Genomic DNA, 144,179 nt, shown 5'->3' with positions numbered 1-144,179 from the left:
CATTCTTGTCCATAAGTTTCTCGACGATGACGCCGGTCCTCTTCAACAAGGCAGTGGTCTGCTCCTGCTGCTCCGCACTTTCGACGATCTTCGCCCTCAGCAGGTCGCGCTCGGCCCGAAGCTTCGCATTGCTCTCATTTAGTTGTCGGATGACATCGGTAGACTGTTCAAACGAGGCTTTCAGGTCATCCTACAACCTCGCCCATCTGGAGATCTGATCCATTTGCCTAAGGACGAGGGCACGCATGCGCCTGTAAGAGTTGTCGCCTGCCCGCGAGACAGTTTCCCAAGCCGTCGTGGTGCGGGAGGACATCTTTGCTACTGAAAGTGCTAGTTATCGACTAGAGGGGGGTGAATAGGCGATTTTTATGAAAGTCTTCAAAACATGGGAGTTTCGAACACAAACGATAGAAATGAACCTATAACCATGCAGCGGAAGGTAGACTACACTAGACAAGCCATAGCCAAGTATTCAATGAAGTGAGAGCATGAAGACTAATAGCAGCTGGGCAGTACGGATCAGGATGGAAGAGAGTATGAAACCAATCTGAACAAATAGTCACACAGTGAAGACAAATGGACAATGCAAACATGCAATGACTTCACAAGGACCAACTATAAATAAAGAGATGGGAAGGATAGAACTAGTGGCTTGTTGAAGACAATGATTTGTTGGACCAGTTCCAGTTGTTGTGACAACTGTACGTCTGGTTAGGGAGGCTGAGATTTAACTCAGAAGACCGTGTCTTCACCTTATTCCCCTTGAGCTAAGGACACCAAGTCCTCGCCCAATCACTCTAGTAAATCTTCAAGGTAGACTTCCAAACCTTCACAGACTTCGTTCACCGGCGATCCACAATGACTCTTGGATGCTCAGAATGCAACGCCTAGCCGGCTGGAGGATTCACAGTCCTCAAGTGTAACAAGTCTTCAGATCACATAGACAGGAAGACTTCAGTGATTCCTAACACTCTTTGGCTCTGGGTGTTTAGGGCTTTGTCCTCGCAAGGATTTCTCTCTCAAAGGCTTCGAGGTGGGTTGCACTCAAACGACAAAAGCCGTGCACTAACTTCGAGTAGCCACCAATTAATGGTGTAGGGGTGGGCTATTTATAGCCACTAGGCAACCCGACCTGATTTGTCCGAAATGACCATGGGTCACTAAGGAATTGACATGTGTTCCAACGGTCAGATTTCAAACACACGCGGCAACTTTACTTGGGCTACAAGTAAAGCTGACTCATCCAGCTCTGGATAAGATTTGCTCTCATTGTCTTCGCTCGAAGACATAGGATTGTGGTTAAGCATGACTTCAACCACTCTAACTTTGTTCACTTGGACCCCACTTAACAGTACGGTGGTTCCTATGACTCAACAAAGAAGAAAAGGAAACAACAAAACAACTAAGTCTTCGCGCTCCATAGTCTTCACGCGATGTCTTCTCTTGTCATAGTCTTCAATGTGAATATCTTCACATACCACCTTTGTCTTCAATGTCTTCATACATTTTTGGGGGTCATCTCCGGTAGGTATACCGAATCAATGAGGGACTACTACCTGTGTTATCCTGCAATTCTCACAAACACATTAGTCCCTCAACCAGGTTTGTCGTCAATACTCCAAAACCAACTAGGGGTGGCACTAGATGCACTTACAATCTCCCCCTTTTTGGTGATTGATGACAAACTGGTTGAAGTTTTCAACGGGGATAAAAGTATGTGAAATTGTAAAGGATTTAGGTATTGTCTTCGTAAGTAGCAGAAAGGCTCCCCCTGAAGATGTGCATATAAGTATTTTGCTTTTGAATGCAGATGCACATGGCAGGTTGTACTTGCGGAGCTCCTCTTCTACTTATGAAGACAATTTATCATGCATGAAAGGATATAACGAAGATAATGACATGCATGATGAAAAATGGACGTCTGCAAAATGACTTCATGCGGAATTTATCGCCGCACATGCGGAATTTATCATCGCATCACATAGTGTCGAAAAGGTAGCAGACGACCATCAAGTTTAAGTGTTACAACTCAAAATGAACCAAATGTATCAAAAGCGAGAGTTGTAAGCACTTGGCAAATGTAGCAAAAGTATAGCAACCACCCAGATGGACCCGCTTGAAGACTATCAACTCATATGCTTCTCTCCCTTTTGTTAGTAATGACCAAAAAGGTTTGAAGACATAGAGCTTGCTACTCGTTCCCATGTGGAGTAGGCGATGAAGCAGGGTCGTCATTGAGGTTTGGTGGTGCAGACGAACTTGGTGCAGTGTCGATACGCGCCGAAGTTGGAGGTGGTGAGGTAGCATCATCTTGATCATCTATGACTCTGGCATTAACTGTTGCAGCTGAGGAAGAATAATCAGAGTCTTCAAGTGAGGGAGTCTGACGCAAGTGAGCATTCCTCGGAGGAGTTGAGTCAAACTTGAATCTTTCTATGAGGCCATCGTCTTGAAGATCAGCTTCAGCACTGAGTAACGTCAAGCTCTTCCAAGACCTCCAACAGGTTTCATGTGTAACAAAGGCATTCTTGGTGGCAAGATTTCGAATGTGATTTACGTCCACCAAGAGGCTTTGCATCTGACGCTTAAGCCAGTCATGATGCTTATCCTGTTTCTGATGTAGTGCAACGAGAAGCTCTTGGTCATTGAGAACAGGAGATTGCTTTCGAGGCCTTTGGGCGATGGTACTTGCAGTGGCTTTAGTTTGGGTGCGAGGGGAATGTGTATTGCCAGCCAAGGGATAAACACGAGAAACGGCCTGAACTCCTTCAATGGGCTGGGTGAAGCTTTGATGATCGACATTGTGAAGATAAATTGGCTCCTTTGCAGGCTCTGGGTAAATGGCTTCGATAGACAGATCAACCTATGGCAAGAATATAAGGTGATTGCGCGCAGACGGCTGATAGTTGATAGCAGAGTGAAGCTTGATGAGGCGCATTACCCATGGAGCATAGAACTTCAGACCAAAGATATAGGAGCCAGATGCAGCCAATTGCCTGATGAAGAAGTCTTGAGCATTGAAGTTGATGCCATTGAAGATATAGAAAACCAATATCTTCATGGCTCCTTCAAGCTTCGCTGCAGGAGAATGTCCTTTGACCGGCCAGAGAGTTCGCCTGATAATATGATAGATAGTGCGGGGCAGATACTCTAGGTCTTCAACAAAGAACTCCTTAGGATAGTCAGCGTCTTGTGGCAGTGGCTTCATCATGCTCAGCATTTGGCTCATATTTGGCTATGGCTTCTAGAAGATGCTTTCCAACGCATTCTGGTGTAGCTGACAACCTGGTTCATAGTGTTCACCAGGAGTGGGCAGGGCAGTAAGCTCAGTGATGTCTTGGGCTTTAGCTTCATGGTGCACATCACCTATCATTCACTCAAGGATCCAAGTCTTCGAATCCCTGTTGTAGCCGCGAATGTGGAGGGTAGCATAAAATTGTAGCAGAAGCTCTTCATTCCAATGTTCTTTGGCAGTCACAAAGTTCAGAAGACCAACATCATGGAAACACTCAAGTGCCTCTTCCAAGCAGGGCAGTCCAGCAATGGCTTCACTATCGAGACACATATGGGGAAAGATGCACCCTTGATCATAGAGTACACATGAATAGTAACTGCGCTGTTGGTAGCTCCAGAATCGATGAGATGAAATTCTTGGCTTTGAGTAGGGGTTCTTGGCACTATCAAATAAGGTGTTGTCTGCTATGAAGCCATTGGCATTAAAAGATCCTGGTGAAGTTGAAGTACCTGGAAACCTTGGCAGCCTTGGCTTTGGCTTCTGGACCTGAGGCATGTGCTCCACATGATAGTCAAATTGAGGTCCGGGAGCAGGCAGAGGAACCAGAATTGGCCAGCGGATGGTAACAAGCTGACCACGATCATATGCTTGCTCGATGGTGTGTGGCCTTGGAGGTAGTACAGGAGCAGAGGCATTGGCTTCAGGCTGCAGATTGTCTTCGGGTGCAATCACTCCTGGCACCACATTAGCTTCAGGCACCACATTAGCTTCAGGCGCCACAATAGCTTCAGCCATGACAATGTCATTGGTGTTAGTGTTGGTGTTAGTGGCCGCCTCAGAGTTTTCAACCTCCACGCGAGTAGCTGGAGGGTCGGACACGTTCTCCTCGAGAACAACTTCAGGGTTGGACGGGGGTGTAGCAACACGTTCTTCTTCTCTTGGTTCTTCTTGTTCATCGGCTGATGCAGCCGAAATATCTTCAGCCGCTTTGGCTTCAGACTCGGGGATGTTTGCAGTAGGAGAGGTTTCAGGAAAGACTTGGCGTGAAACTGATTGGTGCTCTTCTCCTTTTGGAACACTTGACAAAGTGACCTGTGGCCTTGGTCCTTTGCGAAGCCTGCGGAGTGCGGGCGACGCCTGTTGAGAGGGAGTTGGCTGGGCCACAAAGTCATCATCTTCACGCACCGAAGTGGTGACTTGAGGTGGGGGAGTACTTGGGGTTTCTTCTTGACATGGGAGTCTTGTGGGTGATCAGCCCATGAGTCATCCTGAGCGATTGGTGTCAATGGACGACCAATGCTGATGAGTTCACTGTTCGTGAGAACAGGCGATGATACCACATTGTGTTTGATCTGAGGAAGGACTTCATCATCTTTAACATTGTCTTGATGACCAATGTCTTCAGCTGTGGTGGGGTCAACAGTTGGAATGTCTTCAACTACTGGAGCCTCTAAGGAAGCAGGCTCACGAACGATCAACTGGCACTCATGATGTTCAGATGCAAGACGAGCCACTGAGATTGGCTCGACAACAAGGGGCTTTGTGGGAGCAGCCCGGTCTTTCTTCTTTGTCTTTCTCTTCTTGGTTGGTGGAGCGTCATCAGTGGTGTGCTTGGTCTTGCACTTGCGGGCTTCGGCTTCACCTGCCCTTGTTTTCTTAAGTTCCGAATCCACTGTGGGGACCTTAGGCTTCGAGCCTGTCATACTGGCCGGGAAGACAATGTGAGGTTCTTCCTGCCTTGATGCTTCTGGTTGGGCCACAGCAGGCTTCTTCTTCTTCTTGGCAGCCATTCTGGGGTCGATGCCTAGTCGCCCCAAAGCCTTGCGCTTTTCAGCTTCATTGTAGCCTTGAACACATTTGGCAGCAAGATTCTTCATGCGCTCACGAGAACCTTTTGCTTCTTCTCGTTTCTTGTGGAACGCCTCCTTGAGCTCATGCATCATGACCTTGAAGTTCTGGATGTCTTCCACATTGAGCTTGGCCATGTGCTTCTTGAAATGAGCCTTCTCATAATCAATCTTGTTCTTCAGCTCAACAATTTTCTGTGCAAGAGCCAGCTCAGGAGCAGTTGCTCCACGGAAAGAGACACTGAGGCCAATTGCGAGCTGAGGATCATCAAAACTGAGGTCTGGGCTGTCAAACCACTCATCAATGAATTTGTACAGGATCTCCACATCAAAGAGGGGAAGATCATTGAAGATTTCTGCCTCTTGCTTGCTTTTTATGAGTAGCTCAAGAGCATCATCGCCAAGGCCGTCGTCGCTAGACAGATCAATGGCTTCGTTCTCGTTCCGTAGAATGACAGCAGGGGTCAATGCTTGAATAGTTGGTTGCATGGGCTTCTTCAACTTGTTAGACTTGGAGATGCGAGAAAGATCTTCAGACAGGACACTGGCTCCAGGAGGTGCAGTGGCCAGAGGCTTCACCTGCAAGACCTTTGGTGCAGAGGAGGGCTTTGAAGCCTTTGGTTTCTTTTGCTTCACTGGCTTCGGTGATGCAGGCGCTTCGTCAGATTCAGCGTCATCTGTAGAGTGATCCACAACTGCCCCTTGAACCTGAATGTGAGTGATAAGACCTTCAAGGTTGTAGAAGGGCCCAACAATATTGGGTTCAGCATCGCGTGTGCCGTCGGCACGAGGAGCAGAGGGACCGGGGTTGAAGTCTAATCCTAGTGACTTCTTGTTCTCTTTGGCAGAAGTTTTGGCAAACTGAAAGTTGCGCTTAAAGAGATTGTCTTCACGATACCATAACAGAGAGGATGGGTCGGCATTAGCAGGCTGAGGTCCATGAATCATGCTGGGGTAGAAGCCTTGAGCAATAGCTTTGGACTTCGACTTGGGCTGAAGACCTTTGTATATGATATCTCCCCAGGGGCCCTTGATGGCATTCTTTTCAGCATATTCGTCAGTGACAAATCTGTACTTGAACCATTCATCTGCCCAATGTCTTTGAATCCATTGGATTCGGTTCTTGTGTTCTCCATAGGTCTCTTCTGGATCTGACTTCTATAACTCATAGAGATCCGATGGCAGGTCCTTAGCAGTGTTTTCATGGAGCTGTCTGCCGCCCTTCCTGACTGATTTTTCTGTTGCCATGAAGTTCAGACTGAAAGGCTTCAGAATATGCAAAGGCTTCCTTCTGCTGGTCAGACAAGAATTAGCTTTGGGAGAATTGATGTGATTTTGTAAGAACTCTGCAAATGAATGCAGACTATGAGAACCAAGGGATTCTCCCATGGACATGTACCTGTGACAGCATTAGAGATGCGAGGGAAGGGGAAGAGGTCATATGCATTCTCAGAAGATTTTGAAGATAAATTAGTTTAGAAGACATTGACCTCATAGTGCGAAGACATTCACTCATATGTAGAGAGTTGGTTCCAGATTTGTACGAATCCATGAATAAGTACAAGTGAGGAATCTAACTACTTTGTGAAGCATAAGTGAACATATTAGGCATGTTATGAGATGCAGAACCAGATAGATCCAACTTTGTAGGGACAGAAACCACTTGTGGTTGAAAAAGATGAATCTATCGGATCAAAAAGGACTGTAAAAAGAGTTTTTATTTACCACTCAAGGAACTGCTAGACGGAGTAGGAGATGAGGCCGAGCAGTTCGATCTTCCGTGCCCTAACTTGGCGACGGAGGACACCTACGGCGACGGCGGAGAAGATGATGTCTGCGGCCGGCGTGAGGACGGCTTTGGTGAGGTCACGGCAGCTAAGCGCTTCGTCGCCGGCGTCATCGAGGGCTAGCGGTGGCGCTAGGGTTTGTGCGAGAGAGAGAAGTGGAAGAAGAGATAATTACTAGGGTGTGGCGAGTATTTATAAGGACAGGGACGGCGCAACGTTATTACGCAGGTGCCCCTGGCGGTTCACATCTGAAGGACACGTGGCGATCACGCAACACATTGGAGGTTGTTCCACGTTCCCACGCATGCCTAGATTGTCGGGTGGTCGTTCCCGCTTCTCCGGGGTTCAGGCAAAAAGGATTGAGCATTTAAAACAGATTTAATGCTTGTCTCTGTATCTTCTGCTGACAAGGACGCAACAAAGACATTTGACAGTTTCAATAGAATGCATATGATTTGGGATAGATTTGAGATAGGAGCATAGAAAGGTTAGGGTCCGATCACATTCACTTAGTTCAAAAGATTCAAACGAGAAGACATAGCTATAAGTGAATGCTATAGAGGATAGAACACAAATATATGAATATATCCAAATAAGACCAAATCAATATAGTGAAGATAAACATGAAGTCATGTTAATATTGAAGACAGACAAAAAGTGAAGACTTTGCAAATGTAACGCCAACAAAAAACACTCCAAAAAAAGTTTGGTGGTGGCGTTACCCACCGTATAGGAAGTATTAGACCCAGACACGGCGCACAATTATCGTGGCGCTCTGAACTCAAATTCCGCATTAATGTATTGACACTTAGAGTGTAAGTCTTCATTACTTGAATATATATGTTACTTCGTGTGTTGCACATCTAAGTCATCAACATGCATAAGTGTTAGGATGTGTGCATGATCACAGGACATTTGAGGATTCCAAGATATTTAGCTCACACCGCAACTTGCAAAACCTTTTCTCATCCAAGGGCTTTGTGAAGATATCTGCCAGTTGCTCTTCGGTGTTGACGTGAATGATATCAGTATCTTCCTTCATGACATGATCTCTAAGAAAGTGATGACGGATCTGAATGTGCTTTGTATTCGAGTGTTGAACTGGGTTGTTGGCAATCTTGATGGCGCTTTCATTGTCGCAGTAGAGTGGAACTTCCTTTAGATGAATGCCATAGTCTTTGAGTGTTTGCTTCATCCATAGAAGCTGAGCGCAGCAAGATCCAACAGCAATGTATTCAGATTCAGCTGTGGAGAGAGATACACAGTTCCGCTTCTTTGAAGACCAACACACAAGTGATTGTCCCAGAAAGTGACATGTGCCTGATGTAGACTTGCGATCCACCTTGTCACCAGCATAATCAGCATCCGAGAATCCAACTAGATCAAACTCTGAGTCCTTTGGATACCATAATCCTAACGTTGGGGTGTAAGCCAAATATCGAAGAATTCACTTCACAACTAAGTGATGTGATTCCTTTGGTGCCACTTGGAATCGGGCACACATGCAAACACTAAGCATGATATCTGGCCTAGATGCACATAAATAAAGCAAAGAACCAATCATGGAGCGATATACCTTTTGATCGAACTCTTTACCATTGTCGTCAGGACCCAGATGACTTTTGGTTGGCATTGGCGTTGTATAACCTTTGCAGTCTTGCATTACAAACTTCTTTAGGCAATCTTTGAGGTATTTCTCTTGAGATATGAAGATGCCATTGCGTTGCTGCCGTATTTGAAGACCAAGGAAGAACTTCAGCTCACCCATCATGGACATCTGATATTGCTCTTGCATCATGTGTGCAAACTCATCACTGTATTTCTGATTAGTGCAGCCGAAGATAATGTCATCCACATATATTTGGCACAGAAACAGTTCACCATCATATGTCTTCGTGAAGAGTGTGGGGTCCAGGGAACCAGGTTTGATGCCTTTGCTCTTCATGAAGTCTTTGAGTGTGTCATACCAAGCACGAGGGGCTTGTTTGAGGCCATACAGTGCCCTGTTGAGCTTGTAAACCATGTCAGGATGTTTTGGGTCTTCAAAACCAGGCGGTTGTGCAACATACACTTCTTCTTCAATCTTGCCATTGAGAAAGGCACTCTTCCCATCCACTTGATATAGAAGGATGTGATGATGATTTTCATAGGCTAGCAGTATGCGTATAGCTTCAAGCCTAGCCACAGGAGCAAATGATTCATCGAAGTCAATTCCTTCAACTTGAGTGTATCCTTGAGCAACGAGACGAGCCTTGTTTCTGACAACTTGACCATGCTCATCTTGCTTGTTGCGATATATCCATTTAGTGCATATGATATGCTTCTTCTTCGCAAGAGTATGCAAGTTCCTCATGCCAGCATGCCCTAGCCTCCGATGCCAGAGCCAGCACTCTGAAGCTTTTGCAAGAAGACATACGGCAAGCTGTGGTCCTGCTGATAAATCTACCATGTACAAATCATCTTTCTGATACCCTTCAAAGACTAGAGACTTGTCAGATTCCATTAGAACAAGGCAACGATATTTTCCAAATATCACAATCATGTTCAAATCGCAAAAGCATTGAGACAGACATTAAGTTGAAACCAAGGGATTCAACAAGCATCACTTTATCCATGTGCTGATCCTTTGAGATTGCAACTCTACCTAGACCCAATACCTTGCTTTTACCAGTATCAGCAAATGTGATGTGACTTCTATCAGATGGACGTAAGGTTGAGTCCATGAGAATACTTCGTTCGTTAGTCATGTGATTAGTACATCCACTGTCAATAATCCATTCTGAAGCAGCTGGTGTCATACCCTACAGTGTAGTTAGGGGATAGGCTTCACGAAGAGCATTGTGAAGCATAAATATTTGACGAGCAAGTGGATTATGAAAGCTTAGGTCGAGGTTAGGACTGATAGGACAAATAGCAAGCGACTCAGGAACAAAATACATAATAAGACCATTTGGGCATTTGATCTTGCACCCTACAAGATGTTTAAGGTCCCTAGCAATAGCTTCAGATGCATTTGATTTTCGGCTGGAGACCTTTCCCTACAAAAGAGAGTTAAGCTTTCTTAACCACCCACATCTTCAAGGGTGGCTTCGAAGCAATAAGTCTAAGTGCAGCATCTGAGAACTTTGGCTTTGAAGCCCTGGCAAATAGCTTTGCAGGAGGTGAATAATACTCATAGGAATAAGCAGAGTAGTTCTTGGTCTTATGAACATGGCGGTTTGATGAAACACGCTCATATTCATAGGCATGGGTATGATTTCCCTGCAAAACATTTGTGTTAGTGTGATTCAGGTGAGTCCTCTGTCTGTATAAAGCCTTTGGACCATATGAAGCCTGTGGTCTGGGGTTTGTCTTCTTCCCTTGTGGTGTCATGATGACATTCACAGGAAGATTCTCCAGACACCTTTTGGGCACCCAGAATTTCTTCATATGTGGCCCATTCCTACAGTTAGTACCAATATACCTGGCAAACGCTTCACCTTTCTGATTCTTAAACAGTTTATAGTTTGCATCAAAGGATTCATCAATGACAATAGGATTAGCACAAGTGAAGCCAGATAGGGTGGATGGATCCACTGAAGGTTCCTTTTTAGCAACCCATGTGGTTTTGGGGTACTGCTCGGCCTTCCAGTAAGGGCCATCAGCATTCATTTTCCTTTCGAACCCAACACCCTCTTTCCTAGGGTTTCGGTTCAGAATCTGCCTTTTGAGGACATCACATAGTGTCTGATGCCCCTTGAGACTTTTGTACATCCCTGTTTCAAGCAATGTCTTCAACCTAGCATTTTCATCAGCAATAGCAGTGGCATCCTCGGCAGAGGGGTTAGTTACCACATCAATAGTTGAAGATATTGCAACAGTAGCAGCAGTAGAACATTCAGCAACAGAAGTAGCGTTATCATGCTTAAGGCATTTAAGACATGGTGGTTCAAATCCTTCCTGAGCGGGACTGATCTGTTGAGCACGAAGTGACTTGTTTTCCTTTTGAAGATCTTCATGAGCCGCTCTCAATTTCTCAAGTTCTTGCTTCCTTTGAAGATAATCATAGGAAAGCTTTTCATGAGATGTTGAGAGCGTTTCATGACGACTTTCAAGTTCCTCATACTTAATATGAAGATTTTTTATGTCTTCACTTAAGGACTGAGATCGAGTCATTTCAGCATCCAATAGGTCATCGCTTTTGTCTAACAATTTTTGAATATGTTCCATAGCTTTCTATTGTTCAGTTGCAATTTTAGCAAGTGTTTTGTAGCTGGGTTTGGAACCACAATAAGAGTCATCTTCACTGGATGTTTGATGGTGAGCATTGTGTGAGTTTACCTTAGCACCGCGTGCCATGAGGCAATAGGTGGGGCGGAGTTGTCCTTGTCATTAGCATCGGCGTCAGTGACGAAGTCATTGTCTTCAGTGTTGAAGATGGACTTGGCAACGTAGGCTACAGCCAGACTTGCAACACCAGAATCGGACTCCTCCTCAGACTCCACCTCCGCCTCCTCAGAAGCAGACTCCTCCCCTGAATCCATTTCTTTGCCAACAAACGCATGAGCCTTGCCAAATGAGCTCTTCTTGTGTGATGAAGACTTTGAGGAAGACTTGGAAGAAGACTTTGAGTATTTCTTCTTCTTCTTGTTGTCAGAATCATATTCCTTGCTCTTCTTCTACTTCTTGTTCTCATTGTCCCACTGCGGACACTCAGAGATGTAGTGACCAGGTTTCTTGCACTTGTGGCATGTTCTCTTCTTGTAGTCATGAGTAGAAGCTTCATCATTCCTTGAGCTGGATCGTGAAGACTTTCTGAAGCCTTTCTTCTTGGTGAATTTCTGGAACTTCTTCACAAGCATAGCAAGCTCCTTTCCAATGTCTTCAGGATCATCAGAACTGCAGTCAGATTCTTCTTCAGATAAGGAAACAACTTTTGCCTTCAAGGCGTGAGTTCAGCCATAGTTGGGACCGTAGATGTCTCTTTTCTCAGAAAGATGAAACTCATGTGTGTTGAGCCTTTCAAGTATGTCAGACGGATCGAGTTTCTTGAAGTCAGGGCATTCTTGAATCATCAGGGCTAGGGTGTCAAATGAGCTGTCAAGTGATCTCAGGAGTGTCTTGACGATTTCATGCTTGGTGATCTCAGTAGCGCCGAGAGCTTGAAGCTCATTTGTGATGTCAGTGAGGCGATCAAATGTGAGTTGAACATTCTCATTGTCGTTTCTCTTGAAGCGGTTGAAGAGGTTGCGAAGGACACTGATCCTTTGATCTCTCTGGGTTGAGACGCCTTCGTTGACCTTGGAGAGCCAGTCCCAGACTAGCTTCGATGTTTCCAGAGCACTCACACGGCCATACTGCCCTTTGGTCAGATGACCACAGATGATGTTCTTGGCAGTGGAATCCAGTTGAACGAACTTCTTGACATCAGCAGCGGTGATACCTTCACCAGCCTTGGGAACGCCATTCTTGACAACATACCAGAGGTCGAGATCAATGGCTTCAAGATGCATGCGCATCTTATTCTTCTAGTAGGGATATTCAGTTCCATCGAAGATGGGGCATGCAGCGGAGACTTTGATTATCCCTGCAGTCGACATAGCTAAAACTCCAGGTGGTTAAACCGAATCGCACAGAACAAGAGAGTACCTTGCTCTGATACCAATTGAAAGTGCTAGTTATCGACTAGAGGAGGGTGAATAGGCGATTTTTATGAAAGTTTTCAAAACATGGGAGTTTTGAAGACAAACGATAGAAATGAACCTATAACCATGCAGCTGAAGGTAGACTACACTAGACAAGCCATAGTCAAGTATTCAATAAAGTGAGAGCATGAAGACTAATAGCAGCTAGGCAGTATCGGATCAGGATGGAAGATAGTATGAAACCAATTTGGACGAACAGTCACACAATGAAGACAAATGGACAATGCAAACATGCAATGACTTCACAAGGACCAACTGTAAATAAAGAGATGGGAAGGATAGAACCAGTGGCTTGTTGAAGACAATGATTTGTTGGACCAGTTCCAGTTGTTGTGACAACTGTATGTCTGGTTAGGGAGGCTGAGATTTAACTCAGAAGACCGTGTCTTCACCTTATTCCCCTTGAGCTAAGGACACCCAATCCTCGCCCAATAACTCTGGTAAGTCTTCAAGGTAGACTTCCAAACCTTCACAGACTTTGTTCACCAGCGATCCACAATGACTCTTGGATTCTCAGAACGCGACGCCTAAACGGCTGGAGGATTCATAGTCCTCAAGTGTAACAAGTTTTCAGATCACACAGACATGAAGACTTCAGTGGTGCCTAACACTCTTTGGCTCTGGGTGTTTAGGGCTTTGTCCTCGCAAGGATTTCTCTCTCAAAGGCTTCGAGGTGGGTTGCACTCAAACGACAAAAGACGTGCACTAACTTTGAGCAGCCACCAATTTATGGTGTAGGGGTGGGCTATTTATAGCCACTAGGCAACCCGACCTGATTTGTCCGAAATGACCCTAGGTCACTAAGGAACTGACACATGTTCCAACGGTCAGATTTCAAACACACGCGGCAACTTTACTTGGGCTACAAGTAAAGCTGACTCATCCAGCTTTGGATAAGATTTGCTCTCATTGTCTTCGCTCGAAGACATAGGATTATGGTTAAGCATCACTTCAATCACTCTGACTTTATTCACTGGGACCCCACTTAACAGTACGGCGGTTCCTATGACTCAACAAAGAAGAAAAGGAAACAACTAAACAACTAAGTCTTCGCTCCATAGTCTTCACGCGATGTCTTCTCTTGTCATAGTCTTCAATGTGAATATCTTCACATACCACCTTTCTCTTCAATGTCTTCATACATTTTTAGGGGTCATCTCCGGTAGGTAAACTGAATCAATGAGGGACTACTACCTGTGTTATCTTGCAATTCTCACAAACACATTAGTCCCTCAACCAGGTTTGTCGTCAATACTCCCAAACCAACTAGGGGTGGCACTAGATGCACTTACAGCTACATTCGCGGCGCGACGAGACATCTCTTCTGCTTCCGCGGTGCGACCGGACCAGTCTACTCCATCGACGGCACGGCGGGTCCTCCGTGCTGCTTCGGCGGCGTGGCGGGACCTCTCTATTGCTACGGCCGTGTGACGGGACATGTTGGCTGCTTTCACGGCGAGGCGGGACATCTCTCGTGCTTCAGCTTCCAGGCTCGCCACTCCCTGGTGGCAACCTCTTGACCCAGAACTCACGCTAGCCATGGCGGGCGCAAAGGAACGATGATGAATGACTTGTTTGTTTTTGACGTTTTGTGGATGAGGAGTTGAGGAGGAATGTGCAGTCATCTTGGAGTAGTAGTATTTATAACCGCGTAGTAATACGCTCCTAAGTGGGAAACCGTTTAGGTTTTGATTGGTGTGAACAGGTTTGTAATTCGGAATGTGACGGGACGCGACCTTCCTGTTCTTCTAAAAGAAAATTGTGATGGGACGCATGCTCAAAATTTACTGACGGTTATAAGTGCGACACTATTCCCGGAAGGCGTAACGTGGGCACGTACGCCTTCTCGGCCGCGTACGTGGCATTTGCACCATAGGGTGCACCGCAATAGGCAATGTCAGCACACGTCTTATTCCAACAACCGTGCGCTCGTTATTACCATCGCGCATGCTTCTTTTAATTAGAATGGTTGTGCCCGTCTAGCGCACACACGTTGATATATCTAACCGTTTCAGTTTGTTATGGCTAATTGCAAACAGTTCATCCATGTGAAGTGTATGCCATCAATCGTAGACACTTTGATTTGGCTTACCCGTTTCTGTTCTGTTGCCTAGTCGCAAACAGTTAATCTTTCTGAAGCATATGCCATCCATCACACACACCTTGATCTAGCTGACCATTTTTTCTGTGTTACCTAATCACAAATAGTTCATCCGAGTGAACCGTATGTTGCATACCGCACACACCTTCATCTGGCTGCCCGTTTCTTTTGTGTTGCCTAATCACAAACAGTTCATCCGAGTGAACCGTATGTTGTACATCGCACACACCTTCATCTGGCTGCCGGTTTCTTTTGTTCCTCCTCATCGAAAACGGTTAATTGAAATGAACCATATGCCCTGAATCAGACACGCAACTAAAATCTGAATCGTGTTTGATGCATCCTCCATCGCAAACGTTTTGCACCTTTTTGACGGTTTTTTACACCGCCGTTTGCGATTATGGCATAGCACATAGTTTTGTCGAAGGGTCTCTGATCGTAGTGTCGTGTTAGCAGCATCCTGCAGTAGTGAGGTCACCGGGAAGAAGTACAGAAGGATCGCGGAAAGATTCGCTGGAAACAGTTCTCTCCCGAGGGGGCTGTTTACGGGCAAGGGCAAAGTGGTCATTTTCACTATGTGAAAGCATTATGAAAATGATACCAACATGACGGGCTCAACGAGACAAAGAAATGGGCTTTGGAATCACCTCATTTGGAGTTACGGGTGAAAAGATATAGCCAGACGAATTCCAGGGACCAATCTGTAAAAAGAACTTCTACGAACAGGCCCCTGGCTGGAAAAATAAAAAACACATTCAGATAACTCGTCTTCGGAGTAGAGGAAACATATTCCTCTCTGAAGAAGCACGTGAATACGCTTTCCGAACGGAAAACGTACTTCGAATTGTACGTTTCCCCTTACCACGTCATCCGGGGAGACAGAGTCAACGCCTGAGGCTGACGGGTGGGGTCGCGCGGGCGGTGGGGCCCGCCTGGCCGGTCGTCTCCTTCTTCCAGCTCTTGCCCGCGCGCAGCCGAGGGAGCAGCAGGCTCCGACGAGGTTTGCCGGTGGCTCCGGCCACCAGTTGCCACGCTTCGAACACCGGTGAACTCAGGAAGGAGGCCCGCATCCACCCAAGGGATCCGCGCACGCCGGGGAAGCCCGGAGCTGCGGTGGCGCAGGCGTCCGCGACGGAGGCCGTTGGCCAGCTGTGGCAAGCGCGCTCCTGAGCAATCCAGGGAGGAACTGACGGTATGGACAGGCTCGCCGTGCCTAGAGGAGGTCGATGGTGGTGGCAGGATGGAGAGGGAGAGCTTGGCTTGAGCGAATTTAGGAGGAGGATGCCGGCGACCGTGGTGGCAATGGTCGGGCTATGGAGCTCCTAGCGCTCGAGTGAGAGGCTAGGGAGGGGTAAGGGAGAGTGGAGAGGAGCTAGGTGAGGTCGAGAGGCCTCAGGGTGGGCTTATATAGCCGAGGCGCAGGTGCCGTGGCCGAGTGCTGCCGCTCGGGTCCGGCCAGAGTTCCTGGCGAGCACAGGGTCACGGGAGGAGCTTGGAGACGACGAGCGAGCACAGTGGGTTCACGGGGCAGAGGAGACCAAGGGGGAACAGGGAGGAAGAGGCCAGGGGTGAATAGAGCTGAAGCGGGCATATTGGCGACGAGCTCCGACGAGCGAGCTACAGGTGGGGGAGAGCGGTCCAGGGGGACGGATGCGTCACGGGGGAGCTGTTGGACACGGTTGGGCTCGCGAGAACGACGAGCAGAGGAGGGGCCCAAAGCAAACGACACGCAGCTCGCGTTCATGGCATGCCAAAGCGGCGGTCACCGCGCGCACTGGTGCACACAGTGCACGGTGGTTGGCCAATTTATGTCTAGGAGACAAGGGAGGTAGATCTAGTTTCCAAATAATAAGAAACTAAGCATATTTGGCACTAGTGTGATCACAAGGAGCAAGAAATCAAATGCACAACAAGGTGTTTGTTGCTTGCTGTGGCTCACGGGCTTAGAGATGGACTCGGGGCTTTGGCAGGGTGTGATTAATCACTAAGATGAGCATCGCTGCAAATTGTAAGCTCATTAGGATGAAGATAAGTGGCACTTTCTGTACAAACCACCATTCTGTACAGAAATGCAAACAATGAAGTAGCACTCACATATCAAGTTGTATTGAGATCAATTTTATAGGAGATGAGTTATTTGATTATATGAAACTGATGTATAAGTTTCATGCCATTTGGAAATACCAAAATGGTACTTGCTTCACAATGCAGCTCTCTGGACAGAATTTAGAAAAAATAGCTGAGGAAATTTGGCTAGATAAAAGGAGCCAAAAATTTGTGGAGATATTTGATATAGATAGGATAATGTCCTGTTAAAGTTTCAGCAAAAATTAAGCAATATAATATATAGTTGCTTCACAACCTTAAAATCTGACCAGAAACCAAGATTTGATGCTGAGCTCACATAGAGTGATGACATGAGCCCAAATCTTGAGGAGAGTTCTGATTTGATCATATGAAGGACCTTGAAAATTTTCAACTCATTTGGATTAACCTAGCTAGTACTTCCTTCACAAAGAATTCCCTCAGATAGGAACTTTGAAAAATTGCTCAGGAATATTCACTTGGAAAATTGAGTTGAATTTTGACAGAAGGCAATGATATGGACATGTAAAGGTGTCCAAAAAGTTTGGGACCAATCAAGAAAAGATAAATGACATTTCCTTCTTAAAAAGCCACTTAGGGCAGAATGAGAAAAACAATATTTGTGAATTATCTTTGATGATGCCAAGGAAGGGTTTTGACATGTTTGTGGAAGATATGATCAAAAAAAATTATGAGAATTATTTGGGAATTTTGGGAGTGATAGAACTATAGGTTGTTTCACAACCTAGAGCAAAAAGGATTATTCATTTAATAGAAAAAAGGAATATTCGCAATAAGAGAATATTGGGATTGGGCTAAGATGAAAATGACAAGGTCATGAGATGGTTTTTAGGATGACAAGCCACTTGGGAGCCTGAGAAGAGATGATCTTCCCAGGTTTCAGGACCTCGGAGCCATGAAAAAGCAATTCAAATTAAAAAGTCCAAAGAAAAACAAAAGAAAAAGAAAGGGCCAAAATCCAGGGTGTCACAAACACTTCCTCTAAGCCTACCTTAGTTCTCTTCCACATACATGATCTAGAGCTTTGCTAGGCACATCTTCAAAGACTGTAGCCACTCTTAATCAATCCACTCCAGGTAAGAACACTTCTGCTCATGCTATAATATTTAAAACTAGATCAGTAACAATTGTAGGGGAAATTGGTTTATAGCAACATAGAAAATCACCAATACTTATTTTGAAAAACTGAATAACAGGTTAATTATGACATATCTTCTCAAAAAGATCAATGTGCAAATGAATTAATTCCTACTGAGACAACAACCAAATTCTGAAACATCAAAAGCTACAATTAACTACAACAACGTTACAAGTTCTTACTCATGTACTATAAATAACAAATTGAACATTTTATGAGGAAGTTAAATATAACTCCAACAACATAGCGATAGTGTTTGGATGACAGCAAATTGATACTAACAGGTGTGTGCATGCATAGATTTAGTAACATAGAACTAATATCACTAAGGCCGTCCACTATGTATGCCAAAACCGGTGTAAAGACAAGTGTTGCTGCATTTCGCATCGGTGCCCTGCACTGGCGAGCCGATGCAGCGGAAAAAGATTAGGGACCCGGACTCCGGAGCACCTAGTTGCTCCAATTCCCAGTTCCTTCGTGCCATAAAGATTTAGTATTTTACTACTTGGCTGCTCAGATGTGTGGACCAAAGTTGACTCCACAAACTGCTGAAGCGGTGCCAAAATTTTTTCTAATGGTACCGCTGATGAGATGGCAACATTTTTAGATACTAGGTATAATCTGTGACACTGTCTTAACATCCAGAATAACATAGCACAGTGATAGTGTCTGAATCACATATAACAAATGATTTGTAATAACGAAAGTGGGGCTAACCTTCTTTGCACATGCCAGAAATTTCCTCCCACTGTCCAGAGATTCAAACGCAACTAGCTTCATGCATGGAGATTGATGGTGACAACGAGTAGGTAGATCTTCAGCCACATCGCTCCAATCGTCGCAACTGATGGTCCTAGGGAGCTACAAGATGAAGAAATGACTCAAATCGTCTGCCGGGTTAAAATCCTTCATTCCAAGTCATAGCCCGACAGAGAAGAGAGGCATACCTGGTTGGTGAAGGAGTCATCGTCGGAGGAGGAACCACTGGAGAGGTCATTGAAGAAGACCATGGCGACCCCGACGGTAGGATGTGAAACGGCGAGAGGGAGGAAGCGGCTATAGCTTAGGAAGAACGAAATGAGGAAATAGGGGAAATGTGACTTGTGGTTGGGGAGAAAAGGGGGTGGGGAAGGGGTGGTAGATATTTTGGCGGTAGGCCAGAAATTTCGAAATGTGGAGGGAAACTTTGCGCGCGGTGCCACTGGACACCATTCACTTTGAACAATTGTGTGCATCGCAAATGATTCTTATGCTTTACGCGCATGGGATGAGTTTGATAATTCAAATTTTGGTGAAAATTTCCCTGGGTACTGTCCCCATCCACGTGATTCCATAATTTTAACATCGCTTGCTAATTTGGGCTCATAAAAGAGCGTACAACATATAGACCACACTTACTGAATCGAGCAATTTTAGTAATTAAACAGAGCCAGTTGACCTAAACATTGCTCTAACAAAAGACCAACATTAAAAACAAAGCCTAAGTACGCATAACTTTAACAAAGCCGCCGCTGCGCCGGCCTTTGCATCGCCGGTGTGAGATGAGACGTCGATGACCTATCCTGGTGACATGCCACCATTGGTGGACTTCGCGTCACCCTGCTGAAGTCGACCATGTCCTCATCCTTGGCGCCGCCCTCAAGGTTGTAGTACTCGTAGTAGTGGCTGTGCCAGAGCTCACGTTGGTACTCCACCGCCAATTCCTCAACGGACAGACTCTTCTCTACCTCGACCTCAGCCACGCGCAACTCCTCCTCCTGGCACTCCTTGATCTCCACCGCCTCCTGCATCTCCAGCTCCCACTCGGTGATCTCATGAGGAAGCAGGTGCTCCATGGCCACTGCCGCCTTTTCGGACATGGGTTGCATGCTGGATTCATAGGTGGCCTGGAATATCCTGGCATGCGCGTCCTTGATCTTGGTATGGTTGGCCTCGACCTAGGCCAGGGCGACATGGGCGGCACAGACGGTAGCTTGAGCGCTCTCGGCGTTTGCAGCCGCCGTTGCAGTAGCAGCTGCAGCCGTCTCAACTGCTGCAGCTGCCGTAGATGCCCTCTCGGCGGATGCGGTCACGCTCAATGCGGATGTGGCGGCACTCTCGACACAGGCGGCGGCGCTCGGGGAGGACGCAACCACCATACGGGCCTTCACGAAGCGTTTCCACGGTGTAATCTTTGCAAGAAGGCGTTGCAGGAATGGGGATCGGGATTCGTGGATTCAGGGGTTGCCGGCACTGGAGCAGACGAGCCGGCGAAGCTTAAGGAGGAAGACTTAAATAGACCCACAAATTTTCATCGCAAACAGTTCCTACAAAAAACTGTGTGTGATGTTGTTGATATTTTTTATTTGCTGTGAAAGACGAATTTGGAGTAAAGTGGCAACGGATGGTGCTTTAAATGTACGAGAAAATTTGTAGTACCAATACAACTATCATGTCAAATTTTCGAAAATTTCAGGGGTCATTTGACCTTTTAAGACATTTAAGTGATTTTCTAGCCATTTAATGACCATCATTCAATACATGTACACAACAACTAACCATAACGGTTTGAAAAGTCCTATTTTGTGTACTTGTGTGCGAGTTAATCCCATGTGCAGTAAATTGGAATGAATTTTCAAACATATTGGTCTCACGGCTATGACACAATTAAGTATGGAGTGCCATGGCACTTAAATTCCAAAAAAATAAAAAAAGATTAGAAACACATGAAACCTTAGTTGATGTAATCTCATGCCACCAAGATGGTGTGTTAAAAAATTGGCATGTTTGACGAAAGTTTGGACACCCCCCTCCCCATAAACCGAAGAAACTCACTAGAAGGCTCGTGGTTCCGAGAGGGAACAATGCATGTTTGATGACGAACGGTCGATAGCTTCCTCTTACGAGCTTAAAAAGATCTACATTTAACGTGCACTAATACAATTGTCGTGTCAAAATTTGGAAAAATTTCAGGGGTCATTTGACCTTTCTAAGACATTTAAGTGATTTTCTAGCCATTTAATGACCGTAATCCAAATTTGAACTACATCTACATGAAACGGCTAACCATAACAGTTTGAAAAATCATATTTGTGTACTTGTGTGTGAGTTAATTCCATGTGCAGTAAATTGGAAGGAATTCTCAAACATATTGGTCATGGCTTGGACACATGCATGGAGTGCCATGGCATTTAAATTCCAAAAAATTAAAAAATGATCAGAAAAACATGAAACCTTGCTTGATGTAATGTCATGCCACCAAGATGATGTGGTAAAAAAATTGGCCTGTTTGATGAAAGTTTGGACACACACCCCTCACAAACCGGAGCAACTCACTAGAAGGCTCGTGGTTCCGAGAGGGAACAATGCATGTTTGATGACGAACGTGATATAACTTCCTCTTATGACCTTCAATTTTTTTCTACATTTAACGTGCACTAATACAACTATCATGTGAAAATTTAGAAAATTCTAGGGGTCATTTTACCTTTTAAAGATATTTAAGTGATTTTCTAGTCATTTAATGATCGTAATTCAAATTTGAACTATATCTACATGCAACGGATGACCATGACAGTTTGAAAAATCATATTTCTATGTACTTGTATGTGAGTTAATTCCATGTGCAATAAATTGGAAGGAATTTTTAAACATATTGGTGTCACGACCTGGACACACATGCATGGAGCGCCATGCCATTCAAATTCCAAAAATTTAAAAAAATGATGAGAAACACATGAAACCTTGCTTGACATAATGTCATGCCACCAAGATGATGTGGTACAAAAATTGGCCTCTTTGACGAAAGTTTGGACACACCCCTCACAAACCGGAGCAACTCACTAGAAGGCTCGTGGTTTCGAGAGGGAACAATGCATGTTTGATGACGAACGGGCAATAGCTTCCTCTTATGGGCTTTGAAAATTTGTACAGTTAACATGCACTAATACAACTGTCATGTCAAAATTTGGAAAATTTCAGGGGTCATTTGACCTTTTTAAGAGATTTAGGTGATTTTCTAGCCATTTAATGACCGTAATCTAAATTTGAACTACATCTACATGCATCAGCTAACCATAACGGTTTGAAAAAAAATATTTATGTACTTGTGTGTGAGTTAATTCCACATGCAGTAAATTGGAACAAATTTTCAAACATATTGGTGTCACGGCTTGGACACATGCATGGAGTGCCATGCATTTAAATTCCAAAAAAACTTTAAAAATCATCAGTCGATGTAAATATCTGGTGTTCAAGAAAGAAAATGTAAAGATCTGGCAAGACAACCGGCCCCCACACAATTGACACTCTATTTCGCGCCTCAGGTTTGGAAGGTGAGTGGCGCTGGTTATTAATCAAACACGGTTCTGTATTGGAAACCGTCAGCTACTAAGTTCACACACGGATTTTGCTGCGGTAATCGTGTGTAATTCAAACTACAGTACTCGTAAATTCCGGCGAGCGGCGTGTGTACTGTTCCCGTCGATCTAGATTCCAACCGCCAATAAATACTCCTTGCTCACGTCGTCCCGCCTGTATTCTCATCTACATCCTTCCCTCGCTCGCCCTCGCCCTCTCTCTCTCTCTCATCTCGGCCATGGCGCCGCCAATATTCCCATGCACCAACGAGGAGGCGCCGTCCCCCGAGGACGCTCAATCAAAGAGCAGCGAAGAGGAGGACCCCTACGTGCTGCCGGACGAGTTTGCATCGGACCCCCAACTTTGGAGTGGTTTTGGGGCCAGTACAATCATTGCCTATGGAAGTCGTTGCCACCGGCTGAGAAAGCCATGCAAGTGGCGTTCAAGAAGGAGATGGCGGAGGAGCAAGCCAGGTACCAGGCGGCCCATGAAGCCTGTGATGCCACCTGGAAAAAAGAGGCGGTGGAGCTTTGGGGGCGGGCGCGTCGTCATGCGGAGGAGGTGTATGAAGACGGGTACTTCGCGAGGAAGGTCAAAGGTGCTTGGCGCCTCATCGCTACATGGAGGTGGGCCGATAAGCTCCAGCGTGCCATCGACGAGGAGCTCCGGTGGGCGCCCAACGAAATGGCAAGATCGTTCACGCTCGTCCGCCAGCAAGAGGCAGATCGGTACGTCAAGCGCTATGACGCGGAGGAGGTCGAGTACTGCCTCTACGCTGGGAAGACGCCGCACACCAGGGAGCTACTCGCGAGGGGCTGCCGGGATACTGTCCCTAGGAGGGATTATTAGTTTTAGTATTGTTCGTTTTCAATTTTATGCATTGTACCTATTAGTTAAGTATCATCACGTATATGTGATGATATTATATATATTCTGTGATGAACTAATGAATACTTAATATATATTATGAATTCCATTTTTATCTATTTTTGTATACTAATTTGTATCTAGCTGTTATCATCCACATATACAAAATGGAAAGCATATACACACACATTGAAATAGAACATATAAGAACGGAAAACAGAGTACACACATTGAAACAGAGCAATATTATGATTGTTGTGAATACATAGCGATCCATGTCGAAACGACTCAACAAAATAAAATGCGTCCATGAGACCATGACCAACAATCCTTGCCCATGGTAGCTCTTGGCTCTGCCTGAACTCATGCAGGCATTCGTCCAAGCGGTCGACACGCCCGCGGTACATCTGGAGCGCGATCTCGAGCTCCAAGTTGGCTATTTCATCGGAGATCACCAGCTCGAGGATGCAACAACCATGTTCCTCTACCGTGCCCAGGTGGACACCTGGGCCAAGGAGGCAGTTGAGCCTAGCGACCAGCGTGTTGGCATCGAGCAGGCTGCGGATAAGGCAAACGACGCAGGCGTCCGGTGCAAGTACGGCGTGGCTGGCCTCTGGTGCAAGTATGATGCAGAGGGCCTCTACCCACTCCTAGCGAGGAATGGGGGTACTGATGGGACGTGTACCCAGCTGCGACACCGTGTCGATAGCAGGCAAGCGCTGATGGATCCACTCTTGTTGTGCGGCGCGCCGCGCCTCTCGCTCTGCAGGGCACCAATGGTCTCGCCGTGCGGCGAGCCGCAACCTATCGGCATGGTTGCGCCTAGCTTGCTCTGCAGTGCGCCATCGATCATGCTGTGCGGCGAGCTGCAACCTCTCGGCGCTGACATGCCTATCTTGATCCACGGCGCAGAAGCGCCATGCGCGAAGGGTCTTCTCAACCCTGGAGATGACGTGCATCACGGCGTCGTCCATCACATTGCCGGGGAGCGCCTCGGCCTCGACGGGCATTGCGCCCTCTCTGTTTCCTCGTCAACGAGGTTGATGGCAGAGGCGGTGCTTTGTGGGTTGGGATGCTTGGAAAAGGTGGATGTGCTACAGGCTGCGCTTGTTGCCTCTGTGCGTCGTGCGCTGATACATCCATTTTGCATCATGCTTTAATATTGATATTTATTGCATTATGGGCTATTATTACACATTATATCACAATACTTATGCCTTTTCTCTCTTATTTTATAAGGTTTACATGAAGAGGGAGAATGCCGGCAGCTGGAATTCTGGACTAGAAAAGGATCAAATATTAGAGACCTATTCTGCACAACTCCAAAAGTTTTGAAACTTCAAGAAGAATTGTTTTGGAATATATAAAAAATATTGGGCGAAGAAAGCACCATAGGGGGGCCACTAGCCATCCAAAAGGGTGGGGGGTGCGCCCTGCCCCTGGGCACGCCCCCTGCCTTGTGGGCCACCTGGCAGGCCCCCGATGACCATCTTCTGCTATATGGTGTGTTTTGAACTGGAAAAAAATCGGAAAGAAGCTTTCGGGATGAAGCGCCGCCATCTCGAGGTGGAACTTGGGCAGAACAAATATAGGGCTCCGGCGGAGCTATTCTACCAGGGAAACTTTCCTTCGGGAGGGGGAAATCGAAGCCATCGTCATCACCAATGATCCTCTCACCAAGAGAGGGTTAATCTCCATCAACATCTTCACTAGCACCATCTCCTCTGAAACCCTAGTTCATCTCTTGTATCCGATCTTTGTCTCAAAACCTCAGATTGGTACCTTCGGGTTGCTAGTAGTGTTGATTACTCCTTGTAGTTGATGCTAGTTGGTTTATTTAGTGGAAGATCATATGTTCAGATCCTTAATAATAATTAATTCTCCTCTGATTATGAACATGAATATGCTTTGTGAGTAGTTATGTTTGTTCTTGAGGACATGGGAGAAGTCTTGTTATAAGTAATCATGTGAATTTGGTATTCGTTCGATATTTTGATGAGATGTATGTTGTCTTTCCTCTAGTGGTGTTATGTGAACGTCGACTACATAACATTTCACCATGATTTGGGCCTAGGGGAAGGCATTGGGAAGTAATAAGTAGATGATGGGTTGCTAGAGTGACAGAAGCTTAAACCCTAGTTTATGTGTTGCTTCGTAAGGGACTGATTTGGATTTGTATGTTTCATGCTATGGTTAGATTTATCTTAATTCTTCTTTCGTAGTTGTGGATGCTTGTGAGAGGGGTTAATCATAAGTGGGAGACTTGTCCAAGGAAGGGCATCACCCAAGCACCAGTCCATCCACATATCAAATTATCAAACTAACGAACGCGAATCATATGAGCATGATGAAATCTAGCTTGACAGTAATTCGCATGTGTCCTCGGGAGCGCTTTGCTTTATATAAGAGTTCGTCCAGGCTTGTCCTTTGCTACAAAAAGGATTGGGCCACCTTGCTGAACCTTATTTACTTTTGTTACTTGTTACCCGTTACGAATTATCTTATCATAGAACTATTTGTTACCGATAATTTCAATGCTTGCACAAAATACCTTGCTGAAAACCGTTTGTCATTTCCTTCTGCTCCTCGTTGGGTTCGACACTATTAGTTATCGAAAGGACCATGATAGATCCCCTATACTTGTGGGTCATCAAGACTCTTTTCTAGCACCGTTGCCGGGGAGTGAAGCGCCTTTGGTAAGTGGAATTTGGTAAGGAAACATTTATATAGTGTGCTAAAATTTACTGTCGCTTGTTATTATGGAAAATAATCCTTTGAGGGGCTTGTTCAGGGTATCTTCACCTTGACCAGAAGAGCAAAGATTTTCTCTCAACCTGCTGCACCTACTAAAAATATTTATTATAAAATTCCTTCGGGTATGATAGAGAAACCGCTAGCTAATCCTTGTGCAGGAGATGAAACATTACATCCTGATATGCACCTAATCTATGTGGATAAAGTTTGTGAATTATCTTAGCTTGCAGGTTTGCCTGAGGATGTTGTCAAGCAGAAGGTCTTCCCTTTATCTTTGAAGGGAAAGGCATTGACATGGTATAGGCTATGTGATGATATTGGATCTTGGAACTACAACCGATTGAAATTGGAATTTCATCACAAGTTTTATCCTATGCATCTAGTTCATCATGATCGGAATTATATATATATATATATATATATTTTGGCCTCATGAAGGAGAAAGTATCGCTCAAGCTTGGGGAGGCTTAAGTCAATGTTATATTCATGCCCCAATCATGCGCTCTGAAGAGAAATTATTATTTAGAATTTTTATGCTCGGCTTTCTCGTAATGATCAATCCATGCTCGATACTTCTTGTACTGGTTCTTTTATGAAGAAAGATATTGAATCCAAATGGGATTTATTGGAAAGAATTAAATGCAACTTTGAAGATTGGGAACTCAACAAAGGTAAGGAGTCAGGTATAATCCTTAAGTTTGATTGTGTTAAATATTTCATGGATATCGATGCTTTTCATGATTTTAGCACTAAATATGAACTTGACTCTGAGATAGTAGCTTCTTTCTGTGAATCTTTTGCTACTCATTTTGATATCCCTAAGGAGAAGTAGTTTAAATATCATCCTCCCATTAAAGTGAAAGTAGTAGAACATATTAAAGTTGAAGAAGAAACTATTACTTATAATGTTGATCCTATTGTTCCTACTGCTTATATTGAGAAACCACCTTTTCCTGTTAGAATAAAGGATCATGCTAAAGCTTCAACTATGGTTCATAAGAGTTATAGTAGAACACCTACACCCCCTGAACAAATTAAAGTTGAACCTAGTATTGCTATGGTTAAAGATATTCTGGTTAATAATATTGATGGGGGTGTTATTTATTTCTATGATGAAGCTGCTAGGATTGCTAAACCCAATATTAAAGATAAACATAGACCTGTTGTTGGTATGCCTGTTTTTTCTATTAAAATAGGATATCATTGTTATCATGTCTTATGTGATGTGGGTGCTAGTGTGAGTGCAATTCCTTATACCTTATACCAAGAAATTATGAATGATATTGCACCTGCTGAGATAGAAGATATTGATGTTACTATTAAGCTTGCCAATAGAGATTGACGGTGTCCTGGACTAGGGGGTACTCACCACGCCGTCTCCCGGTCAGTTAGATTGGGTCGAGGACCCTCATGGTCGTATACTCATGGGCCAGTTCGGACAGCTGCCGCATACAAGGAAGATTCCACAAGACTTGGTGGTCAAGACAAGGACTCCTCCCCCACCGGCATATTCGGCTAGGACTATTGTTATCCTAGGCCTCTGGTGCATTATATAAACCAGGGTCAGGCTAGTCGATAGATATACATACAATCATACCATAGGCTAGCTTCTAGGGTTTAGCCTCTACGATCTCGTGGTAGATCAACTCTTGTAATACTCATATCATCAAGATCAATCAAGTAGGAAGTAGGGTATTACCTCCATCGAGAGGGCCCGAACCTAGGCAAACATCGTGTCCCCCGCCTCTTGTTACCATCCGCCTTAGATGCATAGTTCGGGACCCCCTACCCGAGATCCGCCGGTTTTGACACCGACATTGGATCTGTTTCCTGCGCGAATACGGATCCGACCCGAATTCATGTTTCTTTATGAACGTGATATTTGATAACCTTTTTAAAAGGAATTTTCTTCTAAGGTATTGTGTGTTGTTTTTAACACGCACCCATAAAAATTTAATCCTCCTCTGAGGTAAGCTTCGCCATCACGCTGGTGTCAAACCAGTCCAACAATATAGCTCCACGACTGCCGACCTGCGCTAGACATGTCGTCTCTTTTTAAGCCGAGCTCAACTTCTTCGGATCCTCACCTCGGCGAGCTGAATAAGAGTTCGGAATCGCCAAGGATAAATTATCACAAACATCGCCACCCCACGGATTACATGGAGAAGGCACACCAACATCGCCGCATGGTCACTTCATCAAACCAGCATTGGTCGCGTCACAAGTTACGACCTGGGTCGGCATGGGCACACTGTTGCTTTTTCGAGCCAATGTCCATCATGCCGAACTACTTCAACACCTCGGCTGACATGGAAGCTACAACAACTCCTCACCAGCCTGCTCCGTCACCTTGGCTAGACCGGGGACTTGGCTATTTCTTCATTAACATACTCCGGTGACTTCGGCGTCACCAGCCGACCAACTTCATCACGTTAGCTGGACCGAGGGCTTCGCCTCGGCAAGCCAACCTTTGCTAGCATCACCAGACCATCGCTTTATCGCCCATCAGGCAATGGGTGTGCGGATCGATTCCCGATTTTGGGAGTCACTTTTCTTCGGAATGCTACAACAAATAAACTAGGTGCTATTAATCCTAACATTTTTTGCTTGTTGGGTTTATTCTTCTTAAGGAATTATTACTCTGGTTTGTTCCATCATCTATACATAGGTCTATCAAATGGCGGCCACATTAAAAACGGTCACGTGGTGGTTCGGTCAGTTTTCGTACATAGTTCGGCGAACGCCACATCCGGAGCCCGGACCACCCTGCAAATTCAAGCTTTGTCAGGCCTTCACCGCGTCACGCTGACGCCCTACGTCGACATTGCCTTCGGTGCCAGGCCACATTTCTTTAAATAAATTATTTTTGCATAAAGCAATTATGTAAGGATTATATATTATTATTATTATTATTATTTCCTGGACCACACTGTTTTATGTGTGCAGGTAATCGATTTTGACTGCGTTAGGTGGTCATTACTCCGGAGTGTCGAACTCCTTGCTCGGACACCTCGGGCCTGGGGGCTGGGACCCGGGCCATGCCGAGGACTGCGAACCTTGTCGGATCTGTCACAGATCAATGGGCGTCTTCGCCCCGCCACAACTCCGAATCGCGTCATCAACATCGAGCACATTAACCAGCTAAGTTGCTTTCATGCTCAAAAACATTCAGTTTTAAATTTTGTTTGGTTCGACCAAGCATTATACTTTTCGGCACAAAGTTTTTTGTGACAAAGTTCCTTCTCAAAACTTTGTTTGTGACGCGCATATTCAAATACCCCGTTTATTTGGGGGCTCCCTTGATGGAGCTTTTCCTCTTGCATATGATTATACTTGTACGGCTTCGTTCCTTGTTCGTGTATTACGCCACAATATGCACCATATTGACCTAAGAGATTTGCAAGCTGGGTTGCCTCACTCCTGTGTTTACCCCTACGTTCCCGATTGTTTGGCCAGGGAGTAAAGGGAGCACCTCTGTGATTTTCACGACCGGGTCATCCGAGCTCTGACCTCAGACTGGGTGAAGCCGAAAGCTAGCGCTCTTATTGTTTTCAATCATGGTCGGCACACAACGGAACTCATGAGTACAAAAAATCTGTTGCACAAGTCTCATAGTAATAATGAGCACCGAAGAAAGGTATCGGTGGGGGTACTATTTTCTTCGAAGATGCTTCTTACACTTCGTCTGTAATATATCATAAGTTCCCTGAGCACGCTTTTTCTGTTACAGCCTTATGGCCTGGTTGCCTGGTTATCAGAAACACTGCCGATATACTCGACAAGGGGAGTACATAACACTCTTCAGCCCTTGACCGAAGAGGGAGAAGCCGACGGTCGGTTAAGATGCGTTTAAAGTTCAGGCGAACACAGATATAATATAAGTACTTCGGTACATACAATCATTATACAAAAAATAAACATATATCACCAATACTTGTATTCAGTATACAAGCGATGCCTTCTGTAATTATCGTTATAAAGCCATAAATATGCATAAATTTGACTTAAGATTTTGGCCAAGCTGGGTTGCCTGGCTCCCGTGCTTACCCCTACGTTCCTGATTGTTCGGCTAGGTGGTAAAGGGAGCACCTCTGCGATTGTTACTACCAGGTTATCCGAGTAAGTACCTCAGACTGGGTGAAGCCGAAAGCTAGCAATCTTAAAGGATCACATTGGTCAGCAACGACGGAAGTGAAAATTTTGGTTTATTAATACCATAGAGTTCGGGAACTTTCCTCGAACTAAATCCTCAATATTTTCCTCCTTCATTGATCGGAGGTGAGGTTTCATTATCATGGTCGGCATGACAACCCAAAGAAAGGAATCGATAGCGGGACAATTTTCTTTGGAAGATGTTTCTTACGTTAAAAAGTAATATAACGTATCTCTCCGCGTACCTTTGTTTATAAAACTGTATGGCCGGATTGCCTTGTTTGCCGTAAATCTTTGCCCTAATAAAGGCTTTGTAAAGTAGGACAAACACTCCCCGACTGCTAGTCAAGGAGGTGGAAGCCGATGGTCGGTCAACAAAGTTTTTACAATGCAGATCTGAGCATTAATGATGTAAAGTACTTGGATACATAGAATCATTACACATAATTTGTGATTTTATTACGGATATCGATCCTTAATTCGGCCACCCGTGCCCGCATTAAGGCTTGGGGGCTACTGGGCTTCGGGCTTATCATTTACTAATAGTAAAGGGGCGTATCGATCCCCTGATCTGGTGTTGCCACCCGACCAGTGTCTCGGGGGCTACTGCATTGGCAATCCAGTGCAGAAAATTTAAGTGCAATATAGTTTTCGAGAATATTATGATCCTCGGGTTGGTCGGCCGCACCCAACCTAAGTCTCGAGGAATCTGCACACCGCTTTTTGTGTCCTGAAGTATTCTGCCGAGCTAGGAGTTGATCCTCAGACCGATTTTGCAAATCAACCTGGGATCAACGGTCTTATGTCATCCTTCAGGTGCATCTCGGGTTTTAGACCGATACACACCTTGAGGGCTATTGGCTATATATCTCGGCAGAGAATAAATTGCACCAATAAAAAATATTGATAAAAAATCGGCCCACGGTCGGGGTGGTGCACCACCTTGGAAGCAGTCCGGCTTAAAGCTCGGATGCTAGTGGCTGGCTCCATAGAGGGCATTTCTGACATTAAGCTCGGCTAAACTCCTTCAACTTGTTTGAACCAAGGTGATTTATGACACCTCGGATATAGTCCGGCGTTGGAGCTCGGATACAGTCCGGCATTGGAGCTTGGACATAGTCCGGCATTGGAGCTCGGATACATTCCAGCGTCGGAGCTTGGAAGCGGTCCGACGTTGGTGCTTGTCTGCAAAAGATACCTCGAATGCAGTCCGGTGTTGGAGCTCAGACGCATGAGGGTGCTGCCGCCCGGGAACAACTTCAAACCCGATGCGTGGCATAAAAATAACAAGGCATTGACAAAGGCCGAAAACATAAAGGGGCTCCTTGGATACCCGACGTATAAACTCTTCGGATGCATGTTGGTGATCCTCAAGATCAAAGAAGATTTGTTGAACCAGTTTTCAAGACCGACGATCGAAGATGAAGAACAGTTCAGAAGAATCGAGGAGGTGCTGCGACACCCTCAAGCCATTGATATGCATGAGGGGGTGCTGCACATCCGCGATGTTGAGGGGCCGAAGAAGACCGGAAGCATGGAGACAAGACTTGAAGTAATGGAGAAGCATGTTTTCAAGTGCCAAGGGATGGTGGAACATGGACTCAACACCAATCACATGATGATCGTAGAGTTCACCAACAATGACAAGCTGGATGCCAAGAACATCGGGGAGGCCATCTTCAAGCTTCATGAGAAAATTGAGTATCTCCAAGCCCAGATATATGACCTGAAAAACTAAAACTGTGAGTATGAATACAGATTTAAGAGGATGAGTTTGGCTGCAGATTTGAGAATCCCGGAGACTCGTTCATGTTTCTATGATGGTGAGCCTATGCCTTGGAAGATGGATGACAAACCTACTACATCAACAACTCCATCATGACCACCTCCGAAGAAAGAGACATAAATACATGGGTATGGGCACTCCCCTTGGCATCTGCCAAGCTTGGGGGAGATGCCCCGGTATCGTATCACCATCCCACCTTTATCTTTATCATTTTTCTTAGTTTGATCCTTTTGGTTATATCTTGATCTAGTAGAATAAAGTTTTTAGTATGATCTAGCTTTGAGTTTTGTTTTGATCTCTATCTATGTAATCGAGTCTGTGAGTTATATATGTTGAGGGCTTTACTTTCTTTCTATGATCTTGAGGGAATAAAATAAAAGAAAGAAGGAAATAAAAAGATCATATGTTGATCTTATGGAGAGTAATAAGTTCACATATAAATAATATGATGAATAAAATTTGTTGAGAGTTTACAAACATAGTTTTAGTCATTGTTGCAATTGATAGGAAGTAATAAAGAAAGAGAGGCTTCACATATAAATATATTATCTTGGACATCTTTTGTAATTGTGAGCACTCATTAAAATATGACATGCTAAAAAGTTGATGTTGGACAAGGAAGACAACATAATGGGTTATGTTTTCTTATATCCGAATAGAAGTTATATTGTCATGGATCCTCTCATGCTAGCCAAATTCTTTGCACCAACTAGAGATACTACTTGTGCTCCAACATCCCTTAATCCAGTTTTGCCATGAGAGTCCACCATACCTACCTATGGATTGAGTAGGATCCTTCAAGTAAGTTGTCATCGGTGCAAGCAATAAAAATTGCTCTCTAAATATGGATGATCTATTAGTGTGAAGAAAATAAGCCTTATACAAACTTGTGATATGGAAGAAATAAAAGCGACAGACTGCATAATAAAGTTCCTTATCACAGGCGGCAATACAAAGTGACGTTCTTTTGCATTAAGATTTTGTGCATCCAACCATAAAAGCACATGACAACCTCTGCTTCCCTCTGCGAAGGGCCTATCTTTTACTTTTATCTTCTACCCTTATACAAGAGTCATGGTGATCTTCACCTTTCCTTTTTAAATTTTTTCCTTTGGCAAGCACTATGTGTTGGAGAGATCCGGATATATATATCCACTCGAATGTAGGTTATCATAAAGTATTATTGTTGACATTACCCTTGAGGTAAAAGGTTGGGAGGCGAAACTATAAGCCCCTATCTTTCTCTGTGTCCGATTGAAACTTTGAACCCATAAGTATCATGTGAGTGTTAGCAATTGTGAAAGACTAAATGATAGTTGAGTATGTGGACTTGCTGAAAAGCTCTTATATTGACTCTTTCTGATGTTATGATAAATTACAATTGCTTCAATGACCGAGATCATAGTTTGTTAGTTTTCAATGAATTATCTGATTCATACTTTACCTAGTGAATGAATTTTTTTGACAAAAAGACTGTAAGGGAACCCCCTATAGTACAATTGGTGCAACAAACCCAAATTTCAAGTACCATGCCTTGAACCTAGGTGGGTGGGTGTAACACCCCCAGTGTCATGCTACAGTAATACCCTGTTGATGGTGCCATGTCATCACCCTACTGTTGCTAATACTCACTTGATCCAAATCACTGTTCATGTTCTAACTCAAATTTAAAGTCAAAAATTCAAATTTGCCAAACATGAAAACTAAAATGTTCAAAGTGTGGCAAATAATCACTGAGTAATTGTCATGTTGGAACCAACCTCTTCTGAATTCCCAAAATGCCAATGGGAATTAATTCAGTGCTCCAGCAGCATTTAAATTGGCCTTTTCAATTTCTAAAATTAATTAGGCAACTCCTTTTGCCCCCAAACTTTTTGTTACATCTCAAGGTATTGTGTTAGTTTTATGTGCCAAGTTTTGTTCAAAACAAAACTCATTTGGTACTAAAAGAAATGCAAAATAGAGCAAATAAAAAAACAAAAAGAAAAGAAAAGGAAAAGGGAAAAGTGAGAGGGAGCGAGAGAAAGCCCCTGCCCCACTGGGCCAAACGGCCCAGCTGGCCGTCGGCCCACGCCAGTCGGCCCACGCCAGCCGGCCCACTCCCCCTCCCCTGTCTTCTTCCCCTCCATCCTGTTCCTCCGACCGGGCTCCCGCCTGAGCCGTCTCCGCCACACCAGCTCGCCGGCGCCGTCTCGAGGATAAGGTCGACCCCCCCTCGACGCCTTGGCCTCCTCCCCACCTACCTCCACTCCCCTCTCTCGCCTCCTAGATCCACGCGCTCCTTCCCCTCTCTGTCTTGCTTGCCCGCCTCACCCGAGCGCCATTGCCGCCGTCCCACCTCGCATCACCGCGGCGACCGCCTCCCTCGTGCTCCTCCGACATAACCAACCACTGCGCCGCGCTCCTCTACGTCGACTACGACCACGAACGCAAGCTGGCAAGCCCCGCAACATCGGATCCCCGTCTCCTTCCTCCCCGGGTCGCCGGACGCCGCTGTCGTCGATTCAGCCTTCCCTTACGCTCCTAACCTGTCGAGGGCCTTTCTTGCACCACGCGGTGAGCCCCTCATTCTCTCCCCTCGCTCCCCTGGCCTCTTGCGCTCCCATAGCCACCGCGTCTGCCATGGCCGAGCTCGGCTCCGCCGTGCAGCTAGTCGCTGTCGTTGTAGTCGTTGCCAAGGCCGGGCAAGCACGACAACATGCTCAGGGCGTCTCCCTGGTGCCGCCCGAGCCTCTAGCTCGTCTCCCTGCGCCCTCTAGCTCCATTTCCATCGCTGCCCGATCTCCGGCGTCCGCTCCGCTGCTCGCCAGCGTCGTCTCCGGCCGTTTCCGGCCAAACTATTGCCACAGAACGACGCGGCGTTGAGAGGCCGTTCGAATGGACCCAACCGCACGCCTAATGGTGCCTCGTAGCGCCGAAACCACCTTCGCCGGAAGTCCGGCACCGCCCGCGGTGGTCGCCGTCGACGTTTCCGGTCGTTTCAGCCACTCCGACCACCGCCAGTCGACGCGCCGTCGACTCACCGTTCCAATGCCCCCAACCGCGACAAAAACGGTGGCCTGTGCGTGGTTTCCGACCAGTGCTCGTACTCGCGCCGCCGCGAACGCGCTCGCCGGCGTGATTACGGCGGCTCGCCGGCCCCCGCTGACCTGGACTGACTACTGGGGCCCACCGTGCCACTGACTAGTGGGTCCAGTTGACCTGTTGACCGAGTCAACTGCTGACTGGGCTGCCCAGTGAGACTGACGTGCGGGTCCCACCTCTTAATCCTCTAATTAAAACATTTTAATAATTAAAACTAATTAGTTTAGTTAATTAGACACTGACAGATGGGCCAGTAGCTTTACTAACTAAATTTAGATTAGTTTGAACTCTGTTTAACCCACTGTCTATGACAGGTGGGTCCCCCATGTCAGTTTGACCAGTCAACCAGACTGTTGACTGCTGACGTCACTCATAAGTCATGCTGACGTCATTTTCCTTTTCTATTAAATTAAGTAATTCCATAAAATTGTTTAATCTTTGAAAATTCATAGAAAATAAACCGTAGCTCGGATGAAAATGTTTTCTATATGAAAGTTGCTCAGAAAAATCCCACGAATCCGAGTGCGCGGTCCATTCACCTGTCACATGCCCCTTGCATGCTGAACATGGAACCGTCCCCTCTCTTTCATCTGTCTAGAATTCGTCTAACGCCGGGGATTCATCCTCGGATGTTTATCCCCTCTGTCTGCAACGTGTAGTACTACGTTAGGGCAAACCTAGCTCTGCCTATCGTCATGTTATGCCTTGTGATGCATTGTTTGCTCTGTATTTACTGTTTCTTCCCCCTCTTCTCTGGTAGACCCCGAGACCGATGTTGCCCCTATGATCAACTACATCGACGACGACCCCTCCTTGCCAGAGCAACCAGGCAAGCAACCCCCCCTTGAGCATTCTGATATCGCCTATTTCTTTCCCTCTCATGCTTGCATTAGAACTGCTACTGCTTCTATATGATCCTACTCTGATGCATAGCCTGTTGTTGTTACCTGCTTTTGTACCTTACCTGCTTATCCTAAACTGCTTAGTATAAGTTGGTTAGAGATCCATCAGTGACCCCACCTTGTCCCAGTAGCCTTGCTTTATGTTCGATGACTCGATCCACGTGATCGACGTCCAGGCCCCGACACCGCACATCACCCCCCTAGTTGTACGACTCTGTAGAGTTACCATCGAGTGCCGAGGGTGGAACCTCTTACATCACTCCTGATGAGATCTCTGTAGTGTAGCTATACGGTCGAGGTCATCGAGGGTAATTTCCTCCTTAACCACTTCCATTACGGCTCTGTCGTGCAACCCATCAAATGTGAACCTCGAGGGTGGATCCTCTTACGTTCACCTTGATGACAACATCGAGTGGAATTCACCGGGGGTGATTCCTCGGGTTTTCCCTTTGTTGTTAGACACACAGTTAGTATGGTTACTATGACTTTACACTGAACCATGTTACTAAAGACGGGTCGACCCTGAGGGGTACCCGCGCGAGCTTAATAGCGAGTGATGTGGAGTCGGGTTGAACTGGAAGGTGCCCGCGAGATGCTTACAAGGCGTGGCCGGGCATTCTTAGCCCTTGCCGCAAGTACTCGAGACGAGGCGACGGGGTCACATCGATCGTGAGTCTCTGCTCGTTACCGCGCATTCCTAATCCACTATGATTTGGATATTTGATCCGAGGGGCCTCTGGCCTGATAGCACTAACCATCACGTGGGCATAGTATGGGCGTTCTGCATTGTATACATCAGCCGAAGCTTAATAGACGTCAGCGACTGAGCGGCGCGCGCCAGTTGGACTGGTAAGCACCTACCTTGTTGAAGGAGGTAGTTAGGTCTGCTCACCGGCCGCGTACGCAATGTGCAGGAGTTCCCGGGGAGATGGCCCATGACCCCTGGGGGCATAGGTTTAGTCCGGCGTGCTGGCCTCTCTATTAAGCCTAGGTCGGGTTGTGGCGTATTGTTTGGCCGAGGCCGGGCATGACCCAGGAAAGTGTGTTCAGCCGGAGTTAATCGAGCGTGGTGGGTAAGTTGGTGCACCCCTACAGGGAACTCTATCGAGAGCCTGTCCTACGGTAATGGACACTTGGAGTTGTATCCCGATCGATACAACTAGAACTGAATACTTGTGATGAGAACTGGATGGTGATGAGAATTGGATTGTGATGATAACTGGATAGTATGGCTCTGGGATTGCTTTCTCGCAGGGTGTCGAGAAAGGATCTCTGGCCGAGGTTGATAACACTTCTACTACTTTACCTTATGCTACTCTACTCCCTCCTGTTGCTGCAAGAGGGTGGTTTCCAGAAGATGCTAGTCTTTGATAGGACTAGGCCTTCTCTCTATTCTAGCATTCTGTAGTTTAGTCCACAGATACAACCCATTCGTTTGATACAGATGCATACTTAGTTTAGATCTGAAGTAAGTCTTGCGAGTACTTTGGATGAGTACTCACGGTTGCTTTGCTACTTCTTTTTCCCCCATACCTGATTGTTGCGACCAGATGACGGATCCCAGGAGCCAGACGACGCCACTGATGACTACTACTACCCAGAGGGTGCCTACTACTACGTGAAGACCGCCGACGACTAGGAGTAGTTAGGAGGCTCCCAGGCAGGAGGCCTTGCCTTTTCGATCATTGTTGCTTTTGTGCTAGCCTTCTTAAGGCAAACTTGTCTAACCTATGTCTGTACTCAGATATTGTTGCTTCCGCGGACTCTTGTGTTTTCGAGATTATGTATTCGAGCCCTCGAGGCCCCTGGCTTGTAATATAAAGCTTGTATTATTTTAATTTGTGTCTAGAGTTGTGTTGTGATATCTTCCTGTGAGTCCTTGATCTTGATTGTACACATTTGCATGTATGATTAGTGTAAGATTGAATCGAGGGTGTCACAAGTTGGTATCAGAGCCGACTGCCTATAGGAATCTCCCTTCCAAACTCCTTCGCCGAAGTTGAGTCTAGTCACTGAAAAACTTTTACTAACATGGTTGTGTGCCATATGGGCCCACATTGCCATTTGGGTGGTATTAGGATCTTTTATTCCTCGTCTATACTCTGGGACTCTAATCTCTCTTCCATTCGGGTTAAACGATTTTGCTAACTCTAAAATTAGGATCTCATAACTACTTTCTCCCAAAGATCCCCTTATTTCAGATGATCGCTTGCTGCATCAGAAGATTCCGGAGATACTCTATGATATTCTCTCGAGACTTTGTGCCTGTTGCCTTTGCAATTCCCTACCACCGAAATATCCTTATGGATAACTACACACACTTGACAATCTTGCATTCTATTCCATTGATCTTGTTATTACAAGATGCCCTGAACTGCTCTCCTTTTCCCGAGAATCCTTTGAGCTTACTGCCTTGCAGTTCCTTGTCATCTGAATACCCCTACGGATAACTTTGTGCACCTATCGAGTATCCGCTCATCCTCAGTTGACTCATGTACTTCACAAAAGTCTTCGTAATACCATTCGTTCTTGTGAAAATCCTCAACAGCCTATTGTTCTTGAATTTCTTTCTTGCTTGCATTATGGTTAATACCATAAGTCTAATAATCTTATTGTCATCCTTTGTCTTTATCATTTTGAGTCTGTTGGTACAATATGTTGCGAATGCTCGCAATCCTCAATCAAATCCTAGAATTCATCCTTCCAGCTCAGACGTCATTCTAACATGTGCTGGATCTCGATCAATCTAATCTCCATCGATTGTACCCCTAAGGCTATTCTACCTATCCATCCCTAATCAGAGCATTGCTTCTGATCCCTTGTCTTGGAATTATCCTTTGCAATTGAGCTCTGAGTTAGTCAGTTGTCTCTATAATCTGATCTCCTTGCATTCTTTCTTCCTCTGATTGAGTACTGATGCTCACATCAGATCCTTTGTGGACCATCATATCTTTTTTTTCGGATTTTTCTGACAACGTCCTTCATATTCAATAAGCTTGTGAGATTTTCCTCAGGTACATGATGCTTTTGGTAAATTGTATCCTCCGCTTTCTCAAGCGTGCTCTACTAACGAGCTTGTGTTATTATTCTCGAAATTTATGGTATATGTTCCTAAGATGCCCCGATGGGTTGAACCTATACCTTCCCTAATCTGTGTGAACTCGAGAGTTACGCAGGTTATACTCTACTGGCTTTTCGTCAGATAAAATTTCAATACTACAACTTCATCAAGAGCGAGAAGTAAAATGAAAGGTTATGCATTGTAGAAGTCGGAGTCGACCCTGAACCTTGTGTTCATGCCCACGGACATGGTGTGGAACTTATCATGAAAGTTTCTTGCAAGGATATTTAATCATTTGAATATTCTTTCGGTATCGTAAATTGGATCCCTTGCAGTTATGGTCCCGACCATATTTCCTCCTTGATCCCATTTACTGGGTAAGTTACAATTACTTAACCTCTGCAAATCATTTCCCCTGTCCAACCTCTACTTCGATTTACCTTCTGGCATTACACCTAGTACTTGATACTGGGAAGCTTTATACCCCATCACATCATTCCTAGCCTGATCGACTATATTTTTATCGTGTCAACTTTTAACTGTGCTACCTGGTCCTTATGCCCGGAGCAACTTCCGACGATGAGCCAAGATTACGTCGATATTCCTCATCTTATCATTTCGCCTTGAACAACAAGCTTAATTTCGAGTTTGTGTCGTATCCATGGTTCCAATAACCTTTCGCTTAATCTTTCCTTTGACTGGATGTCATCGCCGATTGATTACATCTTCATGAAACCTCTCGACAAATGTGTCGTGATCATCATCAACATTATGAGCTTTTCCAAGATATCAATCGAATTCATGGTGAGAAATACAATTCTCCCCCTCGATGATTTATATTATCATCGACAACATTCTTGCCTTCCCCAACACCAACTTGTTCATATAATTTTGGAAATACATCCTTTTTGGCATGTCGATGGATTGTGGTTGTGCCCGTCTGCCACACTCTTATCTTTTCCCTACTAAAATTGTATGCCTTATATTCTAAGTTGTTTCCGATGGATCCTTGGTGTATCCAAAGTCTGACCTTTGCTTGGAACCATGTCAATGCTATCTTGAAGCATGTCTGTGGTACTCCGATCTTCAATAAGAACATTTGAAGCACGATACTAAATTATTCTTTATCAATTATCCAAACACCGTTGTATGGCTAATGTCATGAAATTTCTTTCCCCTTACCTAAATGGTTTTATACTTCTATCCTGTCATGGATATCATGCTCTTCTTGTCCTTGGGAAGGACATACCCCTGAAATATGTGTTTAAACACATTTTCCTTTCCATTGTTCTATTTAATCTGACAATTACATTTTCCTTTCCATTGGTTTGTTTAAACCTTATTATGATCTATATTATATAAGCAGTAATATTTCCCTGCTTATGTAAACACCTCGTTGTATCACTCTGTCAGTAAGACCCTTTTACAATTGTTCATGACATTCCGGTAGCCATCGATGGACGAGAACTTTTCCTAACGGCCCGCCTCGTTCAACGAGCAGAAAAATGGTTCTCTTCATCCCTCGCCCTTGGTATCGACGTTATTGCCTACATAACTGACAGGCTACCCTCTGACATGCCTTGCTATCATGACCGTGCAAAATGCTAGCGCCCTTTTCTACTTTTAACCCATATGGTGGGCCCATAACCCACAGTTCCACAGGATCGAAACCTGACTCTCCTGTACCCCCTGTTTCTAAGGTTATTCCTCCCACTTGGCTTCGTATCATGCCACGATCCACCTTCCGAGATATGATCTATTCCTCACGCTCTGAACCCTTTTCTCACACTCGGTTCAGGTATCAATCGTTTGTCCATCCGCTTGAAACTTCCTATTGTACCTTCATACTTTGCTCTCGATGTTTTATTAAGTTTCAACTCGAGAGATACTTCTGCCCCATTCCCTGATTTGTTCATCAGATAATTAACCCTATAAGAGTCATTTCTCCCGAAGTTACTCTTTAATTCCCCACTTAAATCTCAGGACAAGATTTCTGGTAGTGGAGGAGATTTGTAACACCCCTAGTGTCATGCTACAGTAATCCCCTATTGATGGTGCCATGTCATCACCCTACTGTTGCTAATACTCGCTTGATCCAAATCACTGTTCATGTTCTAACTCAAATTCAAAGTCAAAAATTCAAATTTGCCAAACACGAAAACTAAAATGTTCAACGTGTGGCAAATAATCACTGAGTAATTGTCATGTTGGAACCAACCTCTTCTGAATTCCCAAAATGCCCATGGGAATTAATTCAGTGCTCCAGCAACATTTAAATTGGCCTTTTCAATTTCTAAAATTAATTAGGCAACTCCTTTTGCCCGCAAACTTTTTGTTCCATCTCAAGGTATTGTGTTAGTTTTATGTGCCAAGTTTTGTTCAAAACAAAACTCATTTGGTACTAAAAGAAATGCAAAACAGAGCAAATAAAAAAACAAAAAGGAAAGAAAAGGAAAAGGGAAAAGTTAGAGGGAGAGAGAGAAAGCCCCTGCCCCACTGGGCCACTGGGCCAAACGGCCCAGTTGGCCGTCGGCCCACGCCAACCGGCCCACTCCCCCTCCCCTGTCTTCTTCCCCTCAATCCCGTTCCTCCGACCGGGCTCCCGCCCAAGCCGTCCCCGCCACACCAGCTCGCCGGTGCCGTCTCGAGGATAAGGTCGACCCCCCCTCGACGCCCCGGCCTCCTCCCCACCTACCTCCACTCCCCTCTCTCGCCTCCCAGATCCACGCGCTCCTTCCCCTCTCTGTCTCGCTCGCCCGCCTCACCCGAGTGCCATCGCCGCCGTCCCACCTCGCATCACCGCGGCGACCACCTCCCTCGTGCTCCTCCGATGTAACCAGCCGCTGCGCCGCACTCCTCTACGTCGACTACGACCACGAACGCGAGCTGGCAAGCCCCGCAACACCGGATCCCCGTCTTCTTCCTCCCCGGGTCACCGGATGCCGCCGTCGTCAATTCGGCCTTCCCCTACGCTCATAACCTGTCGAGGGCCTTTCTTGCACCGTGCGGTGAGCCCCTCATTCTCTCCTCTCGCTCCCCTGGCCTCTTGCGCTCCCGTAGCCACTGCATCCGCCATGGCCGAGCTCGGCTCCGCCATGCAGCTAGTTGTTGTAGTCATTGCCAAGGCCGGGCAAGCACGACAACGTGCTCAGGGCGTCTCCCTGGTGCCACCCGAGCCTCTAGCTCGTCCCCCTGCGCCCTCTAGCTCCGTTTCCATCCCTGCCCGATCTCCGGCGTCTGCTCTGCCGCTCGCCACCATCGTCTTCGTCCATTTCCGGCCAAACTATCACCATAGAATGACGCGGCATCGAGAGGCCGTTCGAATGGACTCAACCGCATGCCTAATGGTGCCCCGTAGCGCCGAAACCACCTTCGCCCGAAGTCTGGTGCCGCCCGCGGTGGTCGCCGTCAATGTTTCCGGTCGTTTCAGCCACTCCGACCACCGCCAGTCGACGCGTCGTTGACTCACCGTTCCAACGCCCCCAACCGCGACCAAAACGGTGGCCTGTGCGCGGTTTCTGACCGGTGCCCATAGTCGCGCCGCCGCGAACGCGCTCGCCGGCGTGATTCCGGCGGGTCGCCGGCCCCCGCTGACCTGGACTGACTACTAGGCCCGCCGTGCCACTGACCAGTGGGTCCAGTTGACCTGTTGACCGGGTCAACTGCTGACTGGGCTGCCCAGCGAGACTGACGTGCAGGTCCCACCTCTTAATCATCTAATTAAAACATTTTAATAATTAAAACTAATTAGTTTAATTAATTAGACACTGGCAGGTGAGCCAGTAGTTTTACTAACTTAATTTACATTAGTTTGAACTCTGTTTAACCCACTGTCTATGACAGGTGGGTCCCCCATGTCAGTTTGACCAGTCAACCAGACTGTTGACTGCTGATGTCACTCATACATCATGCTGACGTCATTTTCCTTTTCTATTAAATTAAGTAATTCCAAAAAATTGTTTAATCTTTGAAAATTCATAGAAAATAAACCGTAGCTCGGATGAAAATGTTTTTTATATGAAAGTTGCTCAGAAATATCCCACGAATCCTAATGCGCGGTCCATTCACATGTCACATTCCCCTAGCATGTTGAACATGGAACCGTCCCCTCTCTTTCATCTGTCTGTAATTCGTCTAATGCCGGGGATTCATCCTCGGATGTTTATCCCCTCCTTCTGCAACGTGTAGTACTACGTTAGGGCAACCCTAGCTCTGCCTATCGTCATGTTATGCCTTGTGATGCATTGTTTGCTTTGTATTTAATGTTTCTTCCCCCTCTTCTCTCTGGTAGACCCCGAGACTGATGTTGCTCCTGTGATCGACTACGTCGACGACGACCCCTCCTTGCCTGAGCAACCAGGCAAGCAAACCCCCCCTTGAGCATTCTGATATCGCCTATTTCTTTCCCTCTCATGCTTGCATTAGAACTGCTACTACTTTCTGTATGATCCTACTCTGACGCATAGCCTGTTGTTGTTACCTGCTTTTGTACCTTACCTGCTTATCCTAAACTGTTTAGTATAAGTTGGTTAGAGATCCATCAGTGACCCCACCTTGTCCCAGTTGCCTCGCTTTATGTTCAATGACTCGATCAACGTGATCGACGTCCAGGCCCCGACACCGCACATCACCCCCTAGTTGTACGACTCTGCAGAGTTACCATCGAGTGTTGAGGGTGGAACTTCTTACCTCACTCCTGATGAGATCTTCGTAGTGTAGCTATACGGTCGAGGTCATCGAGGGAGATTTCCTCCTTAACCACTTCCGTTACGGCTCTGTCATGCAACCCTTCAAACGTGAACCTCGAGGCTGGATCCTCTTACGTTCACCTTGATGACAACATCGAGTGGAATTCACCGGGGGTGATTCCTCGGGTTTTCCCTTTGGTGTTAGACACACAGTTACTATGGTTACTATGACTTTACACTAAACCATGTTACCAAAGACGGGTCGACCCTGAGGGGTACCCGCGCGAGCTTAATAGCGAGTGATGTGGAGTCGGGTTGACCTGGAAGGTGCCCGCGAGATGCTTATGAGGTGTGGATGAGCATTCTTAGCCCTTGCCTCAAGTACTCGAGATTGGGCGACGGGGTCACATCGATCGTGAGTCTCTGCTCGTTACCGCGCGTTCCTAATCCACTACGATTTGGATATTTGATCCGAGGGGCCTCTGGCCTGATAGCACTAACCATCACGTGGGCATAGTATGGGCGTTCTGCGTCATATACATCAGCCGAAGCTTAATAGACATCAGCGACTGAGCGGCGCGCGCCGGGTTGGACTGGTAAGCACCTACCTTGTTGAAGGAGGTAGCTAGGTATGCTCACCGGCCGCGTACGCAACGTGCAGGAGTTCCCGGGGAGATGGCCCATGACCCCTGGGGGCATAGGTTTAGTCCGGCGTGCTGGCCTCTCTATTAAGCCTAGGTCGGGTTGCGGCGTATTGTTTAGCCGAGGCCAGGCATGACCCAAGAAAGTGTGTCCGGCCGGAGTTAATCGAGCGTGGTGGGTAAGTTGGTGCACCCCTGCAGGGAATAAAACATCTATCGAGAGCCTGTCCTACGGTAACAGACACTTGGAGTTGTATCCCGATCGATACAACTAGAACTGAATACTTGTGATGAGAACTGGATGGTGATGAGAATTGGATTGTGATGATAACTGGATAGTATGGCTCTGGGATTGCTTTCTCGCAGGGAGTCGAGAAAGGATCTCTGGCCGAGGTTGATAACACTTCTACTACTTTACCTTATGCTACTTTACTCCCTCATGTTGCTGCAAGATGGTGGTTTCCAGAAGATGCTAGTCTTCGATAGGACTAGGCCTTCTCTCTATTCTGGCATTCTGCAGTTTAGTCCATAGATACAACCCATTCGTTTGATACAGATGCATACTTAGTTTAGATCTGAAGTAAGTCTTGCGAGTACTTTGGATGAGTACTCACGGTTTCTTTGCTACTTCTTTTTCCCCCATACCCGATTGTTGTGACCAGATGACGTATCCTAGGAGCCAGACGACGCCACTGATGACTACTACTACTCAGAGGATGCCTACTACTACATGAAGACCGCTGATGACTAGGAGTAGTTAGGAGGCTCCCAGGTAGGAGGCCTTGCCTTTTCGATCATTGTTGCTTTTGTGCTAGCCTTCTTAAGGCAAACTTGTCTAACCTATGTCTGTACTCAGATATTGTTGCTTCTGCTGACTCTTGTGTTTTCGAGCTTATGTATTCGAGCCCTTGAGGCCCCTGGCTTGTAATATAAAGCTTGTATTATTTTAATTTGTGTCTAGAGTTGTGTTGTGATATCTTCCTGTGAGTCCTTGATCTTGATCGTACACATTTGCGTGTATGATTAGTGTACGATTGAATCGAGGGTGTCACAGTGGGAAGGCATCAACCCCTTCCCACCACTAGGCTATGCCTTAGTCTACACCTTGTGAATGAATTGTTACTTTAGCATAACAAATTATATGACATTATATGTTGTTGTTCTAAAGATGATCATGATGCCCTCATGTCCATATTCTATTTTATCGACACCTCTATCTCCAAACATGTGGACATATTTTTCGATTTCAGCTTTCGCTTGAGGACAAGTGAGGTCTAAGCTTGGGGAAGTTGATACGTCCATTTTGCATCATGCTTTTATATTGGTATTTATTGCATTATGGGATGTTATTACACATTATATCACAATACTTACGCCTTTTCTCTCTTATTTTATGAGGTTTGCATGAAGAGGGAGAATGCCGGCAGTTGGAATTCTGGACTGGAAAAGGAGCTAATATTAGAGACCTATTCCGCACAACTCCGAAAGTCCTGAAACTTCATAGAGAATTGTTGTGGAATATATAAAAATATTGGGCGAAGAAAGCACCATAGGGGGGGGGCACTAGCCATCCACAAGGGTGGGGCCGTGCCCTACCCCCCTAGGCGCGCCTCTGCCTTGTGGGCCACCTAGCAGGCCCCCCATGCCCATCTTCTGCTATATAGTGTGTTTTGACCTGAAAAATCAGAAAGAACCTTTCGGGACGAAGCGTCGCTATCTCGAGGCAGAACTTGGGTAGAACCAATCTAGGGCTCCGTCGGAGCTGTTCTACCGGGGAAAATTTCCTCCAAGAGGGGGAGATCGAAGCCATCGCCATCACCAATGATCCTCTCATTGAGAGGGGGTCAATCTCCATCAACATCTTCACCAGCACCATCTCCTCTCAAACCCTACTTCATCCATTGTATCCGATCTTCGTATCAAAACCTTAGATTGGTATTTGTGGTTGCTAGTAGTGTTAATTATTCCTTGTAGTTGATGCTAGTTGCTTTATTTGGTGGAAGATCATATGTTCAGATCCTTAATGGTAATCAATACCCCTTTGATTATGAACATGAATATGCTTTGTGAGTAGTTACGTTTGTTCGCAAGGACATGGGAGAATTCTTGTTATAAGTAATCATGTGAATTTGGTATTCGTTCGATATTTTGATGAGATGTATGTTGTCTTCACTCTAGTGGTGTTATGTGAACGTCGACTACATGATACTTCACAATGATTTGGGCCTAGGGGAAGGCATTGGGAAGTAATAAGTAGATGATGGGTTGCTAGAGTGACAGAATCTTAAACCCTAGTTTATGCATTGCTTCGTAAGGGACTGATATGGATCCATATGTTTCATGCTATGGTTAGATTTATCTCAATTCTTCTTTCATAGTTGTGGATGCTTGCGAGAGGGGTTAATCATAAGTGGGAGGCTTGTACTAGGAAGGGCAGCACCCAAGCACCGGCCCACCCACATATCAAATTATCAAAGTAACGAACGCGAATCATGTGAGCATGATGAAAACTAGCTTGACAGTAATTCCCATGTGTCCTCGGGAGCGCTTCGCTTTATATAAGAGTTCGTCTAGGCTTGTCCTTTGCTACAAAAAGGATTAGGCCACCTTGCTACACCTTATTTACTTTTGTTACTTGTTACCCGTTACGAATTATCTTATCACACAACTATCTGTTATCGATAATTTCAGTGCTTGCAGAGAATACCTTGCTGAAAACCGCTTGTCATTTCCTTCTGCTCCTCGTTGGGTTCAACACTCTTACTTATCAAAAGGACTACAATATATACCCTATTCTTGCGGGTCATAACGTGCCGCCTAGGTTTATGCGCAATATCGCTGGGTGGAAGGAAACTGGTGAGGAAATGGCAGGAAACGGTGGCATGTTCATAAAACGCACTACAAAAAAATACACTTCCGTGATGATACGTGTTTGTCACAGTAGGTCGCATTTTCTGTCATGCATGTACATGCATGACAAATTTATGACAGAATAAGATAGTCATACCTCTGCTGTCGTACAAGTGTTCCATGACATTGCCAAAATTGTCATCACGGAAGTGTCCACTTCCATGACGATAAATCGCGCATCACAGAAGTGCTTTCGTCAAGGGTGACCGACACATGGCATCCACCGTAACGGAACACCGTTAAGCTATCGGGTCGGATTTTGGATCCGATAACTCATTAACAGTCACGACCAATGCTGATTGTCCACGTGTAAAATTCTCATTGGCTGACGGATCCACGCGTCAGCTCCGCGTTGGCATATGTGTCACTCATCCAACGATCGAGATGGGCCTATGATATGTTAACACGTGGACCGGCCCAAAAGTGGCCCACAAAGATTAAATGGGCCGGCCCAACCGAAGGCCCATAAGATTTAGCGGACCATAATTGGCCGGCCCAGCTAAAGCCCACAAAACTTAGCGGACCAAAATGGGCCGGCCCAGCTAAAGGCCCACACGATTTTGCAGACCATAATGGGCCGGCCCAGCTAAAGGCCCACAAGATTTTGCGGACCACAATGGGCCGGCCCAGCTAAAGGCCCACAAGATTCTGCCGACCATAATGGGCCGGCCCAGCTAAAGGCCCAACATTCTCTGTCGAATCGGCCCGTCAATGACCTGTCCTAAACTTGTCACCAACGCGGCCCATGGTCACTTCTGGCCCGTTAACAGTCCGCTAAGTAATTGGGCCGAATTACGGCCCGGTGTATTTCCGGCCTGTTAAAGGTCCGGCTTCATTTGGGCCCATTTACAGGCCATCAAAACTTTCGACCCATAAACGACTGTGAAGGATTTGGGTCATATTCGGCCATGTTTGACATTCGGCCTGTTAGAGGCCCACTATAGCTTTGGGCCACTTTTGGTCTGTTGTCATTTTCGGCCTGTTAACGTCGGACGTAAACCATGGGCCATATGTGGCCCAACGTCATATCGGGCCCATTAACGGCCCATATAAAATGACGATAATCTAGCCCGACCGAAGTTCCGGCCTGTTAAAGGCCCGTGTATTAGGTCGGCACATTTACGGCCCGTCCGAATTTCGGCCTGTTAAAGTCCAGTGGGTTATTTGGCACAATCAGGGCCCAATCTCATTTTCGGTCTATTAAAGGCCCATGTATTTTATGGGCTCGAGATATTTACACCTGTAAACGGCCTTTGTTTACTGAGGGCCCAAATTATGTTTAGGCCTGTTAAAGGCCCACTATGGGCAGAAGCCTACCAGAAAAATATGAAAGCTTATGTTGATTTAGGCCCAGATATTTTTAGTTGGCTACATGCCAATTTCGGCCTGTAACCGTTTTTAGCCCAATTGGAATGGGCCCAACGAATGTTGGCATGTTGGGCTCCTATGAAGCTTTCGGCCGAATACATTACTAATATAAACCTACACTATACAAAAATAGCGTCGTAATTACTACAGCCTGAGGCAGCATCATAAATGTTGTATCACAACAAAATAAATTCCAACCATACACCAAAAGGTCTATTGGCATAAAGTTTACAGTCCGTCCAGATAAAAGCACCATCAGATGTATAGAAGCACATATCATTTGACCTGAGTGCTAATGTTTCAGGCTGTAGAATCTGATGGAGCGGCACGATCTCCACCTTTTTTCCGCCATTGCTCTTGAACAACGAAGCGAATGTCTGATAGTCTGGTTTCAAAACCATTCATATCTTGACGACATTTCTCAACCACTATTCTTGTTTCCGAAACAACATCCATTAGGGATTGGACTTGTGTCTGGAGCACAGATATATCACTCTGTCTAGCAGGAAGATTTTGTTCAGTAGGAGATTTGGACGAGGTTACCTTTACAACCAACCCAAAATTATGCAGGAAGGTGCTTTTTGCACTGTTAGTGGAGAGATACTGACGCAATGCAGCAAGAGGTGACATTGTGCATGTAGTAGCCTCGTCACCTTCAGGTGGTTGTGGCTGTTCAATCATTTGTTCCATAGCTTCCTGAAAGTTTGAACTTGTAGATTAGTGTACCAGATAAGTTACTAATGAGACAAAAACAAACAAAGTAGGTTAAACGTTTATACATAACTTATTTTGGTGAACTACTGTAATACATTAGCATGTATTGTAGTGCCAACTACATAATAAAATCACTTTCGGAACATATGTCCATGTAGCATGCCTACTGTATTGTCTATTTCCTCACATTCGTTGACATCTAAGGATAAAGAGACATGGTTTAAAGTAGGATGAACATAGTATGACATCATTCATATCATGGGAACACAGATATAAAAAAACAAGCTATTTTATCATTGTGTGCGCATGTGAACATAACAACTAGATTACAGATCAAGACCAAAAGAATATCCTTCATCTCTTTTAAACCATGTAAGGTGAAATGATACGTTAAGACAACTGTGAATAAAAGTGAACGGAGTAACTGACATTGGCTGTAAACCAAGTAGTTAAATGAACACATCACAATAACAATCAGTTCAAGGCAGGAGGAGTAAGGACTTACAACAGCGGCTTGAACTGGTGTGCTCATGCCCTTCATCTTGCTGGTGTGGCAATCCTTGAAGATTTGCACTACAATCGGTTCAGGTTCTTTTTGGTTCACATGAGATTTCCTCTGTATTTGGAACAAGTCAATATAGATACGATAATATGGCACAAAAAAAGAAGGAAGTAGCAGCTATTTACAAGAGCCTCGCAGTGTGCAATATAGCTACGAGATCCTGTGGTCTGTTGGAATTTCACTTTAGAATGGTTGGTTTTGTTCTTCAAACAGTTAGCCTAGAAGAAGATACACTTGTAAGGCACATACATAAATACAAGTTCAATATGTGGTCTGATCAAATACATATAGCCTACCTGATACTTTGGATCAGACCAGTGTTTAATGAGGGCTATCCAGTCTTCATCTGTAATATATTCCACTGGAGATGTTTGGGCGATTTCGTTGTTAGCCTTGCCTTCAAAGTGAGATTTTGTAAGGTGGTACCGATACTGTCGCAGAGCAGACTGAAAAACACGAGTGCATGCTTGTCTAGTTGCATCATCTTTCGGATCCAACTTGAACCACATCTATTGAAAAAAGAATGTGACTCTTATTAGGAGGAAGCTAGAAAGTATGGGACGGAGCAAGAAAATATTACTAATTGCGATGAATGACATTACTTACAGATAAATGGTCAAGGAAGGTGTTAAACTGGGTATTGTCTTTCTCATTCCTGTACTGGATCCACGTTGGGAGGATACGTGCATGACACCTAACGGTAATGGCTGCCTCTGATACTAACTTGGCTGACTCTGTAGCATCACGTGGCCTTTTTAAACCTGCCTCAAAATGGATCTCCATTCTTCCTCCTTTAGATTTTGTTAATCTGTCAAGCATTATCCCTGATGTCTGTTTCCGCTTGCGCCGTGGTGCTAGTTCAACAACGAATATGGAAAGTGTTAGTGTACATCAAACTGTGAGAGTACATATAAAGGAGCATGCAACTGCAACTTGACTCGGTTAGGTACCTCTTGGTGTTGATGCTCATGAGGTTCATCTGATCTTGCCAAGTCATGTTGTGTCAGCAGTGCTTCAGAAGTAGTGTTAGGTGTGAAGGCAGCTTGGGAACTGGCCAGTTCCGGAGCAAACGAACGAGTAACTGGTTGAGATGCTGGTACAGTTGAAGTGGATGCTGCAGCTGGTGGAGCAGGTGATACTGTGTTTGTAGATTTAGCCGGTGGACTTGGACCTTCTACTGCACTATAAGTACCAGCAGAATCTCGACGGCAGAACCTTTTCCGTTTCACCCGACGAGTAACAACACTCCCTACTATATTATTTTCCTTGCTCTTTTTTGACTTTGCCATGTCAAGCTGTACCCACAACACAAAAGAATAAAATCACTCTTCAGAACTCATTGATGCATGATACAGACAAGCAATACTTTGATGTAAGACAACCGTATGAGGATGGAATATGTAAGAAAAACAGGACGGCATGACATATTCACAGCTACGATGTGCAAACTAAGCAGAAGGATTTTCAAGAAAATAGAAGTAAAGCTAGACACCATATGAAAGATGCAACCAATATTACTCTGCCAAGTTAAAAGTGTCTTGTCATAAGTGGCAATTCGAAAAATTAGAAGCAGTACAACGTAGAAATCAATGCAAGATGCAACCACTATCAAATTGCCATGTTAAAAGCGTCCAATCATGAGTGACTGATGCGGGATACACAACAACAGTACTTTGATGTAAGAACATGGTATGATAGATAGATGCAGTGTATTCTAGACACAGAAAGCCATGTCATATGCACATGTATAACGTATAAACTCAGCAGGTGCAATTTAATCAAAATTGAAGAAATACAGGCTAGACAACATATGCAACATGAAACCAATTATCACACTGTCAACTTAGAGCAAGCACCTGCGATGGTGGAGTACGGGAGATGAACTCATCATGTAGACTTGGGACTTCAACTTCATTAGCAGTAGCAGTGGCAAATCTAGAGAGTCTCTGTTTGCGTCGGTGCGGAGGACCACCAACATCCCCTAACTTACTCTTTTCCTTCCTATTTTCTGATATTGCCTTATGAAGTCAAAACCACAAGAAGATGAATAAAATTAGCTCTGCATAACTGGTTGATGCATGATACAGACGAACACTACTTTGATGTAAGGCAAGCGCAGGATAGGAGGATGGAATATATACAAAAAAAGACAGCATTTCATATTCACACGTACGATAGGAGGATGTAATATGTATGAAAAAACAGTAAGCGGAAGGCATTTCAACAAAATTAGAAGAAATGAAAGCTAGGCACCATATGAACATGCAACCAATATCACTCTATCAGGTAAAAAGTGTCTCGTCGTAAGTGCCATTTCAAGAAATTAGAAGCAGTACAAGCTAGAAGACAATGCAAGATGCAACCTACATCACAGTCCCAAGTTAAATGTGTCTTATGGATAAGTGATCGTTGCAGGTATAAGTTGTAAGCTACGCAGATGCAATTCAACATAATCAGAAGCAATACAAACTAGACATCATACGAAAAACGCAACCACGTATAACAGTTCCAAGTAAGAGCAAGCACCTGTGATGGTGGAGTAGGGGAGATGTGCTCATCATGTACATGTATGTTCTAGAAATAGGAACACATGTCAGATTCACAGGCATTATGTGTAAAGTAAGCAGATGCAATTCAAGTTAGAAGCAATACAAGCTAGACATCATACGCAACATGCAACCACATATAATAGCGTCAAGTTAGAGCAAGCACCTGTGATGGTGGAGTAGGGGAGATGTGCTCATCATCTACACAGCTACGTTGACTGTCCAGCCTTGTGTTGTCTTGCGAATCTTGTTGGGAGGATGGTGGAGTAGAATTTGTAGAGACCCCCCTGTTTGAGTTGCTCCGAAGGACCACCATCATCCACTGCCGGACTAATTTGCTTCAGCTGTAATGATTTTTCATTGTGAAGTCAAACCGATAAGAAAAACGAATAAAATTCGCTCTTCAGAACTCATTCATGCATGATACTAACGAACACTACTCGGATGAAAGGCAAACACATGATGCGAGGATGGAATATGTATGAAAAACAGGATGGTGTGACATATTCACACCTATGATGTGGTAACTAAGCAGAAGGCATTTCAACAAATTAGAAGCACTGCAAGCTAGACACCATATGAAAGATGCAACCAATATCACTCTCCCAAGTTCAAACTATATGGCGTTTCAACAAATTAGAAGCAGTACATGCTAGAAATCATATGCAAGACACAACCAATGTCACAGTGGCGACTTAAAGGTGCCTTATCATAAGATATAGTATGTACCAAAAACAGGAAAGCGTGTCATATTCACATGTATCATGTGTAAGCTAAGCAGATGCATTTTACACTAATTAGGAGCAATACGAGCTAGACACCATATGCAACATGCAACCAGATATCACACTGCCAAGTTAGAGCAAGCACCTTGGATGGTGGAGTAGGGGAGCGGAGACTTGGACCTTGTAATGCACTATCAATACAAGGAGAATCGGTACAGATGCTTCGTTTACGTTGCTGCAAAGGACCACCATCATCGCCTTCCTTACTCTTTTCCTTCCTCTTTCTTGATTTTGCCTTGTAAAGTCAAACCCACAAGAAAAACGAATAAAATTTGCTCTTCAGAACTCATTGATGCATGATACCGACGAACACTACTTTCATGTAAGACGAACACTACATATCACACTGCCAAGTAAGATCAAGCACCTGCGATGCTGGTGTGGGGGAATTGCGGTGATCAACTAGAGAGCTACGTTGACTATCTTCATTTAGCCTTGCTGTTTCTTGAGAATCATGTGGGGGGGGGGATGACACTGCACTCTTTAAACGAGTATGGCGTCTCACAAAAACCCACCCGGGTGACTGTCTCATCATAAGTGATTGACGAGGGATACAAAAGAGCATTAGTTTGATGTACGAACATGGTTAATAGACATATGTAGTATGTATCAAAAATAGGAAGGCATGCCATTATCAAAGGTATAATGTGTAAAGTAAGCAGATGCTATTTAACCAAATTGGAAGCAATACAAGCTAGACACCACATGCAACATGCAACCACATTTGACAACATGGAGTTAAAGCAAGCACCTGGGATGGCTGTGTGTGGCAATTGAGATCATCAACTGCAGAGCTACGTTTACTGTCTCCAACTACTGACATTGCACCCGTTAGAGCGCTAGAACGCTTAGTGCTTATCTTCGAATTACACTGGAGCGACTTCTGTCTTTTCTTTTCTGCATTCATCAACACTGCGTCAGAGTCTGAAATACCCATGCATAAAAAACAATAATGTGAGTATGGGTGAAGTGTGTGCACAATTAGTACAGTGTAAAGGTAGCAGATAGCAGGTCGGTGAGAAATAAATGACGAGAGACATATGATAGCTCTACAACATGCATGGCACACTAAATTACTATAGGATTCTATGAAAATAACAGTCGACTGAAAGCAAATAGGTCAGCCCATTTTTTCTGCACCGTCCGATGTACAAAGAATAGGCAGATCGCCTCCATCTACCTCCAGCGAGTCAGTGTTGACGATCTTCCTCGAAACACCAGCGACCACCGGCCCAGTATTCCTCCCCTGCCTGCGCCCTCCCCTCAACCTCCCCGCACCGCCGTGCTTGGCACCGCCCCCCCGACCATCCATTCAAGCCCCGCCGACCTCCAGATCGGGCGCAAGCAGCTCCTGCACCCCACACCCCTATGATAGACACCGATGCGCCACTTCCCAGGGGAACAGGCGGACTAGGTGCTCCACGCGCCTAAGTGGGTGCTGCTTCTTTTAATTGCGGTTCGACTGACCCTGAATTGAAATGCAGGCGGGCTACTGACCTCTAGCAATGGTGAAATAGTAAAAGGGAGGAAACCTTGTGCATTTAGTATCACGAAGAAGATGCAGTAAGAAGCGCTCAACTAGTTTGTTTCGTGGGATGAATACGGTGTGAGCGGAGACGTAATATTTGCACGAATAAGGGAAGAGGAGTACCTCTTTCTGCTGGCAGCGCTGTGTCCTCCTTCTGTTTTTTCGACGATCTTCTTGTTGTTCGCCGGAAACCAGAAGTTGTGGAGGACAGTGCAGCCTTGGACGAACCCATGGACAAGTTGTTGAGTGTGGTGCGGTGGCCGTCTATCGCCAGCAGGGAAGTAGATCCGAGGCGACGAACGACGGCATAGCGGGAACAGCTCCGGTGCGGTGGACGGTTGCGACAGTGGAGCCGCAGCAGTGAGGTTCAAGACGGCGTGGTCGGAGTGGTTCTGGTACGGCGCACGTCAGTGTCGGCGTCGTGGAGGCAGCTCTGCCTCGGCTTCAGCTGCTAAGTCCTTGAGGGCGTTGCGGTTGCGGTTGCGTTGGACGACGACGTCGGGGTACCGACACCGGCGTGATGGAGGAGGGCGGCGGTGGATTGGCCGCTATGGGGTGGAGGACAGAGGAGGCTGGGGTTTCGCGGCTGGTGGAGAGGGCGTTTTCGCGCCCACGGAGTATGAATGGGGAAACGGAGGGAGGCGGGGAACTAAGGGGGAACAATGTTTCGGTTTCAGACGCACTAGTTTGAAATTTGGGGGAAGTTACAAACTTTCCCCCCATCTAAAATTTTGGACATATTGCGGGTTGGGGGTAGGACAGTCATGTCAGGTGTCCCAAATGTGGGTGGGATAGATTTCGGCCGAGCGCATGGGTAGGTGCCCACGGCGTATGAATGCTTCTCTGGCGTCTTGGTGAAGTTACAAACCTACCCCGGTTTAGACCTTTGGACATCGGGCCGATAGGCTACACAGGCCAGAGTCAGGACAGTAATTTCCTACCACCAAAACATTAGTCTCGCACGGTTTCGGGTGACCAGAGGCCTATTTGGTGCTTCGTTCACTATTTGGTAGCAGAAGCATTAACGTTTTCAGTTCTCTTGAATTGAACTTTCAGGATTTGTCAAACTTCACAAATCTTTACTCTTGAAAATCCTAAACCTACGATTATTTTGGAATGGAGGGAGTACATTTGAATATACATTGTACACGAGTATATATTAAAAAAATATGCAACTTACCTCAGTTCATGCATGGTTCCAGATATAATCTCCTTGGTTGCAAAAAAAGTTAGATATGCGTATGAATATATATAGCATGTTCAAACTCACAACAAAGATTGATGCCCCCTTTTACATCTGATTTACAAATGCCATTATCTCAGGTTCAAATAGATGAATGCACTTCCTATGAATTCGAATCTTCGAAACCCGCTTTATGTTGAATTCGACATGTATTCTATTTCGTAGCTAGCAATTTGGAATGTATCCATACAAGTGACAAATGTATAAAGTGCTTCACACTAACAACATGGAGTGCACTAAATAATGTTTATATATGAATTGCAAAAGCATCCATTGCCTGTATTTCAAACCGCTCTCATTCTATGGATCGATAATATGAAATAAACACATGCACATGCTAGAATTCAATTGCAGTTGAAGAAAGAGCCTACTCCTGGTACTGTATATTAGTGATAGGGGTGTGTACAAAGTACACGTGAATACCAGGCATTGTGCGTGTGTGTATACTATCGACGAACTAGCCCCCAAGCTTGTATAACATACTAAGGGCCTAGGGTTACAAATCATATATAGTCGGCATATCACCAGTGGGGATAGAGTCCTCCGCGACTCTGGTAGCTTCGTGTTGTACGCCGAGTCCTCCACATGGGTCTTCGTATAACACGTCTCGGTCCAACCTATATGTGGCGCAGGATGGAACCGACCCATGAGTCTTCATGTTGACCCACCACAACTAGAAATGATGTGCCCACCACACCACACACGCAATCGGCCACTTAGAAAATAAGCATATACAATAGTACGGTATCTAGCTCATGATACGTCTCCATATTTTGTTGATGACACTAACGGACTTTGCATTTGATGCATGCTCCGTATTTTGTTGATGACACTTACTGTCATGGTTTTGTCACGGCAGTTGTCCTAGAGAAAGGACTTAGTCGTGGAGCCATCGCTACGGGTTAGCTTGAAGGGGTTAAAGCGGACACAAGGATGCAAGAGAGTTTGTACTAGTTTGGCCCCTTCCATGAAGGTAAAAGCCTACATCTAGTTGTGATGGAATTGATGGGTGTTTCGATGACTAGGGAGCAAATAAGCTTCGCCTATGTCTTGAGTTGTTGTCTCTCCTTCAACCGTCGCCGGGTTGTCCCCTTATATACATGGGGACGCCCGTCGGTTCATAGAGTCCCGATACCGGCTCATAGATGCGTCCAGTTCGGTCTCCACTATTCCTAACCTATAACACAAGTTACATACTGACGCCGGTTTATAGCTATAGGCCTTAAAACGATTATGGGCCTTTAGCCCTCATCTGCCCTCATGGGCTTTTATCACACTCAACTACTGATGAAGTTAACCCGGCTTGTCCTGGCCGGTTTACGCCCAGTAGTAATATCCCCAACATTAGGCCCCAAATTGATTTGAACAGGTTCATGTCAATCCTTACCAAAAATCTTCATCTTCAACATCTTCTTGTATTTTGTTGGACCGCCGTGATGTCATCTTCTCTGCTCGCGGTAGACCGGTGTGACGTCACTGGTTATAAAGAACCTTATCCTGTTAACAAGCCTGCGACAATTAAGGCCGCAGCTTTGTTTCCAACCTCGCGTCTCCTTGATTCTCGTGCCTGACATATCCCTTTCTTTATAAATAGGACCGAAGGGTCATTTCCTTTCTCTTTCCCTCCGACCCCTTCTGCTTCATCTTCCTTGCGTCGCCCGGCTTCGGAGCTCCGCCGCCACCGTCGACCTCTGCATCAACCTTGGCCGCTGCATCAACCTGAGCACATCAGAGCATTGCGGCGACCTTCCGCTTCTTCCTCAGCTCCGGTAAATCTTCTTTCCTTTCCCCCGCAGATCTGTTCTAGGGTTTCCTCGTTCGTCGAAGTTCATCGAGACTCTGGCGCTGTTCTTCCTTTGTTTCTTCTTTAGCCCATGAATAAAACTTCAAACCTGATGTATTCTCCGTAATGGCTTATCTTCTGTTACCAAAGCAAACCTTTGTGCGCATAAAACACTGATCTGGTCCCTTGTGAATTGCTTTGAGATCAACCTTTTAGGTCTAAATCCTTTTATTTTCCTGTCTTACGGTAGATCCAAAATTTCACTGCGACCTTATGAAATCTGTTTTTACCTTCCTTAGTCATTCTTGCCTTAGATCTGTATCCTCTTTACCACATAGGCGGTTCACCTTTGAAAAGGCAATCTATCATATATCATTAGTCCCCTTGTTGAACCGTCGGGATGCTATTGCTTCATAAACTCCAGTTTAGATAGATCTGCTTCCGGTTTAACATTGCACATATCAATGTACTTTGTAGATTTCATCATGGCCAAGCAAGTGTATGAGTGCAATTGGGTCCCTTCTCGCGTCATAGAGGATCAACTGGACGATTTAGTCCTGATTGGCGCCTTAGGCAGCAAAGACACCGTCCATTGGAGGGCTCCTGGCAAAGAATGCCCCCCACACCTCGAGAAGGAGAGGTTGTTGTTTTCGTAGACCACTTAGCCCGGGGTTTTAAACCGCCCGGTTCTAAATTCTACCGGGATGTTCTAGCTGATTTCCAACTCCATCCGCAAGACACTGGCCCCAACTCTATTACAAATATGTGCCACTTCCAAGTGCTTTGTGAGGGGTTCTTTCAAGAGGAGCCCACAGTGGAATTATTCAGAGATATTTTCCATCTAAACCGTCGTACTGAGTTTACTGATGGCTCTAATACGGAGTTGGGTGGCATGGCTATTCAAAAAAGGAAAGAGGTCACCTACCCTCACGCCAAGCTGCACAGTCACCCCAAGGAGTGGAATCAGACATGGTTCTACTGCAAAGACACCTCCCCTGCTGCTGAGAATCCCTTGCCTGGCTTTCGTCCGGAGCGGCTCAGCAATACCCATCCTTTTCCTCAACGATTGACTGCCCAGGAGAGAAGCAAATATGCTCCTCAGTTGTGAAAGCTCAGGGCCTTTATGGCCAACGGTTTAACAGGGGTTGACCTTGCTCGCTGTTGGATATCATGGAGCATACTGCCCCTTAGTCAGCACTCCGATTTGATGTGCGAATATACTGATAGTGTGGATGACCCACTGCGACATTCAAGACTCCAGCTTTCCGGTGAAGAAATCACAGAGGCTGTGCGTAAGATACTGAATGAACCGGAGCACATCTACGCTAGAACCGGCCTGCTTCCCTTCTGTGCCACCAACAAACCGCCAGCTGTAAGACTTTGATTTTTCTCTTTGCTGAATCTGTTATTGATATGTCTGGTCATTGTTTTTAATATCAGTGTCTGCATAACCAGGGCGATGATCCGTTTTGGTGCAAAAAGCTGCCGCAGGAGAAACCAGAGAAAACAGATAAACCGGAAAGAGCAACCCGGCAAAAAACTAAAGCTGTGAAGAAGACTGCCCACCGGAAAAGAACCACTGCATCTTCTAATCCGGCCCTTGATGACGAGGTGGATAATTCGGACTTTGAGGTAGAGCTTGACTCACTTGGTTTATTTTTCATGCATCTTATTGATGATGATATTTGTCAGGATGATGCCGAAGCCAGCCATGCAGATGTTGCAGAGGTAATTATTCTCTCTTTCGATTTAGAAACTTTGCCTTCACAAAAAATCCGTCAGGCAAACCGGAAAGTTAAATGTTCTCATCCTCTTGCTTATTTGGATCCTAAACTTCTTATGAAGACTCAACAACACGAAGCTCGCCGCACCACCCGGCACAGCGGCCAGGTAGTTACCTCCGCCGGTTTACCGAACAGTCCGGTTCGGAAACGTCATTCCGAGGTCTCTAATTTGCTTGTTAGTGCTTGTCCTAAAGCGGGCTGCTTTCGTCAACCTCTTAATCCGTCTGACTCCGATTATCAGGTTATTTCCCACTCATCTTCTGGCGAGTTGTCGGCTACTCAGCTCCCACCGCTCAAAATGGTGCTTGGGTAAGCTATATTTATTGTGACGTTTGTAGTATATTGCCTTAGAACATATGTTGTATTTAATTTTGTTATTCTTCTCAGGGCCAAACCCAGGCCGAGCAAGAAGGCCCGCCTGGATAAAGCGGCCGAAGAAGATGTCATTCTTGAACCAGGCACCACACCCAATCTTGAAGCGGCTATTCCTGAGGATATTCCCAATGATCCACCGCAGCCAGATGATCTTACTGCTGAGGAAATACCTACTGATACCTCAGGTCCTATCCATCAGCCCACAGGTTCCCTCCGGGTTGAAAGCTCCACCGGTCCCGCAAAACCTACTAACAAGCCCACAGCTCCAGTGCAAACCGGCGGTACCGATGATGATGAAATTGTCATTACTGGCACTAGCCATACTGAGCCAAGCAATCCTGTTGCTTTATCCAAACATTCTGCCAAGGAAGAATTAGCTGCTTTTGGCAAAGGCAAGTGGAATGCTGATCTGACGGCTTACGCTGCTCTGAACGCCCAAGATATCCATTCCGGCTATCTAAACCGGCTATATACCAGCCGTGACTATGAAGCCGGTCTGGTTAACATGATGAAGGATAAATATGAGGTAACTTCCATATGCTCCTTCCTGCTTGCATGCTTTCATTCTTGCTGACTCTCCTAGCCCCTAAGGGCCGATTTGAAATATTCTTTCAAACCGGGACTTAATAATATGAATCTTGATGCTTTGAAATTTGCTGATGTAGTCCCCAAGGGCCGGTTCAACTTAGCATAGTTAAACCGGTACTTTAAATAATTGAAACTGCCGCATCAGAATACATATGATCAAATAGCCATTAGCCCCCAAGTGCCAAGTTGAATACTTGTATTGAGCTTGGGACTTTGTAAACAATTAAAAGATGAAGATCGAATATGCATTAGCCCCCAAGTGCCAAGTTGAATACTTGTATTGAGCTTGGGACTTTGTAAACAATTGAAAGATGAAGATCGAATATGCATTAGCCCCCAAGTGCCAAGTTGAATACTTGTATTGAGCTTGGGACTTTGTAAACAATTGAAAGATGAAGATCGAATATGCATTAGCCCCCAAGTGCTAAGCGCATAACTTGTTATGTGGTTGGTACTTGAATCCTTCTACCGATTTGTTGAAACATATATCTGTATGCCTGCAGGCGGAGCTAAAGGCGAAAGAAAGCCAAGTCATCGATCTGCGAGAAAACCTGAAAACCCAACAGGCTGAAACCTCCAAGGCAAAAGAGGAATTGGCCAGTGCCTTAAGCGCCATGGAACAACTTAAGGAGAACTTCAAGAAGAAACGGGCGGATTGGGCCACTGAAAAGTCCGCTTTGATCAAACGAGCAGAGGATGCCGAGGCTGCACTGAAACCAGTGATGGATGAACTGACCAGCATAAAGCGGCACGTTCATGCCATGACCACTGCTATCTTTGGTAAGCCAGCTTGCCTTCTGAATTGGTTCTGCCTTCTTATAGAGTCGCCGGTTTATTAACCTTTTATGGTATTTCAGGGACACGCATTGGTCACTTGGGGTCAGATGTGTGGAAGAAATTGAAAGCCTCCTATACCTTGGTTGAACAATTGTATACTGGTGCCCAGTGGATCATTTGTACCGCGTCTCATAACAAACCGGCCCCCACTTTGATTCAAGATACTTTGATGAAACTGTCAGTGCTTCCTGCCCGGGTTGAAGAGCTGAAGAAATCTGCTGCTCGAACCGGTGCAATCAATGCTTTAATCTGGGGAAAAGCCTGGGTGCCGGATTTTGATCCTATTGAAGCGGCTCAGGGTTATCCCAGTTTGAAGGAAGACGGGTCAGAATTTGGTGAAGCGGATCTGCGAGCCATAAACCGGGAGGTACGTCCGCTAGCTTGTCAACTGGCTGAGGAAGCAGATTTGTCTCATCATCAAGCCCAATATGACAGCCAGAACAAGCGAATAGCTGCACCAATCCATGAATCGGAAAACCTTATCCCTCCAATCCGTAAGCATACTTACGCTCCCGATATTGACTCGTCTTCGCTAATCCATGACGAAGCTATTTTTCAAGCATTGATGGGAACTGACTGGACAACTGTGGATTTCCAGCCACTGGGTAGAGAAATGGAAGCTGAAGCGGCGCAGGATGACCCACAACCATCAGGCCAGGCTGGTGGCCAAGCTTAAACCGGAAGCCGGTTTTAAAACTGTCTCTCCTTTGTGAAAAACAATTATGTTATTATGGGCACCATGCTGCCTTGTAATAGGCTAGCTGATACCTTTGATGTTGATATGCCTTCGCGCATAACTTGTTCTTCCTGTGGTAATGAACTTTCCAAAATGCTTTCTGCCACCATTGAGTGTGAAGTTGGCTTGGCCAACCTTGAAGCGGAGCTTTTGCAAACCCACACTGTTGGAGGAAATAACAACTCCTGTATATGTATATGACACTGGTTACCATGTAAACCGTGCCGGGTTATAATGAACACCGTGTTACTCCATAAGAGGATGTTAACAACAAGGATCAAACCGGACAAATAGTCTCCGGATTGACGTGAACTGTGTTCCGTCAATTGATTGGTTAAAAAACTTTGTCGGTTTAAAGAACACCATAAAAAGCAAACCCCCCCCTTCAAAGAAAAGTATGAAGCAAAAGCAACGACAAAAACGTTTGCCAAAAAATATTTATTTAAGCTGATCAAATGGCGTAACCATGGCCAAACACGACCAAGGTCCCGTTAGGTGTAACTATGGTTCTAGTTAGCCAGGTCCCCAAGTGATTCTTGTGGCATTTATGCCGACCAAATGGCGTGGTCATGGTTCGGGTTCGACCAAGCCCCCAAGTGATTCTGTGGCCTTAGGCCGATCAAGAGGCATGACTGGTTCAGACATGACCAAGTCCCCAAGTGATCTGGTGGCTTTCGCCTATCAAGAGGCATGGTATTGGTTCGGACACGACCAATCCTCCAAGTGATATAACACGATGCTTTTAGCAAAGCAAACTCAAGGGGTAAACCGGAGGCCGTTTTAGAGCAACTCCGTGTAACCTCACATGATGTAAAAGAACAGATACCCCTCTTTAGCTGAGATACTTAATCATAATATATACATTGTATGTACATAAGTATAGCCAATGGCTCAGGTATAGTAAGGCCGAAGATGAGCTATATTCCACGGCCTGTTAGTCTCTTCCTCTGATGTACGTGAGTCCTTATGCTCTCGAATATCGATCAGATAGTACGACCCGTTGTGCAGATTCTTGCTGACCACGAAAGGCCCCTCCCAAGGTGGAGATAGCTTATGCATATCAGTCTGATCTTGGATGAGCCGAAGCACCAAATCTCCTTCCTGGAAGGCTCTGGTTCTGACTCGGCGACTGTGATAACGACAAAGATCCTGCTGGTAAATCGCCGACCGGGCGGCTGCGATGTCACGCTCTTCATCCAACTGGTCCAAAGCATCTTGCCGTGCTGTCTCGTTGTCCACTTCAACATAAGGCGTGACACGAGGTGAGTCATGACGGATATCGCTGGGGAGAACCGCCTCCGCTCCATAAACCATGAAGAATGGTGTGTATCCTGTTGATCTGTTGGGTGTTGTATTGATGCTCCATAACACAGATGGTAATTCTTCTACCCAACAACCCGGTGTTCTCTGCAAAGGAACCATGAGCCGGGGCTTGATGCCTCTCAAGATCTCTTGATTAGCTCTTTCTGCTTGACCATTGGACTGTGGATGTGCCACTGATGAAACGTCGAGCCGGATGTGCTCCCGTTCGCAGAACTCCTTCATAGCACCTTTGGATAAATTGGTACCATTATCTATGATAATACTGTGCGGAAATCCAAACCGGAAAATCACCTTTTTGATGAACTGAACCGCCGTGGACGCATCACACTTGCTAACAGGTTCCACCTCCACCCACTTTGTAAACTTGTCCACCGCCACCAGGAGGTGGGTCTTCTTATCTTTGGACCTTTTGAAAGGCCCAACCATATCCAGCCCCCAAGTCGCAAACGGCCAAGTAATTGGAATCATCCTCAATTCTTGAGCCGGTACATGAGCACGTCTTGAAAACCTTTGGCAACCATCACATCGTCTGACCAGATCCTTCGCATCAGCATGAGCAGTTAACCAATAGAAACCATGGCGAAACGCTTTAGCCGCCAGAGACTTTGAACCGACATGGTGACCACAATATCCTTCGTGGATCTCCCGCAAAATTTCACGGCCTTCTTCAGGAGACATGCAACATTGAAAAGCTCCTGATACACTGCAATGATGTAACTCACCGTTGATGACAGCCATGGACTTGGATCGCTGGATTATCTGCCGGGCCAGAATCTCATCTTCTGGCAACTCACCCCGGTTCTTGTATGCCAGATAAGGAAGCGTCCAATCCGGAATAACATGAAGAACTGCCACCAATTGAGCCTCCGGATCAGGAATGGCCAAATCCTCTTCACCAGGGATCTTCACCGACGGGTTGTGCAGCACATCCAGAAAAACATTGGGTGGGACCGGTTTGCGCTGAGAGCCCAGCAGGCTTAAAGCGTCCGCCGCTTCATTTTTCCTCCGGTCCATGTGGTCCACCTGATAGCCTCTGAAATAACCTGCAACAATATCAACCTAACGACGATTTGCTGCCATGAGTGGGTCCTTGGAGTCCCAAGTGCCAGACACTTGCTGAGCCACAAGGTCCAAATCACCGAAGCACTTAACTCGACTTAGATTCATCTCCTTAGCCATCCGAAGACCATGGAGCAAGGCTTCATACTCAGCTGCATTGTTAGTACAAGGGAACATTAAATGGAGAACATAACAAAACTTATCACCTCGTGGGGAAGTTAATACGACTCCAGCCCCCGAGCCTTCCAACTGCCTGGATCCGTCAAAATGGATGGTCCAATACGTATGATCCGGCTTTTCTTCAGGTACTTGCATTTCCGTCCAATCATTGATGAAATCAACAAGTGCTTGAGACTTAATCGCTGTCCGAGGCACATATTTCAAACCGTACGGTCCCAGCTCTATAGCCCACTTTGCAATCCGGCCAGTTGCTTCCCGGTTCTGGATGATATCTCCCAAAGGAGCAGAACTGACCACCGTAATTGGGTGCCCTTGGAAGTATTGCTTAAGCTTCCGGCTTGCCATAAAAACTCCGTACACCAGCTTCTGTCAATGCGGATACCTTTGCTTGGACTCAATGAGTACCTCGCTGATATAATAGACCGGACGTTGAACCGGATGCTCCTTACCTGCCTCCTTTCGTTCCACCACAATAGCCACGCTGACCGCACGAGCATTAGCAGCAACATATAGCAGTAATGGCTCCTTGTCAATGGGAGCGGCGAGCACAGGCGGATTGGCCAATTGCCTCTTTAAGTCCTCAAATGCTTCATCAGCAGCAGAACTCCAGATGAACTGATCCGTCTTCTTCAACATCTGATACAAAGGGACCGCCTTCTCACCCAGGCGGCTGATAAACCGGCTTAACGCGGCAATCCGGCCTGCCAGGCATTGAACATCATTGATACACTTCGGTTTAGCCAGGGAGGTGATGGCTGTGATCTTCTCGGATTAGCCTCAATTCCCCTGTTGGACACCAGAAAACCCAATAACTTGCCCACCGGTACACCAAAGACGCACTTGTCCGGATTAAGCATCATCTTGTACGTCCTTAGGTTATCAAATGTTTCCTTCAAATCATCAACCAGAGTCTCCTTCTCCCTGGATTTAACCACGATATCATCCACGTAAGCATGTACATTACGACCAATCTGCTTGTGAAGACAATTTTGTACACACCGTTGATAAGTTGCCTGGGCACTTTTGAGCCCAAAGGGCATAGACACATAGCAGAAGGATCCAAAGGGAGTTATGAATGTCGTCTTCTCCTGGTCCTTAACTGCCATTTTGATCTGATGATAGCCAGAATATGCATCCAAAAAACTTAAACGCTCACAACTCGCCGTAGCATCAATGATTTGATCAATACGGGGGAGGGCAAAAGGATCTGCTGGACAAGCTTTATTAAGATCTATGTAATCCACACACATACGCCAGGTGCCGTTTTTCTTAAGGACTAGCACCGGATTGGCAAGCCACTCAGGGTGAAAAACTTCAACAATAAAACCAGCTGCTAAGAGCCTGGCTACCTCTTCCCCAATCGCCTTGCGTCTTTCTTTGTTAAACTGGCGGAGGAACTGTTTCACCGGTTTGTATTTAGGATCCACATTAAGTGTGTGCTCAGCGAGTTGCCTCGGTACACCTGGCATGTCAGAGGGCTTCCATGCAAAAATGTCCCGATTCTCACGGATGAACTCGATGAGCGCGCTTTCCTATTTCGGATCCAAGTTGGCACTAATGCTGAACTGCTTGGACGAATCGCCAGGCACGAAGTCAACAAGCTTAGTTTCTGCTGCTGATTTGAACTTCAGGGCCGGATCATGCTCCGTAGTTGGCTTCTTCAATGAAGTCATGTCTGCCGGATCAACATTGTCTTTATAGTACTTCAACTCCTCGGTGGCACAAACCGACTCTGCATAAGCCGCATCTCCTTCCTCGCATTCCAAAGCGATTTTGCGGCTTCCCTGAACCGTTATTGTCCCCTTGTGACCCGGCATCTTGAGCTGCAAATACACATAACAGGGCCGAGCCATAAACTTGGCGTATGCCGTACGCCCAAACAGGGCATGATATGGACTTTGGATTTTCACCACTTCAAACGTTAATGTCTACGATCTGGAATCATGATCATCCCCAAAGGCCACTTCAAGAGCTATCTTACCAACGGGATATGCTGATCTGCCAGGCACTACACCGTGGAATACTGTATTGGACGGTTTGAGATTCTTATCTGTAAGTCCCATACGACGGAAGGTCTCATAGTATAGGATGTTAATGCTGCTCCCTCCATCCATGAGCACCTTGGTGAACTTATAACCTCCCACCTGAGGCGCCACCACCAGATCCAACTAACCCGGATTATCGACCTGGAGTGGGTGATCCTCTCTGCTCCATATGATTGGCTGTTCAGACCAACGTAGATAACGGGGTGTGGCCGGTTCAACAGAGTTGACTGCCCGCCTCTGAACCTTCCGGTCTCGCTTGTCCAAGCTAGTGGTAAAGACATGGTACTGCCCATTACTCAACTGCTTTGGGTTGCTTTCGTAACCTGACTGTTGCTGCTGTTGGTTGTAACCACCCTGGTTGTTCTGACTATTTTGACCATTATGTCCGCCCGAATTACCATTAAATCCTGAACCGGAACTTCCTCCACCGTAACCCGGCTTGGACCCTGAGCCACTGCCAGATCCATGATCATACTGGAAATTATTAGAATTCTTGAACTCCTGCATAATAAAGCAATCCTTCCAAAGGTGGTTTGCTGGCTCCTCCTTCGTCCCATGTCTTGGACAGGGCTGGCTTAGCAGATAGTTCAGGCGGTTTGGGTTGGGGTTGGGCGCTCCACTACGATTTTTTGGCCTACCCTTGCGCCGTTGGCCATTGTCCTGTACGTTGGTATTAGCCAAAAAATCCGTGTTGCCATCCGCTTTACGCTTGCCTCCTCCGCCATTGCCTATCCAGTGATGCTGCTGACCTTTGGAGCTACTGTTCTTCTTCCCCTTCCCTGTCTTGTCATCATCAGATTCGAGATCCTTGGTACTATCAGAATCAGCATATTTTACCAAAGCGGCCATGAGGGTCCCCATGTCGGTGCAATGACGCTTCATCCGTCCCAATTTCAACTTCAGGGGCCCAAACCGGCAGTTGCCTTCTAGGGTTAATACTGCGGTGTCAGCGTTGATGCGGTCTGAGGAGTGCAACACTTGTGAAACCCGGCGTACCCAATGAGTCGTTGACTCTCCTTCCTCCTGGAGGCATGCAGCTAAGTCCACTATCGACATAGGTTGTTTATAGGTATCCTTGAAATTGTTGATAAATCGTGCTCGTAATTGGGCCCATGAACTGATAGAATTAGCGGGCAAGCTTTTTAACCAAGTACGGGCCGTTCCTTCAAGCATCATGGTGAAGTATTTCGCACACCCCGTGTCATCCACATCAAGCATCTCCATGGCCATCTCATAGCTCTCTACCCATGTCTCTGGTGGTTGATCCGTCGTATAATTTGGTACCTTGCGTGGGCCTTTGAAATCCTTGGGCAAACGCACGTTGCGTAAAGCGGGGACGAGGCAAGGCACCCCCAAAGAACTAGAAGTAACACCAGGTTCAATCGAAATGGTTGGACGAACCGGCATGAGCTGCCGAGCCTAATGCTGTGCGGCTAACTCAGCCTCCCTACGCGCTCGGGCCCGGTTCACCACTTCCTGAGCGTCATCAGCACCACCCGTCAGGTTGTTACTATGGGGTGCTCCACGTCGTTCATTACTTGACACTGCTGGTTCATCCATATGTCTGCTATAGCTCTGGCTTGGACGGGGGGTCAAGTGGATTCGGTCGCGGCTGTACGAGTACGCCTCCTGTTGGGCCAAAGCTGTCCTCAGAAGTTCCTTGACCCGTCGCATCTCTACTGCTTGCGGCGAGTCACCTTCAATTGGAATGGCCTCCAGTCGTGCAGCAGCGGCAACAAGATTGTCCATTGGGTTGGAGTAGTGACCCAGAGGTGTTAAAGCATCCCGAGGTATAACGGTGTTTTGACGAGGCGGGTCCATCTGACGGGGCTGAACCGGTGCACTGGTCCTAGGGGCTTCTGCCCGGTTCCCCTCCAGCGGATTACTGGATCTTGGTCCTGGAGTGTTGAAAAGGTCTCTGGCCTCGAAAACCGGAGGTAAGAGGGACCGATGCTTCCTCCTCATGACTTCATGCGACGTGCTCTGATCCAACATAAGCCTGTAGGCCTGTGCGTCTAAAGCGGCCCGCTCTGCGGCCATCCTGGTGTCCTCAGCCGCCAGATCCATTTTGGCCTAGGTGATTTGTTCCTTTACCTTTGCAATCTCCGTGTTTTGAGCGTCCTGATCTGGCGGATTAACTTCTGCCATAAGCACAACCAACGCATCAAATAGTTCTGATAGAACCAGAGCCGGTGGGCGCACAGGGCCTCCCGCCCCGGCAACCGTTGCCGCTGCTGAACCGGAGATCGTTGCCACGGCTGTCGAAGAGTGAAGCGCTGCTTGTGTTTCGGTCATGAATATTCCAACCCGGTTAGGCAGATCAGAGGGGTCCGGAATACTGTCGCCATCAGAACAGCTCTCAATCCGGCCATCTTGTAGCTGATAAAGAGATTCGGTTTCTCCGTTCGAAGATTCGTCACCGGAACGAACGGCAGTCGCCCCCCAAAGCTCCTATCCATCCTCATCACTCCCTCCATGGATCATTCCCACGAAGGCACGCTTCATGGCCGGTTTAATCTGGGCGGATCGCGTACGCTGAGCCGTCTCGATGAGGTCGGTGCAGATGTTCGGCTCAGGGCCCGGTTCACCGATCCTGCCAATGAAAACGTGAATGCTACCAAAGGGGACCCGGTACCCGTACTCAATTGAGCCGGCCTTGGGGCCCCAGCCTGCGTCGTCGATGTAGAGTTTGCCGCGACGACTCTTAGTCATCCGGCCTACAGCGTAGCCCTCGAGTCCTTCAGAGCGGCCCTCCAAGAACCGGAAACCATTGTGCGATAGCCCCACGGTGGGCGCCAACTGTCGTGGTTTTGTCACGGCAGTTGTCCTAGAGAAAGGACTTAGTCGTGGAGCCATCGCTACGGGTTAGCTTGAAGGGGTTAAAGTGGACACAAGGACGCAAGAGAGTTTATACTAGTTCGGCCCCTGCCATGAAGGTAAAAGCCTACGTCTAGTTGTGATGGAATTGATGGGTGTTTTGATGACTAGGGAGCAAATAAGCTTAGCCTATGTCTCAAGTTGTTGTCTCTCCTTCAACCGCTGCCGGGTTGTCCCCTTATATAGATGGGGACGCCCGTCGGTTCACAGAGTCCCGATACCGGCTCATAGATGCGTCCGGTTCGGTCTCCACTATTCCTAACCTATAACACAAGTTACATACCAACGCCGGTTTATAGCTATAGGCCTTAAACCGATTATGGGCCTTTAGCCCTCATCTGCCCTCATGGGATTTTATCACACTCAACTACTGATGAAGTTAACCCGGCTTGTCCTGGCCAGTTTACGCCCAGTAGTAATATCCCCAACACTTACGGTCATTGTCTTTAAAGCGAAAGCACGATATGCTCACTGGATTTCAGAATAAGCTCATCACGGTCACCACATACATTTTGTTGTGCTAACCAACATGTGGTTGGATGGTTAGAGGACAGTGGTTTCTCGAGCCCACCAAGGTTAAAGTCCCGGTGCTCGCATTTATCTTGTGTTAATTTCAGTATTTTCCGGCGACGTACGTTCAGTGGGAGGAGACGTTCCACTCGACTACGAGGCACCTATGGTGACTTCGTAAAATCTCAAGATCATATATGCTGGCCCACTCTCTTGAAGGTGCTCATAGGGGTAGGGTTCGCGTGTGTGCACTTATAGCGGTGAGTGCTTGCGCGTATATATGAGCCCTTGCGTCTGTACCGTGTTAAACAAATACATATCATGATTATACGGTCACTGGCTCACCCGTACAACTCCGTATTTTGTTGATGACACAATAAATTGACCAGTCAAATGTTCCACGCGGCGCAACTAGTGTTTCACCATCGGGACGCGTAACCGTGGGGTCCACCTGTCAGCCTGTATATGAAAGAAAGAAATGGTAGTTTGAGTCTGTATTGTGTTAATAAAATAGGAGTACATTTTAGGGTGATCATACGGTCACTGGCTCACCATACAACTCCATAATTTGTTGATAACACGATCAATTGACCAGTCAAACGGTCCACATTCAGCAGCGCACATTACCATAGGGCCCACCCATCAGTGTGTATATGAAGGACAGAAATGGTAATAAATTAGTGGTCGGTGGGTATTCAAAGTCATGAGACCTCTGGTTGGCAGTCACCGGCGGTTGGGGGCGTTCATTGGGCGGTGGGGTGGGGATCCCCGGAGAAAAAGCTCGGCGGGGGGGGGGGGGGGCTAGAGGGATGGCCGGTGCGGCAGCGGACCGGCGGTGGGGAGTGGTTTCGGGGAGGGTGGGCCGGCCACGGGCGGCGGGGGCTGGCGGTTCGGCTGGTGGTGGCTGGCGGCTCAGGGGGGGGGGGGGTGGAATTTGATGATAAACTAGAGGCCCTTGATTTCGTATCCAATGGCTGGAAAATCTAAGGACCAGAGATGAAAAAGTCAGTCGACTGACGTGTAGCCTCACCCTGCACGTACACATGCACGCACGCAAGACACGCACGCATGTAGGCGTGCACCACTGACACGTACACACGCACACATGCTGGCGTGCAACACTGACATGTACACATGCACTCATGAACACATGCATGTACACACCCATGCATGAAACACTGAAACGTACCCTTGCACGCACGCATCTCTCGCACGCCTGCATGCACACATCACACGACGCAAGACACACGTTCAACCTATACGTGCATGCACCCTTTGTTAAGGACATGGGTTGTTACGGGTATTAATCAATCTTATCTGTGATAAGCAGAACATTGATGTTTGCAGCGGTCTTTATGAATCACAACGTATCAAATGGGCTATCAACATAGTAGGTTTATCTACATGAAAAAGATGACGTCACACTCAATGAACAATCATCGGTTTATGAAATGCCCGCTTCTGATCGCCCTGGCCCACCAAAGGTTCCTCTGCCGTGCGCTGCCTGCGTTGGGTCACTGACATGCATGCCATGCACCCAAAGAGCCCACATGTCAGAGGAAGAACGGTGCGGTGTCCTAGGTCAGAGTCGAGGGCGCCACTCGCGGCACGCCCGGCTGAACACGCCTCCGTGCCGCATTCAAACGCCTCCATGAAACCCGCCTGTGTGGAAGCCGAGAAACCCACTCTGGACACACGTCCGTTCATGACCGGGCCGGCGTTAAACGCAACGTCGGCCGAGCTCCTCCCGTCCGCCATCTATTTAATCTCCTATTTAAATGAGGCCAAACGTTGGCCAAGAATCTCACACCCCCGCCGCTCCCCTATCTCCTCCACCATTTTGTCCACTCTTACAATGGCTTACGAAGAGTAGTTATTCCGCATCCAAGCCGGCTGGGTAGCCCGCCGGATACGAGCTATGCAGCTCACTGATCCACCTCCCTCCCCTTGCCCGACAGAGCCAGTTGCCGCCCCAAGCCGGCGCACGGTTCAGCAACTCGCCGCTCCAGGCCAGCTCGACGAGGAGTGACTCACGGGCGTCGTTGCTGCAGTCCACGCTGCCGTCTCGTACCGCGTCTCCTGTTTCTGTGGCCGAGACTCCCATGCCGGCGGCCGCGCCATGCAAGCAGCGACAGAAGCTGGGTGCGCGGAGAGCGACGAGTCGATGGCCAGCGCCTCCGTGTCCGCCGCCATCATCGAGGAGAAGTAGAACACGGGAGGCCGCCGCCGCTTGGGTCCCATGAAGGCCACCGCCGAGGCGACGCCGGCGTACACAGCAAGTGTATTGCCGGATCCTTTTTTTGCAAGGACCTTCGTCGACCCTGCATGGGCTCCACGGAAGAGGGGAATGTTAGGATGAACTCGAGCCGGTGTCGGCCATGGCGAAGTAGTGGCCGGTGTTGAACTCGAACCGGTGCCGACCACCATCATCTTAGGCACCAGCCAATGATATTAGTTGGGCAGTGGGGAAGCAAGCCGTCCTTTGCGCTGAAGCATATACCTCCAGGGCTCCCAACAGTCCGGTGATCGTGCTGCCGGACATGAGGATCACAAATTGATCGGCGGGCGACCATTTAGGCCAGGTATTATATACCTGTGTTGTCCAGAACTAGCACCGCATAGTTCATTTGAATGTAATGAAATCTGTCATGTTTGTATGAAAATCCGGTATTTTATATGATTTCCGTCGTTGTTTATATGAAATATCAGTTTGTCTATGTGTTTGCGTGAATTTCGTCCGGTTGGTTGAGTTGCTGTCATAATGTGTGCGGCTACGGTTGGACGACGTAATTTGCGGGTCGCCGGTCGGTATGCGGGCGGCTCGGGCGGTGTTGTGGGACAAAAACCATAGCTCGTGCGAGCTCGTCTCCAACGTGTGCGCTGGAGGATGCATGACAGCATGAGCACCCGAGCCATTCCTCGTTCATCGGTGGCAAAGGCACCGGTGGACAAAAGGGTCGCCAATATTTTGGCTACCCCAGGCAAGATCCAAACAGCCCCTCCCAATAGATTCAAATCCCTCATTCGCCGTGGAATTTTTCCATGTGTTGTTTTCATGGACTAGCAAGATGCCCGTGCATTGCACGGAACATCAAGATGCATTTTTTTACAAACTCCCGCATGCATGCAAGGGATAATTAATGTCCTCCTTTGCTAGTACCATGAGGCAAACACCATTAATATTGCATCGATTAGTGTTAGTGGCCTTGTATATCTGCAAATTATAATTTTGATAGTGGCCCCTTGTATATAAAAATGGAGGGAGAAAGATGAGAGATAAGGTGAGGAGGAGTGGGGCGTGGTGGTGACTGGTGGTCGGACTGGGCGGAGGCATGGGGATGGACGACGCATTATGTCTAGGTTTGTATCTCTCTCTCACACACCCACGTAGGTGGGGGACGTGCACGAAGAGAAGAGGTGCACGCACGGCGCACGTACTCCCGTCTCTTTCCCAACCACACCCGCGCGGGTAGATGGTGGAGCTCATTTCTGTACGAAAAAGGCATCCCACGTGGTAATTTGGCACGTGTACTGGTTGTCCACTTGGTGGAGGGAGGATCGTCTACCACGGGTGAACAAACAAATTGCGACTTGACGCGTTATGTTGAATTAAGAAAAGAGGCAAACCATGTGGGGCCTACCTTAGAGGCAAGGCTCTATACACTGGAGTACTTTTGATGTGTCCCGTCAACTCGAAAAATGAGGAGAAGCTTGCTTAGTATGCCGTCTCCCCCGCCCACGGGCGCGGTGGCTCGCAGGATGAGGTGAAGCTTGCTTACTATGCCTTACGCCCGCTCCCTCGCCCACGCGCGTGGTGGCTCGCATCACGAGGAGAAAATTTTACTACTCCCTCCGTTTACTCCTCGTCCCTACTACGTACTTTGGTTAGTACTCCCTCCATTTACTTATGCAAGGCCACTATAAAAAAATACATTTTGAATCTATACAAGGCCACAAATAGTAATCGAGACAAAAGTTACTACTCCTTCCTTTCCAGTTTATGGCTCAATTTCAAAATCTCTCCAGCCAAGGTAGACGGTGAGTGGTTGAATTAATTTCGTAGTTTGCACAAGTAAAATTAGTATGCTCATTTTTCTCAAGAAGTTATGTTTACCGAGGCATTAATTAGAACAAATGCATGAATGACCACTAAATTTCCATGAACCTGTACATGCATTGGTTAGTTTCCTCTTGACACTGCTTGCGTCGGGTGATCTAACGCACCTCAAAATCCAACATGTAATGGTACTACTACTAGTATAGTAGAATTGAGACTTATCAAACGGAGAAACAAATGTTTTTTAGATGAGCCCTCTAAACCCTAGTGGGTACGTACTCCGTAAAAACAGATTTTTCCAAAACTAAGTCGCTCCCTTTCATGAATTCTGTAGTATACTCCTCCGTCGACGCTCCCTTTCATGAATTCTGTACTTCCTGTTGCCGACATGTGGGACATATAGCAACCGGGTCAACGTGTCAAGCACCAAATAATAGTGCAGAACAGCAGGGGGACGCACCCCACTCGTACCGGCCCAGTAGTAGTAATGAGCAATGAGACGTCAAATCACAATGCCGCACTTTCCCAGACGGACGAAGCAACCATTATTTCACACTTTGGTTCCCCATCATCTCAAACCACGTACTAGTATTGCTTCTGCCTCAAGAGGGACACACTCATCGCCTTGGTACATCATGACACGTGGGACCGCATGACATGCCATGCTCCCCCGCTGATCGCTTGGTAAAATCACCTCATTTTTACTATAGTTCCTCCATATCGGTTCACTACATGGCATGCACGTCGTTCCAGGTTGAGAATTTAACTGGCTATATATGTGATGAACAGTACTCTAGCCTTTTAAAAATTGTATACTTTTGTACAGTAGTACTATCGATGGATTGCGCCATGGAGCAAAAATTGAAATTAAAAAAGGTGGTACATATAGAGAGCGCTCGTCGCCAAATTATGCATATAGTACTATTAAAAAAAGCTAGTACGTGCTTAATTGGGGTGATAAATTCTATTAAAGTAATACTAGTAGTATGTACATACTGAAGAGTTAAAGTAACAAGAAGAAACATAACATAGTTCTGCTGGGGGCTCAGCACAACACACCCCTCAAATTAAACTAAGCACACCTAAAATTAAACTATGCAACTAATCTGGTAGACACTGCATTAGAAGTTTAGAATCACCATGAGCAACGACACTGCCACCTTACTCGGAGTCCTCATCCACGTCCTCGACTTCGTCCTTGTCCCTATTCCTCTTGGCCGATACTTCTTTTGATGAGGACATCAATACAATTGTTACACCCACTGCCCCTGCTGCTATACATACTGGACCAATTACTAGAGCTCGTGCACGCCAACTAAATTACCTGGTACTTTCGTTTCTTGGTAATGATTCTAATGTTCATGAGAATATGATGCTGCCTAAATTGGATACATTTGTTTTGCTTACAAATGAAGGGCCTAGCTTGGAGAAGGATGAACATTGGAGCAAGAACAAGCATGGAGATGATGGCATGCGCAAGGGGAACAAGAACGGAGTTACAAGTGATGATTTCAGGACTTTGAAGCCACCATAATGGGTGCATGAAGCCTTGGACGAAATATACAAGATGCCACTTCATAAATTTCGTCCCGAGGCTATTTTAGGTGCTGCGTCACCTTATTATTGGGCCAGGCCCATGTAATTTCGAAATACATAAGTATAGGCTATTTTTAGAGTCCGTATGTGTGGGGAAACAAGTGATAGGGTTGATTTCGGACTCCTCCACCAAGGGCCACGAAATTCCCCCCTCTTCCTCCATATATACAGCCCTTAGGGCATCGTTTAGACTTTGGGTTTTGTTTAGATTAAAAGTTCGCCATAGCTGCAACTTCGCGTACTTCGTTTGTGTTCAACGACCAGACAAAGGCGTCACAGAACCCCACCTTGATCAATAAAGCTTTCATCTTATATTCGCAATATCCAGATTGCAATCTCAGTTTCTTGCTTGTTCTTCGTTTGCTCGCAGGAAACAGACCCTCGTGGTCAGGTTGATCGTGCTCCGGCGTGGTCAATAACCTCTCGGAGTTGGTTTAGCGATTGCTAAGGCGCGACGTCCTCGCACGTTCGTAGTCGGATCGTCAAAGTCGACTTCCACCAAAGCGAAATCCATCATCTCATCGAAAGACGGGACACCTCCGCCTCTATCAAGTGGTATCAGATTTCCAGGTTGCTCGGTGAGATTTTACAGTTTTTCGTAGTTTAGATCGAGTCTGTTCTTCATACCTATAGTCCACGAAAAAGCCACAAAAAAAAAGAGTCGGGTAGCCACGCTCCGTTTAGGCCCAAAATTTTTCGAAAACGCATTTTTCGAAAATTTTTCTGGCTATCCTATTTTTAGGTGTTTCTGAGTGTTTTGAGACAGGTGCCATTATAGGAAGTTTTTTTTGACCCGTTTCCAGTCCTTGGGTCCGGGCAGTCAAAAAAAAAATTTTGGTCGAAAAAATTTCGTGCCCATCCTGTCAGTTTGAGCTAAGAAGAGTTTTGAGACACTCGCCATTATAGTGATTTTTCGCAAAAAAAAAAGCAGCGCAAAAAAAAAGAGAGCGCAAAAAAAAAGAGCGAAAAAAAAATCCAGAGTGTGCTTTTCCCTTGTTTACGTGCCGCGCCGTGATTTTGTTAGTGTTCTAGGCTCGCGTCTCTAGCACAGTCTAGCCTAGGACCAGCACAGTACCGTCGTTGAGCGTTTATTCAACTTTGCATCTCTGAATTGATTATTGCTGACCCTTTTTGCTACCATATTATAAGCCTTCCCAGCTCCACATACATCTACGTCGTGCGTTTGACTCTCCCTGGTAATCGCTCTATCCAAGCTTTGAGAGTTTTTGACTACAACGCTTGCCGATCACCGCCTGCTGCTGGGTAAGAACTGGTAAGAATTTGAGATTTGCTTGACGGATTTGTGACACCCACCACCACCACTTGTTCGTAGTCTGTAGGATCATATTCTTGTGTGTTTCTATTGCTGCTAACCATGCCAGGATCACAAGCCGACGAGATTGACTGGGAGAATTTATCGAACAAGGAGCTTCATGATAAGTTTCAGCAAATGATGACTGAACAGGTGCAAGATGTGCTGAACAATTTTGAAGAGGTCATGGAGAAGATCACTGGCCTTGAGAAGACGTTCGAAACAAAGCTCGATAACAAGTTTAATGAATTGCTCGCGCGTCTTCCACCACCACCACCCGCTGCACCTAACACACCTCTCCAACAACAACAACAACGACTACCTCCACGTCGCGAAGCAGACCTCCGCCGAGCAAGCCGTGTTCCTCTTGCGTTTGGCCAAACTGTTGGTGCTGCTGTTGATACTTCTGTGGCTCCTGCTGCTGATGCGGAGGAGGATGATTATGTGGGAGATTATGAGGATGAGGTTGATCAAAATCAACACTACATGCAGCCACCTGTACCACCACCAGCAGGTCGACCTCAGGTATATATTCGTAATGGTAGGCCTGCACCACCACCTCAGGTACGAGATGATGTCCATATTCCTAAACTGAAATTGAATATTCCACCATTTGAGGGTAGATATGTTCCTGATATATATCTTACTTGGGAGTTAGAAACTGAACAACGATTTACATGTTTACAATATCCTGAGGAGAGACGAGTTGCTGCTGTCGTTTGTGCTTTCACTAGTTTTGCATGTGTATGGTGGTCTGAACATTGTAGATTATATCCTATTCCAACTACTTGGGCTGCTTTGAAAACTGCTATGCGTACGCGTTGGGTTCCACCATATTATCAACGTGAATTGCTTCAAAAATTGCAGCGTTTAAGACAAGGGAAAAATTCTGTAGAAGAATATTATCAGGAATTACAAACTGGCATGATTAGATGTGGTATTGTTGAGGAGAATGAAGCTATGCTTGCACATTTTCTGGGTGGATTAAATAGAGAGATTCAGACCATTCTAGACTATAAGGAGTATACTAATATCACTCGTTTATTCCATCTTGCTTGTAAAGCTGAACGTGAAGTGCAGGATCGACAAGCATTGGGGCGAACTAACTTTTCTGCAGGCCGACCTTCATCATGGACACCACGTGCATCTTCTACTTCAACCGCACCAGCGCCTCCATCCGGTGCCACCTCCAGCCGTGATACAAGAAAACAGGCACAACCACCATTATCTGCCAAGAGCGCACCTGCGGGGCCTGCACAGCGTTCTTCTTCTTCCATGGCATCAACAGGGCACACAAGTGATATTATTTGTCGTCGTTGTAAGGGAGGAGGTCATTATGCGAGAGAATGCAAATCTCCGCGTGTGATGATTGCTACCGCGGATGGTGGATATGAGTCCGCTAGTGACTATGATGAGGAGACTTTGGCTCTTATTACACGTGAAGAACATGATGGAGATGATTCTGATCATGAGACGCAATACATGGCTCCTGAAGACGCTGACAGGTATGAATGTTTAGTTGCTCAACATGTTTTGAGTGTGCAGGTCACACAAGCTGAGCAAAATCAGAGGCACAATTTGTTCCATACCAAGGGAGTTGTGAAGGAACGTTCTGTGCGCGTCATCATAGACGGAGGGAGCTGCAACAACTTGGCTAGCATGGAGATGGTGGAGAAGCTTTCTCTCACCACAAGACCACATCCACATCCTTACTACATCCAATGGTTCAACAACAGCGGCAAGGTTAAGGTAACACGTACTGTTCGTGTGCATTTTAGTATCTCTACATATGCTGATTATGTTGATTGTGATGTGGTACCTATGCAAGCATGTTCCTTATTACTTGGTAGACCATGGCAATTTGATAAAAATTCTGTACACCATGGTAGAAACAATCACTATAGTCTTGTTCATAAGGATAAAAATATTACTTTGCTTCCTATGACTCCTGATTCCATTTTGAAAGATGATATTAATAGAGCTAATAAAGCAAAACAGGAGACGAATAAGAGTGAAAATCAGATTGTGGCAAAAGAATTTGAGCAATAAATGAAGCCTAATAATAAACCATCTAGTGTTGCTTCTGAAATTAAATTGAAAAGTGCATGTTTATTTGCCACCAAATCTGATATTGATGAGCTAGATTTCAGCAAATCTGTTTGCTATGCTTTTGTGTGCAAAGAGGCATTATTTTCATTCGAGGACGTGCCTTCCTCTTTGCCTCCTGCTGTCACTAACATTTTGCAGGAGTTCGCTGACGTCTTTCCACAAGACGTGCCACCAGGATTACCGCCTATTCGAGGGATTGAGCATCAGATTGACTTAATTCCCGGTGCTTCACTGCCAAACCGTGCACCATACCGTACCAATCCAGAGGAGACGAAGGAGATTATGCGTCAAGTACAAGAGCTTCTCGACAAAGGTTATATACGCGAATCCCTTAGTCCTTGTTCTGTTCCTATTATTCTAGTGCCGAAAAAGGATGGTACATCACGTATGTGTGTTGATTGTAGAGGCATTAATAATATTACTATTCGTTATCGTCATCCTATTCCTAGGCTAGATGATATGCTTGATGAATTGAGTGGCTCTACAATATTCTCCAAAGTTGATTTGCGTAGTGGATACCATCAAATTCGTATGAAATTGGGAGATGAATGGAAAACAGCATTTAAAACTAAGTTTGGATTATATGAGTGGTTAGTCATGCCTTTTGGGTTAACTAATGCGCCTAGTACTTTCATGAGACTAATGAACGAAGTTTTACGTGCCTTCATTGGATGATTTGTGGTAGTCTATTTTGATGATATACTGATTTATAGCAGATCTTTGGAAGAACATTTGGAACATTTACGTGCTGTTTTTATTGCTCTACGTGATGCACGTTTGTTTGGTAACCTTGGGAAGTGCACCTTTTGCACCGACCGAGTATCTTTTCTTGGCTATGTTGTTACTCCACAGGGAATTGAAGTTGACAAAGCCAAGATTGAAGCTATTGAGAGTTGGCCGCAGCCCAAAACGGTCACACAAGTGAGGAGTTTTCTTGGCCTCGCTGGATTCTACAGGCGTTTTGTGAGAGATTTCAGCACCATTGCTGCACCTCTCAACGAGCTTACAAAGAAGGATGTGCCTTTTATTTGGGGTACCGCACAGGAAGAAGCCTTCACGGTATTGAAAGATAAGTTGACACATGCTCCTTTACTCCAACTTCCTGATTTTAATAAGACTTTTGAGCTTGAATGTGATGCTAGTGGAATTGGATTAGGAGGTGTGTTATTACAAGATGGCAAACCTGTTGCATACTTTTCTGAAAAATTGAGTGGGCCTAGTCTGAATGATTCTACTTATGATAAAGAATTATATGCTCTTGTTCGGACTTTAGAAACATGGCAACATTATTTATGGCCCAAAGAATTTGTTATACATTCTGATCATGAATGTTTGAAACATATTAAAAGTCAAGCTAAACTGAATCGTAGACATGCTAAATGGGTTGAATTCATTGAGACTTTCCCTTATGTCATTAAACACAAGAAGGGAAAAGAAAATGTTATTGCTGATGCATTGTCTCGTCGCTATACTATGCTTTCACAACTTGACTTCAAAATATTTGGTTTGGAGACCATCAAAGATCAATATGTGCATGATGCTGATTTTAAAGATGTAATGCAGAATTGTAAAGAAGGAAGAATGTGGAACAAGTTTGTCGTTAACGATGGATTTGTGTTTCGTGCTAACAAGCTATGCATTCCAGCTAGCTCCGTTCGTCTTTTGTTGTTGCAGGAAGCGCATGGAGGAGGATTAATGGGACATTTTGGCGTGAAGAAGATGGAGGACGTACTTGCTACACATTTCTTTTGGCCAAAGATGAGACGGGATGTTGAGCGTTTTATTGCTCGATGCACTACATGTCAAAAAGCTAAGTCACGACTCAATCCTCATGGTTTATATATGCCTTTGCCTGTACCTAGTGTTCCTTGGGAGGATATATCTATGGACTTTGTTTTAGGTTTACCTCGAACAAAGAAGGGGAGGGATAGCATATTTGTTGTCGTGGATAGATTCTCGAAAATGGCACACTTTATACCATGTCATAAGAGCGATGATGTTGTTAATGTTGCTGATTTGTTCTTTCGTGAAATTATTCGCTTGCATGGTGTGCCAAATACTATTGTTTCAGATCGTGATACTAAATTTCTTAGCCACTTTTGGAGATGTTTATGGGCTAAGTTGGGGACTAAACTGTTTTTAGTACTACTTGTCACCCCCAAACTGATGGACAAACTGAAGTAGTCAATAGAACGTTGTCTACTATGCTTAGGGCTGTTTTGAAGAATAATAAGAAAATGTGGGAGGAATGCTTGCCTCATATTGAATTTGCTTATAATCGTTCATTGCATTCTACTACTAAGATGTGCCCTTTTGAAGTTGTGTATGGTTTCCTACCTCGTGCACCTATTGATTTGTTGCCTCTTCCATCTTCGGAGAAGGTTAATTTTGATGCTAAACAACGTGCTGAATTGATTTTAAAAATGCATGAGTTAACTAAGGAAAACATTGAGCGTATGAATGCTAAATATAAACTTGCTGGAGATAAGGGTAGAAAACATGTTGTGTTTGCACCTGGAGATCTTGTTTGGTTACATTTGCGTAAGAATAGATTTCCTGATTTGCGCAAATCAAAGCTAATGCCACGTGCTGATGGTCCCTTTAAGGTGTTAGAGAAAATAAATGATAATGCATATAAACTTGAGTTGCCTACAGATTTTGGGGTTAGTCCCACTTTTAACATTGCAGATTTGAAGCCTTATTTGGGTGAGGAAGATGAACTTCCGTCGAGGATGACTTCATTTCAAGAAGGGGAGGATGATGAGGACATCAATACAATTGTTACACCCACAGCCCCTGCTGCTATACATACTGGACCAATTACTAGATCTCGTGCATGCCAACTAAATTACCTGGTACTTTCGTTTCTTGGTAATGATTCTAATGTTCATGAGAATATGATGCTGCCTAAATTGGATACATTTGTTTTGCTTACAAATGAAGGGCCTAGCTTGGAGAAGGATGAACATTGGAGCAAGAACAAGCATGGAGATGATGGCATGCGCAAGGGGAACAAGAACGGAGTTACAAGTGATGATTTCAGGACTTTGAAGCCACCATAATGGGTGCATGAAGCCTTGGACGAAATATACAAGATGCCACTTCATAAATTTCGTCCCGAGGCTATTTTAGGTGCTGCGTCACCTTATTATTGGGCCAGGCCCATGTAATTTCGAAATACATAAGTATAGGCTATTTTTAGAGTCCGTATGTGTGGGGAAACAAGAGATAGGGTTGATTTCGGACTCCTCCACCAAGGGCCACGAAATTCCCCCCTCTTCCTCCATATATACAGCCCTTAGGGCATCGTTTAGACTTTGGGTTTTGTTTAGATTAAAAGTTCGCCATAGCTGCAACTTCGCGTACTTCGTTTGTGTTCAACGACCAGACAAAGGCGTCACAGAACCCCACCTTGATCAATAAAGCTTTCATCTTATATTCGCAATATCCAGATTGCAATCTCAGTTTCTTGCTTGTTCTTCGTTTGCTCGCAGGAACAGACCCTCGTGGTCAGGTTGATCGTGCTCCGGCGTGGTCAATAACCTCTCGGAGTTGGTTTAGCGATTGCTAAGGCGCGACGTCCTCGCACGTTCGTAGTCGGATCGTCAAAGTCGACTTCCACCAAAGCAAAATCCATCATCTCATCGAAAGACGGGACACCTCCGCCTCTATCATCTTTGCTTGAACCGCACACTTGGCTGTTGCTCTTCATCCAACCCTTGTAGATATTGAAACAAAGGTAGCCATCCATTGCAGCATAGTAGATGTGGTCTATATCTAGTACATTCCGCTGCCATGCATGACGATGAAACGTGTATGGAGGTTTCTCCAGTTTACCGTACGAAGGATGAACCATGGCTCCTGCCAGGGTCAGCATTGAAGGCTGACGAGAGGGCACCAGCCGATTCTTCTGGAGGTCGAAGGGGTTGCCTACAACGAGGCCTATTCGACCCAGGACTTCTTCGTCGTTCGTAAAGTCTACAGTAACAAATTTCACTGTTTTTTCCTTGAGGAAGTTCTTAAAATCCTGGCACTCAACGTCGGCATGGCATATGTGGTAGACCAAGCAAACGTTATGTATGCAAACCTGGATCACGGCAGGCTTCTTCCTCTCTTCGTCCTTTAGATCCTTCTCTCGTCCCAGGACTGTGGTGTACTCAACATCTAGCCCAGCGACCCACTCATCATCTGAGTTTTCGAACATGCGTCTGAAGCAAGAAAGGCATCCTTTCACCGTCGCGGAAGAACGGGTGTAGATGACATCGAACTCATCGCCGGTGATGGTTCTAACCTTGTACTCACTGCCGATCGTGGAGATTTGGTACTCCATGGATTTGGGAGGAGGGTTAGGATTAGTGAAACTGCCGTAATGTGAATGGACGGGATGACTAGGAGCGAACCGCCGTAGTATTGAAGGACGTGTAGGGACGAGTAGGAGCGAACTACCAGCGTGTGAACGGCAGGGTAGTGGCTTTCCATTCTCCCATGATACGGGCTTCCGAGAGCCCTTGGATCTGAGATTGAACGGTTGCATGGCGTGATTCTAGACCTATGGGTGAACATCCTATCCTAGAGGGTTATTCTGCAAATTTTCAGCAACTTAGCATGCGACCGTTTGATCTCAGATCCAAGGGCTCCAGCAGCCCGTATCATGGTCATGCCTACCACGACCGTCGCGTCGCTCGCGCGGTCGCGCCCTTGGAGATTTAACACGGTGCATTAGGCTATCTGATGTTGGCATGTCATAGATAGTCATCACTTAGCCACTCATACTACAACAAGGTTGGCTATAAGTGTATTTTTTACTCCTCTCTATCTCTTTCTTCATACTCAAGGAAGAAACAGTGCTAAGTGTGTGTATTTATTGCATTTGCCAAGGAGTGACCTCTTCCAATGAAATGGTGTTGCTAAGTTTGCTTCATTTAATTAGCTATAGACTCATAATTGTCTTTTCACCTAGGTACAGGCGCTTAGCACCGTTTCTTCCTTGGGTCACCAAACTAGTCTCTCTCTTCTTGATTAACTTGCCACATCAGACTTTATGCCTATGTGGCAAGCTTAAGCACCTGTAGGAGCAAGTAAAAGTAAGTACAATAGTGCGCTTTACATGACATTTTTGCATATGTGGAGGAAAGAGAGGCAAGGAAAAAGTGGAGAAGTGGGCTCTCATGCAAGAGCCAGCCTCCACTACATGGTGGAGCATTGGGAGAGGCACCTGTATGGAGGTGGTCAAGAATCTGGGAGACTCACGCCGGTCGTAGCGCCGCAGTTAAAATGATAATGGCAAGTCAAATCACAGGGCCCCACCTGTCCAGCAGTAACTCACTGTCAAATCACACAGCCCTACGTTTGCAGTAGCCTACTCCCTCATCTTCTCGCGTCTCTGTCGAACCGACTAGGCGAAACTGCCCCGCCGCCTACCGCGCAGGAAAAGCCCCGCCCTCGACTTTTAAATACAACTACATCCGCTTAAGAATCCAATGATATACTTTTTGTGACATAATAACTCATATTTAGTTAGTCAAATGGATGACCTAGAACTACGTGCAGGCCCTATAAACCGAGACGCCTAAAACTAAAAAAACTGAGACGGAGAGGGTAGTTCAATACGTATCTTTTTAGATCAATATAGTCGGGATTCACCAAGGAGCAAAACCAAGTGGTAGGCTACTCCTGTTGTGTTGGCGTAGCAACTCAAGCAGGGTCAGTCCGCACACGAAATGGCGACACACTTAACAGGACCCCTTTGGCCGACATGTGGCTCATCCACCGTCTTGTTCCACGTGCGATGCACCAAATTATAGTTCGGAGCAGCGGTTGGAATTGGAGGCACCCCGGTCGTAGCGCCGCGGTAGTAGAAAATGAGCGACGAGGGGTCAAATCACAAAGCCCCACCTTTCCCGCATTAAGCTGGACGGACGAAGCAACCATCATTTCACTCTAGGGCGCAAGAGCATAAAGAAAAAAGAAAACAATGATGCGTGCGGCAGCTACCTAGGGCACCCTAGGGTAGGGGTCTCCACTACAGATCCTTTTTTTCAAACTGCCTCCACTAGAAATCGGCTTCTCCCTCATCCTCTTGAAGAAAACCGATGATGAGTGTGACAGTAGGGTTTGTAGGAGTACTACGGCGTGCGGGGCCACGTCGTAGTAAACGGGTTCGAGCCAACACCTTAAATATGTGTGGGCCGCTTGGTTTTACGGGAACGAGGCAGCATTTTAGGTTCAGGGACCAGTGGAGGTATAGTACGTACAAAAAATTGTGGACGTAGGTTCGACCGAAAGGCAATGATGCATGGGCCCTGCATTTTGATATACCCGGGGCCACGTGAAATTTGCTACTCTACTCAAAACTAGTAAGGTACACATGTATTGAACACATGAGATTTTGAAACCAAATTATGAATAAATACACACTATAGCATGTAAAGCTTTGAGTCATATATGCATGATGTAGATGTTCGTTTAGTTCTTATAGTTCATCTCATTCAAAATCAATAATTTTTATAAAAATGTTAAAATTCATGGGGTTGTGCATTGTACTCCCTCCGTTCCAAAATAGATGACCCAACTTTGCACTAACTTTGTACAAAGTTAGTGCAAAGTTGGGTCATCTATTTTGGAACGGAGGGAGTAAATCATAAAGTAAAAAACAAATAATGGCAATTCATTTAGAAAAAAATAATCAATTATGATACAGAAGATTCTAGAACAAAGGAGAAGTGCTTGTGTTTTGAGGTTTGTGCATTATGCTTAAGTTCAACCATGGAGTCTTCTAAATTGTACATGTGGTAGATCTGGTGGAATGTTGATGATATCCAACGGCCAGTAGTGCTTGGATTTTCCTATCTCTGCACTGTCGGGTTAGCTTCATCCAGCGACCATCTTTCAAAGTTATTGGCACACTATATAGTTCTTGTGCCATAGTTGCATGTTTTGGAAAAAAGCTACTAGTGGGTTGTACTATCTATTTAGGAATAGAAGATGTATACATGAAAGTTGTAGGGAAAGAGATGACATGGAGCATCTCAATTCCTATGAGTAGGGATTGGAAAAGAGATGTCATTTGGTTCAAATCATAGGAACTTTTCTATTGAATCTAGAGATGACATGTTTCTCAATTCCTATGAGGAGGGATTAGAAAAGAGATGTAATTTGGTTCATATCATAGGAACTTTTCTATTGAATATATGCTAATGTTTATTTTCCTTTGAAATTAAGGGAGTATCGGAATCCATTCATATGAACCAAGTGGCTCTAAAGCTATAGAAATGATATCATGTTTATTTCCTTTGAAATGTGGAGTATATGAATCTATTCCTATGAACCAATTGGCTCTAAAGGAAAAAATCATATAAAAATCATATCATATAGAGTTCCTATGATATTCCTCGACACTAAAGGATGCTTGAAATTGCTGCGGGTGATATGATGGTCTTTCTTTGTAGACTCCTCACCCAACTTTATAGTTACCTCTCGAAGATGAATGAAATGATATATACATGGTATTCTACATGTGCAATTTGGTACACGAAAACTCGGTAAAAGTTTGCGAGGTTCGAATTTTCAATAAAGCTATATGCACTACATTTCAGAACGGAGGGAGCATACGGCAGTTGCTAACACTCACATGGAAGATTTGTGTGTAGGAGGAGTGGCTGTTCTGTTAAATGACATGGCAAAACTGACACTGTCGGATGCCGATCTAACGGTCCTTACGGCGTTCGTCGGGAAAAGGCTTATGGTGAATGTTTGTCGGATAATGATTTACGGACACATGCATTGCATTGATACGTGCCCCCCCTCTCTCTCACGCACATGCACCCTCACGAGTCACGACTCTCCCGAGTCCTCTCGTAGACTCGCACGTCGCACCCACCGTCTATCTGCAGGTAGATGTCACGCACATATGTGCTCTTCACACCCTACCCTCAGAACTTCTAAAAAACAAAAGACGGCGCACACATTTTATTTTAGCTCACACGTCACACACTTGTACTATTACTCTTGCGACGAACGTTCTTTGGGCATAGTATATTGTACTCTCACGAAGAGAAGCGGTGCACACATGCACTAGTTCTCTCACGCCCACTCGCAGGTACATGTAGGAGCGAATTTTTTTGAAGTTGGTACAACAAAATCACTCCACTATATATAAAAGCAGGAGCCTTAGCGCTTGCTTTACTAGGGTTCATCTTGTTCACTCTCTCATGCTCTCCAGATCTAAGCAACACATAGGTGGCCACACTCTCTCTCAGCTCACGACTGGTCACAAATCCAGCCGGACAACCTCGACCGGGGCAGGGGTGTAGGTGCATCGTTCACGCTGTCGTCGGCGGCGAGGGAGGAGACCAACGATTGTCCGCGTGTCCCGGTCGGTGGCTGTGCCGTTCTCTTCGAGAGAGCGCCGGCTCGGGAGGGCCTCCGACCCCTTCTTCCTCCCTGCGGTATTGTGGCCAAGATGCAGCCTCCCGACGCCGTCTTTGCGACATGCCAATGACCCTCGGGTATATATTCCTTCAAAACCTGCCTTGCTCTACTGCCCCAGCTCCCTTCGTGTGGATCCTTTTCTACTTCCATCCGCTGTTCCAAAGCCACCTAGACTTCTACTATTATTAGAAGTAAAGCTATTTCATACAGTCGACTCAAAGCGTTGGTTCAAACAGGGAAGAAAGTGGGAAAGCTGTAGCATGAATCTAGGACTTGGTTCTAAGAGGAAACGGGGGAAAGTAGTAATATCTGTCACTATTTAAATAACTGTATTTCTTATTTGCACAAACAGGGATGTCTGTCTCCATATCGTTTCGGGATGTCTATCTTCGTATCATTTCTATCCGTGCAATCAAAAGCACACACCTCAGTTTTAGTACAACTGCGCAAAATGAGATGGCTATCCCTCGCTGTCGTTGTCTAACCTCCCATCTTCAAGGTATCCCTACAATGGTAGTAACTAAGGTAGAATGACCAACGCAATCTAAAAGAAGCTGATTCATACGTTTTACTTCCTGATTACAGTGTAGGGACGAGCGAAAACAACTGCATCCTAGTCCAGAATGCACTTTCTACCAGTTCATCCATGGACCAAGGACTAGCTGGCACGGCTGCACGGCGGTTTTTTGGGCAGGTGCGCGGACAAGAGGCATTGTGGTCTGCTTATTTCTGCAAATAGCGGTGCTTAAATTTAGTGGAATGCACAAGCATTTCAGCTGGTCAGTACACTGCATGGTTCAGTTCAGCATTCCAGCTGAGACCACAATTATAATTGGTTATTCTGGAATGAGAGAACCTAACCCTGAATGGTGGCAACAAGAAAAAACCAGAGTGAACTCCAGGAAATTTAAGCCTGCCGGGAGGCCCTTTGCTCAGAGAGAAGCCTTGCTTGTTTTTTCCTGATTTGTAAACCTTCTCACAACTTTGTCTTTTGCTGTGAACTAGTATATGTTTGTTATGTTCTATGAATCATTGAGATGTACAAAATTGCTTAACTTATGATTTTCAAGTTTTTTATGAAGACGAGTTTAATGTGAGTGTTCCACATGAGCGCTGGACTAGCGTGTGAATGTTTGGAATTTATTACATTGTGGCCTCAATTAACTGCATGAACCACTGTAACAAGATACATAGTTGCTTATATGTCAGACAGCGGATTGTTGATTGTTAGCTGGTTGATAGCCCAGTGTTGAAGCGAGCTGAGCCAATGTGCCGTGTTTTGCACAACTGCTTACAAGTGGGGTAGCACCAACAGTGTTTACAAGTACTTATGTATACGTCGGCGCACAGTTCTAGAACGAGTGCTCTATTTCATCAAAACACACCCTGCTCGTATGATAAACCGTGACAACTTATGTCTTACCATGCCATATTCATGAAAAAACTAGTGAGGACGCATCTGTTTCGGCAACAATTACGATGGTTCTCACATGATTCACGGGCACACAAAAGTAGCAACAGTTCCCATAGACGGATTCAAACAGAGTACTAGCCCCAGAGGGGTCGATAACAGGCAAGGTTCGGATAATTAGACACAATCCAAACTACTATTAAACACTAGCTGGGGCAACTATTTCATTCCTCGATCTAATTTGGGATGGACACAAGACGGACCTTGCCGTGAACATCATCGAGGACATCCCGCAACAGCTCAATCCTGTGAACCTTCATGAAGACAACCTTGTGGCCTTGCCACTGATAAACTTGTTTGTGGAGGCATGCCACGTCATCTTCCCACGTAAGCTTGACAAGAACAATATTCCTCACAAACGAAGGAGTAGCTTTGAACTCCTTGTGCTTTAGTACACCCTGGACAACACGCCTGACAACAGTGAGGCTGGAATACAACTCTTCATTGGTATAACCGCAAATGGCTTCCAGGATCCAACAGCCTAAGAACTCTGTTTTCCCTGTGCGTATATTCAGGTCGTCCGCCTCATAGCGAGTGACATGTACAACCACACAATCCTTGTCTGCATGAGGGCTCTAATTGAAACAGAAACAAATTGTGAATTACTTTTCAGTATAAGAAACACAAGTTATTTAAACCACTAAGTATACCATGGCATCTAAAAAAATCACCACATACTTAGATGAAAAACCACAATCGAGATCGGCAAAGAAGGAAATCACCTTGGGCAGCTCAGCGGGGGGGGGGGGGGACACATCCTCGAAGGGGAAAACTGCTCCTGCAGTGCCACGGGGGCTGTAACCTCAAACGGGGCGTTGAACATCTCAGTATCTGGGGTCGCCTTGGTGGTTGCCTCCATCTTCTTGGAGCTCTCTGTCTCGTGGGGATCAGCCTCTCGCGTCTGCTCCAATATCAGCAGATCTTTGCCTGGTTCTCCTTGGTCCATAATGAAACTGATGAATACTAGGAGACCACTGAAAGGAAAACACAATCGCAATGACAATGAAACAAAAGAGAGAGTGAGGGTCGGTTACTGCTTTGCATAAGTTCTTCTTTTCCTCTGAACGAAAATATACCAACATCACGGATCCTCTTACCTTCCCTTCGTTCGGAGAGAAGAACAGTGGCAGATGCAAGTGTGTCCTTTCTTGAAGATGGTGAGGGAGAAGGGGATTCAGCGAAGAGTGAAATGATGGTTGCTTCGTCCGTCAAACTTAGACTGCGGGGAGGTGGGGTTTTGTGATACGACGGCTCGTTACTGCCATGCTACGACCGGGGTGACTCTCCGCTTGCATACTGCCTTCTAATTTGGTGGATGGCATTTGGGCCCGCGCACTGCATGGCCCGCATGTCGGTGAACAAAAGTATAACGGTTCAGTAGAGGGAGACGTTTCAATGACCTAGGAGGAGCCAGAAGCGGTAGAGTGTCTCCACTGTACTAGTAATAATTGTTTTTCTGGGTAGCTATAGAGTGTCTCCACTATACAAGTAGTAATTGTTTCTCGGGTCCCAAGACAAAACAGCCCATCCACACTAGTAAATAGTAAAATCAATTCAAAAGCCCATATATTTACTGAATGAGAGGTGCTACCCACACCCAGCACACCCCCCCAAAACCTGGGTGCTCTTCTTCCTCCTCGCTCCCACCCACCTCATGTTAGCTCGCTCCACTCGTACCCCCAAATTCCGCACCTCACTCCTACAGAAAACCCCAGCTCCCCTTCTTCCTCACTCCTACAGAAAAACCCAGCTCCCCTTCTTCTTCGCACGCACTACAACTAGGCTCGTCATTCGTTATTCTGCTCAAATCCGTGAGCGCGACGCGATGCCCTCGAGGAAAATGGAGTCGGCTGACCCCAACGCCAAGAAGATGAGGCTCCCGCCAGCGGCGATGCCTGTTGTAGATACCGCACCCGGCAGCGCGGGGAGAAGCGGCGACCCCACCCCCACCGGATCCCAGGAACCCGTAGAATCTCGGGTGGACCGCATCAGCAATCTCCCGGACGCCATCCTTGGGGAGATCATCTCGCTTCTCCCCACCAAGGATTGCTGCCGCACCCAAGTCCTCTCAATTCGGTAGCGCCCTCTATGGCGCGCCGTTCCCCTTAATCTCGACCGTCGTCAGCTATCTCTCTTCAATGATTTTGAAATCCCCAGAGCCATCATCTCCTCCCACCAGGGCTCCGTTCAAAGCCTCTGCATCCCGTCATGCTACCTGAGCAAGCATACCATGCCCTGCACAGTGGACACCTGGCTGGAATCCCCTGAATTCACAGAACTACAACTGCTTGAGTTCTACTATTCCCCTGGAAATCACATACCACATACCGAATGCCATGAACTTGTGCCCTCAGCGCCGATGTCCATCTCGGGGTTTTCGTCCTCTCTCCACACCGCCACCTTTGCGCAGTGCTACCTACTAGACAATCTGGTACTAAACCTTCGACTCCCATTTCTCAAGAAACTTTCACTTGTGCGGGTTCGTATATGGGAGGCCTCATTGCACAACATCATCCACTCTAGTTGCCCTACGTTGGAGTGCTTGGTGCTTGTTTTCACAGTTAGAATCAGTTGTCTCCAAATAAAGTCGCCTAACCTTGTAAGAATTGGAATTTCTTTTGATGGAAGGCAGCTCATCATCCAAGATGCCCCTTCACTTCAAAGGTTGATCCTTGATTCTAGTTATTCACCGTTGCAAATAACCGTCCTCTCTATGCCTAAACTGGAGACCTTGGGTGTAATACATGATCTCTGTGCTCATTTCAATATGGTGTTTGGCTCCACAGTTCTTCAGGTACTTTATATTATCATCTACACTTGTAACCATAAGCTGTATTTTAAATTTCTGTGCATAATTTATATATCATCTTGGAGTACACATTTTGTACTAATATTATGTTCTATGCTCAATGAAGAGTTTCTCCATGGATGGCCTATCAATGGTGCTGGATTCTGTCAAGATCTTATATATCCAAATGAGTAGTTTTGATCTGACCAAGATTATTGGCTTGCTGCAATGCTTTCCATGTCTGGAGAAGTTGTATATAAAGGTGATAATTTCATGCACATTGGAAGCCCGCATATAGTGTACTAGAATTAACCATTCAACTGTTGCTCTTTCGACACTCTTCTTTTAGACCTTAACTGTTTTCAATCTTCATCTCTATTTAGGCAACAGGACGGGGTAAGAAAGTTATAACCAATTGGTGGATTCGTAAGCATCAGGATTTTCTCACTTCTCATGAGATTCGATTGAAGACAATAACGCTAGAACGATATGTAGCCAACCATGCAAACACAAGATTTGTCACATTCTTCCTGCTGAATGCGAGGTTACTATTGTCCATCAGGCTTAAGTTTATCAGCAGCATAGTTTTGACGGATGGGTATGTCAAAGAGCAAAAAAAGGAGTTTCAGGTGGGCAAAAGAGCTTCTGAACGTGCCGGGCTTCTATTTACAACATATTGTGGTCATAATCCAGTAAATTTTACGACCCAGGATGTTCATTCCATTTGACTATGACTGCCGAAAACAGTGCTGGAGTTAGATGTTGTTGCCCTTTTCAATCTGGTTTTTTTGTAAACCTGATGAACAATTAACCGTCGTGCTTTTGTACAGTTTGTAAGCTGGAGTTAGATGTTCCTGCCCTTTTCAACTCGGCTGTGACTGTCATATTTTCTTTAAAACAAGGCAAATGGCTTGCCATTCGTTTAATTTAGAGTGAAATATTGTAACAAATCCAAACCAAGGGAAATAACATCACTCTCACCGGCTTCTTGAGCTCACTGTGCATTACAGAAGCCAAGTGATTAGCCCCGACCAACACCACAAACTTATTTTGAACTAGCACATCAAATGGGCTGTAAATTTTCATAGGAAAGGCTGCATGACCGTGACAGATTTGGATTTTGATATTTGGGACCCGCGAGGAAATAGCCTATCCAAGGTGGTGTCAACTTACTAGCCAGTCAACAAACGATTCTGCCTACCAGCCATTGGATTGACATCCAACATCTGTCGTGTATCTTCTATCTCTTGTCTTCTTCTTCCTCCAATCGCCCAAACCAAACCACCCCATCGGCTCCGCCTGCTCCCACCTCCCATGGCTGGCTATGCCTCCGCCGCCCTACCGTACGTACCCTCCAACGTTGGCCAGTCCCTCCCTCTATTCCCCCACACGTCCTGTTATTCTCCGGCGACGTCAGCCCCAACACGCACCCGCGCCCAAACCAGTCAACCCTTGTACTCCCCTCCGCCTATGACTGGACCGGCGCATCTTCAACGGCTCCTGTTCGTTCCGTCCGAGGCCTCGCCATCATCCTCCGCCTTGCGGACTTGGTTCGCTCGCCGTGCGCGGTGCGCCGCCCTCTTGCGTTGTCAACATCGTCAACAACCGAGAGGAACAAGGAGATGACTATACGTGGAGAAGATGACAGTAGGGACCCACCAGCGTCATGGCAGTACGCAAGCAAGTGCCTCTATAGTACAAGCCCAAAAATATGGTTCCTCCTAATGGTTGGACATCTGGGGCTCACGCCATTGTCAACGTAGTCAATAAACGAGAGAATTACACTACGAGCGGCTGACACCAGGGACCCAGCAAGTCGCGCAGTTTTTTTGAGGAACAAGCAGTTGTTATTTATACTAGTTTTAGCAACGGATGAGGGTAACAACGGGGCTGTGCGGGGGCTGTGGCCCGTCTAGCCAGGGTTTTATTTATGTTTATCACATCATGAGCCCAGTTGTGTTTTTTTCTTGTTGAAAATGGCTAGCCCAGTTCTAGTTTTTAAAGAAATACCCAAACAAGGCCTACTTGCTTTATCGACCCTGCTGGGCTGCAAATCTTTCAAGACGAGGAGAGTTTCATTCGGTTTGCCTAGAAATGGGCTGTACATTTTTAAAACACATCAAACCGGGAATTAGTTTCAATTTTTTTTTCATTACAAGATCTTAAATTCCATTGATTTTTATGCGTGGACAATTATTTGGATTTTATATTTATATAAATTATTTTTCAAAATAGTTTGAATGTGAATCAATATTTCTGGATTAAAAACAGTTGACCGCACCGAAATATGCAAAATTTCGTATACTTTTTAACCGTGGCCACAATATGGGGTGTGATGCTAACAAAAAGAAGATGGGCTCCAAAAAAATTCTTAAGAATTAGAAAATGGGCTGTACATTATTAGAAATAATGGCAGATGGGCTGTATGTTGTTTTCCACATATTTGAGGCTGACTTGTGCGCCTATTACAGGTTAACGCGTATGCTTTCATAAAAAAGGTTGACGCACACGCAACGCCTTGTCAACTTAGTCAACACACGAGAGCAGTGACTGTTGGATGTCCATCCAACAGCTGTCGTGCTTCTTCAATCTCTGCTCTTCATGCTCAAGCCGCTCAAATAAGCGCCGGCGGGACTGCCTGCTCCCTCCTCCTGCAGCCGGCTATGCTGCCGCGCAGGCCTCACGGCCCCATTGTACTCCCATCGCTAGCCTAGCCGTCCCTCTACTCACCCACACATGCTGTTATTCTCCGGCGACGGCAGACAAACCAGTAAACCCTCGTACTCCTCCACGTGGAAAACAACTGCCGAGTATTCCCTGGCTCCGTGTCGTTCCCTTCCTAGGCCTCGCCGTCGTCCACCGCCCTGGTGCTCTCGGCGCGGCCTGGTTAACATGGTCAATGAACGACATCCATCGGAAGTGGACTGTACATGGAGAGGCTAACAGCTGGGTCCACGGCTACACCCAAGGAAATGCCTCCTTATTACGTGCAAAATAATGATTCCTCCACCTGATAGCTAGGACCCACAGGAAGGGCCTCTGTATTTCGCGAAAAAACGTCCCCCCCCCCGCTGACAGGTCGACCCACCAGCTATATCTTCGCACGCAAGGAAGTGCCTCCTTATTACGCCCAAAAAAATGAATACCCCCTGCTACCTGGGACCCACCATATTGTTGGGATGACTTGTGGGTCTACTAAGTTGACAGGGACGGAGAGTTTTGTCAACTTAGTCAATACTCCAGTGACCGTATGATGTCCATCCAATGGCCATAGTGCTGCTTCAACCTCTGGTCTTCTTGCTCCAGCCGCCCAAAGCAGCGCCGGTCGTGCCGTGTGCTCCTGCCTCCCGTGGCCGGCTGTGCTACCGCGAAGGCCTCACCGCCCCCATACTACTCCCACCACTAGCCAGGTCATCCCTCCACTCACCCACACCCCCTGTTATTCTGCGGCGACGGCAGCCTCACACCGCAGCCGAACCAGTGAATGCTCGTACTCCTCTCCGCGTGGGCATCCACTGCCGCGTCTTGCATGGCTCCGCGTCGTCCCCTTCCTAGGCCTCGCTGTCGTCCACCGCCGTGGTGCTCTCGGCGCGGCGTGGTCAATGTGGTCAATGACCGACTTCCATCGGAAGAATACTATACGTGGAGAGGCTGACAGCTGGGTCCACGGCAGCCACAAGGAAGTGCCTCCTTATTACGCGGAAAATAATTATTCCTCCACCTAACAGCGGGGACCCACCGTACGGGCCACCAGTATTTTGCGAAAAAAATCGTTTCCCCCTGACTGCTGGGACCCACCGGACGGGCCACCATATTTCGTGAAAAAAACGTCCCCCCCGCTGTCAGCTCAGACCCACCGGAAGTGCCTCCTTATTATGCACAAAAAATGAATACTCCCCCAGCTAGCTGGGACCCACCTTGCTGGGAGGCTGACTTGTGGGCCTACTAAGTTGACGGGGACGAAGGGCTTTGTCAACTTAGTCAATATGAATGACTCTAACTCCAGTGACCGTACGATGTCCATCCAACGGCCGTAGTGCTTCTTCAACCTCTGGTCTTCTTGCTCCAGCCGCCCAAAGAAGCGCCGGTCGTGCCGCATGCTCCTGCCTCCCATGGCCGGCTGTGCTGCCGCAGAGGCCTCACCGCCCCTACTATTCCCACCGCTGGCCAGGCCCTGCGGCGACGACAGCCTCACACTGCAGCCAAACCAACGAACCCTCGCAGTCCTCTCCGCACGGGCTTCCACTGCCGTGTCATCCCCTTCCTAGGCCTTGCCGTCGTCCACCGCCGTGGTGCTCTCCGCGCGGCGTGGTCAACGTTGTCAATGAACGACTTCCATCGGAAGAGTACTGTACATGGAGAGGCTGACAGTTGGGTCCACGGCCACAACCCAATTTTTTTGTGATTTGCCAAGTAAGTCGCTTTGTCAGGCGTGTTGGGCTGCAAATCTTTCAAGACGAGGAGAGCTTTCATTCGGCTGGCCGAGAAAATGGCCCATTAGTAATGAGAAATGGGTTGTACATTTTTAAAACACATCAAACCGGCAATTAGTTTCAAATATCTTTTTTTTCATTTCAAGATTTTAAATTACATTAATTTTTATGCGTGGAGAATTTGTTGGATTTTATATTGATATACATTTATTTTTAAAATCAGTTTGAATGTGAGTCGAAATTTCGGGATTAAAAACAATTCGGACCGCACCGAAATATGCAAAATTTCGTATAATTTTTTAACCGTTGCCACAATATGGGCTGTAATGCTAACAAAAAGAATATGGGCTCCAAAAAAACCTTAAGAATTAGCAAATGGGCTGTAAATTATTAAAAATAATGGCAGATGGGCTATATGCTGTTTTCCACAGATTTGAGGCTTTCCTAGAAAAAAGGTTGACGCACAAGCACTAACTCTTGGATGTCCATCCAACGGCCGCCGTGCTTCTTCAATCTCTGCTCTTCCTGCTCCAGCCGCTCAAACAAGCGCCGGCGGGACTGCCTGCTCCCTCCTCCTCGCGGCCGGCTGTGCTGCCGCGCAGGCCTCAGCGCCCGATCGTACTCCCATCGCTAGCCTAGCCATCCCTCTACTCACCCACACCTGTTGTTATTCTTCGGCGACGGCAGACGAACCAGTAAACCCTCGTACAGTCGTACTCCCCTCCGCATGGGAAACAACTGTCGAGTCTTCCCTGCCTCCATGTCGTGCCCTTCCTAGGCCTCGTCGTCGTCCACCGCCCTGGTGCTCTCAAAGCGGCGTGGTCAACATGGTCAAGGAACAACTGCCATCAGACGTGGACTGTACGTGGAGAGGCTGACAGCTGGGTCCACGGCCGCAGCAAGGAAGTGCCTCCTTATTACGTGGAAAATAATGATTCCTCCACCTGATAGCTGGGACCCACCGGACGGGCCACTGTATTTCGCGAAAAAAACATTCCCCCCTAACTGCTGGGACCCACCAGCTACATCTTCGCTGGCAAGGAAGTGCCTGACAGTCGGGACCCACCTGGTCGAAGCATACATAGCGTTGTCATTCTGGTCGCGAACGTGTACGTACATACTGGTCGATGTAGAGGCACGCACGTGTCGTAGTAGAGACGCGCATGTGTCATAGTAGAGGCGCGCACGTAGCATGTACATGTACGTACAGCGGCCAGGGTGCAAGAAAGAAAATACGGCCACGTATGTGTACATACGAGTGGGGTCTCGAACGCCTACTCGCGCATATGTACGGTCAGGGCTCGTGTACATGGCTGGGTCGGAACGGAGAAACAGCATCGTCGTCGTGTTCATGGGGAGGCAACAGAATGTGTCGTGTTCATGGGGAGGCAACGGAATGCGTCATGTTCATGGGGAGGCAACGGAATGCGTGGGAGCCAACCGGCTGGGTTGGAACAGAATGCGTGGTCGTGTTCATCGGGAGGGCTTGGACAGAACAGGCGATGGAAACGAGGCCTGGCATACCGCACAACGGAGGAAACGGACCTCCTACGTTCGCAATGGGGTCCTGTTGATCGGGAGGGGTCTAGCGTACCGCAAAACGGAGGAAACGGACCTCCTACGGTCGAAACGGGGGTCCTGTTCATCGGGAGGGGTGTGGCGTACCGCAAAACAGAGGAAACGGACTTGTGTTGGAGCGCTGCGGTCGAAACGGGGGTCCTGTTCATCAGGAGGGGTGTGGCGTACCGCAAAACGGGACTCCACGAGATACTATTCATCTCCATCGTGGACGCCCTCCAGCCTCCATGAGCTACTGTTCATCCACCGTAGACCTCCTCCAGCCTCCACCTGTGACTGTTCATCCACGGGCTCCTGTTCATCCAGCCTCCACCGCGCGCTACTCCACCGACTACTGGTCAACCAGCCCTCTCCACGGGCTCCTGTTCAACCACCCCTCCACGGGCTACTGTTCATCCTGCCCTCCACCGTCTACTGTTCTCCAGCCCTCCATGGGGTGGTCCTGTTCATCCAGCCCTCCACGGGGTCATGTTCATCCAGCCCCAACCGGCTCGATCGATCGGGGTCCTGTTCATTCAGAGGCAACACCACGGGGTCCTGTTCATCCACCCCCACCGGGATCTGTTCATCCAAACCCCCCATAATGCTCATTGTTCATCCAGAGGCAGCATCGATCGGCTTCAGTTAGCAGCAGTAGTGAAGGAATCGCTCGATTGGGTTCAGTTAACAGCCATCGATCGATCGCTCGGGTTCAGTAACGTATAGCCTGCAGTGCAATTGCTCGGGTTCAGTTAGAGCCCAACGCCTCGCTCGGGTTCAGTTAGAGCCAACGCCTCGCACACACGCGCATACGTGTACGAGAGAAATGCGCATCGCTCGGCCCCCAACCTCCAACCGTAACCGGGAACTCCCCGAAATTTTCCTTATCCTTGCTTCTACCATGGTTTTTTCCGTCATGGACAACCCAAAGAATGTCATGCAGATGCGTCTCCGGCCCGCCCAGGACGAAAAGCCCATTTTCTGTCATAGAAGTAGGAGCCCACCACATCTATGATGATACCGGGTTTTGTCACAATTATCGTCATAGAAGTGTCATATGTATGACATAATTTTTTTTGTTCGGCCCAAAATGTCACGGATGTGTCTTTTTTTTGTAGTGACGCCATCAATTAATGGAAACTTAGCATAGAAGGAACATCTAGCCAACACAAGAAGTAGATGATGATCAGACGATCGTTTATCCTAGTTAATTATCCATGTAATAGTTTACTTTGGTGTGTGGAAATGTCATGTGTGTACTAGCCACCTATGTAATTGGATGTTTACCGCGTATTACACACATCTTGTTTATGTGAAACGTTTCTGTTCTCTTGGCTCAACACAAACATTTTATCGGAATGAACTGTATGCCCTCCATTGTGATGACCCACAAGTGTAGGGGATATATCGTAGCCTTTTTGATAAGTAAGAGTGTCGAACCCAACAAGGAGCAGAAGGAAATGATAAGCGGTTTTCAGCAAGGTATTTTCTTCAAGCACTGAAATTATCGGTAACATATAGTTTTGTGATAAGGTAATTGGTAACGGGTAACAAATAGTAAAAGTAAATAAGGTGCAACAATATGGCCCAATCCTTTTTGTAAGAAAGGACAAGCCTGGACAAACTCTTATATAAAGTAAAGCTCTCCCGAGGACACATGGGAATTATCATCAAGCTAGTTTTCATCACGCTCATATGATTCGCGTTCGGTACTTTGATAATTTGATATGTGGGTGGACCAGTGCTTGGGTACTGCCCTTACTTAGACAAGCATCCCACTTATGATTAACCCCTATTGCAAGCATCCACAACTACAACAAAAGTATTAAGGTAAACCTAACCATAGCATGAAATATATGGATCCAAATGAGCCCCTTATGAAGCAACTCATAAACTAGGGTTTAAGCTTCTGTCACTCTAGCAACCCATCATCTACTTATTACTCCCCAATGCCTCCCTATAGGCCCAAACAATGGTGAAATGTCATGTAGTCGACGTTCACATGACACCAGTAGAGGGATGACAACATACATCTCATCGAAATATCGAACGAATACCAAATTCATATGACTACTTATAGCAAGACTTCTCCCATGTCCTCAGGAACAAACGTAACTACTCACAAAGCATATTAATGTTCATAATCAGAGGGGTATTAATATGCATAATGGATTTGAACATATGATCTTCCACCAAGTAAATCAACTTGCATCAACTACAAGGAGTAATCAACACTACTAGCAACCCACACGTACCAATCTGAGGGTTGGATACAAAGATTGGATACAAGAGATGAACTAGGGTTTGAGAGGAGATGGTGCTGGTGAAGATGTTGACGGAGATTGACCCCCTCTCGATGAGAGGATCGTTGGTGATGACGATGGTGATGATTTCCCCCTTCCGGAGGGAAGTTTCCCCGACAGAACAGCTCCACAGAAGCCCTAGATTGGTTCTACCAAGGTTTCGCCTCATGGCAGCGGAGTTTCATCCTGTGAGCTTGCTTATGATTTTTTCCTCGAGGAAAGACTCCATATAGCCAAAGATGGGCATCGGAGGGCAACCAGGGGGCCCACGAGGTAGGGAGGGGGGTAGGGCGCGCCCCACCCTCGTGTACGGTGGGTGGCCCCCTCTGGTACTTTCTTCGGCCAATCTTTTTTATATATTCTGAAAATAATTCCCGTGGAGTTTCAAGACTTTTGGAGATGTGCAGAATAGGTCTCTAATATTTTCTTCTTTTCCAGCCCAGAATTCCAGCTGCCGGCATTCCCCCTCTTCATGTAAACCTTGTAAAATAAGAGAGAATAGGCATAATTATTGTGACATAATGTGTAATAATAGCCAATAATGTAATAAATATCGATATAAAAGCATGATGCAAAATGGACATATCAACTCCCCCAAGCTTAGACCTCGCTTGTCCTCAAGCGAAAGCCGAAATCGAAAAATATGTCCACATGTTTAGAGATAGAGGTGTTAACAAAAATAAAATACGGACATGAGGGCATCATGATCATTCTCTTATGGTAAAGTAACAATCCAATCAAAATTTCAAGTATGAATCATAAACTTCATTGAGAACCAACAAACTCTAATCTCAGTCATTGAGGCAATTGCAATTTATCATAACATCAGAAAGAGTCAATGAGAGCTTTTCAGCAAGTCCACATACTCAACCATCATTTAGTCTTTCACAATTGCTAACACTCACGCGATATTTATGGTTATGAAGTTTTAATCGGACACAGAGAACGATAGGGGCTTATAGTTCTGCCTCCCAACTTTTGACCTAAAGGGTAATGTCAACAATAATAGCTCATCAAAACTCACATCCAATTAGCTATATATATCAGGATCTTTCCAACACATTGTGATTGCGAAAGGATAAAATGTAAAAAGGGAAAGGTGAAGATCACCGTGACTCTTTGCATGCAGTATAAGACAAGAATAAAAGATAGGCCCTTCATAGAGGGAAGTAGAGGTTTCATGTGCTTTTATGGTTGGATGCATGAAATCTTAATGCAAAAGAACGTCACTTTCTATTGCCACTTGTGATATGGACCTTTATTATGCAGTCCTTCGCTTTTATTTCTTCCACATCACAAGATTGTATAAGCTTATTTTCTCCGCACTAATAAATCATACATATTTAGAGAGCAATTTTTATTGCTTGCAACGATGACAACTTACTTGAAGGATCTTACTCAATCCATAGGTAGATAAGGTGGACTCTCATGGCAAAACTAGGTTTAAGGATATTTGGAAGGACAAGTAGTATCTCTACTTGGTGCAAAGAATTTGGCTAGCATGAGAGGGAAAGGCAATCTCAACATGTTGGACGATCCATGACAATATAATTTATCTTAGATGAAAGAAAACTTAACCCATTACGTTGTCTTCCTTGTCCAACATCAACTCTTTAGCATGTCATACTTTAATGAGTGCTCACAATCATAAAATATGTCCAAGATAGTATATTTATATGTGAAAACCTCTCTTTCTTTATTACTTCCTATTAATTGCAACGATGACCAAAACTATGTTTGTCAACTCTCAACATTTTTTATTCATCATAGTCTTTATATGTGAAGTCATTACTCTCCATAAGATCCATATGATCTCTTTATTTCTTCTCTTTTATTATATTCCCTCAAGATCATAGCAAGATAATCAAGCCCTTGACTCAACACTAATCTTTATTATATATGGCTCACAGACTCGATTACATAGAAGGATCATAAAGCAAAACTCACAACTAGATCACACTAAAAATTTATCCTACTAGATCAAGATATTACCAAAAGGATCGAACTAAGAAAAACGGTAAAGATCAAAGTGATGGTGATACGTTACCGAGGCATTCCCCCATGCTTGGCAGTTGCCAAGGGGAGTGCCCATACCCATGTGTTTATGTCTGTTTCTTCGGGGGTGGTGACGTGATATTCTTGGTGCTGATGCCCCTCAGGATACGATTCTCTTCTTCAAGCTTATTGACTTGCTGCTTGAGGTCCATTATTTCCTTTCGGAGCTTGCCCGTGACGGCTAAAGCTCCTTTCACCCAAGGACTTTGCATATCTGCGGGAGAAAAAGAACACTCTTTTTCATATTTTCATAAGAAAGAAATCTAAAATTGGAAGGGATGACCGAGTTTGGAATAGCTGAGCTATGTAGTTCCCCCATAGTGAATCCAGCTCGGAAATGAGAAGTAACTTCTTCATCCTCCTCCATGGCATCTATCCTTTTCAAGTAGGCCTCCATCACTTCCTCAGTTGATGGCCCAAAGTGGTCAACATGGCTATTTGCTCTTGGCCCCGGTGTTGGATGAGACACCCAACTCTGCCCGACTGACTCTTGAGAAGACATCTTGCTCTAAATCTGCAGCAGAAACAACTTGAAACAAAGACAGAAGATATTTGCGTGATACGGTGGTCAAAACCGTCGGGAGATTATATAATAAATTTTTACCGACCAAAAGAAGTATCTGATGACCCACAAGTATAGGGGATCTATTGTAGTCCTTTCGATAAGTAAGAGTGTCGAACCCAACGAGGAGCAGAAGGAAATGGTAAGCGGTTCTCAGCAAGGTATTCTCTGCAAGCACTGAAATTATAGGTGACAGATAGTTTTGTGATAAGATAATTTGTAACGAGCAACAAGTAACAAAAGTAAATAAAGTGCAGCAAGGTGGCCCAATCCTTTTTGTAGAAAAGGACAAGCCTGGACAAATTCTTATATAGAGAAAAGCGCTCCCGAGGACACATGGGAATTATCGTCAAGCTAGTTTTCATCACAATCATATGATTCGTGTTCAGTACATTGATAATTTGGTATGTGGGTGGACTCGTGCTTGGGTACTGCCCTTACTTGGACAAGCATCCCACTTATGATTAACCTCTATTGCAAGCATCCTCAACTACAACAAAAGTATTAAGGTAAACCTAACCATAGCATGAAACATATGGATCCAAATCAGCCCTTTACGAAGCAACACATAAACTAGGGTTTAAGATTCTGTCACTCTAGCAACCCATCATCTACTTATTACTTCCCAATGCCTTCCTCTAGGCCCAAATAATGGTGAAGTGTCATGTAGTCGACGTTCACATAACACCACTAGAGGAGAGACAACATACATCTCATCAAAATATCGAACGAATACCAAATTCACATGACTACTAATAGCAAGACTTCTCCCATGTCCTCAGGAACAAACGTAACTACTCACAAAGCATATTGATGTTCATAATCAGAGGAGTATTAATATGCATATAGGATCTGAACACATGATCTTCCACCAAATAAACCAACTAGCATCAACTACAAGGAGTAATCAACACTACTAGCAACCTACAGGTACCAATCCCAGACTTGGAGACAAGAATTGGATACAAGAGAGGAACTAGGGTTTGAGAGGAGATGGTGCTGGTGAAGATGTTGATGGAGATTGACCCCCTCCCGATGAGAGGGTCATTGGTGATGACGATGGCGATAATTCCCCCCTCCCGGAGGGAAGTTTCCCCGGCAAAACAGCTTCGCCAGATCCCTAGATTGGTTCCGCCAAGGTTCCGCCTCGTGGCGGCGGAGTCTCGTCCCAAAAGCTTGCTTATGATTTTTTTTCTCGTTGAAAGACTCCATATAGCAGAAGATGGGCATCGGAGGGCCACCAGGGGGCCCACGAGGCCGGGGGCGCGCCCCCCACCCTCATGGGCAGGGTGTGGCCCCCCTCCGAAACTTCTTGCGCTTAGTATTTTTTATATATTCTAAAAATGACTTCCTGAAGTTTCTGGACTTTTGGAGCTGTGCAGAATAGGTCTCTAATATTTGCTCCTGTTCCAGCCCAGAATCCCAGCTCCGGCATTCTCCCTCTTTATGTAAACCTTGTAAAATAAGAGAGAATATGCATAAGTATTATGACATAATGTGTAATAACAGCCCATAATGCAATAAATATCGATATAAAAGCATGATGCAAAATGTACGTATCAACTCCCCCAAGCTTAGACCTCGCTTGTCCTCAAGCGAAAGCAGAAATCGAAAAATATGTCTACATGTTTAAAGATAGAGGTGTCGATAAAAATAAAATACGGACATGAGGGCATCATGATCATTCTTAGAACAACAACTTATATAATTCTTGTCATATGATCTCTTATGCTAGAGTAACAATTCAATCACAATTTCAAGTATGAATCATAAACTTCATTGAAAACTAACAAACTATAATCTCAGTCATTGGAGCAATTGCAATTTATCATAACATAGGAAAGAGTCAATATAAGAGCTTTTCAGCAAGTCCACATACTCAACTATCATATAGTCTTTCACAATTGCTAACACTCACGCAATACTTATGGGTATGGAGTTTTAATCGGACACAGAGAAAGATAGGGGCTTATAGTTTTGCCTCCCAACGTTTTACCTCAAGTGTAATGTCAACAATAATAGTTCATGAAAACTCACATCCAATTAGCCATATATACCAGGATCTTTCCAACATGTTGTGCTTGCCAAAAGATAAAATGTAAAAGGAAGGGTGAAGATCACCATGACTCTTATGCAAGGTAGGAGATAAAAGTAAAAGATAGGCCCTTCGCAGAGGGAAGCAGAGGTTGTCATGTGCTTTTATGGTTGGATGCACAAAATCTTAATGCGAAAGAACGTCACTTTATATTGCCACTTGTGATATGGGCCTTTATTATGCAGTCCGTCGCTTTTATTTCTTCCATATCACATGATCGTATAAAGCTTATTTTCTCCCACACTAATAAGTCATACATATTTAGAGAGCAATTTTTATTGCTTGCACCGATGACAACTTACTTGGAGGATCTTATTTAATCCATAGGTAGGTATGGTGGACTCTCATGGCAAAACTGGTTTAAGGATATTTGGAAGGACAACTAGTATCTCTACTTGGTGCAAAGAATTTGGCTAGCATGAGGGGGAAAGGCAAGCTCAGTCATGTTGGATGATCCATGACAATATAATTTATCTCAGATGTAAGAAAACATAACCCATTATGTTGTCTTCCTTGTCCAACATCAACTCTTTAGCATGTCATATTTTAATGAGTGCTCACAATCATAAAAGATGTCCAAGATAGTGTATTTATATGTGAAGACCTCTCTTTCTTTATTACTTCCTATTAATTGCAACGATGACCAAAACTATGTTTGTCAACTCTCAACAACTTTTATTCATCATACTCTTTCTATGTGAGCTCATTACTCTCCATAAGATCCATATGATCTCTTTGTTTCTTTTTATTTCTTTCTCTTTTCTTTTATTCACTCAAGATTATGGCAAAATAATCAAGCCCTTGACTCAACACTAATCTTTATTATATATAGCTCACAGACTCGATTACGTAGAAGCATCATAAAGCAAAACTCACACTAGATCATACTAAAAACTTTTATTCTACTAGATCAAAATATTATCAAAAGGATCGAACTAAGAATAATAGTAAAGATAGAAGTGATGGTGATACGATACAGGGGCACTTCCCCAAGCTTGGCAGTTGCCAAAGGGAGTGCCCATATCCATGTGATTATGTTTCCTTTGTTGGTGAAGAAGATGGTGGTGATGATGGATAGTCACACATCGAGTGTAGGAGGTCTTCCAACTTGCGGATAATGCGCTTGAGTGCGATGATATGCTCCTTCAACAAAAAAATTTCACGTGTGAGATACTTGTTTTGTATACGAGCTAGTTCAATCATCTCGAAAGCTTCGATCTCAGTTGCGATAAGAAGATTGTGATCAAGTTGAAGGATGTCTTCTGTTGCCGGAACTAGGTCCTCCGTGGCCTTCTTGATCCCTTCATCCTTGTTGATCTCCATGGGTTCTCCTCTCTTCAACTCTATCTTCATTAGCCAAGCATCATTGCCCTCATTGTTGGAGGAGGAGGGAAACGACATGATTCTTGGCTTTGACAACCCTGGCAGAAAACAACTCGAAACAAGAACATGAGATTTTTGCGAGGTACGGTGGTCAAAACTTTTGAGAGGTTATATAATGAATTTTTACCGATTAAAATACGTAATGTGTAAGAAAACGGAGTCCAGAGAGCGCACGAGGTGCCCACGAGGCAGGGGGCACGCCCAGGGGGGTAGGGCGCTCCCTCCACCCTCGTGAAGTCCTTGTGTCCTTCCCGGACTGCTTCTTATTTTTCTATTTTTCTAAATATTCCAAAACGGAGAAAAATTACCATTAGAACTGTTTTGGAGTCGGTTTACTTACGTACCATATACCTATTCCTTTTCGGAGTCTAAAACTTTCCGGAAAGTGTCCCTTATGTATTCCTCCAGGGTTACGGTTTCAATAACATTGGTTTCAACATTTATAGGATTACCTGAGATATAATGTTTGATTCTTTGACCGTTCACCACCTTCGGATTTGTGCCTTCGAAGTTGTTGATTTTTATGGCACCAGAATGATAGACCTCCTCGACAATGTAAGGACCTTCCCATTTAGAGAGAAGCTTTCCTGCAAAAAATCTTAAACGAGAGTTGTATAGCAATACATAATCACCTACATTAAACTCATGCTTTTGTATCCTTTTGTCATGCCATCTTTTAACTTTTTCTTTAAACAATTTGGCATTCTCATAGGCTTGGGTTTTCCATTCATCAAGTGAGCTAATGTCAAATAACCTTTTCTCACCGGCAAGTTTGAAATCATAATTGAGCTCTTTAGTAGCCCAATAAGCCATATGTTCTAGTTCAATAGGTAAGTGACATGCTTTTCAATAAACCATTTTATACTGAGACATACCCATAGGATTTTTATATGTAGTTCTATAGGACCATAATGCATCATCAAGTTTCTTCGACCAATTCTTTCTAGATCTATTAACAGTCTTTTGCAAAATTAATTTGAGTTCTCTATTACTCAATTCTACTTGACCACTAGACTGTGGGTGATAAGGAGATCCAATTCTATGATTAACATCATACTTAGCAAGCATTTTACGGAAAGTACCATGAATAAAATGTGAACCACCATCAATCATTAGATATCTAGGGACCCCAAACCTCGGAAAAATAACTTCTTTAAGCATCTTAATAGAGGTGTTATGATCAGCACTACTAGTTGGAATAGCTTCTACCCACTTAGTAACGTAATCAACAACAACTAAAATATGTGTGTATCCATGGGAGGCAGGAAAAGGTCCCATATAATCAAAGCCCCAAACATCAAATGGTTCAATAACAAGTGAATAATTCATAGGCATTTCTTGACATCTACTAATATTACCAATTCTTTGACATTCATCACAAGATACAACAAACTTACGGGTATCCTTGAAGGGAGTAGGCCAATAAAAACCGGATTGCAATACCTTATGTGCAGTTCTATCTCCAGCGTCGTGTCCTCCATAAGCTTCGGAGTGACACTTGCGTAGGATCTATTCCTGTTCATGCTCAGGTACACAACGTCTAATAACACCATCTACTCCTTCTTTATAAAGATGTGGGTCATCCCAAAAGTAATGTCTCAAATCATAGAAAACCTTTTTCTTTTGTTGGTATGTGAAACTAGGTGGTATAAATTTAGCAACAATATAATTAGCATAATCAGCATACCATGGAGCAGTATGAGAAGCATTTATGACATTTAGTTGTTCATCAAGAAAGCTATCATCAATAGCTAGTGGGTCATCAAGAACATTCTCTAGCCTAGACAAGTTGTCTGCAACGGGGTTCTCAGCTCCCTTTCTATCAATAATATGCAAATCAAATTCTTGTAGCAAGAGAACCCATCTAATAAGTCTAGGTTTAGCATCTTTCTTTTCCATAAGATATTTAATAGCAGCATGATCCGTGTGAATAGTTACTTTAGAATCAACAATATAAGGTCTGAACTTATCACAAGCAAATACAACTGCTAAAAATTCTTTTTCAGTAGTAGCATAATTTCTCTGAGCATTGTCTAGATTTTTACTAGCATATTGAATAACATTTAATTTCCTATCAACTCTTTGCCCTAGAACAGCACCTACAACATAATCACTAGCATCACACATAATTTCAAAGGGTAAATTCCAATCAGGTGGCTGAACAATAGGTGCAGAGATTAATGCTTTCTTAAGTATTTCAAATGCTTCTACGCAATCATCATAAAGACGAATGGTATATCTTTTGTAATAAATTAGTCAGAGGCCGATAAATTTTTGAGAAGTCCTTAATGAACCTCCTATAAAAACCGGCGTGACCAAGGAAACTTCTTATACCTTTGATGTCCTTGGGACATGGCATCTTTTCAATAGCATCAACCTTAGCTTTATCAACTTCAATACCTCTTTCAGAAACTTCATGCCCCAAGACAATACCTTCATTCACCATAAAGTGGCACTTCTCCCAATCCAAGACAAGGTTAGTTTCTTCACATCTCTGCAAAACTTGATCAAGGTTGCTTAAGCAATCATCAAAAGAGGATCCATAGACGGAGAAATCGTCCATGAAAACCTCACAAATCTTTTCACAAAAGTCAGAGAATATAGCCATCATGCATCTTTGGAAGGTAGCAGGTGCATTACATAAACCAAAAGGCATACGTCTATAAGCAAAAGTACCGAACGAGCAAGTAAAAGTGGTCTTAGATTGATCATTAGCTGACACAGGTATTTGAGAGAAACCAGAATAACCATCTAGAAAGCAAAAATGTGTATGTTTGGATAATCTTTCTAGCATTTGATCAATAAAAGGTAAGGGGTAATGATCTTTTTATTAGCCTTATTTAATTTGCGGAAATCAATTACCATCCTATAACCTGTAATAATTCTTTGCAGAATCAATTCATCTTTATCATTAGGAATGACAGTAATACCTCCCTTTTTAGGGACACAATGGACAGGACTTACCCACTGACTATCAGCAACCGGATAAATTATACCTGCCTCAAGGAGCTTTAGTATTTCTTTTCTTACCACTTCTTTCATCTTAGGATTCAGTCGTCGTTGGTGATCAATAACTGGTTTGGCATCTTTTTCCAAATTTATTTTGTGTTGACATAGAGTGGGACTAATGCCCTTAAGATCATCAAGAGTATATCCAATAGCAACACGGTGCTTCTTCAAAGTTTTCAATAATAGTTTTTCTTCCTCCTTCTCTGAAAGTTTAGCACTAATAATAACAGGATATATCTTCTTTTCATCAAGATAAGCATATTTAAGAGTATCAGGCAATGGTTTAAGCTCAAACACGGGATCACCCTTGGGTGGAGGAGGATCCTCTAAGATTTCAAAAGGCAAGTTATGTTTTAGAGTAGGTCCATGTTTAAAGAACACTTCATCTATTTCCCTTCTTTCATTCATATACCTATCATTTTCATGGTCTAGCAAATATTGTTCTAAAGTATCACTAGGAGGCACAGCAATAGAAGCAAGACCAATAATTTCATCTTTACTAGGCAATTCCTCTTCACGGTGTTGTCTACGAAATTTAAAGAAATTAAACTCATGAGACATATCACCTAAACCAATAGTAACAACATCCTTTTCGCAATTTATCCTAGCATTAACTGTGTTCAAGAAGGGTCTACCAAATATAATGGGACAAAAGCTATCTTGTGGGGAACCAAGAACAAGAAAATCAGCAGGATATTTAGTTTTCCCACACAAGACTTCAACATCTCTAACAATTCCAGTTGGTGAAATAGTATCTCTATTGGCAAGTTTAATTGTGACATCAATATCTTAAATCTCAGCAGGTGCAATATCATGCATAATTTCTTTGTATAAGTCATGAGGTATAGCACTAGCACTGGCACCCATATCACATAAGCCATGATAACAATGATCTCCTATTTTAACAGAAATAACAGGCATGCCTACCACGGGTCTATGTTTATCTTTAGCACAAGGTTTAGCAATTCTAGCAGTCTCATCACAGAAATGAATAACATGCCCATCAATATTATGAGACAAGAGATCTTTAACAATAACAATATTAGGTTCAACTTTAATTTTCTCAGGAGGTGTATAGGTTCTAATATTGCTTTTACGAACCATAGTTGAAGCTTTAGCATGATCTTCTATCCTAACAGGAAAAGGTGGTTTCTCAACATAAGGAGTAGGAACAATAGGATCATTATAAGTGATAGTATTTTCTTCAACTTTAATAGGTGCAGATACTTTTACTTCTATGGGAGGATGATATTTAAACCACTTCTCCCTAGGGATATCAACATGAGTAGCAAAAGATTCATAGAAAGAAGCTACTATTTCAGAGTCAAGTCCATATTTAGTGCTAAATTTATGGAAAACATTGGTATCCATAAAAGATTTAACACAATCAAACTTAGGTATCATACCTGACTTCTTACCGTCGTCGAGGTCCCAATATTCAGAGTTGCGTTAAATTCTTTCCAATAAATCCCATTTGAATTCAATAGTCTTCATCATAAAAGAGCCAGCACAAGAAGTATCGAGCATGGTGCGGTTGTTATCAGAAAGCCGAGCATAATTTTTTTGAATAATCATTTCTCTTGAGAGCTCATGATTGAGGCATGAATATAACATTGACTTAAGCCTTCCCCAAGCTTGAGCGATGCTTTCTCCTTCGCGAGGCCAAAAATTATATATATAATTACGATCATGATGAACAAGATGCATAGGATAAAACTTCTGATGAAATTCCAATTTCAATCGTTTGTAGTTCCATGATCCCATATCATCACATAGCCTATACCATGTCAATGCGTCTCCCTCCAAAGATAAAGGGAAGACCTTCTTCTTGATAACATCATCGGGCATACCTGCAAGCTTAAATAATCCACAAACTTCATCCACATATGTTAGGTGCTCATCAGGATGTAATGTTCCATCTCCTGCAAAAGGATTAGCTAGCAGTTTTTCTATCATACCCGAAGGAATTTCAAAGCAGACATTTTCATTTTCATTAGGTTCAGTAGGTTCAGTAGGTTGGGGAGCAACTCTTTGCTCTACCGGTCGGTGTGAAGATACCACGAACAAGCCCCTCAGAGGATTACTTTCCATAGTAACAAGCGACTGTAAATTTCAGCACACTATATAAATTTTTCCTTACCAAATTCCACCTACCAAAGGTGCTTCACTCCCCGGCAACGGCGCCAGAAAAGAGTCTTGATGACCCACAAGTATAGGGGATCTATCATAGTCCTTTCGATAAGTAAGAGTGTCGAACCCAACGAGGAGCAGAAGGAAATGATAAGCGGTTTTCAGCAAGGTATTCTCTGCAAGCACTGAAATTATAGGTGACAGATAGTTTTGTGATAAGATAATTTGTAACGAGCAACAAGTAACAAAAGTAAATAAAGTGCAGAAAGGTGGCCCAATCCTTTTTGTAGCAAAGGACAAGCCTAGACAAATTCTTATATAGAGAAAAGCGCTCCCGAGGACACATGGGAATTATCGTCAAGCTAGTTTTCATCACGATCATATGATTCACGTTCGGTACTTTGATAATTTGGTATGTGGTGGATCGGTGCTTGGGTACTGCCCTTACATGGACAAGCATCCCACTTGTGATTAACCTCTTTTCAAGCTTCCTCAACTACAACAACAGTATTAAGGTAAACCTAACCATAGCATGAAACATATGGATCCAAATCAGCCCCTTACGAAGCAACGCATAAACTAGGGTTTAAGCTTCTGTCACTCTAGCAACCCATCATCTACTTATTACTTCCCAATGCCTTCCTCTAGGCCCAAATAATGGTGAAGTTTCATGTAGTCGACGTTCACATAACACCACTAGAGGAGAGACAACATACGTCTCATCAAAATATCGAACAAATACCAAATTCACATGACTACTAATAGCAAGACTTCTCCCATGTCCCCAGGAACAAACGTAACTACTCACAAAGCATATTCATGTTCGTAATCAGAGGAGTATTAATATGCATATAGGATCTGAACATATGATCTTCCACCAAATAAACCAACAAGCATCAACTACAAGGAGTAATCAACACTACTAGCAACCTACAGGTACCAATCCCAGACTTGGAGACAAGAATTGGATACAAGAGATGAACTAGGGTTTGAGAGGAGATGGTGCTGGTGAAGATGTTGATGGATATTGACCCCCTCCCGATGAGAGGATCATTGGTGATGACGATGGCGATGATTTCCCCCTCCCGGAGGGAAGTTTCCCCAGCAGAACAGCTCCGCCAGAGCCCTAGATTGGTTCCGCTTCGTGGCGGTGGAGTCTTGTCCCAAAATCTTGCTTATGATTTTTTTCTCGTTGGAAGACTGCATATAGCAGAAGATGGGCATCAGAGGGCCACCAGGGGGCCCACGAGGCAGGGGCGTGCCCAGGGGGGTAGGGCGCGCCCCCCACCCTCGTGGGCAGGGTGTGGCCGCCCTCCGGAACTTCTTGCGCTCAATATTTTTTATATATTCTAAAAATGACTTTCGTGAAGTTTCAGGACTTTTTGGAGCTGTGCAGAATAGGTCTCTAATATTTGCTCCTTTTCCAGCCCAGAATCCCAGTTGCCGGCATTCTCCCTCTTTATGTAAACCTTGTAAAAGAAGAGAGAATAGGCATAAGTATTGTGACATAATGTGTAATAACAGCCCATAGTGCAATAAATGTCGATATAAAAGCATGATGCAAAATGGACGTATCAGTATCGTGCAAGAAAACAGAGTCCGGAGAGCACACGAGGTGCCCACGAGGAAGGGGGCGCGCCCTCCACCCTCGTGGAAGCCCCGTGTCCTTCCCGGACTGCTTCTTATTTTCCTTTTCGGAGTCTGAAATGTCCTGGAAAGTGTCCCTTATGTATTCCTTCGGGGTTACGGTTTCAATAACATTGGTTTCAACATTTATGGTATTACCTGAGATATAATGTTTGATTCTGTGACTGTTCACCACCCTCGGATTTGTGCCTTCGAAGTTGTTGATTTTTATGGCACCGGAACGATAGACCTCCTCGATGATGTAAGGACCTTCCCTTTTAGAGAGGAGTTTGCCTGCAAAAAATCTTAAACGAGAGTTGTATAATAATACATAATCACCTACATTAAACTCACGTTTTTGTATCCTTTTATCATGCCATCTTTTAACCTTTTCTTTAAAAAGTTTGGTATTCTCGTAGGCCTGGGTTCCCCATTCATCAAGTGAGCTAATGTCGAAAAGCCTCTTCTCACCGGAAAGTTTGAAATCATAATCGAGCTCTTTAATGGCCCAATATGCCTTATGTTCTAATTCGAGAGGTAAGTGACAAGCTTTACCATAAACCATTTTATATGGAGACATACCCATAGGATTTTTATATGCAGTTCTATAAGCCCATAATGCATCATCAAGTTTCTTAGACCAATTCTTTCTAGATCTATTAACAGTCTTTTACAAAATTAATTTAAGCTCTTTATTGCTCAGTACCACTTGACCACTAGACTGTGGATGATATGGAGATGCAATTCTATGATTAACATCATACTTAGCAAGCATTTTACGAAAAGCACCATGAATGAAATGTGAACCACCATTAGTCATTAAGTATCTAGGGACTCCAAACCTCAGAAAAATAACTTCTTTAAGCATCTTAATAGAGGTGTTATGATCAGCACTACTAGTTGGAATAGCTTCTACCCACTTAGTAACATAATCAACAGCAACCAAAAAATGCGTATACCCATTAGAGGAAGGAGACAGTCCCATATAATCAAAGCCCCAAATAACAAATGGTTCAATAAAAAGTGAATAATTCATAGGCATTTCTTGACTTCTACTAATATTACCAATTCTCTGACATTCATCACAAGACAAAACAAACTTACGAGCATCCTTGAAGAGAGTAGGCAGATAAAAACCGGATTGCAATACCTTGTGTGCAGTTCTATCTCCAGCATGGTGTCCTCCATAAGCCTCGGAGTGACACTTGCGTAGGATCTATTCCTGTTCATGCTTAGGTACACAACGTCTAATAACACCATCAAATCCTTCTTTATAAAGATGTGGGTCATCGCAGAAGTAGTGTCTTAAATCATGGAAGAACTTTTTCTTTTGCTGGTATGTGAAACTAGGTGGTATGAATTTAGCAACAATATAATTAGCATAATCAGCATACCATGGAGCAATATGAGAGGCATTTATGACAACTAATTGTTCATCTAGAAAGCTATCATCAATAGGTAGTGGGTCATCAAGAACATTCTCTAACCTAGACAAGTTGTCTACAACAGGGTTCTCTGCTCCCTTTCTATCAATAATATGCAAATCAAATTCTTGAAGCAAGAGAACCCATCTAATAAGTCTAGGTTTAGCATATTTCTTTTCCATAAGATATTTAATAGCTGCATGATCCGTGTGAACAGTTACTTTAGAATCAACAATATAAGGTCTGAACGTATCATAAGCAAATACAAATGCTAAAAATTCTTTTTCAGTAGTAGCATAATTTCTTTGGGAACTGTCTTGAGTTTTACTTGCATATTGAATAACATTTAATTTCTTATCAACTCTTTGTCCTAGAATAGCCCCTACAGCATAATCACTAGCATCACACATAATTTCAAATGGTAAATTCCAATCAGGAGGCTGAACAATAGGTGCAGAAATCAAGGCTTTCTTAAGTATTTCAAATGCTTCTACACAATCATCATCAAAGACAAAAGGGACATCTTTTTGTAAAAGATTAGTCAGAGGCCGAGAGATTTTAGAGAAGTCCTTAATGAACCTCCTATAAAAACTGGCATGACCAAGGAAACTTCTTATACCTTTAATGTCCTTGGGACACATCATCTTTTTAATATCATCAACTTTAGCTTTATCAACTTCAATACCTCTTTCAGAAATTTTATGCCCCAAGACAATACCTTCATTAACCATAAAGTGGCACTTCTCCCAATTCAAGACAAGATTAGTTTCTTCACATGTCTACAAAACTCGATCAAGGTTGCTTAAGCAATCATTAAAAGAAGTTCCATAAACGAAGAAATCATCCATGAAAACCTCAACAATCTTTTCACAAAAGTCAGAGAATATAGCAGTCATACATCTTTGAAAGGTAGAAGGTGCATTGCAAAAACTAAAAGGTATACGTCTATAAGCAAAGGTATCGAAAGGGAAAGTAAAAGTTGTCTTTTCTTGATCCTCTTTTGACACAGGTATTTGAGAGAAACCAGAATAACCATCTAGAAAGCAAAAATGAGTCTGCTTGGATAATCTTTCTAGCATTTGATCAATAAAAGGTAAAGGGTAATGATCCTTTTTAGTAGCTTTATTTAATTTGCAGAAATCAATTACCATTCTATAACCTGTAACAATTCTTTGTGGAATCAATTCATCTTTATCATTAGGAACAACAGTAATACCTCCCTTCTTAGGGACACAATGGACAGGACTTACCCACTGACTATCAGCAACGGGATAAATTATACCTACCTCAAGGAGCTTTAGTATTTCTTTTCTTACCACTTATTTCATCTTAGGATTTAACCGTTGTTGGTGATCAACAACTGGTTTAGCGTCTTTCTCCAGCTTTATTTTGTGTTGGCATAGAGTGGGACTAATGCCCTTAAGATCATCAAGAGTATATCCAATAGCAGCACGGTGCTTCTTCAGAGTTTTCAATAATTTCTTTTCTTCATGCTCTGAAAGGTTAGCACTAATAATAACAGGATATATCTCTTTCTCATCAAGACAAGCATATTTAAGAGTATCTGGTAAAGGTTTAATCTCAAACACAGGATCACCCTTAGGTGGAGGAGGATCCCCTAGGATTTCAATAGGCAAGTTGTGTTTTAAAATCGGTCCCTGTTTAAAGAATACTTCATCTATTTCCCTTCTTTCATTCATAAACATATCATTTTCATGGTCTAGCAAATATTGTTCTAAAGGATCACTAGGAGGCACGACAATAGAAGCAAGACCAATAATTTCATCTTTACTAGGAAATTCTTTACCATGGGGTTGTCTATGAAATTTAGCAAAATTAAACTCATGAGACATATCCCCTAAACCAACAGAAACAATATCCTTATTGCAGTCTATTTTAGTATTAACAGTATTCAAGAAGGGTCTACCAAATATAATGCGACAAAAGTCATCTTGTGGGGAGGCAGGAACAAGAAAATCAGCAGGATATTTAACTTTCCCACACAAGACTTCAACATCTCTAACAATCCCAACTGGTGAAATAGTATCTCTATTGGAAAGCTTAATTGTAACATCTATCTCTTCTATCTCAGCAGGTGAAATTTCATGCATAATTTATTTGTATAAGGAATGAGGTATTGCACTTGCACTAGCACCCATATCACATAAGCCATCATAGCAATGATCTCCTATTTTAACAGAAATAACAGGCATGCCTACAATAGGTCTATGTTTATTTTTAGTATCAGGTGTAGCAATTCTAGCGGATTCATTGCAAAAGTAAATAACATGCCCATCAATATTATCGGCCAAGAGATCTTTAACCATAGCAACACTAGGTTCAATTTTAATTTGCTCAGAGGGAGTAGGTGTTCTAGTATTACTCTTACAAACCACGGTTGAAGCTTTAGCATGATCCTTTATTCCAACAGGGAAAGGTAGTTTCTCAATATAAGCAGTAGGAACAACAGGATCATTATAAGTGATAGTATTTTCTTCAACTTTAATAGGTTTAACTACTTTTACTTCAATGGGAGGATTATATTTAAACCACTTCTCCTTAAGGAGATCAACATGAGTAGCAAAGCATTCATAGAAAGAAGCTACTATCTCAGAGCCAAGTCCATATTTAGTGCGAAATTCACGGAAAGCATCGGTATCCATAAAAGATTTAACACAATCAAACTTAGGTGTTATACATGTCTCCTTACCTTCGTCGAGGTCCCAATCTTCAGAGTTGCGTTTAATTCTTTCCAATCAATCCCATTTGAATTCAATAGTCTTCATCATAAAAGATCCAGTACAAGAAGTATCAAGCATGGAGCGATTACAAAGAGAAAGCCGAGCATAAAAATTCTGAATAATCATTTCTTTTGAGAGCTCATGATTGGGGCATGAATATAACATTGACTTAAGCCGCCCCAAAGCTTGAGCGATGCTTTCTTCTTCGCGAGGCTAATATATATATATAATTACGATCACGATGAACAAGATGCATAGGATAAAACTTCTGATGAAATTCCAATTTTAATCGTTGGTAGTTCCATGATCCAATATCATCACATAGACTAAACCATGTCAATGCATCTCCCCTCAAAGATAAAGCGAAGACCTTCTTCTTGATAACATCCTCGGGCATACCTGCAAGCTTAAATAATCCACAAACTTCATCCACATAGATTAGGTTCCAATCGGGATGCAATGTTCCGTCACCTGTGAAAGGATTAGCTAGCAGTTTCTCTATCATACCCGAAGGAATTTCAAAGTAAACATTTTCAGTAGGTTCAGTAGGTTGAGAGCAACTCTTTGCTCTACGGATCGGGGTGAAGATACCCCGAACAAGCCCCTCAAAGGATTATGTTCCATAGTAACAAGTGATAGTAAATTTCAGCACACTATATAAGTTTTTCCTTACCAAATTCCACCTACCAAAGGCGCTTCACTCCCTGGCAATGGCACCAGTAAAGAGTCTTGATGACCCACAAGTGTAGGGGATCTATCGTAGCCTTTTAGGTAAGTAAGAGTGTCGAACCCAACAAGGAGCAGAAGGAAATGATAAGCGGTTTTCAGCAAGGTATTTTCTGCAAGCACTGAAATTATCGATAACAGATAGTTTTGTGATAAGGTAATTGGTAACGGGTAACAACTAGTGAAAGTAAATAAGGTGCAGCAATATGGCCCAATCCTTTTCGTAGCAAAGGACAAGCCTGGACAAACTCTTATATAAAGTAAAGCGCTCCCGAGGACACATGGGAATTATCGTCAAGCTAGTTTTCATCACGCTCATATGATTAACATTCGGTACTTTGATAATTTGATATGTGGGTGGACCGGTGCTTGGGTACTGCCCTTACTTAGACAAGCATCCCAAAAATTATTAACTCCTATTGCAAGCATCCGCAACTACAACAGAAGTATTAAGGTAAACCTAACCATAGCATGAAACATATGGATCCAAATCAGTCCCTTACGAAGCAACTCATAAACTAGGGTTTAAGCTTCTGTCACTCTAGCAATCCATCATCTACTTATTACTTCCCAATGCCTTCCTCTAGGCCCAAACATTGGTGAAGTGTCATGTAGTCGACGTTCACATGACACCACTAGAGGGATGACAACATACATCTCATCAAAATATCGAACGAATACCAAATTCACATGACTACTTATAGCAAGACTTCTCCCATGTCCTCAGGAACAAACGTAACTACTCACAAAGCATATTCATGTTCATAATCAGACGGGTATTAATATGCATAATGGATCTGAACATATGATCTTCCACCAAGTAAACCAACTAGCATCAACTACAAGGACTAATCAACACTACTAGCAACCCACAGGTACCAATCTGAGGATTGGATACAAAGATTGGATACAAGAGATGAACTAGGGGTTGAGAGGAGATGGTGTTGGTGAAGATGTTGATGGAGATTGACCCCCTCCCGATGAGAGGATCATTGGTGATGACGATGGTGATGATTTCCCCCTCCCGGAGGGAAGTTTCCCCGGCAGAGCAGCTCCGCAGGAGCCCTAGATTGGTTCCGCCAAGGTTCCGCCTCGTGGCAGCAGGGTTTTGTCCCGTGAGCTTGCTTATGATTTTTTCCCAATGAAAGACTCCATATAGCCAAAGATGGGCATCAGAGGGCCACCAGGGGGCCCACGAGGCAGGGGGCGCGCCCAGGGGGTAGGGCGCACCCCCACCCTCGTGGACGGTGGGTGGCCCCCTCTGGTACTTTCTTCGCCCAATATTTTTTATATATTCTAAAAGTAATTCCCATGGAGTTTCAGGACTTTCGGATATGTGCAGAATAGGTCTCTAATATTTGCTCCTTTTCCAGCCCAGAATTCCAGCTGCCAGCATTCCCCCTCTTCATGTAAACCTTGTAAAATAAGAGAGAATAGGCATAAGTATTGTGACATAATGTGTAATAACAGCCCATAATGCAATAAATATCGATATAAAAGCATGATGCAAAATGGACGTATCACATTGCACACACCTTGATCTGGTTGAACCATTTCTGTTGCATTGCCTATTCCAAAACAGTTTATCCGAGTGAACCGTATGCCGTATATCACACATACCTTGATCTGGCTGACCGTTTCTTTTGTGTTGCCTAATGACAAACAGTTCATCTGAGTGAATGGTATGCCGTATATCACACACACCTTCATCTGGCTGCATGTTTCTGTTGTTCCGCCTCATCACAAACAATTTATCTGAGTGAATTGTATGCCGTATATCACACACGCCTTCATCTGATTGCCCATTTCTTTTGTTCTGCCTCATCACAAATAGTTAACTGAACTAAATCGTATGCCCCGCATCACACACACAACTAAAATCTGAACCATGTTTGATATATCCTTCATCGCAAACGTTTTGCACCTTTTTTGATGGTTTTTACATCACTGTTTGTGATTAATGCATCGCACACAGTTTCATCAAAGGGACTTTGATCGTTGTGTCGTGTTAGCAGCATCATTCAGTAGTGTACCGACGCTGTCTTGGGGCTAACACGACAGATGCCCTAGTGAAAGGACTTAGGTGCGAGGCCATGGCTACGGTGATTAGCTTAAAGGGGTTGAGCGGGATGAGAGACACGAGTTTACCCAGGTTCGGCCCCTCACGATGGAGGTAAAAGCCTACTCCTGCTCTTGTTGCTATTGCTTGAATATCGATTACAAGAGGGCAGATTGCTTGACCTAGCTATCAATTAATTGTAACTTAAGTTTAACCCCCCGCAGGGACTCACCTTTATATACACAGGTCGAGGCCCTTGGCTTAGAAGTGTCCAGGTCGGGTTACACTTTGTAACAGATCATGGATCTAAATCGCCTTGCCTTCTTTGACAAGTTACCATCGGGCAGCTTATAATTCCGGGTCACGCACCGTCTTCTGGCTTGGGCCTTCATCCGACCCACCTCGTAAGTCACCTCCCTGTCTTCATGTACCGATCTCTTGGGCCTATCTAAGGCTTCATTTTTAAGTCGCCAATAGCCTAACCCGGCTCTTATAAGGCAGGTTACATCATGCGGTCATATCCCCCACATTAGGCCCCAGATTGATTTGAACTTTTCCATGTCAATCTTCACTGTCTCTGGTCGGCGAGTCTTCTTTGATTCTTCTAAACATTTTAATCTTGAACAAAGCTTCATAACCCGCCATAGGAAAGGATGATGTCATCTTCATAAATTCATAAAAATCCTCATGACGTCACAGTGGATCTTTTCTATTAATCAACCATTCCGAAGATCGAGGCGCCATTTTTGTTGTATAAGTTATTATGACTCCTTGATTTTCGCGCATGCCTGTTACTATGCCCTCTTTTTTCCTTATAAATAGGCACGGGGGGCCTGGCCTTTTCTCTTTTCACTTTTGTAACGCCCTCGATGCGGCTATATCTCCTACGTGTCGAAGCACGACTTAGAGGCATAACCGCATTGAAAGCAATGTCGCAAGTAAGGCAATCTTCACAACATCCCATGTAAATAGATAATAAAAGGGGAAGGTACATAGTTGGCTTACACTCGCCACGTCAAACAAAGTACATAAATAGCATCACATCATCCAATCACTCATGGCCCGTCTACGGTGCCAAAATAAAAGATCAACCCAACATGCGACACGGTCCCGATCGCCCCAACTGGGCACCACTACTGATCATCACGGAAAGACACATAGTAACGGCGTGAGTCCTCGCCGAACTCCCACTTGAGATCAACCGCATCATCTGGAACGGAGTCGTCTGGCCCTGCATCTGGTTTGGAAGTAATCTGTGAGCCATAGGGACTCAGCAATCTCGCACCCTCACGATCAAGACTATTTAAGCTTATAGGTAAAGGCAAGGTAATATGTGGAGCTGCAGCAAGCGACTAGCATATATGGTGGCTAACCTGTTCGCAAAAGAGAGCGAGAAGAGGAGGAAAAGAACGAACGAAGAACTAGAGAACCAACTACGGCAAACATAACTCCAACACCGTGTTCACTTCCCGGACTCCGCCAAGAAGAGACCATCACGGTAACACACACAGTTGATTCATTTTAATTAAGTTAAGGTTCAAGTTATCTACAACCGGACATTAACAAATTCCCATCTGCCCATAACCACGGGCACGGCTTTCGAAAGTTCAAATCCCTACAGGGGAGTCCCAACTTAGCCCATGACAAGCTCTCACGGTCAACGAAGGATATACCTTCTCCCGGGACATTCCGATCAGACTCGGTATCCCGGTTCTACAAGACACTTCGACAAGTTAAAACAAATCCAGCAACACCACCCGAATGTGCCGACAAATCCCGATAGGAGCTGCACATATCTCGTTCTCAGGGCACACTCAGATGAGCTCTCCATACAACTAAAACCAAACCCCAAGTTTCCCCGAGGGGGCGCTGCACAGGACTCTAGTTTGGACCAACACTCAGAGGAGCACTGGCCCGGGGGGGGGGGGGGGGGTTAAAATAAAGATGACCCTTGAGTCTGCAGAACCCAAAGGAAAGAAAAGGCTAGGAGTCGAATGGTAAATCCAATGTTGGGCATTGCTGGAAGAGTTTTATTCAAGGCGAACTGTCAAGGGGTTCCCATTATTACCCAACCGCGTAAGGAACGCAAAATCCGGGAACATAACACCGATATGACGGAAACTAGGGCGGCAAGAGTGGAACAAAACACCAGGCGTAAGGCCGAGCCTTCCACCCTCAACCAAGTATATAGATGCATTAATTAAATAAGGTATATTGTGATATCCCAACAAGTAAACATGTTCCAACAAGGAACAACATCTCCATGTTCCAACAAGGAACAAACTTCAATCTTCACCTGCAACTAACAACGCTATAAGAGGGGCTGAGCAAAGCGGTAACATAGCCAAACAACGGTTTGCTAGGACAAGGTGGGTTAGAGGCTTGGTTCAACAATATGGGAGGCATGATAAGCAAGCGGTAGGTATCGCAGCATAGGCATAGCAAAAGAGCGAGCAACTAGCAAGCAAAGATAGAAGTGATTTCGAGGGTATGGTCATCTTGCCTGAAATCCCGCAAGGAAGAAGAACGAGTCCATGAAGAAGTCAAACGGACGTAGTCGAACGGGTCCTCACAAACATGACGTTACCGGAACCAACCCGAAGAAGCAAACACTGGAAAGAAACACAACATAGTAAACAACCAACACATGAACATGGTATGATATGCGGGATGCGCTATGCGATGCATATGCAAGATTTGACAAGGAAAGATTGAACCTGGCCTCAACTTGTAAATCCAAGAGTGCCACTGTAAAGGTGAGGTGATTTCGGTTGAAATCGATATAAAGATCACCGGAATCGGATGCACGGTTTGGAAATGGCAAGCAATTCAAATATGGCACCGGTCCGCGATAAACAGAAAGTAGCCAACTAAATGCAACAAGATAATTATGCTACATCACTCAAACATGGCAAAAAAATACATGGCAGGGATCCACTCATGATGCTTGACAAGAGATTAACACTGAGCTACGGCCAATTCATCCATTAACAGGTTCAAACAAGCATGGGAAAAGTGCAATTGGTAAACAGGTGTCAGACTTAGTGAAATTAAACTTGTTTGGAATTTCAGATCAGGTAGCACACTTTGGAGCATGAAAACTATATGCTACAGAAACTTAACATGGCAAAGCAAGTCATGGCATGGAGCTACTCAAAGAGATTAACAAAAGTCCCTTAGTGACCTTGAGCCAAAAGGGATGAGAAAATACAATTGCAAGCATGTGAACATGGCAAAAACATAATCAGATCACAAACTTAGTGAAAAACTGGAGCATGCAAATCAGATATCAAGTAGGCATGTTTACGAGTTCGATGCACTCACTACAGAGCAAGGCATGACAAACTAAGCATACACCTATTAAGAATACACATTATGCAAGCTAGAAATGGCAAGAACAACAACATAGCATGCATGGGTCAACTACAACATCCACGGCAAAATCGCTAACAAGTAGACAATCTACCCAGATTCACGGAATAGCAAAAGTGAGCTCGATTGACTCAAACTAGGGTGCTCCATAATTGCAAACAAAGACATGGATGGATATAGAACTACAAGATTAACAAAACATCCTTACTGATCATCCTCAAAAGAGGCACGGATCACTAGGAAACAACAAGGACATATGGCATATTGATAAAAACAAGTCAAGGACTTAGTGGAATTGCTAAGTCCCTGAAATCAGCATTAACGAATGCACCACTTTGCAAGCTTGTGCTAGTCACCACACACATCACAAAAATACATGGAAAGCACCTCCGTAAAGATGGCAAAGCATATAACAAAACTCATGTAGAGCTCAGGGCATATCATGCACACAATAAACATGGCAAAAATGACAAATAGCTATTTGGTGCAGCCGATCTGACAATTAACTCAAATAGCACTCTTCAAACAAAATTTCGGGCATCAAGATGAGATCAAATGAAAATGATGCAATGAGATGAAATGATGTCCTCTCTGAGACGAACATTTTGATATGCTACACGCCCAAAACAGATCTACGAATGCGGAGATATAGCAGGTCAAATTATGCAAAATAATTAGGGTTAGGGACGAGAAAGTCAACCGAGGAGATGTTTTTCAGATCTAGATCCGGCGCGGCACACTTTACGAGGATCATCGGAGTCTGAGCTCAAGGTCACCGTAGTGGTGGCCGGACGACGAGGGAGGCCGGAGAGATGGCCGGAGAGGGCGGTGGCCGCGGCATGGGGCGGCGGAGGTGGCGACCGCAGCGTGGGGCGGCGGCCGGCGAGGAGATCCGGCGCGGGGGCGCCTTGGCAACGGCGGCGGTGCGGTTGGCCGGCGAGGTGGCGCGGCTTGCCGGCGGGTGGCGGAGGAGGGAGACGACTCCCGGGTGGCGGCGGAGGGAGCCCGGGCCGCGGGGGCCGGCCATGGGCCGAGCGGGCCCGCGCGGCAACGGGGGCGATGCGGGGCGCCCGCTGCCACATGGCGCGCCCCGGTAGGTCGGCGGCGGCGGGCGGATAATGTCCGGACCGCGGGATTTTGTCCGGCGGCGGCGGGGAAAAAGGATCTAGGGTTTAGGGGGGGGAGAAGAACCGTGAATTTCGGAGGAGGTCCTATTTATAGGCATAGAGGGAGCTAGGAGTGTCCAAATGAGGTGCGGTTTTCGGCCACGCGATCGTGATCGAACGCTCTAGATGAAGGAGAGGGTTTTGTTGGGTTTTGGACCAAATTTGAAGGGTGTTGGGCTGCAACACACACGAGGCCTTTTCGGTCCCTCGGTTAACCGTTGGAGCATCAAACGAAGTCCAAATGGTACGAAACTTGACAGGCGGTCTTATGGTAGTAAACCAAGGCCGCTTGGCAAGTCTTGGTCCAATCCGGAAATGTTTAACCCCCACACATGAAAGAAAGGTAGAAATGACCACCGGAGGAGAACGGAGCGCTGGAATGCAAAACGGACAACGGGGAAAATGCTCGGATGCATGAGACGAACACGTATGCAAATGCAATGCACATGATGACATGATATGAGATGCATGACAACGACAACAACACACGGAGACAAAAACCCTAACCCGAGAAAATAAAATAACTTAACGCCGAAAACGGCAAGAGTTGGATTACATATTAGGTAAATCATATCCGGGGTGTTACAACACTTCACCACCATCGCCTCCACTTCTTCTTCCTCATGACGCCCATCGCGTCCGGAGCTCTGCCACACTCGACGAACCATACCGGCCTCCCTCAGTCGACGTTGCAACACTATCCTGCCCCCAACAAGGTCTAGCGACGCGCCTCTGTCTTTCTCCATTGCAAATAGGTACTATTTCCATCCTCTTTCAGATCTTCATTAGGGCAATCAAGTTCGTAGTGTTCATCAGAGTTCATCCTAGTTCTTTGCATCTTTTGAACGGAAGCTGTTTTCGATCTGAGAATAATAGAGGAATATTGCAGTAGCAGTTTTTAGCACCATCTTCAATTTGGTAACTTGCATTCATCTCTAGAATCGGCTGATATCTTACTTGCTCTTCTGCCATTGCTTTTCTAGGTTTACTAATTCCTTTCCTTTTTGCTCTACTCGTAGATCCGTAAATATAGATGTGAACTATGAAACCTGTTTGCCCCATACTTAGCAAAATTCACCCATCTTGAATTCCTTAGATAATTGACCCACCCTTCACCTTTTGGGTGACTTATCAATGTATTTGTAACCCGCCAAGAATTTCTAGAAATTGCTTCTTTTAGTTAACCCGCCATTAGCTTAAGATAGCTTACCTTTGTACTTCACTTTTAAGTTGCCTCATAATTTTAGGCGACTCATCATGGCAAAAACTACCCTTTGCAACTGGGGCCCTTCTTTGGTCACCGAGCAAATACTCAAACACTTTGTAGATCAAGGTCTTCTGGTGGCTCGGGAAGATATTGGTCGGTGGCTCAGCCAAGGCAAAAATGTCCCTAACCCTAGCAAGGGAGAAGTGTTAGTCTTCACCAATCATATTCTTAGGGGCTTCACACCGCCCGAGTCAAAGTTCTTTTGGGATGTTTTACATTACTTCAACCTCCATCCTCAAGACATAGGCCCCAACTCAATATCAAACCTCTGCCAATTCCAAATATTTTGTGAAGTCTATTTGCAAGCAGAACCCATCGTCACTCTCTTCACAGAGTTCTTCTATTTGAATTGCCAGACTGAGTGTGCCAGTGGTCCATTTCAAGAATTAGGCGGATTTCAATTCAGAGACACTGAGATGGCTGCTTTCCTGCCAATGTTTTGTTGAGCCACCCCAAGTGATGTGTTAAAACCTAGTTCTATTGCAAAATTAGTGCCCAGCAAATGAGAACCCTCTGTCAGGTTATCGGGTTGATCGTCTTCCCATCGACTTTGACCCGCCAAGCAAACTCCTTCCAACTGAACACACTGAAGCTCTCCTATACTACCCCAAGGTAACAACGTTGTTAGACAATGGGTTGACAAGGGTCGATTTAGCCCGCTGCCGGGTTTCATGGAAGATTCTTCCTCTAAGTCGTCGGACCAGTTTAATGTGCGAGTACTCTGGCGAGTCAGATGACCCTCAACGATATGGGTCTGACAATTTTACTGCTGAAGAGGTCTTTCAAGCTGTCAACTCTTTGCTTGGGGAGTCACAAGAGAATTGTAACAATGTTGGGTTGCCACCATTCTTCAGGCTCAACCCGGCTCCAGCTGTAAGCTCATTTTTGCAGTTCGCTTGAATATCCTTAATTTTCCCATGCATTTCACTTGTTAATGCACTTTTCTTATACAACCTGATTCCGCCTTTTGGAAATGTAAGATTAAATCTGTTTCTCCTAAAAAGAAGAGTGGTCCAAAACCAAAGAAAACTAAACTAGCCTCTATGGCTAAACCGACCGCTACAAGCGAGTCAGTGGAAATTGATGACCAATCTGAGGTAGAACTTGACTCTCTTGGCCGTCTCTTTAATGACTTGGCTGACGCTTCTTACTCATAGGATGAGGGTGCATCAAGTCGGGATGAGAATCTAGATGTAATTTCTATCTCTTCCGGCTTAGACTCATCACCTCCAAAAGGAATCAGGCGGGTTGTCCGGAAAGTACCATTTTCTCACCCAAATGCTTATTTAGACCCAAACTTTGTTTTGAAGAAGGCTCAACATGATGCAAGATGCCAAACACGGAGTGGAGGCTCAGGTGACCTAATGGTCGGGTTAAATTATGAACCTTTCGCCTGTAAGCGGCCAGCTGAGGTGCCACACAGTCCAACCTTTTCCTTGCCCAAAGCCGGTCTTATAATATATCCTCTTAACCCTTCTGAATCTAATTACCAGGAGTCACCACCTTCTTCGGGCGGCTCATCTCAAACACAACTGCCTGCTTTCATCATCAACCGAGGGTAAGTCTTTACTTCTGCTTATGACTATATAGCTGTATTGATATATATGGTCTAACACTCCTTTATGATTTCAGGGTCAAAGCTAAAAAGAAGAAGAGGAATACTGGCCAATCTTCCCAAGCCCCTGAAAATCTTGAGTCAGAAGACCAGGTGTTGATAACCCCTGAGGTTCATGTTGGTAACCCTGAAGAACACCATAATGACAAGAATGACCCGCCTTCTCAGGTTGAGGCAAGGGTTCCCGAGGACATGGAGGCTGATACCAACCCGGCGAGTAACCCTAACCCGCCAAGTCCTAAACCTTCTTCTCCTGCCAAATCAAGTGACAAGAGCCCTGCTGCTGATAATGTTGATGATATTGCTCTCACCAGGTCATCTTTTAAGGCGCCCGAAGTCTCCTGAGTACAAACCAAGCACTCAGCTAAGGAAGAAATGCCTTCATTGGAGAAGGGCAAGGCCAAACTGGATCTGGAAAGTTATTCCTCATTCAGCACAGGTGAATTGCACGCGGGATATTTAAGCTGCCTTCATATGAGTTGGGATATGGAGGCCATCTTAGTCAATTTGATGAAGCAAAAATACGAGGTATGAATATATTTAACCCCTCTTAGTCTTGCATACATATATCACTACAAAAAAGACACATCCGTGACATTTTGGGCTGAACGAATTTTTTTCTATCATGCTTATGACAGTTCTATGACAATAATTGTGACAAAGCCCGGTATCATCATAAATGTGGCGGGCTCCTACTTCTATGACAAAAAATCATGATAGGAAATGGGCTTTTCGTCCTGGGCGGGCCGGAGACGCAGCTGCATGACATTCTTTGGGCTGTCCATGATGGAAAAAATCATGGTAGAAGCGATGGCGAGGAAAAAATCAGGGAGTTCCCAGTTACGGTGGGTGGTCGGGGTCGAGCGATGCTCAGAGAGGTTTGCACATTTCCCTCATACATTTACACGCATGTGTGCGAGGCGTTGCGCTCTAACTGAACCTGAGTGAGGCATTGGGCTCTAACTGAACCCGAGCGATTGCGCTAGCTACGTTATTGAACCCCGATCGATCCCTTGCTGTTAACTGAACCCCAATGATTCCTTTGCTACTGCTGCTAACTGAAGCCGATCGAAGCTTCCTCTTGATGAACAGTCCTCGGTGGGGGTTGTATGAACAGTTCCTGGTGGGGGTTGGATGAATAGGATCCCGTGGTAGTAGAGGCTATTGCACTGGATGAACATGACCCCAATCAAGGAGGTGGGGTGGATGAACAGTAGCCGGTGGGGGGTGTAATGCCCCGGACACACCCACCGGTGGTCGTTACTCCTGGCGGGATCTAGACTGGCCCCACAGATCAATACTAGTCTTTTCTGCGCACTTTGTCCTCACTCATGCGCACTCGGGAGCAACTTCCCGGTCGGTCACCCATTCTGACACTACTCCAAGCTGAGCACGCTTAACTTTGGAGTTCTGTCCGAATGGGCTCCCGGAAAAGAAGGAATTCCTTATTGATATCAGTAGGCTATCATCCCTAATAAGCCAGGCTATCACATACAACCCCACTCAGAGGAACCGACGTCCTCGTCGGGCCACAGGAACGTTCCCTCTTGGCACATACGTCTGTGCTTCCAATCCAGTACATGTGCCATGCCGTGTGCCACGACGGGTCACAAAGGTCATGAACAACATGACCACGCACCTGTCCGCAACCATCCGTGTAACCGCGAGGGTCGGCTCTGATACCAACTTGTAACACCCTCGATGCGGCTATATCTCCCACGTGTCGAAGCACGACTTAGAGGCATAACCACATTGAAAGCAATGTCGCAAGTGAGGTAATCTTCGCAAACAACCCATGTAATACAATAGGGGAAAAGATACATAGTTGGCTTACAATCGCCACTTCACACAAATACATGAATATAGCATTACAACATCCAAATACAATCAAGGTCCGACTACGAAACCAAAATAAAAGAAGACTACCCAAAAGCTACATAGATCCCCGATCGACCCCAACTGGGCTCCACTACTGATCAACTAGAACGAAGCAACACAAAGGACAAGATCTTCATTGAGCTCCTCCTTGAGCTTGGTTGCGTCACTTGCTCGGTTCAACGGCACCTGCAAGCTGGTTTTGGAAGTATCTGTGAGTCACGGGGACTCAGCAATCTCACACCCTCGCGATCAAGACTATTTAAGCTTATAGGTAAGGCAAAGGTATGAGGTGGAACTGCAGCAAGCGACTAGCATATTTGGTGGCTAACCTATTCGCAAAAGAGAGCAAGAAGAGAAGGCAAAAGCACGGTCGAACAACTATGATCAAGAAGTGATCCTAGAACAACCTACGTCAAGCATAACTCCAACACCGTGTTCACTTCCCGGACTCCACCGGAAAGAGACCATCACGGTTACACACGCGGTTGATGTATTCATGTATTTGTGTGAAGTGGCGATTGTAAGCCAACTATGTATCTTTTCCCCTATTGTATTACATGGGTTGTTTGCGAAGATTACCTCACTTGCGACATTGCTTTCAATGCGGTTATGCCTCTAAGTCGTGCTTCGACACGTGGGAGATATAGCCGCATCGAGGGCGTTATAGGTGGCCCGTGGACGACTGGTTGAACAAGACCCCGTGGAGGGCTGGTTGAATAGGACCCCGTGGGGGCTGGATGAACATAACCCTGTGGAGGGCTGGTTGAACAGTAGCCGGTGGACGACTGGATGAATAGTAGCTCGTGGATGAACAATAGCTGGTGGAGGCAGGAGGAAGACACGGTGGATGAACAGTGCAGGTGGTGGCTAAAGGAAGTCGACGGTGGGTGAACAGTAACCTGTGGAGTCCCATTTTGTGGTACACCACACCCCTCCAATGAACAGGACCCCCGTTTTGACCGTAGCGCTGCAATACATGTCCGTTTCCTCCCTTTTGCGGTACGCGACAGCCCTCCTAATGAACAGGACCCCCATTTCGACCGTAGCGCCCCAACACAAGTCCGTTATCTCCATTTTGTGGTATGCCACACCCCTCCCGATGAACAAGACCCCTGTTTTGACCGTAGCTGGTCGAACAGAAGGTCGTTTCCTTCTTAGTGTGGTATGCCAGACCCCGTTTCGGCTGTTCCATCCAACCCTGCTGGCTCCCGTTGAAAAGGACGCATTCTGACCCAGTCTGTTGCCACCCGATGAATAGTATGTTGTTTCTCCGATCCGACCCACCGGTTGGATGCACGATGAACAGGACGCCGTTGCTGCCGTCCGTTCCCTATCCATGTACACGATCCCTGGCCGTACGTATGTGCGACTATGCGTTTGAGATTCCGCCCGTATGTACATTGATGGCCGTATTTTTTGGCATGTGGCTATACATACGTGTACACGGTTTGGAAGGGACCACTTGAACTGCTATGTCGGGGGCTCTACTACTACACGTACCGCTGCTTGCTCGGCCACGGTTCATCGTTGCAGAGACACTGATCGACTAGTATGTACGTACACGTTCACGGCCAGAATGACAACGCTATGTACGCTACGACCAGGTGGGTCCCGGGTGTTAGGGTGGATAAGGAGGCACTTCCTTGCGTGCGAAGTTATTGATGGTGGGTCCGAGCTATCAGGGGGAGGATTCATTTTTTCGCGCCTAATATGGAGGCACTTTCCTTGCGTCCAAAGATATAGCTGGTGAGTCCCATCTGTCAGAGGCGAAAATGTTTTTTTCACAAAATACAGCTAAGACAAAATACAGAGGCCCTTTCGGTAGGTCTCTGCGGTCAGGTGGAGGCACTTCCTTGTTGCGGCTGTGGACCCACTTGGCAGCCTCTCCATGTACAGTCCTCTTCCGATGTAAGTCATTCCTTGACCACGTTGACCATGCCACGCTGAGAGCACCAAGGAGATGGACGACGGTGAGGCCTAGGAAGGGAATGACCCGGAGCCGGGGAAGACTCGATAGTTGTTTCCCACGTGGAGGGGCGTATGAGGGTCTACTAGTTGGGCTGTAGTGTGAGGCTGCCGTCGCTGGAGAATAACATCAGGTTTGGGTGAGTACAGGGATGGCCAGGCCAGCGATGGGAGTAGGGTGGGGCGGTGAGGCCTGTGCGGTAGCAGAGCTGGCCACGAGAGGCAGGAGCAGGCGGCACAACCGGTGCTAGTTTGGGCGGCTGGAGCAAGAAGACCAGAGGTTGAAGAAGTACTTCGACCATTGGATGAAAATCATACGGTCACTGGAGCTAGAATCGTTCATATTGACTAAGTTGACAAAGCCCTCCGTCCGCGTCAGTAGGCCCACAAGTTAGCCTCCAACTATGGTGGTTCCTAGATAGCAAGGGAGTATTCATTTTTTGTGCGTAATAAGGAGGCACTTCCTTCCGTGCGAAGATATAGCTGGTGGGTCTGAGCTGTTAGCGGGAGGAACGTTTTTTCGCAAAATACAGATGCCCTTCCTATGGGTCCCTATTGTCGGGTGGAGGAATCCATCTTTATTTTACGCGTAATAAGGAGGCACTTCCTAGTGTGCGACTGTGGACCCAACTGTCAGCCTCTCCACGTACAGTCCTCTTCCGATGGATGTCGTTCGTTGACCATGTTCACCACGCCGCGCCGAGGGCACCAGGGCGGTGGACAATGGTGAGGCCTAGGAAGGGAACGACCCATAGCCAGGGAAGACTCGACAGTGGTTACCCACGCGGTGGGGAGTATGAGGGTTTACTGGTTCAGCTGCCATCACCGGAAAATAACAGGAGGTGTGGGTGAGTAGAGGGATAGCCTGGCCAGCGATGGAGTAGGGTGGGGCGGTGGGGCCTATGCGGCAGCACAACCGACCACGTGAGGCAGGAGCAGGTAGTCCCACAGGCGCTGTTTTGGGCGGCTGGAGCAACAAGATCAGATATTGAAGAAGCAGCACGATCGTTGGATTAACATCCAACGGCCGCTGCTACTATAATCTTTTGTGGACTAAGTTGACAAAGCCTTTCGTACACGTCAACCTAGTAGACCCACAAGCCAGCCTCCAAATCTGTCCCAAACAGCATACAACCCGAAATTTCTAGCTAGATTCTAATTAATTTAAAAACTAAACATACCTTAATATAAATCCAATGAAATTTTACCCGCACAAAAAATGAAATTTAAAATATCAAAAAATCCGAAAGAACAGAGTATTTTGGAACTAATTGCCTGTTTGCTGTATTTTTTCATTTTACAGCCCATTTATTACTACCTATAGCCCATTTCTTATTACTTATAGCCCACTTTCTGGGAAAGCCCGAATGCATCCCTCCTCATCTTGAAAGATTTCTAGCCCAGCAGGTCATAGAAAAACAAGTAGGCCTACGTTGGTTATTCTGCAAAAAACAAAATAGCTGGGCTAGCCATTTTCGGAAAGGAAAAAATAAACTAGGCTGGTCATGTGGTAAACATATGAAAGAAAAGCCCGGGCTAGACGGGCCACAGCTCCCGCACAACCTAGTTGATACCCTTCTTCACCCCCCCCCCAATTATTGCGCACGTAGCTGGGTCCCAGGTGTCTGCCGCTCCTTGTGCAGTTATCTCGCTTATTGACTACATTGATAGTGGCGTGCGACCCAGATGTCAGGAAACCATCAGGAGGAACCCTTTTTTCTTGTAATAAAGGAGGCACTTGCTTGCCTACTGCCATGATCCTGGTGGGTCCCTACAGCCATCCTCACCATGTACAGTCATCTCCTTATTCCTCTCGGTTGTTGATCATGTTGACAGGACCGAAGGGCGGCGCCACGGCGAGCGAACCGAGGCGGAGGATGTTGGTGAGGCCTCACATGGGAAAGAACAAGAGCCATGGAAGATGCACGGAGTTTCAGGGTGCGATGTGGCCATGATGCGTGCGCGGCAGCACAGCCAGCCGTGGGAGGCGGGAGCAGGCGGTCCTGCCAGCGCTGGTTTGGCTTTGGCGGCTGGAGGAAGAAGAGACTGAAGAAACACGACAAACGTTGAATGTCAATACAACAGTCAAGGTTGGCACAATCGTTTGTTAACTAAGCCGACACCAAGTAGCATACTTTTTTATATATAGGAAGGAAAGAAAAACTGGATTGTTCGCCTGATAACATTCCAGAAACTGCGACCGTTCGATCTTGCATCGCAACTAAAACTGCGAGGAAAATGCGTTTGTCTACCATCCTCCTCCCAGGGAACGTCCGCCAAATAAGTGACTAGCACCCTTGGTTTTCAACCGAGAAGTATTGGGTTCGAGTCCCAGGAACCCTCAATTTTGTCATTCTTCCTTCCTCGCAAAAAAGAAAGAAAATCAAAGACTTGAGAAGGCGTACAGAACAAGCTAGTGTACCAGTAAAGAGACATTTCTAAGTTTTAGAAAAAAGAGAGACGTGCTCCTATAGCTGGTTTGAATCCAAACCTAGACCACGACTATATATGGTGCTATGCTACTCTGCAAGTAATGAAATTGACATATCCAACATTCGCTTATGCTCTTCTCTACTTACTCTGCCTAGCATAAGAAGTTCTGGCCGTAGCAACCATGTCCGCTGGCGGCTCGTCCACCTGCTCTTCAGCATGCAACAACCAGATATGCGCCAAGTCGCCACCCATACCATCGCATGTGGGTCTCATCACACCCCCGCCAGCACATGCACCATAGTCGGTTGCTCATCGCAACCCGCTGCCGTTGGTGTGGTGCCACTCCTGCAAATCACGTAGAGTCATCCGTTGTGTCTAAACCACAATCCTCAACCCTGGCCGAGTCTTCTACAAATTCCTGAATCATGGGGTAATAATATGTTTAAGTGTTGTTCCGCTGCTTTCAATTGCTGATTTTTTTAATAGTTTGGTTGATGATCTTCCAATTTGATTCATGCAGAAAAGGGAAGATTCGTGTGATTTGTATTTCTGGGAAGTTGCTGATGTGGGGGAATGCAACTATGCCGATTATTTGGTTAGCCGAGGAATCCCAATACCAGTAGGTTGGGGTGTTGGACAAGTAACTGAAGGAACAACAGAATAGGAAGATGCAGAGCAGAAGGTTAAAGATGCAGTTCCTCTGATCATGGCCAAGCAACAGCTACTGAACGGCCTTGACAGCAATGAGGAGATGAAAGAGCTTGTGAAGATAATTGGCAAAATAGATGTGCTCTATAGGATGATTGTCTCTTTATTTGCAATGTATGTAGCACTCGTGATGTATTCAGTGGCTATGACATGAGCACTTTGCTGAAACTAGTAATGAATGAAACCTGTTTAGCAGGCTGGGCATAATGTTGTGAACATATAATTATTTCTATTAACAGAAATCGGGGGGTATCCCCTTTTTCTCATAAATAAATAAATAGCAGAGGCCCTTTTGCTAATAAATAAATACACTAGCAGAGGCCCTGTCGGGTCAGCTTTGTTCCCATTCGAAGATGTCGAGCAAATTGCAGTCCAACAATAAACTATGTCATCAAATACAAGTTTCACAGCCAAATATGAGTACAAATAAACAACAATGTCATCATGTTTTAGTCGTCATACAATCGCCAAACATAAATCAACGTACATAATAAGTGATGTTCTCACAGCAAAATACTAAACAACAAGTTCATCGGGTTTCAGTTGTCATAGCAAACACAATTTCACATAGTAGATAAAAAAACATCTTCTAACTTGCAAATATGAAAAAGCAAGATAATCATCACCCGCAACAGCAACATCAACATCTTCGCCATGTGTATTAGTCTGAATCGCAATTCTCCCCAGTATCATCTTCTTCATCATCCTCAATGTCCTCGAACATTGGCGTCTTATTGATCAACTCTCGTATGTCCACAACCCGACAGACAATCTTTTCGCCAGCGTCATTGACGTGATGGTTCCCAAAGATAATACGAATAGTTGTGGAATCTTCTACATTAGGAACATTGTAAGCATCATCTTGTTGTGCAACTTCATTAAACAAATTCCTCTGCATAAACCTTTGCAATACTCTCCAGTCATCGCTACATGCAAATGTGTCTTCCAAGAAAAATATCTATGTTGCTTGATTTGCCAAAATAAAAGGCTCATAGGTCTGGTACGCCGCCTTGACATTGATGGATTTGAAATAATCATCAGATCTAGCTTTTGCGATCCTGGAAAAAATGTTATACCAATGACAACACAATAGAGCCACACATCGTTGAACCTCGAAACTGGAGATATACTGCAACTGAACAATGTATGTTATGTTAACATACATTTCAGTTGTCTCTTCCCCGTACTTATCCGTGCTCATGATGGCACTATTTTGTGTCTGCCTGCCTTCGTCGCGTGTAAGGGTGTTGTAGCCCACATCTCCAACAACGCAAGATTCATAATGTCTTACTCGAGTACCAGGACCCATTTCTAGTGTGTAAAGGGCATCATTAACCACCTGCCCATCCTCCTGCATCTTCTAAACCTATGGTTAGAAAATAGACAAGCTCATCATCATATGTACTCAATATATTAAAAAAACAAACAATGCAATTCAAAAGCTTACATGGCTCTTGAACCATTTCGCAAATCCTGCCATAACGAGTTTGTCAATGTTTCTTGGATTTTGCGGCAGTAACTGATACGTCTCCAACGTATCTACTTTTCCAAACACTTTTGCACTTGTTTTGGACTCTAACTTGCATGATTTGAATGGAACTAACCCGGACTGACGCTATTTTCAGCAGAACTGCCATTTTGTGCAGAAATAAAAGTTCTTGGAATGACCTGAAAAATCAACAGAGAATATTTTTGGAATCTATATAAAATACTGGCAAAAGAATCAAGACCAAGGGGCCCACACCCTGCCCACGAGGGTGGGGGCGCGCCTACCCCCTGGGCGCGTGTAACGCCCTCGATGCGGCTATATCTCCCACGTGTCGAAGCACGACTTAGAGGCATAACCGCATTGAAAGCAATGTCGCAAGTGAGGTAATCTTCACACAACCCATGTAATACATAAGGGAAAAAAGATACATAGTTGGCTTACAATCGCCACTTCACACAATTACATGAATAAAGCATTACATCATCCAAATACAATCAAGGTCCGACTACGGAAGTAAAATAAAAGAAGACTACCCCAAATGCTACATGGATCCCCGATCGTCCCGACTGGGCTCCACTACTGATCAACTAGAACGAAACAACACAAAGGACAAGATCTTCATCGAGCTCCTCCTTGAGCTTGGTTGCATAACCTGCACGGTTCAACGGCACCTGCAAACTGGTTTTGGAAGTATCTGCGAGCCACGGGGACTCAGCAATCTCACACCCTCGCGATCAAGACTATTTAAGCTTATGGGTAAGGTAAAGGTATGAGGTGGAGCTGCAGCAAGCAACTAGCATATTTGGTGTCTAACATACGCAAATGAGAGCGAGAAGAGAAGGCAAAGCACGGACGAGAAACTATGATCAAGAAGTGATCCTAGAACAACCTACGTCAAGCATAACTCCAACGTCGTGTTCACTTCCCGGACCCCGCCGAGAAGAGACCATCACGGGTACACACGCGGTTGATGTATTTTAATTAAGATCAACTTCAGGTTTTCTACAACCGGACATTAACAAATACCCATCTGCCCATAACCGCGGGAACGGCTTTCGAAAGTTCAAAACCCTGCTGGGGTGTCCCAACTTAGCCCATCACAAGCTCTCACGGTCAACGAAGGATATTCCTTCTAGCGGGAAGACCCGATCAGACTCGGAATCCCGGTTACAAGACATCCTCGACAATGGTAAAACAAGTCCAGCAAGACCACCCAGATGTGCCGACAAATCCCGATAGGAGCTGCACATATCTCGTTCTCAGGGCACACTGGATGAGCAAGACGTCGGGTGGGCCAGCCCAGAGTTGCCCCTGGTAGCTCCGGACATCGCTCGGTTGGACCAACACTCAGATGAGCACTGGCCCGGGGGTTTAATAAAGATGACCCTTGGGCAGGCCTACCCAAGGGAAAGAAAAAGGCTAGGTGGCGAATGGTAAAACCAGTGTTGGGCATTGCTGGAGGAGTTTTATTCAAGGCGAACTGTCAAGGGGTTCCCATTATAACCCAACCGCATAAGGAACGCAAAATCCGGGAACATAACACCGATATGACGGAAACTAGGGCGGCAAGAGTGGAACAAAACACCAGGCATAAGGCCGAGCCTTCCACCCTTTACCAAGTATATAGATGCATTAATTAAATAAGATATATTGTGATATCCCAACAAGTAAACATGTTCCAACAAGGAACAACATCTCCATGTTCCAACAAGGAACAAACTTCAATCTTCACCTGCAACTAACAACGCTATAACAGGGGCTGAGCAAAGCGGTAACATAGCCAAACAACGATTTGCTAGGACAAGGTGGGTTAGAGGCTTGGTTCAACAATATGGGAGGCATGATAAGAAAGTGGTAGGTATCGCAGCATAGGCATAGAAAAAGAGCGAGCAACTAGCAAGCAAAGATAGAAGTGATTTCGAGGGTATGGTCATCTTGCCTGAAATCCCACAAGGAAGAAGAACGAGTCCATGAAGAAGACAAACAGACGTAGATGAACGGGTCCTCACAAACGCGACATTAACGGAACCAACCCGAAGAAGCAACACCGGAAAGAAGCACACAACATAGTAAACAACCAACACATGAACATGGTATGATATGCGGGATGCGGTATGTGATGCATATGCATGATTTGCAAAGGAATGATTGAACCTGGCCTCAAGTTGGAAATCCAAGAGTTCCACTAGAAAGGTGAGGTGATTTCGGTTGAAATTGATATAAAGATCACCGGAATCAGATGCACGGTTTGGAAATGGCAAGCAAAACAAATATGGCACCGGTCTGTGATAAATAGCAAGTAGCCATCTAAATGCATCAAGATAAATATGATACGGCACTCAAACATGGCAAAAAATACATGGCAGGTATCCAGTCAAGATGCTTAACTAAATATGAACACTGAGCTATGGATAAATCACTCATTAACAGGTTCAAACAAGCATGGCAAAAGTGCAAATGATAACAGGTTTCAGACTTAGTGAAATTACACAAGTCTAGAATTTATTATCAGGAAGCACACTTTAGAGCATGAAAAATACATGCTACAGGAACTTAACATGTCAAAGAAAGGCATTGCATGAAGCTACTCAAAGCACTTAACAAAAGTCCCTTAGTGACCTTGAGCCAAAAGGGATCAGAAAATACAATTGCAAGCATGTGAACATGGCAAAAACATAAACAGATCTCAGACTTAGTGAAAAAACTGGAGCATGCAAAACAGTTAACGAGTAGGCATGTTTACGAGCTCAATGCACTCACTACAAAGCATGGCATGACAAACTAAGCATACACCCATCAAGAATACATGGCATAGGAGCTAGACATGGCAAGAACAACAACATAGCATGCACGGATCAATAGCAACATCCTTGGCAAAATCGCTAACAAGTCAACAATCTGCCAGGATTCACGAAATAGCGAAAGTAGAGCTCGATTGACTCAAGCTAGGGTGCTCCATAAATGCAAAAAAAGACATTGATGTATAGAGCACCACAATGTTAACAAAACATCCTTACTGATCATCCTCAAAAGAGGCACGGATCACTAGGAAACAACATGAACATATGGCATAACGACAAAATCAGGACAAGGACTTTAAGAAATTCGAAGTCCCTGAAATCAACATTGCCGATTACGCTACTTTGCAAGCTTGTGCTAGTCACCACAAATACCACAAAAATACATGGTAAGCACCACTGTAAAGATGGCATGGCATATAACAAAACACATGTAGAGCTCAGGATCATAGCGTGCACACATTAATCATGGCAAAATGACAAAATGCCATTTGCTGAAACAGATCTGACAAATTACTCACATAGCCCTCTTTCAACAGCATTTCGGGCATCAAGATGAGCTTAAATGAAAATGATGCAATGAGATGAAATGATGTACTCGTCGAGACAAACATTTCGATATGCTACACGCACGAATCGGAGCAACGGGTGCAGAGATACGATGCGATGAAATATGCAAAAAAATTACTAGGAAAAAGGACTTAGAGAGAAAACAGAGTCAACCTGCTCAGATCTAGGGTTTCGGGGTGCGGTCCACGAGGTTCGCCGGAGAAGAAGTTCGCCGGAGATCTAGCCAGAGACGGAGAAGGAAGGTGACCGGAGTAGTTGGGGCGCCGGATCCGAGGCGGATCCGACCGGCGAGGTCCGAGGAGGTCGCCGGAGTTTCTGGCGACGCCGATGCGTGAGGGCGGCGCGGTCGGGTAGGTGGCCGGTGCCGGCGTTGCGGGGCGGCGAGGCCTTGGCGAGCGACGGCGGCGCGGCGAAGGGCGCATGGAGGCGGCGCGCGGCCCGGTGTCGAGGGAGGACGGTGGCGGCGGTACAGAGGTAGGACGGCGGCGGCGATGCAAAGGGAGGACGGCGGTGGCATGCTCCGGTCGCCGGAGTTGGTCGCCGGCGACGAGGACGAAGGCGCGCGAAGATCCGGCGAGGTCGTAGGCTCCCTCGGGCCCAGCGCGGCCCGGGGCGGGTCCGATCTGGGCTTCACGGGCCCCGACGGCGAAGTGGGCGCGGGTGGACACGTGGCGAGCAATGGTTGGCCGGGGGAAGCGAGGCGGACGTGTCCGGCCGGCCGATTTTCGTCCGGTGGCACGAGAAGAGGAAGGGGTCTAGGGTTTTGACCCGTGAATTTCGGAGGGGGTCTAAATATATAGGTAGAGGGAGCTAGGAGAGTCCAAATGAGGTGCGGTTTTCGGCCACGCGATCGTGATCAAACGACCGAGATGATAGAAGGGGTTTAGGTGGGTTTCAGGCCACTGTGAAGGGGTGTTGGGCTGCACACAAACGAGGCCTTTTCGGTCCCTCGGTTAACCGTTGGAGTATCAAACGAAGTCCAAATGGCATGAAACTTAACAGGCTGTCTACCGGTAGTAAACCAAGGCCGCATGACAAGTCTCGGTCCACTCCAAAAACGTTTATCACCCGCACACGAAAAGAGGTAGAAAGGGACACCGGGTGACATAGGAGCGCCGGATTGCAAAACGGACAACGGGGAAAATGCTCGGATGCATGAGACAAACATGTATGCAAATGAAATGCACATGATGACATGATATGCAATGCATGACACGCAAGAAATGACAAGGAAACAACAGCGAATAACTGGAAGGCACCTGGCACATCGGTCTCGGGGCGTTACAGCGCGCCCCTGCCTCATGGGCTCCCTGGTGCTCCACCGACCTCAACTATATATTCACGTTCGAGGAGAAAAATCAGAGAGAAAGATGCATCGCGTTTTACAATACGGAGCCGCCGCCAATCCCTAATCTCTCTCGAGAGGGCTGATCTGGAGTCCGTTTGGGGCTCCGAAGAGGGGAATCCGTCGCCATCGTCATGATCAACCTTCCTCCATCACAAATTTCATGATGCTCACTGCCATGCGCGAGTAATTCCATCGTAGGCTTGCTGGATGGTGATGGGTTGGATGAGATTTACCATGTAATCGATTTAGTTTTGTTAGGGTTTGATCCCTAGTATCCATTATGTTTTGAGATTGATGTTGCAATGACTTTGCTATTCTTAATGCTTGTCACTAGGGCCCGAGTGCCATGATTTCAGATCTGAACTTATTATGTTTTCATGAATATATGTGAGTTCTTGATCTTATCTTGCAAGTCTATAGTCACCTATTATGTGTTATAATCCGTTAACCCCAAAGTGACAATAATAGGGATACTTACCAATGATGACCGTAGTTTGAGGAGTTCATGTATTCACTAAGTGTTAATGCTTTGGTATGGTACTCTATTCAAAGGAGGCCTTAATATCCCTTAGTTTCCAATAGGACCCCGCTACAACGGGAGGGTAGGAGAAAAGATGTCATGCAAGTTCTTTTCCATAAGCACGTATGACTATATTCGGAACACATGCCTACATTACATTGATGAACTGGAGCTAGTTCTGTGTCACCCTATGTTATAACTATTGCATGAGGAATCGCATCTGACATAATTATCCATCACTAATCCATTGCCTACGAGCTTTTCACATATTGATATTTGATTATTTACTTTTCTGTTGCTATTGTTACAATCACTATAAAACCAAAACTATTACTTTTGCTACCGTTACCGCTACTATCATATTACTTGCTACTAAATACTTTGCTGCAGATATTAAGTTTCCAGGTGTGGTTGAATTGACAACTTAGTTGATAATTCTTGAGAATATTCTTTGGCTCCCCTTCTATCGAATCAATAAATTTGGGTTGAATACTCTACCCTCGAAAACTGTTGCGATCCCCTATACTTGTCGGTTATCAAGACTATTTTCTGGCGCCGTTGCTGGGGAGCAAAGCTCTATTCTTTGAGTCACATGGGATTTATATCTGCTGATCACTATGAAGAACTTGAAAGATAAAAGAACCAAGATCTTTCCCTCAACTACGAGGGGATGTAAGGAACTTCCATCTAGCTCTGCACTTGATTCACCTTCTGTTTTGAGTAAACTTGCGACACCTACACACGCTATTCATTATGATATGTCACATGTTATTGATGATGCCACTTCTGCTTTGCATGATACTTATGATGAAACTACTTCTATGCTTGATAATACTGTGCCACTAGGTGAATTTCTTTATGAACAACTTGCTAGGGTTAGAGAGAATGAATTACTGAAGCTGATAATATTGATGAAAGTGATGATGAAGATTCAACTCCTAGATATGAATTATCTGTTGTTCCTGAGGGTTATGTTATGGATGAAGAAACTCCTAGAGACTTTTTATCTTGCAATGATAGATCTGATCTTAAGAAATTATTAGTTAAGCTTAAAGAAAAGTCTTTGAATGCTAGAATGAAATATGACCCTACTTTTGCTACTTCACCTATCTTTATTTCTGATAAGGATTATGATTTCTCTGTCGACCCTGAGTTAATTACTTTGGTTGAATCTGATCCTTTTTACGGCTATGAATCTGAAACTGTTGTGACACATCTTACTAAATTAAATGATATAGCCACCCTGTTCACTAATGATGAGAAAACTCGATATTAGTTTATCCTTAAGTTATTCTCGTTCTCATTAAAGGGTGATGCTAAAACATTTTTGAATCCTCTTGATCCTGGTTGTGTGCGTAGTCCCCAGGATATGATTTATTACTTCTCTGCTAAATATTTCCCCACTCATAAGAAACAAGCTGCCTTAAGGGAATTATATAATTTTGTGCAAATTAAAGAAGAGAGTCTCCCACAAGCTTGGGGGACGCTTCTCCAATTACGTAATGCTTTGCCTGATCATCCTCTCAAGAAAAATGAAATACTTGATATCTTTTATAATGGACTAACCGATGCTTCCAGAGACCACCTGGCTAGTTGTGCTGGTTGTGTTTTCAGGGAAAGAATTGTTGATCAAGATGAATTGCTATTGAATAATATGTTGAGTAATGAAAATGATTGGACACTTCCTGAACCAACTCCTACGCCAACTCCGAAGAAAAGGGGTATTCTATTTCTCAGTCCTGAAGATATGCAAGAGGTAAAGAAATCTATGAAAGATAAAGGTATCAAAGCTGAAGATGTTAAGAATTTACCACCTATTGAAGAAATACATGGTCTTGATAACCCGACATAGGTAGTAAAGGTAAATTCTCTCTATAGATTTGATGAAGGTGATATTCCTCGTTATAAGTTTGCTAGCCAATGCTTAGATGAGTTTGATAATTTTATTGTTAAACAAGAAAACTTCAATGCTTATGTAGGTAGACAATTGAAACATAATGCTTATATGGTTGAACACTAGAGTGATTATATGTCTAGAGTTAAAGGTGAAATTAAACTTATTAGTAAACATGCTTCTATGGTTACCACTCAAGTAGAACAAGTACTTAAAGCTCAGAATGATTTGCTCAATGAATTAAATAATAAGAAAAATGATAATGCTGTTAAAGTTATGAACCTTTGTATCCCGAGGGCCACCCTAAGAGAATTGAGCAAGATTCTCAGAGAACTAATATTGATGCACCTAGTTCTTCTAAGAAGAAGAAAACGAAAAATGATAGGACTTTGCATGCTTCTAGTGAACCTGTGGTTGACACACTTGAGAATCCCAATGATATTTCTATTTCTGATGCTGAAACACAATCTGGCAATGAACATGAACCTAGTGATAATGTTAATGATGATGTTCATGTTGATGCTCAACCTAGCAATGACAATGATGTAGAGATTGAACCTGCTGTTGATCTTGATAACCCACAATCAAAGAATCAACGTTATGATAAGAGAGACTTTGTTGCTAGGAAGCACGGTAAAGAAAGAGAACCATGGGTTTAGAAACCCATGCCTTTTCCTCCTAAACCATCCAAGAAAAAGGATGATGAGGATTTTGAGCGCTTTGCTGAAATGATTAGACCTATCTTTTTGCGTATGCGTTTGACTGATATGCTTAAAATGAATCCTTATGCTAAGTACATGAAAGATATTGTTACAAATAAAAGAAAGATATCGAAAGCTGAAATTTCCACCATGCTTGCTAATTACACTTTTAAAGGTGGAATACCAAAGAAACTAGGAGATCCAGGAGTACCAACTATACCATGCTCCATTAAAAGAAACTATGTTAGAACGGCTTTATGTGATCTTGGAGCCGGTGTTAGTGTTATCCCTCTCTCTTTATATCGTAGACTTGATTTGAATAAGTTGACACCTAGTTAAATAACTCTGCAAATGGCTGATAAATCAACTGCTATACCTGTCGGTATTTGTGAGGATGTCCCTGTTGTGGTTGCAAATGTTACTATTTTATCAGACTTTGTTATTCTAGATATTCCCGAGGACGATAGTATGTCCATTATTCTAGGAAGACCCTTTTTGAATACTGTAGGGGCTGTTATTGATTGCAACAAAGGCAATGTCACTTTTCTTGTTAATGGTAATGAGCATACGGTACACTTTCCGAGGAAACAACCTAAAGTCCATAGTATCAATTCTATTGGAAAATTTTCAACGATTATTATAGGAGGTTTTGAATTTCCTCTTCC

The sequence above is a fragment of the Triticum aestivum genome, chromosome 5A (assembly GCF_018294505.1).
Source record: "Triticum aestivum cultivar Chinese Spring chromosome 5A, IWGSC CS RefSeq v2.1, whole genome shotgun sequence".
Taxonomy (NCBI): Eukaryota; Viridiplantae; Streptophyta; class Magnoliopsida; order Poales; family Poaceae; genus Triticum; species Triticum aestivum.
This window is presented reverse-complemented; position numbering follows the sequence as displayed.